The sequence below is a fragment of the Tachyglossus aculeatus genome, chromosome 19 (assembly GCF_015852505.1).
Source record: "Tachyglossus aculeatus isolate mTacAcu1 chromosome 19, mTacAcu1.pri, whole genome shotgun sequence".
Classification (NCBI taxonomy): domain Eukaryota; kingdom Metazoa; phylum Chordata; class Mammalia; order Monotremata; family Tachyglossidae; genus Tachyglossus; species Tachyglossus aculeatus.
The window spans coordinates 26886966-27031144 of NC_052084.1; the positions used below are offsets into that span (position 1 = coordinate 26886966).

General features: G+C 46.0%; 2 protein-coding genes across 4 annotated transcripts in view; both read right to left on the minus strand.

Annotated features, from left to right (window-relative positions):
- Positions 1–8012: 8012 nt before the first annotated feature.
- Positions 8013–113514, minus strand: LOC119940578 (pleckstrin homology domain interacting protein). The gene is given in 41 exon segments (XM_038760744.1): positions 8013–13015; positions 13017–13474; positions 14101–14295; positions 15050–15327; positions 15825–15988; positions 16770–16922; positions 17294–17443; positions 17993–18043; positions 18722–18791; positions 22739–22864; positions 25196–25316; positions 29859–30014; positions 31203–31264; positions 31468–31579; positions 32858–32940; positions 33191–33315; positions 34531–34638; positions 36694–36813; positions 39460–39727; positions 41615–41691; positions 42357–42497; positions 44368–44485; positions 46311–46494; positions 48416–48553; positions 50773–50998; positions 52802–52930; positions 67595–67729; positions 68060–68213; positions 71818–71916; positions 73564–73604; positions 73693–73793; positions 75007–75077; positions 81206–81306; positions 83360–83581; positions 85877–86037; positions 97761–97859; positions 97959–98109; positions 112770–112829; positions 112962–112991; positions 113114–113172; positions 113433–113514. Coding segments are annotated over 41 exon segments (5580 nt in total). The 5' UTR covers positions 113473–113514; the 3' UTR covers positions 8013–12772.
- Positions 113515–134690: 21176 nt separating this feature from the next.
- The window catches only part of LCA5 (lebercilin LCA5), an 18374-nt gene continuing 8885 nt past the window's right edge, over positions 134691–144179 (minus strand). The window contains exons 5-8 of one of the 3 annotated variants that reach the window (XR_005455067.1): positions 142827–142990; positions 139242–139380; positions 136819–137985; positions 134691–136451 (exon numbers count right to left, since the gene is read on the minus strand). Coding sequence is in view for 1 of the 3 variants with exons in the window: in XM_038761312.1 (XP_038617240.1) it covers positions 137192–137985; positions 139242–139380; positions 142827–142990 (1097 nt within the window). In the remaining 2 variants the exon portion in view is untranslated. Of the gene's footprint in view, positions 137986–139241; positions 139381–142826; positions 142991–144179 lie in introns of all 3 variants that reach the window. The other 2 variants (XR_005455066.1, XM_038761312.1) reach the window with 2 other exon arrangements.

Below are 144179 nucleotides of genomic sequence, written 5' to 3' on the forward strand. Positions count from 1 at the left end.
AAAGTAAATGGGGTTCTACTAAGTGTTTATGTTTGGAATTCAGGAGGAGAGGAAGATGGAGCAACCGGAGAGTTTATCCGCCGTCTAGCCGAGCTGCTTGGTGAGAGAGGCCCGGGAGAGGGTTTGTGGGACTTCCCGAGCAGATCCATCACCAGTCAATCCATCCGTGGTATTTGTGGTGTGCTTACTCCGTGCAAGAGCACTGTCCTAAGAACTTGGGAGAATGCAGTAGAGTTAGAAGGCACAACGTGGCTCAGTAGAAAGAGCACAGGTCATGGGTTCAAATCCTGGCTCCACCAATTGTCAGTTGTGTGACTTTGGGCAAGTCACTTCACTTCTCTGGGCCTCAGTTCCCTCATCTGGAAAATGGGGATTAAGACTGTGAGCCCCCAGTGGGACAACTTCATCACCTTGTAACCTCCTCAGTGCTTAGAACAGTGCTCTGAACATAGTAAGCGCTTAATATTATTATTAACCTATCCCTCCTGGTGGTTGCAATGTACCCAGGGAGCTAGGCATTAAAATAAACTACAAGTAGGGCAAGCAAATGAGAAAAAAGGCTACTAGTGGGCTTTGGAGGGTTGGATGGGGGTGAACTCAAGTGGACAGGGAATGCAGGAGGGAGGGGAAAACGACAGATGGTATTTGTTGAGTGCTTACTATATCAGAGCACTGTACTAACAGCTTGGGAGAGTACAATACAGCCGAATTAGCAGGCACGTTCTCTAGAGGATGAGCTCACGGTCTAGAGGAGTGTGGGGAGATGAGAGCTTAGGGAAGGCTTCCTGGAGGAGATGGGAATTTGGTGCGGCTGGGAAGATGGGGAGAGCAGTGGCCGTGTGTCGGATCCGAAGGGGAGGGAGTTCCAAGCAGGAGGAAGGACATGAACAAGAGGTCCGCGGTAAGAGATGAGAGAGCACCGACGTGGGCATTAGAATTAGATCAGAGGTTGGAAGTTCAAGCTCTGACCACTTGTGAGGTTCCCAGGGACTGTTTATTCCCCCCAAAATGCTACTTCTAATTTGGGAATGACTCTCCCGCTGATGGGAGCCTAGAAAAAGCAGGATCATTCTACCCCCAAATCTGCCTGTTAAGACAGTTTGCATAAGATGCTGCTTTGTGCGCGACGGAGGGCATCCTGATGAAGACCCGAGCCCCTGAACCCCGAGAGGGGTGTGGGGGGTGCACCCCAGGAAGGTAACCCTGGTTCAACTGGGGGAGCATTGGCTGAAAGTGGATGCCCACGACAATGGCCTTCCACTCATTCATTCATTCAATCGGATTTATTAAGCACTTACTGTGTGCAGAGCACTGTACTAAGTGCTTGGGAAGTACAAGTCGGCAACATATAGAGACGGTCCTTAACCGACACTGGGCTCACAGTCTAGAAGGGGGAGACAGACAACAAGACAAAACATGTGGACAGGTGCTGTCATCAGAATAAATAAAAATTAAAGTAGATGCACATCATTAACAAAATAAATAGTAAATATGTACAAGTAAAATAGATTAATGACCCAATGAACTCTCTGTGACCCCACTCGTGTCCTCAGATGACCCCATGAACTCTCTGTGACCCCATTTGTGTCCTCAGACGACCCCACTTTCACTTATGAAATCGGGAAAAATTTCAGAAACCCCTTTAATGTCTCATTTGACCTCAAATGACCCAATGAACTCTCCGTGACCCCACTCGTGTCCTCAGATGACCCCATCAACTCCCCGTGACCCCATTTGTGTCCTCAGATGACCCCACTTTCACTTACGAAATCGGAAAAAAATTTCAGAAACCCCTTTAATGTCCCATTTGACCTCAAATGACCCAATGAACTCTCCGTGACCCCACTCGTGTCCTCAGATGACCCCGTGAACTCTCCGTGACCCCCATTTGTGTCCTCAGACGACCCCACTTTCACTTACGAAATTGGGAAAAAATTTCAGAAACCCGTTTAATGTCCCGTTTGACCTCAAATAACCCAGTGAACTCTCCATGACCCCACTCGTGTCCTCAGATGACCCCATGAACTCTCCATGACCCCCATTTGTGTCCTCAGACGACCCCACTTTCACTTACGAAATTGGGAAAAAATTTCAGAAACCCGTTTAATGTCCCGTTTGACCTCAAATAACCCAGTGAACTCTCCATGACCCCACTCGTGTCCTCAGATGACCCCGTGAACTCTCCGTGACCCCATTTGTGTCCTCAGACGACCCCACTTTCACTTACGAAATCGGGAAAAATTTCAGAAACCAGTTTGATGTCCCATTTGACCTCAAATGACCCACTGAACTCTCCGTGACCCCACTCGTGTCCTCAGATGACCCCATGAACTCTCCGTGACCCCATTTGTGTCCTTGGGTGACCCCACTTATGAATTTGGGAACATTTTCAGAAAGCAACAGCGTTCCTTCTCGGCCAGGGCCGGGTGCCCACTTGGGTGCCTGCCGGGTGGGACAGGGGTCGGCCTCCGGGGATGCCTCCCTGCTTTCCCCACACACCGTAGGGCTCTAGGCCTCAGTTTCCCTACCTGGGCAGACCGGGGTCATGACCCCCCACCCCCTCAGGCGGGGTAGGGGTCATGGCTCGGACCCCCGAGCCACCCCCAACTCACCAACTGCCGGCGGAGGAGCCACAGCAGGAGCAGAACTGGTTCACAAGACACCGGGCATCATTTTTCAGAGCTGGTTTCTCCGGAGGCATCGCGCATCAGAGAGCCATCACGGGTTTTTCCGGGATTCTCGCCGCTCCTTAGAAAGCAAAGCTCATTATGGGCAGGGAATGTATCTGTTTGTTGTTGTATTATACTCTCCCAGGCGCTTAGTTCAGCGCTTTGCAGACAGTAAGCGCTCAGTAAATAGGATGGCATGAATGAATGAAGCAGCGTGGCACATGCCTGGGAGTCTAAGGACTTTTTCTTTTAGTGATATTTGCTAAGCGCTTGCTATGTGCCAGACACTGTACTAAGTGCTGGGGAGATCCAAGATAATCAGGCTAGACACAATCCCTGTCCTGCATGGGGCTTACAGTCTTAATCTCCATTTTACGGATGAGGTAACTGAGGCCCAGAGAAGTCAAGTGTCTGTAAGCTCGTTGTTGGGTAGGGACTGTATATGTTGCCAACTTGTACTTCCCAAGCGCTTAGTACAGTGCTCTGCACACTGTAAGCGCTAAATAAATATAATTGAATGAATGAAAGTGGCTCTGCCACTTAATTTTTCTGCACCTCCATTTCCTCAACTGTAAAATAGGGATTTAATACCCGTTCTCCTCCCTACTCACACTGTGAGCCCCGTGTGAGCCTGGAACTGTTTCTGACCTAATAAACTTGTATCTACCCCAGTATTTTAAAAAGTCCTGGGCACATAGTAAGTGCTTAACAAATACCATTTTGAAAAAACAAAAACAAGCTTGTTTTATAAAGATTCACTTTCCGTGCTGGGAACCATTCGCAATTTACAGTGAGAACAAACCAGTGCTTAACTTTAGACAAGTATTGCTGAATTTGGGCATTATGCCGTGTATTTTTTGGTTATTAAACATAACCAAGGATTTTAGCAGGGAAGAAAATGCTTATCGCATGGAAGCAGAGGTATGTAATAATAATAATAATAATGGCATTTATTAAGCGCTTACTATGTGCAAAGCACTGTTCTAAGCGCTGGGGAGGTTACAAAGCGATGGGGTTGTCCCACGAGGGGCTCACAGTCTTCATCCCCATTTTACAGATGAGGGAATGAGGCCCAGAGAAGTGAAGTGACTTGCCCAAGGTCACACAGCTGACAATTGGAGGAGCCGGGATTTGAACCCATGACCTCTGACTCCAAAGCCCGGGCTCTTCCCACTGAGCCACGCTGCTTCTCTGTTCATCACCTTGAGTAATTTGAAACGGTGTTACTTGGCTCACGCTGGAAGCGAAAATAGGCAAGTCTTTTCCGAAACCTGAAATTTGAAATGGAAAGGTTACGTCTAAAGTGCAAGAAATATATATGTAAAAAATCTGGGCGCTTAAAAAAAAAAATCAGTCGAGATTTAATAGGGAGGAGAGAGGGAAAAGAGAAGGTTGGGAGAGGGTAAAGGAGAAGAGAGAAGGGTTTTGAAGTGGTAGAATCAAAAAAGCAGGAGGAAAAGAGCCCATTGCAACCTGAAGAAAATAATAGCAGTAGTCTCTTGTGGTAAGGTGAAAAGGCAAGAATGGAAAGTTCTTAGGAGGATTCTGTAACATATCCTTTTGATTTCAGAGAATTATTTTTGGTCTAAGAGGCCATTTGCCTGTCACTAGAGTAATAGTAACGGTAGTATTTATTCAGTCACTCAGTCAGCTGTATTTATTGAGTGCTTACTGTGTGCAGGGCACCGAAGAGAGCAGGTCGGGAAGCAGCAAGCGAAGGCAGCGGGTCCAGTTGGGTTGTGAAGGAAGAGATCCTGAAAGAGAGAGAGAGCACAAAAGCCACATGGCCGAAAATTCCTCCTCCCTCTTTCCCATTAGGCGGGTTGGTGGGCCATGGGAGGGTTGACAGGGATGGCAAAGAAGAAGAATGTGCCCGCCACCAACAGCTCAGCGATGATGGGAAGTTAAGAATAATGGTCAATAATATTGTCAAGAATAATTGACAATAATGGTTTGTCAAGTGCTTACTATGTGCTAAGCAGCGTGGCCTAGGGGATGATAATAATAACTGAGGTGCCTCAGTTCCCTCATCTGTAAAATGGGGATTAAGACTGTGAGCCCCCTGTGGGATAACCTGATGGCCTTTGTAACCTCCCCAGGGCTTAGAACAGTGCACATAGTAAGCGCTTAATAAATGCCATTACTATTATTATTATTAGGGAGATCTGCCCTCCTATAACCCCTTAAAGATTCTTCAAGGCTCCGCAGCCCCATGAAGGACGGCGGGGACTTCCATTTCAGCCGCAGAGCCAATCGTATTTCTGAAGCACTTACCGTGTGCAGAGTGCAATCCCAACAAGAGTTCGGTGGACACATTCCTTGCCCACAACCTAGAGGATGAGCAACTCTGGCCCAACCCAAAACTTCCAGGGGTAAGCGCTTAATAAATGCCATTATTATTATTATTATTATTAGGGAGATCTGCCCTCCTATAACCCCTTAAAGATTCTTCAAGGCTCCGCAGCCCCATGAAGGACGGCGGGGACTTCCATTTCAGCCGCACAGCCAATCGTATTTCTGGAGCACTTACCGTGTGCAGAGTTCGTGGACACGTTCCTTGCCCACAAGCTAGAGGATGAGCAACCCTGGCCCAACCTGAAACTTCCAGGGGTGTGTAAACACCGGTCAGAACAACCTCCGGCCCGAGCCCGGAGTCATAATTGACGCAGAATCCCGACAGGGGCAGCCAGTCCGTTTGAAGCATCCACAGACAAACCAGCGGCCTCCTCTCTCGGGTCCAGTCCCACCCTAAGAGGCATTGAGATCTTGGGGGACGATTTGAAGCCATGTGGCTTAGCAGAAAGAGCACAGTTTGGGGAGTCAGAGGACGTGGGTTCTAATCCCAGCACCGCCACTTGTCTGCCGCGTGACGTTGGGTAAGTCACTTAACTTCTCTGGGCTTCAGTTACCTCATCTGTAAACCAGGGATTAAAACTGAGCGCCCCACATGGGACAACCTGATCACCTTGTAAAAATAATAATAATAATGATAGCATTTGTTAAGCGCTTACTATGTGCAAAGCACCGTTCTAAGCGCTGGGGGAATACAAGGTGATCAGGTTGTCCCATGTCGGGGTCACAATCTGAATCCCCATTTTACAGATGAGGTAGGTGAGGCTCAGAGAAGTGAGTTGCCCGAGGTCACACAGCAGACATGTGGCAGAGCCGGGATTCGAACCCATGACCTCTGACTCCCAAGCCCGGGCTCTCGCCCCAGAGCTTACAGCAGGGCTTGACACACAGTAAGGGCTTAAATACCATCATTATTTTTCTTTTAGAGTGGCTTAGTGAAATAGCACGGACCTGGAATCTCATTCCCGCTCATCTATCTGTACAATGGGGATTAAATCCCACTCCCTCCTGCCTAGACGGTGAGCTCAACATGGGATGGGGATTGTGTCCAACCTGGCAACTTTATATCTACCCCGGCGATTAAACTCCTCTAGACTGTAAGCTCAATGTGGGCAGGGAATGTGTCTCTTTATCGTTGCATTGTGCTCTTCGAAGCACTTAGTACAGTGCTCCGCACACAGTAAGCACTCAATAAATGCAATTGGATGAACGCTTGGCACATAGTGCTCAAGAGGCAACAAAAACCAAACCAAATTGTCAGCTCCAACCCTGCTGCGGGAATCTGGGCAAGTCATTTCTCTGTGCCCGCTTCCTCGTGTATAATGGGGATTTAATACCTGTTTTCCTTAATGTGAACTCTGGTTGGGCGGGGATTGCGTCCAACCTTAATACCTCATCTCTACCCCAGTGCTCTGAGTGCTTGAGTCAGTCAGCTGTATTTACTGAGTGCTTACTGTGTGCAGGGCACCAAAGAGAGCAGGTTGGGAGGTAGCAAGCGAAGGCAGCTGGTCCAGATGGGTTGTGAAGGAAGAGATCCTGAAAGAGAGAGAGCACAAAAGCCACATGGCCGAAAATTCCTCCTCCCTCTTTTCCAACCTGCTCTCTTCGGTGCCCTGCGCACAGTAAGCACTCAATAAATACAGCTGACTGAGTGACTCAAGCACTCAGAGCACTGGGGTAGAGATGAGGTATTAAGGTTGGACGCAATCCCCGCCCAAACAGGGTTCACATTAAGGAAAACAGGTATTAAATCCCCATTATACACATGAGGAAACGGGCACAGAGAAATGACTTGCCCAGATTCCCGCAGCAGGGTTGGAGCTGACAATTTGGTTTGGTTTCTCTACACACCCATCCCTCAACTTCTCCTCCATCCAAACAGCTACTCCCCTGATCCAAGTTCTCATCTCCCAGTTAAATTCACCGCATCTATCTTCCCCGCTTCCTCCCTCTCCGCTCACTCTCCAGACTGGACCAAATTCCTGAAATGTTTTTTCTGGTCACCGCTTTCCTCTCCTCAGCCTCCACGAGCTACACACTCCACATCGAGCAAACCTCAGCCCTCCTTCTTCATTCACTTCTCCCTCATCCTGAGGAAACCCTCTCATTGATTCATGGCCTCCCCGCCCCACTACCTGCAATTCTGCTAAACCTTGTATTCCCCCTTTTTTAATGGTATTTAAGCACTTACTAGGTGGAAGGAACTCTTCTGAACACTGGAGTACATATAACACGAGGTAATCGGGTTGGACCCAGTCCGTGTCCCATGTGGGGCTCACAGTCTTAATGCCAGTTTTACAGAGGAGGTAACTGAGGCACAGGGAAGTTAAGTGATGTACCTAAATTCACACGGCAGAGCCAGGACTAGAACCCATGTATTTCTGACTCTCACGCCCATATTCTATTCACACTGCATCTTCAAAGTCTTTCTGAAATCCCACACCTCCTGATTAATTGTCTGCTCTCCCCACATCAGTGCTTAGAACAGTGCTTTGCACATAGTAAGCGCTTAATAAATGCCATTAAAAAAAAAAACCTTCCCATCACTACCTCGGCACTCCCGTCCATATCAATTTGCAAACTATTTAAGGACTTATTTACTCACTCATCCGTCGTTCTATTCTTTTCCCTTCCTTACTGTCATAAAAAAATTGTTGGGAGGGGAAAAAAAAAATAAGTTCAAATCCACAGCTTTCACTACTAAATTGATATACTTAAATGTGGAAAATGCAGTCAGCAGAACACATTCTAGCCTGGTATTTTGCTTTGGAATCCTCTCCGAAATAGCCACGACACTGAATCACAAGAAAAAGCACACCGTCACTATTTATAGAAGCTATGAAAATCAAATGAAACTAGTTTTAGGAGCTCATAATCAGATACATACGGACATAAACACACATATCTGCCCACATATAAAGACAACTTTTTTAAAATCAATAATACATAAGAAGAGGAAACAGAAAGGAGGCATTGTGAAATAGCTTAGAAAAACAAGTTTTCTATTTATTTAAAAATAAGTTTGTAGTTACTACATTGCAGTGACAATAATTCTTACACATACATTCTAATTTGTATAAAAGGATTCAAAGAATTATGCATCAAAACTAACATAGAAAGTGTCCACATAACAGTAAAGTCCAATCAATATGTACAAAAAACAAAGGGCACTGTTATCCTGATGTGTGATACTGCAGGTTAACACAATAGAACTCCAGGTTTCCAGAGGAAAAAAAGCTCGATAAAGCTAAAGAATTATTTTCTTTTCAAACTGTATGTTATTCATTACATACACCAGATTTATTGGAGTTTAACATTGTATTCTGTACAAAATAAGCAGAACTTTCATTCTGAAAATGTGTCAGTTTTAAAATCAACCCTCTAGATCGCTTTCTTAAAATTGAGCTACATTCTACGTGTCTAAAGTCGCAAGTGACAGGATTTAATTGTTTTCTAAAAGATCTGAAAGACACCTGTCTCGGTTCGCTGTTTCAATACGGTTCAAAAGGGTAACTGTTTTTTTCATCTCATTCTACAGTGTCATACCTGTTTAAGTCAACATGCACAACTTTGAAAACAAAGCCCGAGTGCTTTGGAGATTTGGAGGCAGGGGTACCAAGTGGGTGTCGAGAGATTTACTTCTGTCATTTCCAATCGTCATCTTTCAAATTTCACCCTTCACACTATCCTCTCCCCCACCCCCAAACGTCATGTATTTGGTCTGTGCCACAAGGGTTAATTTCCTGATGTGTTTTTATCTGCATGGAAAAGAATTCAAGCAGAGCAAACGAAAAAGCAAAAAGCAAAAAAAGAAAAAAAGTTGAACCATTAGCGCTCTCCTCAGCTTGTACTCATAAACCTTATTTTATTGCAATGGGTACAAGTTCAATTCCCAGACCTCCGGAGCTAGTCTCACGATAGCAGACCGTGATACTCTTTCAATGCAAAATAAACGTTTTCAGGGTTTGGGTCTCTCAGCGTTTCGACTATTTATAAACCAAACCAAACCATCTTCCTAGAAAAGGAAGAAAAATGCCAAGAGGAAGACTTTTCCGTCTGAAAGGCCTTCCGGGATTCGGGGGCAAATCCGCAGAGGAAAAAGATTCTCCTACGATCATGCATATAAATTGTACAGACACAAACTTACACAGAAACTCCGAGGGAAACCGTCAGTCCTTCGACCATCTGACTACCCGGGCGCCTGCGGCTCATCAGTTACAAGAGACTGCAGGAAAATATGACAAAATATAAAACGATTTTAACCTTCTCCCCTCCACCAGGTTGCCATCCTCAGCAAACCAGACCGCTTGCAGCTGAAGTCTGAGTGGGGAGGGAAGGAGGGAGGGATCAGTAAAAACCGAGTGGCCGGGAACGGAAGGCAAGCGACCGCAATCTGTTGGCGGGATGGGTGGGTCTGGACCAAGTCCCCATCACGTGGGCACCGGGAGCTGACCCGGAACAAGCCAAATGTGGAATTGGGACGTTTTTCCCGGCCACGACGGAAGGCCAACAGGCCACTCCTAGTTACCGCCCGCCGTACGAGCCCTTGGCATCCAATCTCTGCCTTTCGCACAGTCCGCTTCCTCGGCTTCTATTCAGGCCAAGGAACGTCCTAAACGATCCCACGAAACGTATACGGCCGAAGGCTTTTGGGTAGGGAGGAACCACACATCAGGGGAACGGAAACATCGCTTCTTCGGCTGTACAGAGCGGTAGAACGGAAGAAAAAAAAATCTAGGTAACCCCTGGTTCGTCCATCTAAGCAGAAAACAATTCAATTCCCCATGATTCCGGTACAGTTGGAAAGCCGCTGCTACCGAGATGGTGGGAGACTGCAACTGGACTGTGAAACGTGTTTTGGGGGCCTTTAGCGTTATCACACTGTGACTTCCTTTCTAGCGAATTAGAAAACGCATAGATGACTTTACACACGAACGGAGCAAGCTAGTTTCTGAAATTCTTCCACCAAATGAGATCACTTTTATTGCTCAGACGGACTAAGACAAAAGAAACCAAAACAACTGCTCGTCTTTTTGGGTTTCGGCACCTGCGCCCGAAGGAAAATTCAAAACAGACAAAAATACGGCGATGACTTGAATAGCCGCCAACTGTCGGCCGCACGCTTTGAATCAAAAATGATACGAATGCCACATTTCAATGAATCTGGCGCTACTCGTTTAAACGGGCGTTCCACTGAAAATCGGATCTAAACGACTCTGGGTGTGAGACCAGAGTTAGACAGTGTTTGCATGAAGGGAATGATACAGGTTTATCTGTTGCAGTCCAGACCTTAAATACTTAACTCTTCAGTTTCTGAGTTTGCCCACTTACTGAAATGATCCTAAGACCACACGGGAGGTTCTTTCTGTGTATACGTACGGTTATCGTGGATTTATATCCCATTTTTTGTAGGGGCTGGGGCTCAGGAGATGTATTCTATCATTTTTTTCTTGCAGGTAGCATCAGGAAATTGACCATTTAAAACGAGCTACAAAAGCCTTATAGATGGATTAATGGCAAATTTCAACATTTTGACACAACTCTGTCCCAAGTTTACTGTCAACCCATCTCTCACTTTTGCATTATGAATAGTTTTTTTAAAAAGTTGCAAACTTTGCTAAAATAAAGAAACCGGAAAATGCCAGACCGTTTCTATTTTCCAACTGCAAGATTCCCAGCAATCCAGTCAAGAACTGGAACAGGGTTTACTTAATTTTCCACAAACATTTTGTACAAATATAGCTGCAAATTTCATCTAAAAACACGAAATGTTTCAGTTACTGGGGGGGTTTCCACCCCCCGCCCCCCCAATAACCAATCTACGCTACCTAATATTTCCCATAATCAGTATGTGCAAAGAAATAGCCTATGCGATTGAATTTGGCAATGTTCAATTTCGACACCTTTATTCTCTGATATCTGGGTCACTGCAATGGCACAACTCCCTTCCCTACGCCGTCCGCCCCAAAATGTAGCATCTGAAAGTTTGGGTTACATTTTTGCACCATAAAGTTCCTCAGAAAATACTACATCCTGTAATATTGAGAATTTTCCAAATGGGACAATACGTTTCCAACAAGAAAAATGGTATTTTTAAATTGGTTTAAGGTATAAAATAACTACAGTAAATGTACCATAAACAAATAAATAACTGCTTTTCTTTTCCATAGCAGTACATATAGCAATACATTCCCCTAAGTCATATAGTTATCATTTACAATAGACAACTTAATTTTACTAAAGATGCAAAAAACAACAGAATACAAGGCACAATCATTACATGGAATTTTTTTTCTTTAGGGTGTATGTTGACTTATGTCAGCGTGATAGGGTTACCGTAAAAAGTGCAGAAAAAACACAATGTGCAATGAGACCACTGTATAAAACATGATTGCATAAAAAGTGATTTGGCCTATTTTAAACTTTAATCATTGAAAATAACCAATCTTCCCCTTAAAATTAAACTATAAAGTATGACATTTTTAAATTATTTTTTTTTTATCCTAGTGCTAGCTAAAAAATCCTGAAAAAAGAATTTATACCTGGGTAATATTGAATAGGTGTACGTTTGTGTGTGCGCGTGTGCATACATAAATAGCCACTTATTTATCTACACACATACACACACACCTACACCTACACACGGATACATTTCTTGGTAAGTCATTTTAGTCTATTAAACATGTCTAAAGTTATAGAAATGACAAGAATCCAGATCGCCAAGTAAACATCAAATCCCATCCTTCCTGTAATTTCCTTGAATCCTTTAACCACTTCAACGTTTCGTCTAAAACATCTCTGTCAAAGGACCCCACCAGTGCATTACTTTTTCTACTCCAAGTACCAAAAGAGGATACATTTCAGTACAAATCATAATCACTTGCTATTCAGAATAATATACAGCTTTTTTTTCCATCATTGAAAACCGTAGGCTGTATCGACAGTCAGAAACGTGGGTTTTCCACTGCACTGATTCTCAGTCTTTGGCACAACAGAGATTGAGTGATTGATACAAGAATCAAGGTCTGAAAAATTAGACATTAGTCAAACGTTTTCCAATGTGGATATATTTTCTTTTTTTTTCTTTTCTTTCTTTTTTGCCAGTACATTTTTCTCTATGTTTGACAGAACTGGGGGAAAAAAGCAGGAGCCTGTCCTACTAAGCTTCGAGGGCGGATGGAGCAGGTCCACCGTCACTGACACGAAGATTTGTCGGATCAGCCAAGTTTGGTCATTTTAGATTCATCCTTACTGGGAACACAATTCTTAATTTCCTGTCACTCTGCCACATCTGTCTTCCTGGGAGACATGACTTTCTAGAATCAATAAAAATGTACCTTGCGTGGTCAAAAATAAACTTCCATCGTGACATGAAAAGTTCAATCACTTTAAAACAATTGGAAATATTTTGCACTTCGAGAGTGCGGCTGAGCTCTCTTGCCCATAAATCGGTCTGGAATTGCTTCAACTGGTTTTGACCTGGGAACAAAAGGACTGTTGAAATGCGTAACCTATCGAGGGCAATAAATAGCGAACATTTAAAATATATATTTATTCCAAGGAAATGTTCTCTGAAGTTTTTGTTTTTGTGGTTTTTTGTCGGGTTTTTTTTTTTTTTTTTTGCAAACTCCCTCTCAAATCAGAACACACTTTCTTAATCCACAATAGCAGCAAGGAAGTAGAATGCATAATTCTACTCATTCCTTAACTGTACCTGCTTTAGAGCTCTGAAGCCGAGCGTTTGGTACGCATCACCAGCCGATTAAATTAGCTTTCGCTTTCTCAGTCAACTTCCGAACCCGGCCTCTGCTGGATGTTCCAAAAGTCAAAGAGGTGTCTTCGAACAATAGCTGCCGCTGCTCCTCCTCGGAGTCGTCTTCGTTGTAAAAGGCTGTCCTCCGACCCTGGTTTCTAGTTCTCATGTGCGGTTCGGAATCTCTGAGTTCCTCAGACCCTCCTCCTCCTCCTCCTCCTTCTTCCCCTCCTTCTCCCCCCCGCCCCACCTTCCTCCTCATCCAGAGGTTCATCCATCTTTTTTCGATTGCTTCTTCTGAGCATCTTCACGCGTTTGGTCCCCGCCAGGTTTGGGTCCGGCGGCCGGGCCTGTATCTTTCTCTTGGGCTTCCTTCCCCCGCGGCCCTTTCTCTGCAACGAGTCTTCCTTGACCGCGTTGGTTTCCGGGAGGAAGCCACCGGCGGACGGGGCCGGGCCCTCGTCGCCGGCCGCGTCCCGGCGGGCCGGGGCGGCGTCTCGCTCCGGGTTCTCCTGTTTCACGCACTGGAGCTTTTTGGGCTTCCGTCCCCTCTTCTTGGGCACGACCTCCCCGCCGCCGGTACTGACCTCTACCTTGGGTTTACGGCCGGGGCCCCTTTTGACCGCGAGCTTCGACGGTTGCCCTCCGTGTCCGTTGATCTGAACGCTGCTCGGCGCCAGGGCGTTTCTCTTGCAGTCTGCTGCAAAGGGACAATGCCGGGTGACGGGCGTTAGAAAAGGTTTAAAGGAGGGATTTGCAGTCTGGTGGCACCGTTACTCTCCCTAAGCAATGCAACTTTCCCATTTTAGGCCATCTGTAGCCCGTCTGGACTTTTTTAGACTGTGAGCCCACTGCTGGGTAGGGACTGTCTCTATATGTTGCCAATTTGTACTTCCCAAGCGCTTAGTACAGTGCTCTGCACATAGTAAGCGCTCAATAAATACGATTGATGATGACTTGGACGGGGGGCATAAAAACAACAACCACATAGACCCCACTGCTTTCTGCCATAATTGTCTTAGAACAGCGCTTGGTACGGTGCCTGGCTTAATTTTAATTACGGAGGAGCAGTGTGGCCTAGTGGAAAGAGTGTGGCCTGAGAGTCAGAAGGGCCTAGGTTCTAATCCCGGCTCCGCCATTTGTCTGCTGTGTGACTCTGGGCAAGTCACCTCACTTCTCTGGCCCTCAGTGACCTCATCCCTAAAATGGGGATTAAGACTCGGAGCCCGATGTGGGACAGGGACCATGTCCACCTTGATTAGCTTTTACCTAACTCTTAACAAATATCAATAAATAGAAAAAAAAAAACCCAAACAAACCACTTACCTTGTTGAGCTACTGTGGGTGATTTGATAACAGACGATTTTGTGAGCGTGGATGTTTTCATTTTCCGTTTAATTGGCTTCTCTTTCTCCACACTTTCTCCCGCGGAGTTATTCCTCGTGCTGTGACCCAAACTGGACTGGCCAGGGCTCGATGGAGAATTCAAGTTTCTGGAATGTTTCGAAGAGTTCTCCGGGGCTGGAACACAAGGAAAACATGGTATCAGACACCAATTCTAGGCTGTGCTCACAGATTCATTCTCATATCCATTCTCTCTCTCTCTCCTTGAAGACGTCCCTTCCTCTGCAGTTCACTGATATAATAATGACAGGAGCAGTCACTGACTTTTGTATCGTACACAACAGGCCTGCACACGAGAAGCAGCACGGCATCGTGGCTTAGAGCCCAGGCCTGGGAAGCAGAAGGTCATGGGTTCTAATCCCGGCTCTGCCACTTGTCTGCTTGGTGACCCCGGGTGAGTCACTTCACTTCTCTGGGCCTCGGTTACCTCATCTGGAAAATGGGGATTACGACTGTGAGCCTCACGTGAGTCAGGGACTGTGTCCAACCCTGATTACCTTGGACCCGGTGCTTAGAACAGTGCCTGGCACGTAGTAAGCGCTTAACAAGTGCCATCATTATTATTACCCGGCCTAACGAACTCTGGGCTCTTGGTAGAGAAAACGCACTTGTCTTTCCCAGAGAGGATTTCAGCCCCAAAAGGACGTCCTGATTTTCAGCAGGACTGTAAGATCCTCGTGGGCAGGGAACGTGTCTTCCAACTCCGTTGCGCTGTACAGTACCAAGCGCTCCGTCACGGCGTAACCCAGAAACCTCTAGACTGGCAGCTCACTGTGGGCAGGGAATGCCACTGCTCTCCTGAGCACCTAGCACAGTGCCCACAGTAAGCACTCACTAAACAGGGTCGAAGGAACGGACGAATGAACGAAACCTGTTTTCCCCGGAGCTGCCGGAGGGTTCTGTTTCAAAACCGGGGGCTTGAAGGCCGACGAAGTGGAGGGCTGCTCGGTGAGGGGGGCGTCCGTCGTCGCCGTCGTCCCCCCTCTGCTGCTCCTGGTCCGCACCAGGGGACTGGACTCGGCGGTTCGTCCGTTGGTCTGGGCCGCCGGGCACCGCGGGGCCACCGAGCGGGACGGCGGGCAGGGCGGAGGGGTGGTGGGCGCTTCTGCTTTGGGCTGAGGTTTGAACAGCTTCTTCTTCCTTTCGGGGCTGCAAGAGTCCAACGCGAGAGCGGTCACGGGGACGGAGCGCGCGGACCCTCCTCCTCCGGGGGGGGTGAGTACAAAGCGCACGACACTTCTAGAAGTCAAAACGTTGGCATCGAATGAGAGATGTTAAAAATAAAAATGCGACGTTTGTAGTGGATTTCATGTAGTTGTGAGCCTCTGGGAAGTGAATCTTTAGTGAAGGACCACTGTCGATGCTATAGTTATATGAAGGAAAGCATGACGCCACCACTATCCTAATAATGCTATTTTACTGGACATGTTTAGCAGTTATTTGAATTTTTAAGCACTTACACTAGGAAAGCTTTAGTTAAAGTTTAAAAATCCTCCACATCATAGGGACTTGAATGTCAAATATATCATTCTGCAATATAGGGAATAGTAAAGGAAGCATTAAAAAACACCACGCCAAGTTTGACTGTTTAGATACGTTCAACTCACAAATCATTTCGGGCTTGGTCTACGACAGAAATCCCATACCTCGAGGCGGCGCTACTGGAAACGGAGCTGCTTCTGTTTCTTTTCTTCCTTCGCTTCGTTATCGTGTTTCTTTTATGGAAACGGAGAGCAGACTTGTAATCCGATAAAACCGAACTGATATGCTCTTCGAAGAACGCCGAAAGCCGTAAACTCATGCTGTAGATCTACGGGAGAAGAAATTACTCGGCGGTGAAGAAAAGTATGGGTCAGAGGGGCCATTTTCTGGGTAAATCTCCCGGTGAAGAATCGCCTAAGTTCCATTTGTTGATAGAGATCGCTTTCAGGAAAAGGATCAGATACATCTCCTCCCATCCACGACAGACCTCTGCAGTTAAATCTACAAGCTTTACGACTCTACTTATCAAGCTGTACTCTTCTGAATTTTGAAGGGCGGGTAAATTCATACTCTTAGTACGCTCCTTCCCGGAGGAGGTTAAGCTAGAAAGACACAGGAGTCTCTGGAAGACTCCTTAATATGCAGCAATGCACTAACCTGCTGAATCTAGACTGCGGGCAGGGAATGCGTATATCGACTCTACTGTTCTCTAGTTTGGTGCTCAGCACATAGTCAGCGCCCAAGAAATACTGCCGAATGAATGACTGATCTGAGTTAAAGTTCCTTTCAAAAGGGCCTTCTGGTAGGTAAGATACCCAATTCCCTACTCTGTTTCCAGAAACTTCCCCATGCAAGAGCTGCACAGTTAAGTTCTCAAATGTCAGAGATAAATACAAGCAATGACATTTTTTCCTAATCTTTATTCCTGTTACTCCCAGGGAATTGTCCCTGGGTAAGGAAGCTACAAGCCCATAAGCTGTTTCCAACCACTGAATTCTGTTTTTAAATTTAAATGCCTGGAACAAACATTTTATCTTGCTTTACTTCTCTCCCCAGGTCCCCGGGTATTTACAGGTAAATGACTGAGAAAAACATAGATAAATCCATACCCTTGATCTTTTGCTGGGTGTGTACGCTTTGGAATTGCTGAAAATAAGCCTGACATCTTTACACAGTTCCATTGGGGACTCGTAATTTCCAGCCTCCAGCGTTTCCCGGACAGTAGCAAAATCCATTGGAGTGTCAATGATGTCTCTGTAATCCTTTAGGAAGAAAGTAATTCACGCTATGTGTCGGGAACAGTAAAAGCTCAAAATGGAAAAGACATTCGCCAAAAGAAAGAGAGTTTTCGGGAAAATGGGAAAAAAACATGACTTTTAGGATAAGAAATCCCAGTACTTACTAAGTGCTTACTATGTATCAAGTCTTTATACGTAGTACTGCGTGCTAAGTCTATTACATAGTGCTAAGTATGACACACTAAGCGTACTAAATGCTTACCGTACACTAACTTGCTAGAGTGCACCTGTGATACTCTGGATCTGAGACAGTCCCTGTTCCCAAGCTAAGATGAAGGGCGAGCAGGGTGGTTCACACAGTATCGAAAAATGTATTTATTCAGAAAGATACGTACTGGGTATTCAAGGAGGTCCACTGGTTGGCGGAAAGGTTCGGAGTCTTCACACTGAAATATGAGGTTTAACAATTCCTGGCATTGTCTCTTCCAAGCCTGGACGTCATAGGACTGAGCTCGGTTACGCAATCGTCTCCGGGGTTGATGGTCCTGAAACGGCCGTCAGAACGGTATTTGTTACATGCTTACTATGTACCGGGCACTGTACTAAGCGCTGCGGTAGATCCACAATAGCCAGGTTGGTCATAGTCCCTGCCCCGTGTGGGGCTCACAGTCTTAATCCCCATTTGACAGATGAGGTAACTGAGGCACAGAGAAGTCATGTGACTTGCCCAAGGTCACACAGCAGACAAGTGGCGGAGCACGGAATTAGAACCCATGACCTCAAATTATGTTTCCAAGTGTTTTCTTGGTGTCAAATTATTGGGCTGGAGGCGCTGCCCTGACTCTTTTCGAACAGAATTTAAGGTGTAAAAAAATTGAAGGTGGCCAGAGAACAATATTTGAAAGCACGAACTAGAGAATCCAAAACTAAAAGCCTCTAGGAACACGCGCTAATAGATACATTGGATATTTTTTAAGTGGACATGCACTAGGCCAGTCGGGAAGGCTTTTCATTTCACGCCACTGCCTCGTTGGGCGAAAGAGATTGCAGATCAAATCCCTGAAGCAAAGTAATAAAAAATATATATATATTACCTTCCTCTTCCTGGTGGAGGTTCCTGGGATATCAGCATCTTTCTCTTCTTCCTTTGAAGCAAGAATGCATGCGTTTTATAAAACGTTCGCTGGTGATGGGTCTCTGTCTAGCTTACACATTCCCCGAACACAGCAATGGGGAAGACACTAAGGAATGCCATGCTGTAGTCAGAGGTGCCAGTTCCATCGGGCAAGAGGGAGCCCTCGCCCGCTTGGGATTGTCACAGAGTTGAGGGGTAGCATTCGCTGTGCACCCACAACCTTTTGGGAAGCCAAAGCTCATCTGCTCTGCCTGTTGAGACTGGGAAAGGGCCAGAAATGGAGCTAAAAAGGCAGCTCGGCCCGGCCCGGTCGGGCTCCCCCGCCGTTTTCTCAGTCTAGAGACTCCTCTCTCCTCTAATACTGGAACCCGGTTAAAGTGAGTCACGACCCCTCCCCACTCGTCAGGCTGGGAATTGTTCTACCTCAAGACCGTCAGCTAGAATTTGTCCGTTATACTGTCCTCTCCCAAGCGCTTAGTACACTGCTCTGCAAGTAGTAAGCACTCAATAAACAAACCAATGACTGACTAAGGACCTCTACGAACTGATTCGCAAATGGATAACAGAACACGACCCACTTGTGAAGAAGACTTAGGTCCCAGGCCCGTTAGTCTTCTTCCCCGCAACACTAGTAGATATTTTTGTAAATACAGTGAGAGCATTTTTGACCCTAAGAACATCAGATTACCTCCGAGTCAGACAGTACTTTCTTCTTCATCGCATTGTAGACCGGAATTATGTTGTAACAAGTCTGATCCCTAGACAACGAGAGATAATGACATTGGAAACAGAGAAGAAAGCGGCAGCTTTTCAGAGCTATCAAAACGTTTTCAGGAATCATTCATTGTATTTCGAGGAGCAGGTATGACTTGGTCTTCTAAACGGCTGCTTGAGAAGACACTGAATGGCTGTCGTTTGACAGAGCCACGTGATGTAAATCAATCCCAACCAACCCAGAAAATATTAAGGTTGTAACCTCATGCCGAGGTAAATTGACTTGTCATTCAATGACAAAATTAATCATTTGCGGTTCATCCCAGTTAGAAAGGTGCCACAGCAGATATAAATTTGCTTCCGAGATGTCGTCTGACTCGGTGAAACCCGCATAAAGAGAAGACAGGCACGGACAGCAAGGTAGTCTGACGGAAAGAGCGCGGGATTGAGAAAAGACCTGAATCTCAGTTGCTACCTCTACCCACTGTCCTGCTGTGTGGTCCTGGGCAAGTCGCTTAACCACTCTGTGACTCGGTTTCCTCATTTGTAAAACGGGGACAAGATCACCTCTTCCCCACCTTGTCCCTTGGGGGAGGTACCGATACCATAACTAAATGCACAAACTTCCACTGCCAAGCAGGCTTCAAATCAAAGAGACCGCCAATGACAACTTCCTTTAGAATTTAAAAGCAGATTAAGCCTGGAGGCCCTTCAAGTTTTTTCCATTTCTTCATCATCATCATCAATCGTATTTATTGAGCGCTGACTATGTGCAGAGCACTGTACTAAGCGCTTGGGAAGTACAAATTGGCAACATATAGAGACAGTCCCTACCCAACAGTGGGCTCACAGTCTAAAAGGGGGAGACAGAGAACAAAACCAAACATACTAACAAAATAAAATAAATAGAATAGATATGTACAAGTAAAATAAATAAATAAATAGAGTAATAAATATGTACAAACATATATACATTTCTTCTCAATGTCATGTTCCACCCTCTTTCAGAGTAGTAACAGCAGCATTTACTAAGTGCTTACTGCATGCAGAGCATGGAACAGAGCCCTGGCCAAGGGTATATAGGTGGGAATCAGACACGGACCCTGTTCCTCAAAGGACAGCACTTCGTGCAAACCTGCCAAGAAACCTATAAAGGCATGAAAAGGGCAAAATGAATGTACTGCGTGCTATACCTTGGGGTATTTGAAAATGAGAAAAGTATTTCAGGGTTTTCGCAAGTAAGCAACCGTACCAACCACCTGTAGCCCTTCTCTACTTATCTTACATAACCTGTTCCTTGAGAACTTACTCATCTTCTCATATCCATCTTTCTCTTTTCCTTCCTTTTCCCCGGATGTGGTCTAAACTCCTCCAGGGCAGGGATCCTAACTCTAGGATTCTCCCAAGTGCTTAGGAGCATGCTCTGCACAGCCGACACTCGCTAAATCCCATTAACTGATTGAAGTTTTTGTAGCATACTACTCCCAGAAAACAGATTTTTATGGCTAAAAAGCTGTCGCCTGGAACAGTGCAGAGCATTAGGGCTCCCTCTCCCAGGACTGGCTCTCGCCTCTTTTGACACTCTGTCTTGGCCTTTCGATTTAATAATTTCTTGTTTTAACTTCCACCGTTTTACGTGTCTCCTTATCCCCACGTTAAAATGTGAGCCCCATTTGGTCCGGGGATGTGTCTAAATCCGTTTTCCTAGCAGCGTGGCTCAGTGGAACGAGCGTGGGCTTGGAATAATCCTGTCTAAAACAGAACTATTTCTCATAGAATAGTTAATGTGCTTGAAAGGACTGCAAGTTTATTAGGGTTTTAAATTTATTACTCTACTTGTACATATTTACTATTCTATTTATTTTATTTTGTTAATATGTTTTGTTTTGTTGTGTGTCTCCCCCTTCTAGACTCTGAGCCCGCTGCTGGGTAGGGACCGTCTCTATATGTTGCCAACTTGTACTTCCCAAGCGCTTAGTACAGTGCTCTGCACACAGTAAGCGCTCAATAAATACGATTGAATGAATGAATGAGTCAGAGTTCATGGGTTCTAATTAAGACTCAGCCACTTGTCAACTGTGTGACCTTGGGCAAGCCACTTAACTTCTCTGTGCCTCAATTACCTCATCTATAAAATGGGGATTAAGACTGTGAGCCCCATGTGGGACAACCTGATCACCTTGTATCCCCCCCAGCGCTTAGAACAGTGCTTTGCACATAGTAAGTGCTTAACAAACACCATTATTATTATTATAATACAGCGATGATTTAATAACCACCGTTAACTGGACTCACCCCCATGTTCCCGTCAGGAGAGGTCAGCTCGCTGTGGGCAGGGAATGTGTCTGTTTATTGTTGTACTCTCCCAAGCGCTTAATACAATGCTGTGCACACAGTAAGCGCTCAATAAATAGGACCAAATGAATCGAATGAGTGAGGGAAGAGAGAGTGCCTTAAGGGTGAGGGGGAACATAGTTCCAAGTTTTACAAGACTGCCTTAGTCACAACTGTCTGGTTTGACTTGGTAATATATTGGGGCAGGGCAGCAGGAATGACCGTGTTGCATGAATTAAAAGCTTGATGACAGTAAGCCTGAAACTTGTCTGGCTGATCGATTCCCCTTCTACTGATTTGCAAATGTGGCTGAAAAGACTTGTACAGAATTGGCAATCACAAATTAAGCAGGTTGCTCAAAGCAGCTCCTAAATGACTGACCGGTTTGAGATTCAAACCTCAACCATGGTTCTGAGAAGGGAGGGGAGCAAGGAATGGTGGAAAGGGAGGAGGGCTGAAGAGCCCAGCTGAATGAGCAGGGAAGAACTGTTTCTCCTTTCTCTGGTTACAAAGGAAGCCAGGCATAAGCAAAGGAAGGCGTGGACTTAGGGGTTAAGGGGAAAGGGATTCATTTTGTCACATGGTTTTTCCTCTGATTCTTCTTAAGCCCTCCCCAGCCTCCTCTCCCCTGGCCCCCACCAAAAAAAAAAAATTGTGAAGAGCACACATCAGGATTGACATGGTTTAACTAAAAAAAAGTTACAGTAGACTTCTATGGAATCCTTCTTCCAAAGAACTCAGGGTCCTTTCACATCTATTGTATTTTCCTCAGAAGCACTTGATAAAATAGGTAAGTAGGGGAAGGAATACTTCTCAAGTTACAGGGAGGGAGCGGGCACAATTTTGTTTGCGGACTGACGGAAACTTTTCCAGATTTTCCTACCCTCTTTTTAGCTCCTGAAATTAATGGGAGTCCAATAATTCTATCTGAGGGGCCCTATCCATTGATAACTACACGCAAGTATGTGGTTAAAAAAAGACACGCACAATGAACACAAAACATAAAAGGTAATTGAAACAATTCAGTGAATTCATCTTTCATGCCTTCTTATTGAGACCTCGGGCAAATCACTTAACTTCTCTGTGTCAACATTACCTCGTGTGTAAAATGGGGACTAAGACTGAGCACCTATGTGAGACAGGGTCTGCGTCCAACCAGATTAACTTGTATCTACCCCAGCGCTTAGCATGGTGCCTGGCACGTAAGTAAGAGCTTAACAAAAACCACAATTACTATTATTAGCCGGCATTAAAAGGTGGACCAACTTAACGTACAAACCCGCTTCCCTCAGGTCTACTGGGGCCCCGTGACAGAGAGCCCAAGAAGGTATCATGGCAGTATTTCCATTCCAGTCAGGATCGTTTCCAACCCCTGCGGGGGGGACGGAAAGAAACGGCTCCTGTGAAGCAGATGCATCGGGAGGGAAGGATTCAACGGTGCAAAAAGCTCTCCGCGGCCCTCAGACGGAGACATTGCTTTATCCGACTTAATCTTTCCCAAAGCAGATAGGGCTTCCTCCTTACCTTAAGGAAGCCACACAGAAGGCAGCGGTATTTACATCAAAGGCCCTACTTCGAGTCACGAGTTTGCCCATTTCCTTAAAGCGGGCACAGCTGAACTGTTATAATAAAACATTAAATCAATTCATCAACTCACTTCACGAAATGGAGGAGGAGATCAGTGACGAATTTGGCAGATTTCACAATAGGACTTCCAGGCTCATTAAATGTGCGTGTATTATGCTCTATGTAGCGTACTTCCCACATCAGTGAAGAAACCCGCCTTTGGGGAAAAGCAGAAGACACCAATCCATTACATTTCCAGCTACGTTCTCAGGCACTTTCGATCTGCATTAACTCCAGGGTTTTACCAGCTTTCAATTAAACACATCTAGATGCTTGCAAATGCACATCAGCACTGTTACTTGATTTTGCTCCCTCAGAAATTATTTTTCAGATCTTCCTAAAATGACCAGATGATGAAAAACCACCTGAGGGGTATGAACAGGCAGAGGGGATGGCCAGCCACGTGTTATTTTATCATGATGGCCTGAGGCCTCACTTTGCTTTGCTAAGGTATGCCAAGGAAAACGTTATTTTGGATGTTTAAGTTCAACCTGGGAAGCAAAGTAGCACAAAATTATTTCCACAGGCTAAACCTCAAAAGATCAACAACAACTTGTGAAAATCCACCGGATACGCCTGTAGAAGGATTCACAACAGATGCATTCACTGCAAAGAATAAAAGACTAAATCAGCCAAGTTACAGAAAAACAACGAAACCTACAAGAAGCTTTGCTGCTCCATCAGTTCCAACCTAAAACACTACAGACTGAGTGGCTATTAGCTCATTATCATGATATGAGCTGTCTCTTTCCATGGAGAACATAAAACGACCTCAAGGATTTTGCTTGGAGGTGATGCAGGTCATTTTTAAGAAATTTAAAGGGAGAAATTTTATATTTTTAACAGTGAATGTCAGCATGGTGCAAAATGACAGAAGAGTTTGCATTTCAAACCCACCGTCTCCCAGATCCCCATCTCCACCTAAACTGCTACCACCCAGGGGAGAAAGCTCTGGTCTTTCCGGGCCTCTTGGTCTACTGCACCAGATTGCTCAGTGATCTCTCTCAGCCTCTAGCCTCTGCTGTCTCCACTCCACGGATCATCGGCCCCACATCTCTCCTCTCCTCAAAGCCACCCTGCTGGTTGTCCCGGCTCCCTCCCCCGGCAATCAAATAGAAACCCCCCCACAATTAGCTTCAAAGCTCACCACCAACTATCTGCTTTCTTCACCCGCAAGTCTGCACTCGCTCTCCTTATTCCTCTGAGGACTAACCCTGCCGACATACTTCACTCGCCTCTCCCACCTCCATCTCTGTCTACATGTTTTGCTTTGTTGTCTGTCTCCCCCTTCTAGTCTCTGAGCCTGTTGTTGGGCAGGGACCGTCTCTATACGTTGCCGACTTGTACTTCCAAAGCGCTTAGTCCAGTGCTCTGCACACAGTAAGCGTTCAATAAATACGATTGAATGAATGAATCTCTTCCGCTCACGCTGCTTCTCTCTTCCCCCTCTCCACCTACAACGCCCTCCTTCTCCAAATCTGACATACCACAGATCTCTCCACAATGAAAGTTCCCCTAAAATCTCACCCACCTCCTCTATCAAACCTTCCTGGATTTCCCAAGACTCTAAGCCGTTTAAACCCAAAAGACGATTCCGGCACTTATTCAGCCCCACGCCACATATGCACGTATCTATAAATTATATATTAATGTCTGTCTTCCCTTCTAGACTGTAAACTTCTCATGGGCAGGGAATGTGTTTGCCAACTCTGTTGTACTGTACACTGTCCCAAGTGCTTAGAACAGTGCTCTGCACACAGTAAGCGCTCAGCACGGGCCTGGGAACCAGAAAAAACAAAAGAGGGAGCACATCCTCAGTTAACAGAATTCATTAGACATTAGATGCAAAATTTTCTTGGTTAAAACAATACAAAACAACTCCTAAGAATGCAAAATCTTGCCAAACAAGTCCAGGCACAGTACTGCAAGTCACTTGAGAAAAGAGTGTTTGGGTTTTTTTTTTTTTTCCAGCATAATAATACATTTCCTTCTTATTCAGGGAAAATTCCTTAAAAGTATCTGCGTTGACAGAAGCTCATAATTCGGCCTAGCATTGAGAGAGCTGAAAATGTGATACGAAGCTCTGTGGAGCCACCATATTATCTGTAGATTATTGATTACGCTCTTTCGACCTGTTCACTGGACCAGAGAAAATTCAACAGAAGCATTTTTCAATGAGCATTTTAAAAACCATGTACATGAACATATCTTACCCTCTGTCGGTTGCTAGTTAAATTAGAACACATTTACAACTATTTTAATGCAAAATCCAAAAGCAAACCGTTTCTCTTACTTTTCCACATAAGCCAGTTCAGAGTCACAATGAGGGAATTGGGCAGGCGACATGCAATTTTCCAGTGGACGGGTAGGATTACGACATAAAGTTAATGGGTAAAAATAACAAGATGACCTATTTATAGCTCAAAATGTTAAAAAAAGGATATTTAGCAATTGATTCAGAGTAGGAAGTGCATAATTTAGGTCTAACCTGTAAAACCTGCTTTCCAGTCTTTGTTTAATTGTACTGAGATCAGTAGGATATGCTACAACAGTGCAATACATGGGATAGGCTTGGAGATCCACTGGGGCCACAAATGCAGAAGCAATATCTGAAGGGAAAACAAAAGAAAAACATTATTTTTTAGGTAATTCCCAAAGGAAGACCTCAACCAGAGAGGACTACTTTTTAACCAAAATGCTACCCTAAAACACTCTCTCTCGTAAAATACAAACCACATTTGTATTGAAAGCTCCTGTCAATGTTATTACAAACCCACGTGTGTTATTAGAGCAAATAAAATCCAGGGACCTTCCACTATGTTTAGTGAAATGTTTTCTGTCAGTCGAATAAGAACGTTATGAGTATAAACTCCACGAATACATGAAGACGTTGAGAATTCCTAAACGTTATGAATATAGCTCTAGGCTGTAAGCTCGTTATGGGCAGGGAGTGTACCTGTTAATTCTGCTGCACCGTAGTGCTCTGTACGTAGTAAGTGCTCAAGAAATATCACTAATTGACGGACTGGCAGCCTCACCGAGGCTTCGTGTGTCCATGTGCCCATCCAGGCATTAAATTGTCTACGACAGATGTCACAGCCGCAAAACCCCAACTCTTCTGAAACCCCCAGAATCAGTCTTTGACAAAGCCTGGCTGTTGAGAGTACGTACCATTTATAGTCTTGTGGCTTTGAGGTTTTCCGCCTGGCCAAAAGAAGGAAAAGCTGGCAGGGGAAAGGAAGGATGCCCCAAGGGACAGGGAGTTTTTTGTTTGCTTTTTTTCCCCCCCCAACAAGGAGGCTTAAGTGCCAGCAGAGTGAATAGCTGAGGATGTTTAGCTCAGAGAGGCTGAGAAATGCCAGCTGGAAAAGGTTAAAACCCAGGGGCAGATAAACACCATGGGAAGATTTGAGACTCTGGCTCTTGGGGGTTCTATTCCATTAAGTGGGACAGACTTTTTGCTTTAGGAAAATGCAGCTTAGCTCTTTCCATAAGAAAATCTCCATCTCCATCCCCCCTGTCTTACCTCCTTCCCTTCCCCACAGCACCTGTATATATGTATATGTTTGTTCATATTTATTACTATATTTATTTTACTTGTACATATCTATTCCATTTATCTTATTTTGTTAATATGTTTGGTTCTGTTCTGTCTCCCCCTTCTAGACTGTGAGCCCACTGTTGGGTAGGAGCCCACTGTTGGGTAGGGACTGTCTCTATATGTTGCCAACTTGTACTTCCCAAGCGCTTAGTACAGTGCTCTACACACAGTAAGCGCTCAATAAATACGATTGATGATGATGACTACCAGGCCCATGCCCCAACCCTATGCAGCAGACAAATGGCAGCAAACCTTGTGACTCCCAGGCCCATGCCCCATCCCTATGCAGCAGAAACCTTGTGACTACATTTTAGACTGTGAGCCCACTGTTGGGTAGGGACTGTCTCTATATGTTGCCGACGTGTACTTCCCAAGCGCTTAGTACAGTGCTCTGCACACAGTAAGCGCTCAATAAATACGATTGATGATGATGACTACAGGCCCATGCCCTAACCCCATGCAGCAGACAAATGGCAGCAAACCTTGTGACTCCCAGGCCCATGCCCCATCCCTATGCAGCAGAAGCCTTGTGACTACATTTTAGACTGTGAGCCCACTGTTGGGTAGGGACTTTCTCTATATGTTGCCAACTTGTACTTCCCAAGCGCTTAGTACAGTGCTCTACACACAGTAAGCGCTCAATAAATACAATTGATGATGATGACTACCAGGCCCATGCCCCAACCCCATGCAGCAGACAAATGGCAGCAAATCTTTTGACTCCCAGGCCCATGCCCCATCCCTATGCAGCAGAAACCTTGTGACTACATTTTAGACTGTGAGCCCACTGTTGGGTAGCGACTGTCTCTATATGTTGCCGACGTGTACTTCCCAAGCGCTTAGTACAGTGCTCTGCACACAGTAAGCACTCAATAAATACGATTGATGATGATGACTACCAGGCCCATGCCCTAACCCCATGCAGCAGACAAATGGCAGCAAACCTTGTGACTCCCAGGCCCATGCCCCATCCCTATGCAGCAGAAACCTTGTGACTACATTTTAGACTGTGAGCCCACTGTTGGGTAGGGACTGTCTCTATATGTTGCCGACGTGTACTTCCCAGGCGCTTAGTACAGTGCTCTGCACACAGTAAGCGCTCAATAAATACGATTGATGATGATGACTACCAGGCCCATGCCCCAACCCCATGCAGCAGACAAATGGCAGCAAACCTTGTGACTACCAGGCCCATGCCCCATCCCTATGCAGCAGAAACCTTGTGACTACATTTTAGACTGTGAGCCCACTGTTAGGTAGGGACTGTCTCTATATGTTGCCGACGTGTACTTCCCAAGCGCTTAGTACAGTGCTCTGCACACAGTAAGCGCTCAATAAATACGATTGATGATGATGACTACAGGCCCATGCCCTAACCCCATGCAGCAGACAAATGGCAGCAAACCTTGTGACTCCCAGGCCCATGCCCCATCCCTATGCAGCAGAAGCCTTGTGACTACATTTTAGACTGTGAGCCCACTGTTGGGTAGGGACTTTCTCTATATGTTGCCAACTTGTACTTCCCAAGCGCTTAGTACAGTGCTCTACACACAGTAAGCGCTCAATAAATACGATTGATGATGATGACTACCAGGCCCATGCCCCAACCCCATGCAGCAGACAAATGGCAGCAAATCTTTTGACTCCCAGGCCCATGCCCCATCCCTATGCAGCAGAAACCTTGTGACTACATTTTAGACTGTGAGCCCACTGTTGGGTAGGGACTGTCTCTATATGTTGCCGACGTGTACTTCCCAGGCGCTTAGTACAGTGCTCTGCACACAGTAAGCGCTCAGTAAATACGATTGATGATGATGACTACCAGGCCCATGCCCTAACCCCATGCAGCAGACAAATGGCAGCAAACCTTGTGACAACCAGGCCCATGCCCCATCCCTATGCAGCAGAAACCTTGTGACTACATTTTAGACTGTGAGCCCACTGTTGGGTAGGGACTGTCTCTATATGTTGCCGACGTGTACTTCCCAGGCGCTTAGTACAGTGCTCTGCACACAGTAAGCGCTCAATAAATACGATTGATGATGATGACTACCAGGCCCATGCCCCAACCCCATGCAGCAGACAAATGGCAGCAAACCTTGTGACTACCAGGCCCATGCCCCATCCCTATGCAGCAGAAACCTTGTGACTACATTTTAGACTGTGAGCCCACTGTTGGGTAGGGACTGTCTCTATATGTTGCCGACGTGTACTTCCCAAGCGCTTAGTACAGTGCTCTGCACACAGTAAGCGCTCAATAAATACGATTGATGATGATGATAAGAAAAGGGAAAATTAGTGGGCCCTGGGCATCACACGATTAAAAGAGAGGGTCGGGACTCGGAAAACTGTCAGTCCCAGCGGAGAGCGAAGCTGGACGTTCAGGAGAGGCAGGGCAGCCTGGTGGAAAGAACGGGGCTGGGGGGAGACCTGGGATGTAGCCCCAAATCTGTCACTTTGTTGCTGGGTGACCCAGCATCTCTTGTGCCTCAGTTTCCTCATTTATAACTGGATCCAACAACCATTCTCTTTCCCACCCTCGGACTCTACCTACCTTTGTGGACCCCAGCACCGAGCACAGCGCTTGGCTCAGAGGGAGAGCTTAACAAATACCACCATCATCATTACGATTACTACTGCATCCGAACCCCAAATGATTCTCACACCTGTAGCTAAACACACCTATGACTAACACTGTATCATGGGACGGCAGCAGCAAGGTAACAGAATAATCCCGGGGTGTTCTACGAAACTTCCCCGGGGTGTGATCGGCTTGGTGCAGTGCCTGGCACATAGCAGGCGGGTGACAAGTACCATTTCGTTAAAAAAAAAACTTCAAAAGTGCAAGTGAGATCCAGGGATAGGGCACCAGAGGGGAGAAAGGAGGATTTAGCCCGAACAGCCCCCAGGTTACAGCCAAACCAATTCCCCTCTAAGGAAAGATTGCCCACCTATGTGTCCTACATGCTTTAAACAGTCACCTGCCTGAGGAAGTGGGCTGGATTAGATGACCCTTCAAACTACGGCTTCATTTTGTCAGAGAAACAGCGTGGCTTAGTGGCTTCTCTGTGCCTCAGTTACCTCATCTGTAAAATGGGGATTAAAAGGGTGAGTCCCACTTGGGACAACCTGATTACCCTGTATCTACCCCAGTGGTTAGAACAGTGCTGGGCACATAGTAAGCACTTAATACCATCATTATGAATGGTGGCACATATGGAACAAAAAAGGGCAACCGCCTATGAAAAACGCAAATGTGTTCAATCATCATTCTCGTGTGTCAACCCCAGATACATTCCATTACACCAAGATGACACTAAACTGTAATTTGCTCGGCATCCCGTTTGCATTTTAAACGGTACATCCCAAATGAAAACGTCTTCAGACAAACAAAGCAAAATGACTGCATTTACTTCGCTCCCTAATTTGTTAGCCTTCGGCCGGAACGTTCCCAACAGGGAACTGTGTTCTTTTGGGGACCAAATCCCGATCCTTTTGGACACGGAGCAAGGTAGAATCATCTTGGGCTTCCATTCCCCACAACTCTCACCTAGTGTCATGAGTTGGTTTATCCCTGTTGTGATTCTCTCACACTCTTCATCCCTGGGTTTGGAACCCCACTCTCCCTCCAGGGGTTTGTAGGTCAGAGTTCTGCACTCGATATCGGTTAAAGGAACACTGGTCCCCAACTCCTCGGGAAACACGGCTGAAAGTCAACAACAACAGTAACAGAATGTCAGACCAGGAAAGACCTTCAACATACAATTCCTCACATGCCTGGACGTTTTTCAAGTCCTGCTTTCCAGTCGACCGAGTCACCGAGATGCCTCTTTAAAGACTTTGGTTGAATGTTTTTCTCACAAAGTCCCAGAGGTGTGTCCCGTTTAAAGGACATGGTCAACAACGGGGACCTTCAAAAAAAACTTGCTTATGAATCCTGGAAGAAATGCATTCACCTCACGAGAGCAGACTGGCAAGGCTGTGAACCCTGCAGGAGTCCTGCCTTGAGCAGAGAGGAGGCCGACGCCTGACCGTTGCCCGCCATAAGGAACTTTCCTTCTTATTCTGTTACTGGTGAACGGCTGTTCTCTCTTGACATTATCCCACAGTGCCTTCCCCAAGGACCAGATTGTAAGTCCCCAATAAGGCAAGGAATGATGTCTACGAGAATCAGCATCTTTGGATTTCTCCACAACCTCTCAGCACAGCCCTAATTGGCATTACCACTAGGCTCAGTTTCCACAACAGCATGTCCATGGTCTGAGATGGAAGCCGGTTAACCAGTTAACACCCTCATGCCCTCCCCTCACCTTCCACCCCATTCCAGATATTAGAAATAATATGTGGGGCTTAATGAGAGTAAATTTGGAAATGTTTGTCTTGTATAAATGAAAGCGAGAGAGGGCGACAGCACCTGTATATATTGTATATATGTTTGTACATATTTATTATTCTATTTATTTATTTTACTTGTACATATCTATTCTATTTATTTTGTTAATATGTGTTTTGTTCTCTGTCTCCCCCTTCTAGACTGTGAGCCCACTGCTGGGTAGGGACCGTCTCTATATGTTGCCAACTTGTACTTCCCAAGTGCTTAGTACAGTGCTCTGCACACAGTAAGCGCTCAATAAATATGATTGATTGATTCACTTCTAGACTGTGAGCCCATTGGTGGGTAGGTACCATCTCTATATGTTGCCAACTTGTACTTCCCAAGCACTTAGTACAGTGCTCTGCACACAGTAAGTGCTCAATAAATACAACTGACTGAATGAATGAATTTCAAGAGTATTATTTCCATTAAATTCACCATCTCTTTTATAATCCTGTAGCTTTAGAGTCACTTAACTTTCTCTCTGCACATATGAAGTTTATTACAAAGCGCACATACCGTTATTGGGTATAAGTTCCATATCCCAAGGACTCATCTTTTCTGTATCTCCATTGTCCCAGCTTAAAGGAAGACAAAACATTACAGTTATCCTTTCAAACACTGCCCCCCACTCAAAAAAAAACAAAACAAAACCAAAAACAGGTCCCAATATAGAGAATTATAACTGTATGGAACAAGTGTAGTCATCTATTCATCATTTCTATTTTGAGAGATCAATGTTTTAAAAGAAAAGACACTAAAGGGACAACAGATATTTGCTCACCAGACATTGTAGCACTGAAACAAACTGTCAGGGTATTCGGGTTGAAGAGGTTCCTGGCTTTCAATGGTTCCAAACCACCAGGCATCATCTATCACTGACCTGAAGCGATCACCTGGATGAGATCATAAAACAATCTTAGAAATCTCAAAGGTTATTTTGTAATCTTCCAAGGCCGAATGTACACGTTTAAAAAAGTCTTGATGACCTCATCGTCTCGGAGGGGGCTGTGGGTCCGCCGCGGTCAAAGACATAAGTTCAAGAAGGGACAATCTGGTTTGGGCGCGTCTCCACAAACACAGGTTTTTGCCCTCCTTCTTAACTCGAGCGAAGAGCCTCGGGGTCTCCCAGGGGCTCTAACTTTTCATAACTCCAGGCCCAAGGTGGCCTTAACAAAGGCTAGACGCAATACAAACCCCTACACGGATCCTGGACAACCGCAGTCTCTCTTGGGAAAAGCAAAATACGGGCGCTTTTCAAAATCTCCCTGTTCCTGCCTTAATTAGCAATGGTCTGAGGAACTGATAATAACGATCAAAGATTAGCCATTCTGATTTATTCAGAAAGCATTTCTGCCACATTAGACATTCTACTCTGCCAAACTGTGTTTCACCCTAATATCTTCTCAAAAGCTTTTCAAGTGATTGATAAAACTGTATATGCATTCAATTTTAAAACACAACATTAAAAAAAAAAACCCACATTTTTATCCATTTGGGAGATAAAAATTAGTAAGAATTTCGGGTGCTTATGTACTAAGAATTGGCACCCAGGGAAAACTGGTAATATTGCAAATCAAAACTGCCAAGTAATTTGCTAAAGAGAGGGTAGATTTGGGCAACTGTTAAGTGAATGGCAATTTAAACAATCCCAAATGATCAATCTGAGCTGTCAAACAGTGAAATCGTCCAGATCCTATTTTGCTCCCAATTAATTCTTCGTTTCTCCTACTCCCTCTCCTTTCTTTGTCGCCTATGCGCTAGGCTCTGTTCTGTTTAAGCCCTTGATAGTCACCTTACCCTTAGCTCCACAATTCTTGTGTGCAAATCTGTAATAAATTTGTGTCCAACTCCCACCCTGGACTTCCAAGTCAATTTTTGCACCAAAGCAAATTGAAAAAAATCAAGTGCTTTTCTAGAAGCTTGGTTTTCATCTTCAAACCCTAATCAAACCCTTTCACCTGGTTCAATAGAAGAACTTTCCTGAACTGCTGAATTTTCTCACTTCTAAGATGTCAGTACTTCTGAAATAAAGTGACTTTTCCATTTTTGAAGGCAGTAGGTAAATGTCACTATTCTTTAATAAAGGGGTCACGAGCAAAACAAATACTAACCAACAGGGTGTTGCAAAAACACTGAATTTCATTATACTTGCAATAATTCCAACTACTCACCTATATTCCAGCGCCTGTGTTTCGCATCATCAAACTGCTGCCGTAAGACTAGGAAATCAATAACATCTGGCATATCGTGATACCTAAAACGAACAGAAAAAAACAATAAAATGACAGGCAAAAAGTTTAAAGACTGAAACTACCCTTTATCTTATCATTCATACTATTTTTTTAAAGATTTTAAATTGGGAAAATTGTGCCTTTTCATTCATTCAATCGCATTTATTGAGCGCTTACTGTGTGCAGAGCACTGTACTTTTCTCCCCCAAAGATTAAGCATTTTTATTTAATCCATTTTTTTTCCCCCTCAAAACATAAAACCAAACTCCTTACTTCATGGTGAATGATCCTCCAGTGAGTTTACCAGTATCTGGATCTAGAAAGGCAAGTTTAAGGCAGCACAGAGTAGGTAGTCCCACTTCGTACTTGATGCCAACAATTTTCATCAATTCCTGCTCCTGAGAGTTAAGAAGATGATAAAATGGTTTTAAGTTGACGGTATCTGAGCACACAGTAATCTAGGAGCACCTGAGCGTACCTCATATGCACCCTGATTATACATTTCTCGAATTTTTTAAGGAATTTCTGGCTTTTCACAGATTTACCTTGCCCACAGACACAAGCAATCTGCTAAAACACCCTTCCACCTTATTCTTCTCTAAGTCTGGCTGGTAACAGGCAGACCTGGTATGATAGGCAGAGGCAGAACATCCATCAGAAACCGAACCCCTGAGAGTGGGGTTCAAGAAAGGAGGAGAGCTGAGGTGGGATAAGACCTCTACAGAAACAGACCAATGAGGACCCACAGGGTAGGGCAGTACAGTTGGGCTTTGCCAAGAATAAAAATAATCGTGGTATCCGTTAAGCACATACCAAGCACAAGATAATCGGGTCAGCTAGGGGCCTGTCCCAGAGGCTCAAGGTCTAACTCGGATGGATTAGGATTTAATCCCCATTTTACACCTGAGGAAACTGAAGCACACAAAAGTGAAACGACTTGCCCAAGGACGCAGAGCCGACAAATGACCCCGCTGCTTCCCCTACTTCCCTTAAAGCAGGAAGGAGATAAAGCGGAGAGGCAAGGGGGAAAGAAAAGGAGGCAGAAAAGAAGCTGCCCTGCTACTGCCGTTAAATGACCCAACGGAACAGCAAGGGGGGAGAAGAAGCAGCTGGAGAGCGGAAGGCCGGGCCTTAAGGGCTTGAGAGCTCGAGACAACGGGGGAAGAGAGGAAAACAAGCGGAGGAACAACGCCTACGGAAAGAGAACACTGGAAGTGACAGCGGTTCCTCTTCCCCAACTCACAGCTTTCCCTGATTCTCCTGGCTCCCGCTCCGCCTAGGCCCCGGACCACCCTGTTATTTGGACATTGGACGTTTCCTCACTGATCAGAATCCTCAGGTAGAGGAACCGGAGGTGAAATGAAGAGTTTTATAAGTTTTAGGACGATTTCAAAGACCGTTCATTACTCTGGGGATTCTGTCGTCGGTCACATTTCAAAACCACTCTATCTTGGGCACCTCACGGAAAACGGCCTCTCTTCCCTCCACGGTTCCTCTTACCCGAGACCGTGAATCTTTTTGCACATGGCTGTTTCCCCTCTCCGACTCCCCTGGCCCTAAGGCTGGGGTTCTTTCCCCGACCTACCCTGCTAGAATCAGAAAAATCGTCATACCCGCAATTCCATTTTATGCCAGGGCTGTTTCTTGGGGTTGATACTGTATATTTTGTTTTTCCGAGCCATTTCCACATAGGCTTCGTGACCTTGCCGGAAATAGTAAACCTAAAGGACGAAAACAGAAAGAGCGTAAATAAGGTGCCCGTGCACTCAGCTTTCCGGCCTAGTCGTCAGTCTCTGACCTGACACCCACAAACGCTTGCAGACACCACCCGAAACCCGCCCAAGACATCTCCCTCACCTCCGTTATCAACCCCTCCCTTGGAAATTTGTCCACACCTCATCAACTCCTCTCCTGGGAATTCTTCCGAGCCCTTCTTTGACTTTTTGCCAGAGCAATTCCCAAGTAACAGCTTTCCTGGGGTTTGCCACCTATCCTGGTGTTGTGGGATTTGCCCAATAAATACCCACATATATGCCGGTAGAGACCTGCCTGTTGAAAGTGAGGCCCTAAGACCCACTTTTTTTTTTGTGGGGGTTGTGGGGGGGGTCCTACTTCTTGTTACTCCCCTTCTCTCCAAACTCACTCCTCCTCACAGAAGAGGCCTCTCTTTTCCTCCCACTATCTGGAGGCTGTCAGCTCCTGCAGAAGGGCAAAGCAAGGAGGCCAATCAACACTGCCTCCTTCCCAGCATTTGGAAGTTTGCACAAAGTTCACTTTCTGAGATGAACAGACTTCCTTGGGAGTCACCGGAAAACTACAGCCACCTTCCCATCCTCCCTGTCACAGCCCAGCAACGGTCTAGGTGGGCCGAAACTGAGATGAGTCACCTCTCTTCCCCGATCAGAGCCCCCGGATCTGTAGGGAACCGGTGACCCTTCCCCTCATTTTTCCTGCCAGCTCATCCCTTACCCCCGGTGAATGCAAAGCCCTGTCACAGCAGCTGTGAGTCGAGCAAGGAAGCGAGCTACTTTTTGATTGTCGGGTGCGATCAGAGCATCTTGAGCCAGCTGGTGCTCATTTATCTCTATTACAGATGGGAACTAAATGTTTTCTTGTGCCATTCCCGCATGAACAAGAAGTCAGGAGTCCCTTGGTAGTTGCCAGTCCGAGGGGGCAAAATCGAGGTGGGGACTAGGGTGGAAAGAGAAGGATGTGGGATGGGAAATTCCATGAAAGGGAACAGCAGGAAATCCCCTAAGGCAGACCAGAAGAGTGCAGTGGTCCACTGACTGCTTATGTGGAGCCCCGTATTTTATCACCTGCTGTTCTTTGGCCACATTCCCGCCCTGCACACAGGCAAGGATCATCAGTCATCTGCCTAAGCGACCCAGATTAAAAACCAGTTTATTGCTACGCTGAGATGCAGCAGACTCTAGCTGGGGAAACGCTGGACTGGATCGGTCCTTCGCTGTGTAAACGATCCCTGTCTCGTGGAGTGTAGACGAATTATTATCATTATCGTTTTGGTACATAAGCGCTCACTAAGTACCAGGCACTGCGCTAAGTTCTGGGGTAGACACGAGCCAAGCAAACTGGATATGGTGCCCATCCTACACAACATGCACAGTATTAGTAGGAGGAAGTGGGAGGGAGAACAGGGAATCAATCCCTATTTTAAAGATGAGGAAACTGAGACACAGAGAAGGTGAACAATCTCATGCATTGCATATAAAACAAGGTGACACTAGGAACGGAATAAAAGCTATTTGATATTTATCATAGATTGTAACACTGTTTTAGATTTTCATTTTAGGCATACTGATTTAAAATGAAGTAGAACCAAGAAATGCAATTTGAAATGTTAATTCATCTAATAACTGAGCTATCGCTGATTCACCTAAAAAGAAATCCTCAGTATGCCCACAGGATATATGCTGGGACACTTTACTTGGAAAACAAACTCAAAAGTACGATCGAATGCAGTAATGGACTTGGGCAACAGACCAAAAGAGACAAATTAAGGTTCCGTGTTTTCAGATATCAAGTGGACAAGAAATTTCAACATTCCTAGAGGCATTACTTATTTTTTTAAAACAAAACTTTGACATTTTTGCTTAAAAAGCCATTCTAGAAAAAGGACAGGCAAGCAAGCAAATGTGTATATATATGTATAGCGTTTATACACACATGCACATTTATACATACATCTGCTTGCTTTCCTGTCCTTTTACTTACACACACTCTCTCTCTCCCCCCCGACCCCCAACATTTATTACCTCATCACCCATCTGGGGCACAAAAGGACATCGCCGAGGGATGGTATCCGTAATCCACGCTGAAGGTAACCATTCTTCCAACGTCAAACCATTTTCAGTCAATTCGCCTACGGGCAATCTCTAAACACAGTCCACAAAATGCAAACGTGTGAAACAATCTACATTAACAATTTCTCATCTGAATTGGGACAATCTTCTCTGCCGCCAAATCAGAAAGTCTCTCTCACACACACACACACACAAATAAAAATTGTGATTCCTCCCTTCCTTTAGCAGGTGCTTCTCTCTAGACTGTAATAATTGATTCACTTGCTAGAACTGGTTGTGTGGGGAGGAACTGATGCCACATAGTGAGGCAAGAGGCAGAAATTGCCAAAAGGGCAATTTGGACACGGTGCCCATCCCACACAACACGCACAGTACAAGTAGGAGGAAGCGGGAGGGAGAACACGGAATCAATCCCCATTTTAAAGATGAGGAAACTGAGGCACAGGGAAGGTGAACAATCTCATGCATTGTATATAAAACAAGGTGACACTAGGAGTGGAATAAAAGCTATTTGATATTTATCATAAATTGTAACACTGTTTTAGATTTGCATTTTAGGCATACTGATTTAAAATGAAGTAGAACCAAGAAATGCAATTTGAAATGTTAATTTCTCTAATAACTGAGCTATCGCTGATTCACCTAAAAAGAAATCCTCAGTATGCCCACGGGATATATGCTCGGATACTTTACTCGGAAAACAAACTCAAAAGTAGACTCTTGCCTAAGAGTCCAAGAGGAATTGAAAAAGCCTTCGAGGTAGCACGGTGATTACAATACGGAAACTTCCGACAAGCAGGGGAATGCTGCACTGGTGGTATCGCTGACCTATTCTCAGAAGGTCCTGAAATCAAATGCCAAAGACTTTTACTTTCACTGAAGGTAAATTTTATTGCTCGCTAATTTTTTTTTTTTTTTTTTACTACTTTTTATGTACCTTTCTCAGTTGTGATAAAAAATATTTAGGCTTCTAGCATTTGAACAAGGCTATTTTGACAAGAAGTTTCCAGATTTTCATTAAGCGACTGGAATATCAGTCAATCGATGGCATTTTTGAACCACTTACTATGTGCAGAGCGGACTAAATGCTTAGGAGAGAACAAGAGAATTAGCAGTCACGTTCCCTGCCTTTACTGAGCTTACAATCTATAAGGGGAGCGAATATGACACATTAGAAGTATTATGAAATGTTCTTCCACAATGAAAGTCTGTCCTAACCAATCATCAGCACTTACTGGACCCCAACTTAGGCAGCATACAAAGTGCTTTGGAGATTGTCAGAATTACTAGGCACAGATCCCTGTCCTCAAGAAGCTTCGGCTTTACGACCCAAGGAATCTGATTTCAAGTAACGCAAGCAACAAAAAAGCATATCAAATGAGGTCTCCAGTGACCCCCGACATGAGGCCCCCTTATTCTGAGTCTCCGGTAACCCCAGAGAGGGCTTTTCTTGCCACTGAGGCAGGGCAGATTCGATCTTGGGAGAAAAACACCGCCAGAGGCTTGTGAAAACCAACTGGGCCTCCCCAGGCGATGAGGTTTCACCGAGTTGTAACCATTCCCTCGTACACTGATTGACAGAGAAATGATCAGGCACAATCAGTGTTCAGTATTTGCTTAATGGCTCGATTTGTATTAAGAGTGGCTTTGCTAATAATAATAATAAAAATAATAATAATGGCATTTATTAAGCGCTTACTATGTGCAGAGCAATGTTCTAAGCGCTGGGGAGGTTACAAGGAGATCAGGTTGTCCCACGGGGGGCTCACAGTCTTCATCCCCATTTTACAGATGAGGTAATCAATCATTCAATCAATCGTATTTATTGAGCACTTACTGTGTGCAGAGCACTCTACTAAGCACTTGGGAAGTACAAGTTGGCAACATATAGAGACAGTCCCTAGGTAACTGAGGCACAGAGAAGTTAAGTGACTTGCCCAAAGTCACGCAGCTGACAGTCGGCGGAGACGGGATTTGAACCCATGACCTCTGGCCCCAAAGCCTGTGCTCTTTCCACTGAGCCACACTGCTTCTCTAATATCAATCAATCGTATTTATTGAGCGCTTACTATGTGCAGAGCACTGTACTAAGCGCTTGGGAAGTACAAATTGGCAACATCTAGAGACAGTCCCTACCCAACAGTGGGCTCACAGTCTAAAAGGGGGAGACAGAGAACAAAACCAAACATACTAACAAAATAAAATAAATAGAATAGATATGTACAAGTAAAATAAATAAATAGAGTAATAAATATGTACAAACATATATACATATAATAGGCAACGAAGACCCCACAGGAGCCCACCTTCAATCTCTCAGGGCACTGAAAACAACAGGCCTGGCCGACCAAACACCAATCAAGCCAACTAACTGTATTCACTGAGCACTTACTATGTGCAGGGCACTGTACTAAGCGCTAAGTACTGTACTAAGCACCTGTAAAATAAATTACAGGTAAGGAAAATGGCAGAGGACAAGGACATAGGCAGAAGTGCCATGGGGCAAAATACTTGGGCAAGAGAGTCTGTTCCTCACAGCTTCCTATTTTAGAAAGGACCCAACTCTTCACAAGACACCTTAGAATGTTCCCTCAGAACAACTGATGGCTGGCCACTGTACTAAGCGCTTGGGAGAGTATAATAACAACTCGAGTTGGGTAGAAACGCTCCCCACCCACCAGGAGCTTACAGTCTAGAGGCGAAAAACAAACTGTTCACCTGCCAACACCGCTGACCGACGTCATGAAATGCAACCTTCTGTTTTCTCTCTTTGGGCTTCTTTTTCTTTGGCGAGGCTGGTTCATCTCTCTCCTCGTTCCCCTTTTTCCTTTCCTTTTTAATCTGTTTCTGCTTCTGCTTCTCAGACTCTTCTTCGTCCTCCGAACTGCTTTCCGCTTTCTTGCTTTTATGCTTGGGGACTTTCTTTGGGGGCTGGAGGTTGATTCCGGCATCCGCTGTCCAGTCGGAGTAATCGCTGGAGTAGTCACTGAAGAGGAGGACGAAAAGGGGATCACCAGACAGATACTGCGGTGATGAACTCGGTGGAGCTTACGGAGACCGACCAAAGGACGCAGTGGGCTGGGCAAAGAAAACTGCAAAGAATCCCTGAATCACGGGAAGCCTAGTGGATAGAGCAGGGTCCTGGGAGTCACAAGGACCCGGGTTCTAATCCCGGCTCCGCCCCTTGTCGGCTGTATGACCTTGGGCAAGTCACTTCACTTCTCTGGGCCTCAGTTACCTCATCTCTAAAATGGGGATTAAGACAGTGAGCCCCACGTGGGACTACCTCATCATCATCATCGTATTTATTGAGCGCTTACTGTGTGCAGAGCACTGGACTAAGCGCTTGGGAAGTACAAATTGGCAACATATAGAGACAGTCCCTGCCCAACAGTGGGCTCACAGTCTAAAAGGAGGAGACAGAGAACAAAACCAAACATACTAACAGAATAAAATAAATAGAATAGATATGTAGAAGTAAAATAAATAAATAAATAAATAGAGTAATAAATATGTACAAACATATATACATATATACAGGATAATAATAATGGCATTTGTTAAGCGCTTACTATGTGCCAAGCACTGTTCTAAGCGCTGGGGAGGTGACAAGGTGATCGGGTTGTCCCACGTGGGGCTCACAGTCTTCATCCCCATTTTACAGAGGCCCAGACAAGTGAAGTGACTCGCCCAAAGTCACACAGCTGACAGTTGGCGGAGCCGGGATTTGAACCCATGACCTCGGACTCCAAAGCCCGGGCTCTTTCCACTGAGCCACGCTGCTTCTCTACCTGATTACCTTGTATCTACCCTAGTGCTTGGAACAGTGTCTGCCACACTTAACGAATACCATTTAAAAAAAAGCGGCATCACTATCGACTGTACAACAACATGGTACTGTATTGTTCTACAGACAGGGTCCCTGTCCACAACAAGCTTACAATCGAGAGGGCGAGACAGACATTAATATAAATACATTATGGACATGTACTTAAGTGGGGCTGGGAGACGCAGAAGGGAGTGGGAGAAGAGGAAATGAGGGCCTTGTCAGGGAATCAATCAATCAATCAATCAATCGTATTTATTGAGCGCTTACTGTGTGCAGAGCACTGTACTAAGCGCTTGGGAAGTACAAGTTGGCAACATATAGAGACAGTCCCTACCCAACAGTGGGCTCACAGTCTAGAAGGGGGAGACAGAGAACAAAACCAAACATATTAACAAAATAAAATAAATAGAATAGAGATGTACAAGTAAAATAAATAAATAAATAGAGTAATAAATATGTACAAACATATATACATATATACAGGTGTGGTGGGGGAGGGAAGGAGGTAAGACGGGGGGGATGGAGAGGGGGACGAGGGGGGAAGGCCTCTTGAAGGAGATGTGCCCTCAATAAGGCTCAGAACGGAGGAGACTGACTGTTAAATATGAAAAGGGAAGATTTTCCCGTTTCTCCATCTAGATTGTAAGCTCGTTGTGGCCATGGGAGGTGTCGGTTTATCGTTATATTGTATTCTCCCTAGCTTAGTAAAGTGTCTGCACACTTAACACTCAATAAATATGACTGACTGACTCAGGGGCCCAGAGAGATTCGATGACCTGCCTGAGGTCACGCAGCATTCATTCATTCATTCAATCAATCGTATTTATTGAGCGCTTACTGTGTGGAGAGCACTGTACTATGTGCTTGGGAAGTAGGCCACGCAGAGCCGGGATGAGAACCCAGGCCTCCTGTTTCCAACTCGGTGAGAATTTTTAGAACAATTTAAATGGAATGTGCTCTTATCCTCTAATTGAGATTTCTGCATGTACCAACGGAAAAATATTCGAACAAAAATCTTTGCCTTTTAGGCGGAACTCGGCTTACCTCGAACTGCCGTCACTGTGCCACGCTCTTTCTTCATCTTCTGATGTGCCCCCACTGCCCGCGATTACCTCGCCTTCCTAATAAAAAGGCATTTCATTCAATACTTTACTCTTATGGCAGCAAATTGATAATTCTCTCATTACCTTTATATGTAGTCATGTCAATACAAAACTAATTTTGCAAAGACTCGCTACTATGCCATCATATTGGTTTCTCATGATTTTATTCAAGCGCACTAAATCCCCCTTAAAATGCAATTAAAAAGCCACGGGAGATTTCTTTTGCAAAAAAGCAATACGATTCCTCAAGTGCTTACCCTTACCATCAGCGGACATGCTTTATCTCGCAGATAAAGTGTCACGAACTGGACTCTTTTCCACCTCTACAGACTGCCCGTATCGAAAAAAGAGCGCCTCCAATCCCTCCACTGCTTCCTCTCCATTTTGGGACAATCCCTTCTCCATGATACACTCCCCAAATGTCTCCTGGGACCTGTCCTTCAAACTTCTCCCGGGATCTGTCCTTCCAGACACAATTTATTGATTCTCCTTCATTTTGCTTCCCGTATCACTACTGATTCCACCAGGCAAAGCCTATTCTGATGAGGAATTAATTACTAAAGCACCAAAATGTACTGCCCTGCACTTTTGGGTAGCAAAACGTACAGGCCGTAGAGATAATCGCACACAATTGTAAGTGCAGTTCAAAAATCCCACAGCGGCCCGTTCACTGGGGATCTTACATCTGATGAGCTGTTGCCATTTTCCAATTCTTCTGAGGGTCTCGCGGTCTCTTCCAAAGCGGATCTGGTTCGGTAGTTATGCTGATTTGCCTGCTGCTTTTTTAAATCTCCGGCATCCAGTAAGTTATCGTGAGAGTGATTCTAAGAAAAATGCACAAAACGTAGCGATAGAAAATGCCCTTTGGCATAGTGCTAACAAAAAAAACCACCCACTGGAATTTGGTTTCTTGGCGTGGACACCATTCCCAAGTCGCATCTCTCTACATCTCTCTTATCCATGTTGTCCAAACTGGACTGCATGCTCTTGGTGAACAAGGATTATTTCTCTCTCATCAACTTTGAGTGTGGTATCACTGTAACACAGTCGGATGTATACACTGACTGTCAAATATATGTAGTGGTGATGATGAGGACGAAAATTTTTCCCGGAACAGAAACAGAAAATGATTAAAGTTTTGGTGTGGTGAGTGAATGAAAAGACATTCACATAGTGATGTAGTGTACTTTTAAAAAAAGGAAATAAGTTAGCTGGCAAAATTTCAGGAAACTACATTTTAGGAAGATTAAAGAAACCTTCTTTGGCAGTCTTTTCAAAATAGCAATAAAACACCACAAAAAAAGAATGGCCTAATCGTCTATTTCCTCTTGTCGCCATCACATTCATCAGAGCATTTGCTTTACAGCAAAATGCTAAGAGACAATGATAAATCCAGGCTGAACCACTGGTATTCTCTGAGTGCTTATTGTGTGCAGAGCACTGTACTAAGCGCTCAGGAGGGTAAAATACAACAGGGTCGGTAGACCCTCTCCCTGCCCATAGGAGCTTATGGTCTAGAGGGGGAGAGAGACATTAAGATAAATGAGGGATACACACCCAAGTGCTACGGGGCTGAGAGTGGGGTGACTAGCAAGTGCTTAGAGGGTACAAATCCAAGTACACAAGAGATACAAGAGGGAGAGGGAGTATGGCTTAAGGGATGACAGGCCTCTTGGAGAAGATGTCATTTTAATAAGACTTTGAAGGGGGGGAGGGGGGTGGCCTGTAATACACAAATAAAGGGGTAGGGAGTCCAGGCAAGAGAGAAGACAAGGCGAGATTGAGGTCCAGACAGTAGGTTGGTGTTAGAACAGCAGTGACTGGGCTGGGTTATGGTGGGAAATCAGCAAGGTAAGATAGGAGGGGGTAGTAAGGTGACTGAGTGCTATAAAACCAATGGTTCGATGCACAAGTGGATAGGCAACCACTGGAGGGTCTTGAGGACTGGGGGAAAACAAGGATGAAACCATTTTGGAGGAAAATGATCCAGACAGAAAAATATGAACAAGAGTGGGGAGAGAACAAGAGGCCAGGAGTTCCGCCAAAAGGCCGATGATTTAAAATATGGATATACTTTGAGGCAGAAAGGGAATGAGGTGGAAATGACACCTCTCCTATACACTTAACAATAACAATAATGATAACCACAGTATTTGTTAAGCGCTTACTATATGCCAGCACTGTACTAAAGTACGGGGACAGGTACCAGCAGATCGGGTTGGACACAGTCCCTGTCCCACATGAGGCTCGGAGTCTTAATCCCCAGTTGTCAGAGCAGGGAACTGAAGCCCAGAGAAGTTAAGCGACTTGCCCAGGGTCACACGGCAGATAAGAGGCAGAGCCACTTCTGAAATTTCACATTCTAATATCCAGGTGACATTAAAAAACGCACTCAGGGTCTCAGCAAATCGAACGCCGGGGCCCAAGTCCCGAACGAAAGTGCAGAACTAAGATGCTGCGACCTGCTTGCAGAGTCACCGTCCTTTGATGACCGCGCTCTCGATTCTCCTCCCTTTAAGGCAGAAGAGTTTTGCTACCCACTGCAATGGCTGGCTCAGGGATCAATCACTCAATTGTATTTATTGAGCACATACTGTGTATCGAGCACAATATAAAAGAGTCGGCAGACCCGTCCCCTGCCTACAAGGACAACCCGACACTCTGGTAAAGACACTTTAAGCAACCACTACTTACCTTAGGAAAAATGGGTATCTTATTCTCTTTAGGAATTGAAAAGTGTTTTCTTTTCTCCTCTGACCTATAACTCTTTATTTCCTCTTCTCCCTTTGCTGTTCTCCACTCTTCCTGCCTACTAAAAACGTATCGAAAACAGAAATCATCAGCACCAAGCATTCTGCCGCTTGCCATTAGGACAAAACAACTGTTACCATGTCAAGCAGTTACACCTCCTTTCCAAGCTAGGTATTTTTCAATTCCAACATTACTGAAAAATCAATCCATGAGAATGACTCCAACAATTAATTATTCCACCATAACGGTTATTTTTACTTCGTATTTAACTCTCCAATGTCCGTTGGTTTTTCTTTTTTGGTTTTTTTTTTTAGAGGGTGACTTTTTGAAACGATCACTTCCTAAGCCCCAATTCCAAGGGGACCATGGGGAAAAAGGCTAATTCTGGCATGGAATAATAATAAAATAATAATAATAAAAATAATATAATTACTGCGTGTCAAGCACTGTTCTAAGTGCTGGAGTAGATACAAGGTAGTCGAGTCAGACACGGTCCCTGTCCCCCGTGAGGCTCACAGTCTTTATCCCCATTTCCCAGATGAGGTAACTGAAGCCCAGAGTGACTTGACCAAGGTCACACAGCAGACGGATGTAGGAGCAGGGATTAGAACCCAGGTCCTTCCAACTCCCAGGCCCAGGCTCTGTCCAGTTAGCCACAATGCTTCCTACAGAACACGTGGTTGGCGCTACCTCTTCGCCCCGCCAACGGTCCTGACTCTCCACTAGGCTCTGAGACCTACAGGATCCTAGCTGTTCTCAGTGGGTTGGGGGTCCAGGGCCCACGCTACTGTCTCTCCCGGCTCCTTGGGGGGCAGGACCAGCCCCCCAAAGATGTCAGGGCCATCTTGGGCCCCCTCCCCACTAGCTCGGCCGACCCTAAAGTTGCTGCAAGGGATGCTGAGCTGAGGGAGATCCCTGGCCGACCCTCAGATCCAGATTAAAGGAGCCAGGCCGGGGAGGAGAGTGCGGCACGGAGGCGAACAACTTCCGTGTGCAGACCGCTCACCGTATACAAGAGATTTCGTTTCCCGATCTGACTGAATGGCTTAAGGAAAATTAAGAAGCAGGTTCCTCAGTTGCCGCTGACTGGACTGAATCTAAGTACTACTGGGGCAACTAGAGAATCAGCGCGGCAACAAGACACTGTGGCATTTGTTATCTTGTGCCAGGCACTGTACTAAGTGCGGGGTAGATGCAAGGTAATCAGTACGAGCGTATGTGGTACGCTGCTTCTACCCATTCCTATTTCTGTGGTGTCTGCAGATGGAGAGATGGGGCTGGGAATCAGGCTAACAATAATAATAATAACCGTGGTGTTTGTGAAGCGCTTACGAGGGGCCAGACACTCTACGAAGCGCTGGGGTGCATACAAGCAAATCGGGTTGGATACAGTCCCTGTCCCACACGGAGCTCAGTCTCTAGCCCCATTTTACAGAAAAGATCCCCTGACACCGCACGCCTGATTATGACAGTGGAAAAAGCAGCATTTTTAAACCAATTTAACCCACTGTCTCTCATAACACTCATATAACCTGCTCCAAAAACATCTTCTTCACTTTCTTCAGCTTTATTTGGGAAAATATTATGCCCCCACCACCACCTTAGAAATAACGAGACTGTGTTCGTAACACTGATTTATCCCACGAGTTGCTGCTACCGCTTCAGAGAAACCAGGATATGTTCACAGATCTTGGGGGAGAGGGGTCGTTCCTCAAGGTTAATTGAGGTAACTCTTTAAAAAATAAGCCATCAGGACAGTAAACAGCCTCGCTAGGCCTTCGGAGAAGAGATCCTTCCTTCCTTTCATTCAACCGTATTTCCTGAGCGCTTCCCGTGTGCTGGGCACGGTACTAAGCGCTTCGGCACCGTAGCGAGCGCTTCCTTACCCGGAGACCCCGGTCGACAGCTCGGGCACGACGACCCGGCGGCTCCAGGCCACGAGGTCCCTCTCGGTGGCCATCTCGCTCCTCGGGGCGTTGCTGTGCATCTGCCGGACCCCTTCGATCTGGCCGCTGCGACGCAGGCCGATGTTGGGTGGCGAGTGGACTTCTGAGGTAGAGCTCGCAGAGCCTGCCGCCGCAAAAATTCACGGGGGAAAAAAAAAAATCTCAGAATCGTAATAACGGCGGTAGTTGTTGAGCGCTTACTATGCGTCAGGCGATGGGGGAGATATAAGCTAATCCCCGTGGGGCTTACAGTACGAAATCCCTATTTTACAGATGAGGGAACTGAACGCAGACAGAAGTGAATTGTACTTTCCAAGCACTCAGTACAGTGTTCTTGCACACAGTAAGCGCTCAATAAATACGACTGACTGAATGAATGAATCAGGAGTGACTAGCAAGCTCCGCGAGCAAAGGAGGAAAAGAGGGCAGCCCTAGGCCTCAAAGTCTCTATCGTTGTTGAAAATGAGCCCGGGCCAAATCCAAAGCAGGCCTGCGACTTTCTGAAAGGCGTTATTGCACAGGTGCTGCTTGGAGTTGTCGTTCCAGTCAATCAGCGATCTACTTATTGAGTGCTTTCGGCCTGCAGAGCCTGGAAAGAAAGTAACACGGGGGACCGTAACCCGCATATGAAGCTACTGCAGTTGCCCAACAATTCTCAGACACTGCACTATAGATTTCCTCGGCCTGCAGATTACGAGAGAGAACCCAATCGATAACAACACTAATAACCGTGGTATCGGTTAAGCGCTTACTATCGTGGCAAGCACCGCACTAAGTGCCGCAGTAGATACAAGATAGACGGCGAACCCCACGTGGGACCTGATTAAGTAGGAGAGAGGACAGGTGTTGGTCCTCATCTTACAGATGAGGGAACTGAGGCCCAGAGAAGTGAAGTGACTTGTCCGAAGTCACACAGCAGGTACGTGGTAGAGGCGGGATTAGAACCCAGGTCCTCGGACGCCCAGGCCCTTTCCACTAGGCACATCCAATGGTACTTATTCAGGGCTGTGTGCAGAGCCCTGGACTAAGCGCTTATGAAAGTACAATGCAGTTGGTAGACATGATCCCTGCCCGCAAGGAGTTTAGACTCTATAGGGGGGACCACAATGCAGTTTGACTTTGGGATGGTTTGACCTTGTTTCATGGACCAAAGAACCAGAGCTCTAGGAGGGAATTTGGAGTGGCTCCCAAAGACAGGAATTTTCCGCTTGCTGCTCAACAGGTAGCGAGGTCTACAAAAATAAGTCTGAGTTTCAGGATCTCACAGAAAGAAAGGGGATATTTGGGGAATAGACCCGCTGATCTTGAGGAGTAAAACACTGAGCCACTTGGGCGTCCATCGGTTGAGTGAACTCCGCGTATTCAATCGTATTTTCTGAGCGCTTCCCGTGTGCAGAGCTTGGAAAATACAATTCGGCAACAGACAGAGACAATCCCTACCCAACAACGGGCTCACCGTCTAGAAGAGGCCTGACTAGCCAAATGAAAATAATAATTATTATTATGGCATTTATTAAGCGCTTACTATGTGCAAAGCGCTGTTCTAAGTGCTGGGGAGGTTACAAGGTGATCAGGTTGTCCCACGGGGGGCTCACAGTCTTAATCGCCATTTTACAGATGAGGCAACTGAGGCATAGAAGTAAAGTGACTTGCCCAAAGTCACATAGCTGACAACGGGCAGAACCAGGATTTGAACCCATGACCTTTGACTCCAAAGCCCCTGCTCTTTCCACTGAGCCACGCTGCTTCCAAATGCATTTGGAAAAACTCCAGTCTAAGTAACAAAATGGCAGGGAGTGAACAAAAGCGAAGACTCTATCTCCGATCTGTGTTTCCAACGAGGCAAGGGCCGATTGTTACGCATTAATCATCCCGACGGAGGCGATGATAAAAACGTGAAATGTTTTTAAATCTCCACCCGATTTTTACCCAAATAAAGGCCGAACAGACAGCACTCTCTTTTCTTTTTTGCTTTTAAAAAACCGCGGAGGAGCTCTCTCCCGGGTTACTTGGCCATTATGACCTGAAGGCAGGTTGCCGCTTACCTCGGCCCACGCGGCCGGTGCTGCTGGTCCCGGCTTCGCCGGAACGTCTAAGGTCTTGCTCTTGTTGAAGGCGCTGGATCATGCTGTCCAGGGGGCTCACTTCCTGGTTGGCTTGCTGGCTCAAAACTTGGTTGAGTCCTACAGTAAACAAACCGACAAAAAAAATGCCTTTTTGTTTGTTGGTTTATTTTTAAACGGAGATACTTCCTATTAAAAAAATCCGATGACGACATTTGTACCGGAGAGAAGGTCCGGGGGTTGGCGGGAGGGAAGCAGGGAAGGGAGGCATCAGAGTTCAGCCCTTTCCCACCTGGACCGGCAGCCTGACGCTTTGCTCCTCCTCCTTCCCTCAGGAGGCTCTCTGGAATTCCCTGGAATTCCTAGGGGCCCCTATGAATGCAGCCCCCTCCCACGGGGAAGCTCCTAAAGCTCTCAGACTAAAGCAAAGCTGTGCGGTTCTAGGAGCCATCCTGGTATCATTAATTCCAGCATGCTGGCCCGCTGGGTGACCTTGGGTAGGTCATTTCACTTCTCTGGGCCTCAGTTCCCTCTTCTGTCCAATGTGGATGGAGACTGTGAGCCCCACATGGCACAGGGACTGGGTCCAATACCACAATTATTACAAATATTAGCAGACCGAAAGGTACAACAAACCACAAACAATATCCCTTTGCTTTGGAACCACGAGGAATAATTCCCGAATCGATTTCATAATTATAGTAATAATGATGGTGTGTGTTAAGCCCTCGCTATGTGCCAAGCATCATTCTAAGTACTAGGGGAGATACAAGCTAATCAAGTTGGACAAAGTCCCTGTCCCATATGAGGCTCACAGTCTTTATCCTCATTTTACAGATGAGGGAACTGAGGCCCAAGGACGTTACGTGACTTGCCCTAAGCAGACAAGTGGCAGGGTCAGGATTAGAACTCAAGTCCTTCTGACTCCTAAGGCATGTGCTCTCTCCACTAGGCCATGCTGCTTCCCACTTAGGATGCTAAGGATAGGGAAGACACCCAGAATGTGTACAATGACTTCAGAAAACACTTTTCAATTTTGTTCTTCCTTAGCCCCTTATGAGCCATAATTTGTGGAATAATTCATGAAGTCTCCACCACTCTGAGTGCCTTAAAACCAAAGGTAATCAACCAATCAATCAATGGTATCTATGTGCAGGCCACTTTACTAAGCACTTGGGAGAGTAAACTGTAACAGAGTGGAGAGATACGGTCCCTGCCCACAACAAGCTCACAGTCTAGAGGGAGAGAGACGGAAAATAAACCAACTAGGGAGATGTACATAAGTGCCGTGGGGCTGAGGTGAATAAAAAGTGCAAATCCAAGTGCCGGGGTGATGAAGGGAAGCGGGAGAAGGGGGAATGGGGGCTTAGCCGGGGAAGGCCCCTTGGAGATGTGCTCTTAATAAGACTTTGAAGGTGGGGAGTGATCGTCTGTCGGATATGTAGAGGGAGGGTGCTCCAGGCCGCAGGCAGGACATGGGCGAGAGGTTGGCGGCGAGGTATTAATATTATTCAATGGTACTTGATAACACTGTTAGTACAACAATCGTTATTATTAATTATCACTAGTGCGATGATTGTGTTGTGTGCTCACTTTGAAATGGTCAGGGCATTATAACACTAGGGTCCCCTGATGGCTTTATTTGTTCTTATTTTGGCACTTTGATCACTCAGTTGTGAATCTAAAGGGCTGAGGTTTTTTTTCCTGTGCCCACGTCTCCCAAAAAGCGTATAAGCTCCTGGTGGGCTGGAAGGGTGCCTACACCGATCCCGGGTGAAACGGTGCTTAAATAATAACGACGACATTTATCTGAAGTGAAGGCTACCCACGGGAACTTAAAAGTATAAGAATGCAGCGTGATTTCGCCAAGGAGCATGGCCTGGCGGAAAGAGCCCGGGCTTGGAAGTCAGAGGACGTGGGTTCTAATCCTGACCCTGCCACCTGTCTGCTGTGTGACTCTGGGCAAGTCGCTTCACTTCTCTGGGCCTCGGTTACCTCGTCTTGAGACGGTGAGCCCCATGGGGGACAGGGACTGTGTCCGACCCTATTACCGTGTATCTACTCCAATGCTTAGAACAGTGCTCGGCACCTAGTAAGCGCTTAACAAACACCACAACTACTGTTATTAGCTGGACAAACATTTCTGATTTAGAAACAATTTCTGACTCAGAAATACCCCACGATGGCTCAGTTCATCAACGTGGCCAGGTTGCAGGATGTGGAAAAAGGCCAACCGCCGGAGAAACACAGCGATTAAAAACACTGCTTTATGGCGACCGAGTCTTTTTCACCCGCCCAGACATGCGCTCGCACGCACGCACACACACGCACACACACACCTGAAGACGTCACTCCCATCTGAGGAATGAGTTGCTCCTCACGGCAGTTCTCCCGACCTGGAACCAACCTCTGGAATCTTGACGGATGAGGGTTCCCGTCGACGTCCACTAAAAATGGCGGGGGCATCAGGTGTGGGGCTTGCTGCGTTTGTTCGTCCAAGACAAAGTTGTTGGCGTCGCGGATGAGGGGCCGATAATCGCTATGAAAAAACATCTGGTCCGCTATCTGTAAAAGAGAAAGAAGCCAGCACTAGTTAGGCCTCGACAATTTAGCGCATTTCCAAGTATTATGAAACGTTTGGCTGGGATATTCATTCGATCGTGTGCAAAGCACTCTGCTTTACTAAGCTGTACTAAGCACGTGGCTGCTCCAGCCATGTTTCGAAAATCATCAGCTGGGTAGTAAATTGTTTCAAATGATTAAAAGTATTAAAAAAAAACCCACAACAACACACACATACTACCTATCTCCCCTGGAACCTCATTCTCACCCCTTTCTAGCCCCTCCCATTACTGACATTAATTTCTAAGGGAAAATTGGAAAAAGGATGAATGTATCATTTCGCTGAATATTTGAAATTTTCCACAATACCCTTAAGTGAGCAACTCTGTATTGCTACAATGCCATACAATGGGCCCCTAGAGGTCTGAAAGAACACACAATCCTCCCAAAGGGCCTAATTTTCTGCAGTGGACAGGTTAGCCACTTTAGAGCACCCAAGAACACAGGCTACCCCTTTCCCAAGCTACCCCTCTCCTCCAGCACACACATATTTTTCAATAGTTTCCCCCTGAAAATAATCTCTATGCTTCAAAGTACTTACAGCTTACAAACCATCACTTAGCAAATAATAGTAACCACAGGAGCAATGAGCGTAAAGAACAAAGACTAAAAGACATAGGGAGAAAGCCCACCAGGGTATTTACCTTGGGGCAACAACCCAGTACTTGTATTTCTGTCCATTCCTGGTGATCTTCCTAAATTTTTTCCTATTCCCCAAGTACTCGGAGAGGAATGCCTCGCACTCTGCAGAAGGTTTCACCTATCCACTTTCACGTCACGACAACGGGGCTTTCTAAGCACCTGCTACGTGTTACGCACTCGGGCCGCTAAAATCGCCACAAATTCAAAACTGTTTCGGGGATCCATTCATTTAAAATTTACGTGGCTCTATTCTACCTCAAAATTTCTGTCAGGATCTCAGACACTCACACTTCCCCGGACATTCAGCGGAAATGCTTAAGGTATCTGTGTCCTTAATAATTTATATATCCTAAAGGCGTCGGAAAATAGGAGCAGGTATTATACTGAAAACGAGCCAGCAAAGAACCCCCAGATATGGCCGTGGAGACAAAAGGCAACGACAGGACTATTTAACAATGTGTTTTAAATTGTGGGGTCTTGGAAGAAAGCTAAAATGGGAACACCTACGAAGAGTTCTCTGTCATTCTGCTAGTTCATCTGATGACAGCCCTCGCCACCTACCCTGGCGACAGAAGGAATAAATGGGCGAGTGTCTAAGGTCTCAGGGATGTCTTGGGTTATCACTGCGGCTGCTTCCCAAATAATTTAGAATTCACTATCCTGCTGAGCTCAAAAAATCAAATGCTTCTGGCTCTGTTTCAGACGCTAAATGCCCAAGGCCCACACGGGTTTGGACCCCAGCAAACGCATCTTTTGGACTGGAGGTCTGCTTCGGATGGAGATCCTGGGGTCTCAATGACTCATCTATTCATTATTTAAGAGGGCAGAGACTCTTGTTTTTTCCCTGAAATGAGCTTTCCCTGAAAGACGACGTCTGAAATGCTAGCTTGGCAGAAAAGGTATTCCTCTGCATCGGTTCCCCGGAAACCCTTGGTGTCCCACTGTCCCAACGAGTTGACCCCCCCCACCTCCCAACCAGCCCAACTGTAGGGATTTTCTGGAATACCATTCTCCAGGGATAGGGAAGTTTGACTACTACGGCAGAAATCAGAGACATGCATGAAGAAAAATCAAAGAACAGATCCGTTTGCTTTTGTACAGTACCTTGTCATACTTGCTACTGGAGCCAAAGCCAAAAATTAAAAGATGACCATGAGAGTCTGTACATGCAAAATGCTGACCATCAGGAGAGCACTTGCAGTCAAACACTGCTCCGTGTCCTTGGCCTTCAATCTGAAATATATTTATCCAATAATTATCAACAAATGGTCTCTTCAAACTATTTACCCTGAAGTTGTTTTGACTCTCCGTTATAGAAATCAATAAACTGTACATAGTGCATGAGTTGCCAATCAAGCTAACTGTTGACTGTTTGACGTGCATTTTTTTTTTTTGTTTCTGACAAAAAATAAATATTCAGGAAAGTTAGATTGATAGCGCTGGAAAACAAAAGCATTTTACACTCAGAACATATCGAGCACAGGCAATAAAATACAAGCTTTCCCCCACCCGTAGGATTCTGACCAATTATAACCCCGTTATGAAAAATTCAAGTTTCTGCTTCTGAATTCAATTCAGCTTCATCGCTTGCCTTTCGGTCAAGGCTGCCAACTTGTGAAAACGAAATTACTGTGAACATTTCTGCCCTCTGCCTATACCTTTCAGGCACAAGAGTTCACTTCCCAAGACTCTACTCATGGTGTTCTGGTAATATTTTGGTGGTGGTATAACTCAGGTTTTAAAATGTGATTTTTCAAAGTGAGAAAAGGAGGTTTTACCTGATAATTGTTTTCTGTTTTCCAGTTCCATTAATCCAGAACGAATGGTTTTCTCCCTGCAACCTGTCAATCAAACAGAGGTGGCCAATCACCACTCTGAATTTTTGTGCCCTCAGGGCTTCTTCAGACTACGTTCCCCGCCGGAAACTTCTGTAGCAGAGTTCTGAAAGAGGCAAAAATTCTGCCCTATCCACGGCATATCTAGGGACTAAACTACAGAAAATAAGTTTAACAGGGCAGTCACTCCCTAACCCACAGCAACTAATGAGGATTTCCAACAAATGTGGGTGGATTTCTGGATTAGCAGAATCGGAACACAAACACTTTATCAGGTAAGGAATTACCTTCTCTCTGTTCCGGTATCCACTGATCCAGAACGAATGGATTTTTTTTTTTTTAATAGCAGCATCCCAGTGGCATAATGGGAACTACGAAAACTTTTAGAGTTCTTCAGCGTAACAGATCTAACCTAAGGCTGTCCAATGCATTAGCTGAGGAGAGATGACAAGCTTTATTGAATGCACATGCAGAAAGAACTCCACACAGGGGGGCATGGCAAATCGCTAAATAAGGCCTCACCCTGGGACCACCTCACAAAGGAAGAGAGGACTTTAATCTAAGAAAGTTCATTTTTATCCGGAAATAACCCTAATGTACGCCACTCGCTCCGAGAAGAAAGTCGGCCTGTTCTGTGACTTGGGGAAGAGAAGGAACTAAAATGGCACAAAGGTACTTTTTGATGGCAGTGTTGTTGGAAATAGAAATTGGGACTGCTTTAAGGAAACAGTCATACTCAGAGAAAAACTGAATGCTCCCCTGGAGTTGTTGGTACTCTTTCAAGAAACAAGAGATGACTAAATGAAGGAAGAAACGGAGGAGGAGATCTTCTTTCTTAGGAGAAAGACTGGGGGAGGAGGATGGGAATTAAGGATGGTGCCGGTTTAGAAGTCCACTACATCACAAATAAACTACCAATAAGAAACGCTGAGCCTTTAAAAGAAAACCTTCTCAGTAGGAAGAGAGCACTGACTACACTGCTCATTAAGCAGCAGACAAGATCTTCGGGGCTCTCACCGCTTTCTAACTGAGGGAGGACCATCTACCCAACTCTTGGAATCGATTAAATTAATAACTCTCTCTGGCCGTCTTTTTTATTAGCAAAATTTCACCTCAGCAAAGATATTATCCTCTTTATGTCTAAAGCATTCCTACAACTTTGCTTTAATACAGATTCTGATACAGTTTTGCAAACAGTAAGTGCTCAATGAATACGACTGAATGAGTGAATGACTGCAAAGGAAAGCCACAGCAAGGAAGCTGCAAGTTAAACTATCGCAAGGCTTCCTGATTTTTTTTTAATAAGATTAGTTCTGCTTCTCCGGCGCGTCTAAATATCCACAATGGGAATGCGAAGAAGAGTTGCCCCAAACTTGGTAAAAGTGTTCTAGCGCTAAGATGTATAAAGAAATTCTACTTGAAAGAGTATTTTGCATGAAAATCAAATGAAAGTCTGATAGACAGAATAGGTTTAAGTACACCCATTCACTCATTCAGAAAAGTGAAAACTGTCCTACTCTGGAGAATCTTAATGTATATGATATGATGTACAATGAAATTACTGAATCAACCCAGATAAATTTTCTGAAACTTTAAGACTCCATAAGCTCAGAGACTGGGGGGGCAAGAGAGTGTGATTTCTTCTTGAGATTTTTAGGCCTTAAACCACAGTGAATTTCCTTCAGGACTCCAAAACTGGCCGTTGAAGTATTCTAGAGGGGTCGAGGGGAGATTAATTTAAATGACTTTATTCAAGTCAGCTAGCAACAACCTGAAAAACAGAACTGGGCTTCTAAGTTCTCTGGAAAGAACACCACAGTAGAAGTCTGCAGAAGTATCTGCTCTTCTAAACCCAGCACTAGGAATCTGTATTCGTTACTAAATAATTCATGAAATTTATGACAGGCAATCGCCTAGCTACCCCTACAGGTTTTCAGCAGCCTCTCTTCCAACCTGAAAATCCTTTTTATATGACATACAGAGTGTATGTCCCTGAAAAAAAAAAAATTGGCTTGGTACTGTTAAAATTTCTATTACTCCATACCTGAAAACAACTGGAGTGGATAAAAGAGGGCAAGTCGGTTCTCTGGTTGATGCTGAGATTAATAAATCAACCAGACAGGAGAGGATGTATTTATTTCTTAAAAACAAATTTCACTGTGTCTCTCCTAACACTGATAGAATGCTACGGAGGATAAAAATCAGTGCCGGAGGGAAATGAACAAAAACATTACCACACTGGTAGGGAAGACACTATTGGATACTGAGGGTAAAAATCCCTTGACTTACCTAACTCGAAGGTTAATCAATGCACTACACAACAGATAAAATGACCCGAAAACAAAAACATTTTCACCGAGGTTTATGACCCAATGTCACAAGCCAAGTCTAATGATTCGAAATGGGCAACACTGTCGGAAATCGTGGGATTACAAGATCAAATATTCTTCAACATGGATGATTTTTACCATTTTACCTCCTCTAATTAAGAATAGGAAGCTGAACATTAAACTTGAAAGGGCCATGAAAAGGGCCTTATGCATAAAAATGGGACTTTCAGAAAAAGAGAATTTTTCAAGTACTCTGCACAGGTGAGCACTCCATACAAATGACTGATCGATTAATGTCCTCAAATGGGGAAGAGGAAGTTAAAAGATGCGAGCTTGAAGTCTACATAAAAGGAAAGGCAAAGCAAGTACAGAAATGCAACAGTGCGGCAAGAAGGGGAGAGACGACAGGAAGAAACAGTAAAGAAATAGGATTAAGGTTCTAGAGCATTAGGTTGCACGGATGCATTTTCTGAAATCTGTTAACTAGGGCAACAACTTATCCACCTTGGGGGTAATAATCATTCCAATGAAAGTAAACCTTCTGAAACGGCTACGGTACCATTGTACAAGGGCTTATCTGGGAATATTCAGAGGCAAATATGATACTAAGTGGGAAGTTCGAGGACAGGAGCGAAATGGAAATACGTAGGGAGCGGCTAAAGTTCTGCCCCTTGCAGCAGTCAGTGGATAAGGAGAGTTCAGAGAGCAGGTGGAGGTGAACAACTGGAAGGTGGATTAGGAACTCTCAGCACAAGGAATCGCAAGCACGTGATCAAAATAATTGTCACCCATGAAGAGAATGCAGAAGCCAAAGGAAAAAAAAAAAAAAGAAAAGAAAAAAAAGCCAAGCCACAAGAGGTAGCAGTGGGAAAACTAATCAACTTCCTGTGAAAATAACAGAGAGCCTTTATATTAACTAGCTTTGCTTTCCTACTTTTATGGCTTGAATTATTGTTTCTGGTAAATTCCTGTTCAGAAAGCGAGGACCTTTTGCACTGTTTTCCAAAGAAGTCTTCTACTCTCGCGGCTTTGTGGAAGAGTACTGAAAATTCGCTCAATCCCAAGAGGGAAGTAGTCACTTAAGAAAATTATGAGTCTGGAAACGTCTCAGACAATGAGAAATGCACATCGGCAAACCTGAGAAGATATCCCTAACAAGGGACGATTTGTTATTAGAATCAGGGATAGGTGTCACAAAAAACTAGAGTCGGAGCCGAATCAGAATATGGTATCCTCATTCCGGAAGAATGCCTAGCTGCCTTTGCGAAACAACTAAAAGACTATCGCGCTAGCCGAATGCACAGTTAAAAAAAGCTCTATATGGGGAGACCAGCCACACAAATGAACCCTCAGCCCACAGGCCAAGAAGAGAAAGGAAAAAAAACAAAAACATCCACGCAGAAAGTCCATTCAAGCTATTCAGAATTGATTACAGAAGAGGTTCTAATTAATTGAAAATTAATTCTAATTAATTCCCCCATCTAGTTCAGGGCTAAACTGTTAAGATGCCAGCTAATTTTTGCAAGGACAAGAATCTAGCATAATTTTCCAAAACAAAAAAAAAAAATCTATACTTGCCTATGGCCTAAACCGGCTAAAGAGTTTACAAAAGCAGTCTTGTCATCGAACTGAGGTGAGAGAGCAGTCCGCTCTCCTGAAAAATGACCCGGTGGCCCACGTTCATGTTTAAGATCTTGTGAGATCATCTGGGAGGCTGAGTTCATCTGTTTACCTATGTAACAGAATCTTCCATAGCTACGTAGTCTTTAAGACGGTGGCGTCTTCTACCTCTGAGAAGAATGATTAGTGGGAATGGACACCCTCATGCGCTACGGTAAACTGGAGAAGCCACGCTGCTCTTTGGCCTCGTACCTCCAAGCCGGCTTATGTCAGTAGAGAATTCCTCGGCTGAGTCGGTGAATCTGATCTACCTCGGAAGTCGAGAAGAGTCGCCCTACGAGTTGAGATTCCCGGCCACGAACTGTGAGGAGATGTTCCTGCCCTCCAAAAAGGATGAAGAACTAAAGCATCGGAGGTCTATCTCACCCGGAGACTAAAGCGGATTGCCTGCGTATAGTTTAGGAAGAGGATCTTGCCATCCTGAACTGCGGTAAGACCAAAAAAAACCCCTAGGATGCGCCTGTAATTCTGTTTCTTTTCTTTATTTTTTATTTTTTTGTGCTTGTTTGTTTTCTCCATTCTTTAGAGAAGGGCGGTAGCATCCACTTGAAATTAAAGCAGAGGACACACTGGAGAACGTGACTATGTCAGAAGTGTGCAGGTAAAAAATTTCTGAGTGGTGATTGGCAGCCTCGGCTTGATTGGCACGTTGCAGGGAGAAACTTAGTGTTCTGGATTAGTGGACACTGGAACATTTGCAAAATCATCTCGAGTAAAAGAAGCATTAAATGAACAATTGTAGAAATTTAAATCAAAATATATCTTTTCAACAAATCAAAGGTTATTTGGAATTCACCCGTGAGCTAAATCAATACCAGCTTTCATTAAACCCATAGCAGCAGGCGTTTCAGATGCCTTAAAGATTTCCAAAATCAACGAGGGAATAATTGACTTTCATTCTGAACCACAGTTTACACAAACAACACAGGAGGAGTTGAAAAAAAATCACTGGTAGAATGCTGCAGGTGTGACTCTGGATGCATTGTATCATTCAATGTGAAAACAAAAAACAGATCTGGAAACACTCCATTCTCCTATAATGCATGCGGGGGGACAAACCCCATGTTAAAGAAAATAGGTGTTATAGTTTCTTTTTTCTTTTGTCCTGTTTTTGATGGTATCTGTTAAGCACTTACTATGTGCAGGGCACTGTATTAAATGCTGGGGTAGACACAAGCTAGTCAGGTTGGACACAGTCTCTGTCCCGTATTGGGCTCACAGTCTCGATCCCCGTTTTACAGATAACTGAGGCACAGAGAAACGAGGTGATTTGCCCAAGGTCACACAGCAGACACGTGGCGGAGCCGGGATTAGACCCCAAGTCCTTCCAATTCCCAGGCCCGTGTTCCATTCACTAGGCCATGAAGCTGAACTCATGCACCTAACTGTCTCGTCCAACCCACATTTCCACCTATCCAGAGAGATGTTGGGGGTCACTCTCTAGTGGAGAAGCAGCGTGGCTCAGTGGAAAGAGCCCGGGCCTGGGAGTCAGTGGTCATGGGTTCCAATTCCAGCTATCGAAATAATAACAGTGATAATAATCATAATTATGGCATCTGTTAAGCACTTACTACGTGCAAAGTAAGCACATGATTTATTTATCTTACTTGTACATATCTATTCTATTTATTTTATTTTGTTAGTATGTTTGGTTCTGTTCTCTGTCTCCCCCTTCTAGACTGGGAGCCCACTGTTGGGTAGGGACTGTCTCTATATGTTGCCAACTTGGACTTCCCAAGCGCTTAGTACAGTGCTCTGCACACAATAAGCGCTCAATAAATACGATCGATTGATTGATTGATTGAGAATATCCGGTAACTTTCTGTAGGCCTTCTAACCAAAACACGTTGCATACTTCGCTCTGCTACCCAGATCATTTTTCTATAAAAATGTTCAGGCCATGTTTCCTCACTCCACAAGAAGCACCAGCGTTGCCCATCCACCTCCGCAGCAAACAAAAACTCCTTATTATTAGCTTTAAAGCAGTCAGTCAATCCCCTCGCCCCCTTCTACCTCACCTCGCTACTCTCCTTCTACAGCCCAGCCCACACACTTGGCTCCTCTAATGCTAACTTTCTCACTGGGCCTCAATCTCATCTATCTCGCCACCAACCTCTCGCTCACGTCCTGTCTCTGGCCTGGACACCCTCCCTCCTCAAATCCGACAGACAATTACACTCCCCGCCTTCGAAGCCTTATTGAAGGCACCTCTTCCAAGAGGCTTTTCCTGACTAAGCCTTTCTTTCCTCTTCTCCCACTCCCTTCTGCATCACCCTGACTTCTCCCTTTATTCATCCCCCACTCCCAGCCCCACTGCACTTACGTACATACCCGTGATTTTTCTATTTACATTTATATATGTGCATTAAGCATTATCTCCCCCTCTAGACTTTAAACTCGTTGTGGGCAGGGAATGTATTGACCAACTTGACTGATGGATGGGCTTCCAGAGATAAAACAGGAAAAATGGGAAGCTTCTTTATAATCGTGATAGTATCATCTTTAAGGAAAAAAATTAATGATCCCGCAAAACGCACTGGATACAATCAAGAAAATAGCTAATAGGAAAGCAGTCACTGGATAAAATGCAAAGCACAACATAAACAGGGCCATGTACTTTTCTCATTTAAAATATTCTTCATTATGAAAGACTGAGATGCACTGCGAATAAGGACTCAGTCTTGACTTGGTCTCCCTTATCCATCTCTCCCGCGGATCAATCGTTATTTATAGAGCACTGTAGTAAGCGCTTGAGAGAGTCCAATACAAGAGAATTAGTAGACACGTTCCCTTTGCATAACAAGCTTACAGCTCCAAAGTATGGCTAATACGAAACCAACGTTCTTGGGGGTTGGACGGTAATAGCGGACAAGGTCCAGGGATTGTGGAGCAAAGTGGAAGACAGACTTCGGCTAAATCATCGCTAAAAATGAACTCATCTCCCCTGCCGAATCCGCTTCTCCATCACACTTCTCCGTTAGAGGTATCGCCACCATCAGCCTCCCCTGGCCCCAGAAGGCCACTACTCTGACATTACCCTTGCCTCTTTGCTCACACTGAGTCGGTCAATCAATGCTATTTATTGAGTGCTTACCGTGTGCAGGGCACTGTACTAAGCGCCTGGGAGAGCACACTACGAGAGAGTCGGTGGATACGTTCCCGGCCCACAACGAGACTCCCTTCTTCCCCGATCCCCCTCCTCCCCTCCGTCCAAAACAGCGACCAGCCAAATCTGGGTGTTTGCGGTCTCAGCTAGCCCCACGGATCAGTCTTCTCTTTGTCTCCAGACTCTTCCTTCACTCTGCAGCAGGGATCATTTTTCTAAAAACATTGTTCGACATGCACCTCTCTCCCTCCTCCGAAAAACCTCCAGTGGTTACCCTTTCCGATCCCCACGAAGCAGAAGCAATCTGGCCTAGAGACTCAACTACGGAACTGGGAGGCAGAGGACCTGGGTTCTAATCCCAGCTCCGCCACTTGCCTGCTGTGGGACCTTGGCCTAGTCACTTCACTTCTCTGTGCCTCAGTTTCCTCACCTGAAAATGGGGACTCAATGCCTGTTCTCCCTCCTTGTCGGACAGTGAACTCTGTGTGTCTGACCTAAGTAATTTGTATCTACCCCAGAGCTTAGGATGGTGCTTGACACTTGGTAAGGGCTTAAGTGTCTGTTTTTTGGTTAAATGAACTAATCCTCATGGGTGAAGAGTGCCGTGGCTACCAAGGTGACCTACCGGCTGCTTCACGGAGCATAAGCCCAGCGTCAGCACAATGTTACAGTCCTAGCCATAAATCATCATCATCGTTACTCATATAGAGATGCGTCTTGCATGTAAAAAGCCTCCTCCATCTGCACTTTGCAATGAGCTACACCCCTGCCAACTCACTCAGCCACTGTACTGTACATCTCAGTGGGAAGACACGCTGACTTTCCCCTCCCTGTAGACGGCACCACCATCCTTCCTGTCTCACAAGCCCTCAACCGTGGCATTATCCTTGGCTCCCTTCCCTCCTTCAACCCACATATTCGATCCACCACTAAATCCTGTCAGTTTCATCTTCGCGACACTGTTAAAAATCCTCCCTTTCCTCTCCATCCCAACTGGTACCATGTAAAAATCCAAGCACTTCTCCTATCCTGCCTTGATTATCAGCCTCCTTGCTGACCTCCCAGCCTCCTGCCTCTCCCCACTCCAGTCCTTATTTCACTCTGCGACTTGGATCGTTTTTCTACAAAAATGTTCGGCTTTCTCCCACTCCTCAAGAACCTCCAGTGGTTGCCCGTCCGCCTCCCCATCAAACAAAAAGTGTTTACCGTCGGCTTTAAAGCAATCACCTTCCCCCTTCCTACCTCACCTAGCTATTCTCCTATTACAACCCAGCCTGCACACTTCACTCCTCTAAATACCAACCTTCTCACTGTATCACCATCTCATCTACCTCACACACGTCCTGCCTCTGGCCTGAAACACCCTCCCTCCTCATATCTGATGGACAATTACTCTCCCCACCTTCAAAGCATTACTACTGAAGGCACATCTCCTCCAAGAAGTCTTCCCTAAGCCCTCCTTTCCCCTTATCCCCCTCCCTTCTGCGTCACCCTGACTTGCTCCCTTTATTCATTCCCCCTGCAGCCCCACAACCCTTCTGTCCATATTTGTAATTTTATTTATTTGTAGTAATATCCATCTCCCCCCCTAGACTGTAAGCTCATTGTGCGCAGGGAATGTGTCCGTTATATTGTACTCTCCCAGAAATATTCTCACTCCCTGTACCTCTGTGGGCCAATATTCTACAGGAGCTTTCCCACAGTCATTCTGTACTACTGTTGTACTTAAGATCCATTTGATTTTTGCAAGTGGGAATCTGAAAATATACTTCAGGGAATGCAATTTCCAGATTGTTCTCTGTTAATTTGAGCTAATGAATTAAACAACTCCGCTGATGCCTATGAACAATGAAAGCCAAATGGACCTCCTCATTTTCTTTGCTGGGAGAAATCGGGCATCACAATTGAATTAAAACAGTGGCTGGACCTCAAAATCTTGTATAAACGTTCAGGAGCAGTACATTTTTAAGAGAAGACGACTTTTTGGAGGGATGTTAAGTCTGAGAATGAAAGCTTGAAACTCCACGTATGGATGCAAACCGTCCGAGTTTAATATTTAGCTAAAATTGCTGTGTGTCATCTGGATGAGCAAGTAACAGAAAGCACACAATATTAAAGGTAAAAATCTCATGGGAAAACCTAATCTAGAAGTTAATACATATTACTTCATGACTAGAAACTAGGGCTCTGGTTTTTCCTGGAGACTACTGAGACATTTCATTTTCCTTAAGTTCACAACTAGAAAAGTGAAGGGGAATTTAAAACTCAATGTTCTGTTAAAATTGTTTTGGAATGAAGGGGCTACAAGAAGAGATTTTGCAGAATAGTATAATATCATGAAGAAATAACTTGCGCCCTTGACACTTTGACGATCGTTTTATTAGTATTCTTCATAAAATGTACAATATGCTGTCAGTGGATCAGATCAGTGGGTCACCCGGCCCAGAATTATTTCTCAAACACTGGTGAGAAGCAATGTGGCCTAGGGGAAAGAACCCAGGCCTGCAAGTCAGATAATCTGGGTTCTACGTCTGTTTCCACCACTTGTCGGCTTGGGCAAGTCACTTCACTTCTAAGGGTCTCAGTGACCTCATCTATAAAATGGGGATTAAGGACAGTGGGCCCAGTGTGGGACAGGGACTGTGTCCAATTCAGTTATCTTGAATCCATCCCCGTGCTCGGAACAGTTTTTCTCTGTGCCTCAGTTTCCTCCTCAACTGTAAAATGGGGTTTCAATATCTAATCCCCCTCCTGCTCAGACTGTGAGCCTCAATGGGACATGAACCGTCTGAACTGATTATCTTACATCTACCCCAGTGTTGAGTATAGTGCTTGGTGCACGATAAGCGCTTCACTAATACCACAATTATCATTTATTAATATAAATCTTTGACATTCATCCTTCTGGTTAGGGAGATAACTTCAGCTTTTCACGCCTAAACCACTATGGATTGTTTGCTCATAAATTCATTTAAAATCCTCTTGCGCTTATGTTCTTTTTAACCTGTACCCCATCCTGGGGTAACTGTTTCCAAATCTGTCCCTTCCACGGGCTAAGAGAGTTTTCTTTTGTTTTGAACCTACCATCCTCAAACCGCAATCGATGCCCCTAGGTGCCGTTATTCAGGGGTTTGAACGTTAACTACAGTTTGCCCCGTTGCCACTCCTCATAACCATGGCTCAGTGAGCAGGACACTGGCCTGGGAGAAAGAAGGACCTAGGTTCTAATCCCGACTCCACCGCTGGTCTGCTGTGTGCACCCTTGGGCAAGTCACTTCACTGCTCCGGGCCTCGGTTACCTCATCTGTAAAATGGGAATTGAGACTGTGAGCCCCACGTGGGACAGGGACGTCTCCAACCTGATTAGCCTGTTATCTATCCCTGCGCTTAGAAAGTTGCTTGACACATAATAAGCACTTTCATTATTATTCTAACGACCTTGCAGACTTCAGTGCCCTCTAAGCCTCCACCTTTCTAGACTGAAGATTGCGAATCCTTCTTCAGGAGTTCCTTCCCAGGCCTTCCCAGACTGAGCCCCTTCCTTCCTCTCCCCCTCGTCCCCCTGTATATGTGTATATATGTTTGTACATATTTGTTACTCTATTTATTTATTTATTTTACTTGTACATAACTATTCTATTTATTTTATTTTGTTAGTATGTTTGGTTTTGTTCTCTGTCTCCCCCTTTTAGACTGTGAGCCCACTGTTGGGTAGGGACTGTCTCTATATGTTGCCGACTTGTACTTCCCAAGCGCTTAGTACAGTGCTCTGCACACAGTAAGCGCTCAATAAATACGATTGATGATGATGAGTTCCCAACCCCTCAGCCGCCAAAAGCTCCATATGAAAGGGGAGCCTGAATTCCAACTCTATTGCACTGAAGTCTCCCAAGCGCTTAGTACAGTGCCCTGCACACAGAAAGCACTCAATATATTCCACTGATTGATTTGAGTTGATCCCACCTCTCTGACGGTTCTGTCCTTTAGACTGTAAGCCCGTTTTGGGCAGGGTACGTGTGTCTGTTGATTGTTGGATTGTACTTTCCCAATCACTCTATACAATGCTCTGCACACAGTAAGCGCTCAATAAATACGACTGAATGAAGGAATGGTCCTTCTCCGTAACTTCTCCAGTCCTACAATGCCCCCACTTTACCGGGCGGTGTTCCAGCAATGGGCATCCCATGGGTTTCTGTGAGGACCGCACTGTGCTTTCTCTAACCTTGCTGATGATATTAAATCAGCAAGCAGCAGCATGGCCCTGGGGAAAGGAGTCAGAGTCTGGGGCTCTAATCCTGCCACTTGCCTAATGTGTGACCTTGGGCAAGTCGCTTGTCTTCTGGGCACGGCTCAGTGGAAAGAGCCCGGGCTTTGGAGTCAGAGGTCAGGGGTTCAAATCCCGGCTCCACCACTTGTCGGCTGGGTGACTCTGGGCAAGTCACTTCACTTCTCGGAGCCTCAGTTACCTCATCTGTAAAACGGGGATTGAGACTGTGAGCCCCCCGTGGGGCAACCTGATCACCTTGTAACCTCCCCAGCGCTTAGAACAGTGCTTTGCACATAGTAAGCGCTTAATAAATGCCATCATCATTATTATTATTATGGGAACTCCAGTATCTCTCCTCCTTAGACTGTCAGCCCCACGTGGGAGCGGCACTGTGTCCAACCTGATTAACTTGTGTCTCCTCTGACACTTAGAACTGCACTTGACACATAGTGAGTGCATACAGTGCTAAGCGCTTAGTGCAGCGCTAAGGGCTTAGTACAGTGCTCTGCACGCAGTAAGTGTCAATAAATATGATTGAACGAATGAACAAATACCATAATCACCATCGGCCACCACCTGGTTAACCAATAATGTGAAGGGTCAATAGTAATTCCAGGATTTCAGCATTTCACCACCCAGAACCTGGTGCATACACAAATGATCCTCATTTCCGCCTCCTTCCAGATCATTTGATTCCATTAAGCAGCGCCAACCAACCAACCTCCCCTCGGTGAGGTTTCGTTCTCGATACTTCCCCACCCTGAGAAACGGGGACATTTCCGTTTCCTCTCTCTGCCGATTTTCTATCCAAGAAAACACTCTCCCTCTAATCCACAATTACTCCATTTCTTTTAGAAGAAAAAAAAAAAAGAGAGGTCTCTGCTCTGGAATCTTACCAGAGTCCCTCTCTATCCAACTGCTTCCTGTTTTAAATAACACCAGTGGAATAGAGGGCGTGATTTCTCCTTACAGAAGCCATGTTCTTCCCTTCCAACTGTCTGTATGGGTCTAAGTGCCTGCTGAGCCTTCTGAATTAGGTTTTCTTCCAATCTGTCGGGAAGAGACGGGGGGCTAAAGTTCTCCCGATCTCATCTTTAAGATGGGGTTTCGATAGTGAGCCCCGTCTTCCAGCTCAGCGGCGGTTGGAAAGAATTAGTTCAACCCTTCCCAGAGAACTGCAACGACGCAGCCGGGTTCCCTGACAAATCCCAGCTGGTTCACGGAAGTCATCCAGTTAGGGAAGCGGAGAGGCCTTAGTGGCGACAGCCCGGGCCTGGGAATCAGAAAGTCCTGGGTTCCAATCTCAGCTGCACCGCTTTTCTGCTGTGTGACCTGGGGCAAGTCGCTTCCGCTCTCTGTAAAGCTTCCCTCGTGTGTAAAATGGCCCCATGTGGGACAGAGTTTGTGTGTAACCTGATTAGATTGTACCCATCCCAGAGTTTAGTACAATGCCTGGCAGACATTAGGTGCTCAACAACATCCATTTTTTTTTTAAAAAAAAGGGTAACTTGTCGACTATGACAAGTTGTGAGCCCGCTGTGGGCAGGGATTGTCTCTGCTGCTGAATTGTGCTTTCCAAGCGCTTAGTACAGTGCTTTGCCCACAGTAAGCGCTCAATAAGTGACTGAATAAATACAGCTGAATGACCAAATCAGTCAATCAATCGATAGTATTTTTTGAGCACTTACTGTGTGCAGAGCACTGCACTAAGCGCTTGGGAGTGAACCGCAACATCCTACTGGGGTTCACCAGCTTTGGACCCAATCCCAGTGGCTTCTCTTAATTAGTATGTTTGGTTTTTGTTCTCTGTCTTCCCCTTCTAGACTGTGAGCCCGCTGTCGGGTAGGGACTGTCTCTATATGTTGCCAGCTTGTACTTCCCAAGCGCTTAGTACAGTGTTCTGCACACAGTAAGCGCTCAATAAATACGATTGATTGATTGATTCTCTTTGAGAAAAGGCTATCTGGGCACTGGACTCTCTACCATCTTCCTCAGTCAGGACCAGCCTAAGCTGGCTGAGCTTCTCCGCTCTCTCGATTTCACCCCCAAGTGAACCTTCCCATCCAGCGCTGTCAATGGTCACCCCGATTCCCCACCCGGTTTAGGGGGAAAACCTTCTATTAGCAGCTCTGGCACACCTTTGGAGGTGCCTCTCAGATTCCTTTTTGCTCGCCTTTAATGTCCTGTCTATGCTTGACTGGCCACTCTTAATTAGCTTTCTTCTTCTCACTCACACGAGCTTTCCCTGTATCAAAGAGCGGCTTTTTCCCTTCGGTCGTGTCGTAATTCACCGACTCCTCTCTGCCCGTGAAGTCACTCACAGGTGTCTACAATGAACGGTCACTGGGGGTTGAGCCAACTGCTTTGGCCTGACTCCTTTTTCCCCCCGTCACGGGGGTAAGCGTAAAATGTTATTACACAGCCGTATCAAAGTAGATGTTTATCGCTCTTCAGAGGCATGGAAAAGGCAAAAGCACACAGGCAGAAATAATAGACAGAAATAATCAAGAAAATCTATTGGGTGGCGAGTCTGAAAGTGCAAACAAATAAGTCGTGTGATGACTATGGAGCGTTTGAAACTGCCGGCGGATTTGCCAACCTGGACGCTGGCACCTAGACCGGGCGGGAAGTTCTGAAATTGGTAAACGCACACACGGCACACAGAGAGATGATAATTACCATGTTGAAATAAGAGCGGATTTTCATTCCTCTTGCAAGGTCCCACACGATGACGTTTCCATCGTGGCCGGCGGAAAAGAGAACTCGGGGATCGAACGGGTGGGGCTCCAGAACAAACACTTCATCTTCGTGGCCCTGAAATACGTTGTTTTCGATTTTTAAAAAAAAATTTCATAAACTGAAGGGACTACGTGCAGAACGTAAACGCAACTGCTGTCATCGAACGCCGCGCTACAGTCCCTGACCTGAATCAGTAATGGGTTTTTTTTCCAATCGACCATTGGCTTGGAATTGAGATCCAAGTTTAAATGGGTAGGGAAAAGGGGATCTGAGACAAGATGGAAGGTTCCTTTTAAAAAAAACAAACCCAAAAAAGCCTTTGTTCATTGCGGAAAGCTGACAACCACAACAGCCCACTGGGTGTGTATTTTTTCCCTCACATCTGGAAACTGGGGATCTTCTTACCATGAGGATATGAATAAGCTGGCCAGTGTAAGAATTCCACACTTTCAGAGTCATGTTATTAACTGCAGTTATAACAGTGTTGTCATGACGGTCCCATGCAACCATAGTTACTTTTAGCTTCGTGATTTTGTCTTCTACTCCTTGCAGGGTTTGTCTGGAAATAAGGAAAACAGTGGTTTGAAAAAGGATCGCGCGTTGGAAAAATCCGGCACGCCTCTCTGCTGCACTTGATCCTTTACCAAAGGAGACAATCACTATAATAGGATTTGAATTTTTGGTAAATGATCAAGGGCAGTTGTGAAGGCGCTTGGCCTAAGACCAAGAAAACTTGCCCTGGCTTTGTCCCGGACAAGCCCAGACACAGTTTCTTAATTTCTGCATGCCAGAAGTCTTCCGGCTACACATGGCCCTCTTTAAATCACAGGAAAAAAAATACTAGCAGTCAACACGAAGAAAGATCATCCGAGCGGCAGAATTCCCAGCGGCAGATGATCCTTGCTGCAATGAACTTGGTCTTCAATACACGGGTTATACAACCCACAGATTTACTGCCCAATCCACAAAAACAACCTCCAGTCAGAGAACCGCTACATCATTCCCCTCCTCCAAAATTTCTCCTGAACAACAAAAAACCCCCACCCCAAATGAGACACGCAGATCCCAGGGCCTTATTAACTTTTTCTTCCTTCTCCCCTCCTTTCCTCCTCCCTTTCTGCTTCTCCTCTTTCACATCCTAGTCCCCTTACTGCCAGACCTAATTCTTATATGAGCTGAGACCCATCCCCATGTTTGAGTTGAGAGAAGCAGGCAAAGAAGTGGGGGCAACTAGGGAAGTAACTCTGGTATTGTTTTATTCACTCACTTGTGCTTATTATGTGTCCCTACTCTCTTAACTCCTGCATATTTGCCACTTTCTACCTTTCTCCCCCATTCTACAGTACGCTTGAGGATGCGGATTTCATCTTTTACATCTTTTACTTCCTTTTACCGTTCCTGCATGTAATAGGTGCTCAGCCTACATGGTTACTGAATGAATAATGAAGAAAGGGGACAGAAGTGAGTGGGGAACAATGAAAACAGAGCAATAGCTCCAGGGGAAGAGTCATTCCTCAGCTTCCTTTAATGCCAGAGAAATCATTCATTCTTTGAAATGAATCCATTTATTCCACTTCCCTCCATTTTAACTGCTTTTAGGCCATAAAGTCAGGAAGCGATTAAGGAAGAGAAGAGATAGTTATCGGTATTTATTAGGCACCTTCAGTGTGCAGGGTGCAGTTTCAGGCATTTGTGGGACACGGTTGCTTCCCACTAGAAACTAGTGAGAGAGAGAAGCAGACAAGTTGAAAAATTACAGCCGGAACAAGACCAAGAGAAACGGGCTCATTTACGGGAGTGGGGAGACCTGGTGCTTTAAAATTAAGGTTCCCTCTTTGACAAAAATGTAACTGGTTACTGCAGAAAGAAAACCAAACATCTTAATGCTTGAAAAGGAAAAAAAAAAGGTACTGTAACAGAAAATTATTTTCTTAGTAGCCTCATAAGGAGATGATGGATTGGCTTGGAAAGGCCCTGAAAGGCCACGAAAGATGAAGAACAGTGCTCGGCACACAGTAAGCATTCAATAAATATGACAATGAATGAAGAAAGAAGGAAAGAGAGCTTACCGTTGCCTGCGCATGTATTTCCCCATTTCAAATAAGAAAATTAGAGATGAATGGAGAATGTCAGAAAATAATCAAAACTATCAGACCAGGTACTTTTGAGAGACCAAAACCAAGATACGGTGCTGTTTCTCTCTCAGTAAAACCCCAAGGTGAGTCAGTATGTGCTTCCTAGTCCCTGGTGGAGCTAGAAAATTCAAGAGACTTTCTCCAGACTAAAAGACTTAACCTGCAGGGCTCCAGACCTAAGTCCCCTTGGCAAAATGCAAACCCGTTAAGGCACTTCATGCGTGTCAAAGCATGTGGGTGCAACACCGAAGTAGTTTGCCCATGGTCATATTACAGATGCGGGGCAGAGGCAGGACTGGAAGAGAAGCAGTGTGGCCCGGTGGACAGAGCCCCAGACTGGGAAGTCAGAAGGACCCAGGTTCGAATCCTGGCCGTGTGACCTTGGGCAAGCCACTTCACTTCTCTGTGCCTCAGTGACCCCATCACTAAAACTTGGATTCCCACTTGCGGAACGATGCGCTCCTCCAATCAACCATTCGCTGCTATTTCCTGAATGCTTACTGTGTGCACAGCACTACATTAAGTACAACGCAATAGTTAGTAGAACTTTGGCTCATTAGGAAGTGACACCAAGACGGGTCATTTTTCAATCATCAAGGCGTGTTTGTGATGAAGATGGCTTGAGTTTACACCATTTTCATAATTAAGCTAGACCAGAACCTCCTCGTGGACAGAGTACTTGTCTACCAATGCTACTGAATTGCATTCTCCCTTAGTGTGATGCTCTGCACAAAGTAAGCACTTAATAGATACCATGGATTGACTGATCAGTCTATGCCGCCCCGCAGTGTCTTTGAAACAAGCTTAGTGAATAATAATAATGATGATGGCATTTATTAAGCGCTTGCTACGTCAAATTAGCGTAGCACCTTTCGCATGAGGATCTAAAACATCCAAAAGACAGCTAATACTGGTACAGAGGGGGAGCCTATTGTGAAGGTGTCATGATACTGAAGAGAGTGAATAATTGATGATACCAACATCTTTTGATGCTAACGTGTTTATCCCATCTGTCCAGATGCACCATTACAAACAGGTTTCCATGCTTGAAAAAGAGCGACTCTCTCTCACCTTTCCTTGGGGAGATAATACGATGGTAATTCTTTCAATCAATCATATTTATTGAGCGCTTACTGTGTGCACTGCAGTGTACTAAGCGCTTGGGAAGTACAAGTCACCAACATCTAGAGACGGTCCCTACCCAACAACGGGCTTACAGTCTAGAAAAGCAAATATCTTTAAGCTTAGAAATATGAAAAGCAGTCACAGCACGTTTGCTTCCACATATTTTACGGCAAAACACATTTAGCAGATGTCCGTGTTTTCCGTAATTGTTTTATCGCCCCCAGTTGCTCCACTAGAGTGATCATCCATATGGAAATTAAAGCCAATCCAATTTATAATGCAATTCCCTTCCTTTGATCAATGACTTGAAACAATGATCTGGGAAGCAATGTGGCCTAGTGGAAAGATCCCGGGCCTGAGAGTCAAAGGACCTGTGCTCTAATCCTGGCTCTGCTACTTATCCGCTGTGTGACCTTGGGTGTGTCATTTCCGTTCTCTGGACCTCAGTCCCCTCTTCCGCAAAATGCTTATTCAAGACCTGCTCTCCCTCCTACTTAAGACTGTGGGGCCCATGTGAGACCTGAAGATAATAATAATGATAATGATGGCATTTATTAAGCGCTTACTGTGTGCAAAGCACTGTTCTAAGCGCTGGGGAGGTTACATGGTGATCAGGTTGTCCCCCGGGGAGCTCAATGTCTTAATCCCCATATTACAGATGAGGTAACTGAGGCACACAGAAGTGAAGTGACTTGCCCAAAGTCACACAGCTGACAATTGGCAGGGCTGGGATTAGAACCCATGACCTCAGACTCTAAAGCCTGGGCTCCTTCCGCTGAGCCACGCTGCTATCCCCTCCCACCCCGTGCTTTGTCCGGCGCTTAGCGCCGAGTGAGCGCTTAACAAATTCCACAAATATCATCATCCTTCTTATTAAGAATAACCAGAAATGGGATCTCTTACCCTGATGGGCGAGTAGCCATATCTAATAAAATGCTCTTCCACTCTCTCCGTTTAAATTGCCAGATACGGGCTGTTCCATCCCGGCTTCCGCTTACAAACCTGGAAGGGGAGAAATGGGAAACATCTCGCCACGAACTCCGGATGGAAATTTCACCTGTTTCCTAATTTTCTGGTGTTTTCTGACGCACCGCGTGAGCATCTGTATGAATCTCCACTATATTTATCGGGTAACATGGGCATCTGTGTGCTCCTATATATGGAGAGGGGGTGAGCTCTCCAGAGACAAGCAAGCAGTCCTGTAGGTTTGCAGATAACACTGTCGGGGTGCTTTTTAGCAGAGGCCGATCCCTTCCACGTTATAACCATGTAGAAGACCGTCCCTAGCAGTGGGGTTCCTTCTGCGCTTGGTACAGTGCTTTGCACACAGTTAAGTGCTCGATGAATGCTACTGAATAAATCGGCCACCCAATGCCCGGTACTAATTTTGTTTCTCGTTCATTTACGTCCTAGAACAGGAGCTTTTGAAAGAGCATAACAATTTCCAAGACGGCCTCCCCATTTGGGATTGTCAGCCTCTCTAAGGTTGCCCTTTCCCAGCCGGCCATATCGATAAATGCTACTGAATAAATCGGCCACCCAATGCCCGGTACCAATTTTCTTTCTCGTTCATTTATGTCCTAGAACAGGAGCTTTTGAAAGAGCGTAACAATTTCCAAGACGGCCTCCCCATTTGGGATTGTCAGCCTCTCTAAGGTTGCCCTTTCCCAGCTGGCCATATCGGCTAAGGTTTGCTTCATTGCTTATCATCATCATCATCAATCGTATTTATTGAGCGCTTACTATGTGCAGAGCACTGTACTAAGCACTTGGGAAGTACAAACTGGCAACATATAGAGACAGTCCCTACCCAACAGTGGGCTCACAGTCTAAAAGGTGGGCTCACAGTCTAAAAGACTCCCCATACGCCAATTTATCCTCCCCATATGCCAGTTCAGCTCTCCACATAGCGGGTATGTGGCTATTCAGCAGTAATGTAGTTGGGGGAGGAAGAGTACCCCGTAACATGAAAAGCAGCATGCCTTGGTGGATAGAGTCAAAAGGATCTGGGTTCTAATTCCAGCTCCGCCACTTGTCTGCTGTGCGACCGTGGGCAAGTCACTTCACTTCTCCGGGCCTCAGTTCCCTCATCTGTAAAATGGGGATTAAGGCTGTGAGCCCCATGTGAGGCGGGAACTGTGTTCAAACCGATTACCTTGTACTAATAATAATGGTATTTGTTAAGCGCTTACTAGGTGGCAGAAACCTGGGATCAAGCCCAGAGTTCACTACCAGGCACCGTACAAAGCGCTGGGGTGAACAGGCAAATTGGGTTGGATGCAGTCCTGGTCCCACATGGGGCTCACAGTCTTAATCCCCATTTTACGGGTGAGGGAACTGAGGCAACGGAGAAGTGAAGTGACTTGCCCAAAGTCGCACAGCAGACGAGGGGCAGAGCCGGGATCAGAAGTCATGTCCTTTTAACTCCCAAGGCTGGGCTCTATCCCTTAGACCAGGCTGCTCCTCTTTAAGATATGAGCAGCTGCACGTACTATATACTGAGCGACGCAGAGGTTAAAAGGCAGAGGACCAGGAAGGAGACGGTGCTAGTGATGGAGTCCCTGCCGAGCACGACAGAGGACCTGAGATTAACTCGGTAAAGGAGCCCTGGTTCTAACGTGAGGAACGTATAAAAGATGATTTGCTTACCTGTTACTAGTATTGGAAAACTGGATGCTGTCGACTTTGTCCTAGGTAAATTTAAAAAAAAATCCGAAATGAATCAAAACCGCCAACAATATTAATTAAATGACGTTATTCGTTTAGAGTAATACTAACCGCGTGGAACTCCAACTCTGATATTTTTTCCGGCTGACCCGATCCAAAGAAATACACCCTAATGACGTGATCGGTACTTCCTGTGGCCAGAAACATTCCACCTAAAAAGGAGAGCGCCAGAAATACGCTGACATTTTAGACGATCATAGGCTAAAAACAAAAAAAAGATTCCGACAAATAACCTCCTCCATACAACACATTCAAAAGTGAAGCTTCTTTTACACTCAAAACCGTTTTCTTGAGGAATATTTACTTATACGTAAAGCAAACTGAACGAGAAACCGAGTGAGGTGACAGACTGTGTTTTGCTAGCTATTGGAAAGTTGACTTGTTAGTTACGCCCAATTGCTCTAAAACGAATGTATTCAGCATCACCAAGCACATACGATTCAGGCTAAACTAGCCGTCTAAGTTCTCTGATTTACCAGTTTCCCTGAGAGAAGACAAATCCTTTCAAGACCTGGTGACATCTTTGGAGACCTTCTATCTCCTCTGCAGACCCACCCACGCACAAAAAAAAGAATATATCATCACTACGGCCAGGTTGCGGATGTGGCTTCACAACTTGTATTTGGCAGCGTGCTTTGTCTTGTCTCACGCTGTCGATTTCGACCTGTAGCGTCACCATGGACGTGTCTCTCCCAGAAAGCCCCAACTCCATCTGCAATCGTTCTGGTAGTGGATCTCTAGAGTTTCCTTGGTCAAAACATGGAAGTGGTATGCTTGGCTACCTCTTCGATGGCCAGGTAAAGCCTGGTTTTACATTAATTGTAGCAGGAGCACATAAATGGACTTCCACCAGAAACACGCTTGACATTTGACTATATACTACTTTCAAAAGCCAGAAGGGGTGAAAGTGCACCCTTATGTTTTTCCAGATTTGTCAGTCGATCGTATTTACTGTGCGCAGAGCACCGTACTAAGCACTCGGGAGAGTACAATATAATATGAGAGACATTTCCTGCCCACAACGAATTTACAATCTAAAGGGGGAGATTTCTTCTCAAGATACTCATTTTCCCCTTTAATAAAAATGGTGAGCTTCCAATTTCTTGGGTCTTTTCCCCAAAGAATCCTGTTCTTTCTGAGAAGACTCCAAAAATCAATTAAACAAAGCTGAATTTCCAATGAAACAGCCATGGTCGTTAAGTCCACCCTCATTTGTTTAGGCAGAAAAAAAACATGTTAACATTTGCGTGCCAATTCCATGGAACTACGCTTTCCACCTTATTTTATTACACCCAATTAAAAATAGATTACAAAACGAAATTCTAAACAGGATTTAAAATAAATATTGAGGGAAAGACATCCTACCGGCACTAAAAGAAGAACAGATCATTTGGACTCCGGGTCGAGGGCGTTCTGTAAATTTTGTTGGTCTTGGACTGCGGAACAACAAAAAAACAAACCAAAAAAAAAAAACACAATTAAAAATATTTAGGGCTTGGCACCACCAGAAACGTGTGTGTACCTCAAATATAAGCAGACTGGCAAAATTAAATATGAAGTAACAGATGGCTACTCGTCAATAAACAATTTAGAGTCATTATGCTTCATGATAGGATCTTGTAGAAATTCTACATACAGCTGTTTGTTGGAATTTCTGATTACACAGTAAATCCTGGAAGCTCACACACCAAGAACAACCCCGAGGTTACTTTGTGGTGATGACTGAAAGTCACTTTATTAAACTGGCGATAAAATGAATATATTCACATAGTAGTTTTTCTCCCCAATTATCTTTAGACCCATACACATTCATCCGTCCTTGAGGGTTCCCAAATAAGTCCTGATGGTGACTTACTGAGTGCCTACCTATGTGCAGACTACTGTACTAAGCGCTTGACAGAGTAAAAGAGAATCTGATCAGACATGAGTTTTCATGGTGACGAGGTATAAATAGTGAGGTTTTCCAAGGATCACCGGTGGGACGCTTTGTTTTAACCTATAAGTGATCCGGAAGAGGGAGAGTAAATCTTCCAAGTTTGCACAAAGAACTAGTAGGAAGATCTCAAAATCTTAATAAATGTGTAGAAAAGGTGCATGAGGGTGGCTTCGACATCCTATCTCTTGCAGCCTCACTTACTATTTTACAGAACCTGGCCCCGTTTTCTTTTTACCTGTCGCTGTTTAGATCACTTCATTCAATCGTATTTACTGAGCGCTTAGTGTATGCAGAGCACTGTACTAAGCGCTTGGGAGAGCACACTACAACAATAAAGAGACACAACGAACTTACAGTCACCCAATCTTCTAGCCTAAAAATACATCCCATTTCTAACCACCCTGGCCGACACGATGCTGCTGACTCCTAAACTGCTCCGTGTGCTTTGGCTTAAAATTTACTGCTACGCTGGGGTCACATACTATTAAATCCTAACAATGATGTGCTGGCCAAGATGCTTACAACTGTCACGTGGTAAGCGCTTAACAAATAGCAACAAGAAAAAAATATCCGAGGCACCCACCCCAGATTTCTGAAGGAATTTAGCAGAAAATTTTGCACAAATCCTGCCTGTCACTTAAGAGCCTCTCAAAAGAAGAGCAAGCGCATTTCAAACGCATTTGTTGAGCGATTACTGTGTGCAGAGCACTGTACTTGGGAAAGTACAATATAACAGAGTTGGTAGACGCATTCCCTGTCCGCAAGGAGTGAACAGTCTAGAGGAGGAGACGGACATTAATATAAATATTTCCAATATAAGCCCTATCTTATAAGAAAGATTCCAGATTTCACGGGAGACCTCATTTTCTCTTTAGCTGATTGGTGGAGTCTACAATCAAGTTTAGGATGTGAACACTCAGGCCTTATAACTAGTAGGGACAAGATGATACGGTGACTATAAGGGGAATCCATACCTCACTATTCTGCTGGAATTCTTTGACGCTATCAAGAAACATGTGGATAAGGGAAATCAGTGGACAAAATATACCTAAATTTTCCCAATCCTCCGACAAGATTCCATGCCCACAGCCTTTTTGAAAGCTGAGTAATCACTGGTTTAGAGGGAATGCCTGACTAATAATAATAATAATGATGGTATTTGTTAAGCGCTTACTATGTGCCAAAAACTCATGTGGACTCCATGGCTTAGAAGAGTATTTGACACATAGTAAGCGCTTAACAGGTACCATAATTATTAAAGGACAGGGCAGTTTGTTTTTTTTTACCTCACAGGTCTCCGAACTGACCCTAAATGTCTGAATTTGAATCTGTTTAAAATTGTTAGTGCTTTGAAATCCATCTTCCTCCACTTCTATTCACTATTATCGCTTTTTAACACTATCATCACTATTTACTCACTTTTATCCACTTCAAGGGAAGTCACGGTTTCCCTTGAGGGCATGGACTGTGTGACCCATTTATTTTTCTGTACACTCTCAAGCATCAAATGCAATGCCACATGCAAAACGGGCAGTCCAATCGTTTTGACTCTTGTTGTAAAGGTTTAAATTAGGTAGTAAAATGGGAAAATAAAAGGTCAGTAGAACCACAGTGCTAAAATTTCTTAATGATAATGGCTTTTTCCTCTTTCTGGTCCGAATGAGCTTAAGTGCACTTTCCTCCTGAACTGCTAGCCAAAAGAAAATGATCTGAAAATGAGATGTCAATATTTCTGGGAGACGGTAATTAAGAGCAGACACACGGCGAGCTTTTCAGCTACGGCACCTTAAAAACATGAACTCAGTAAGCTTCACCCGCCCCTTTAGACAAAGAACACCAACAACAACCCAGAGAGCAGGACAAAGAAGCTGATTTCCTAATGTTAAATGAGTTCATTACATTTTTAAGCTTCCAGGAGTAAGAATATAAGGGTTATAAAAACCTACAGGCTCACTGAATGTAGGTTCGATTCGGAAAACGGAGGAGACAAGGCACTGATTCTCCCCAGTTTACCCCATCATTTATCAGTTTTTAGACTGTGAGCCCACTGTTGGGTAGGGACTGTCTCTATATGTTGCCAACTTGTACTTCCCAAGCGCTTAGTACAGTGCTCTGCACACAGTAAGCGCTCAATAAATACAATTGATTGATTGATTGAGCAGTTTGATATCTAATCCTGGCTCCGCCACTTGTCTGCTGTGTGACCTTGGGTAAGTCACTTCACTTCTCTGGGCCTGTTACCTCATCTGTAAAATGGGGATTGAGACGTGAGCCCCGAACGGGACAGGGACGGTGTCCAACTTGACCTGCTTGTATCCATCCCAGCACTTAGCATAGTGCCTGGCACACAGTAAGTGCTTAATACCATCATCATCATCATCATCATAATATTGATTTCCACCCTACAATTCAAATGGTTGTCCATTGTGCCCTTAGAGGGCCATCTTGGATAGAACCTTCTCCTTCTCTTCCAAGCCCCCACCGAGGCCGGGAGATTAACGGTCTGAACTCCTGCTTGGCGAAGGGCAGGAGAGCCAGAACTAAGCCGGCCCGGAAGCTCGTTTTGGGCAGAGAATGTGTCTGTTTATTGTTCTATTCTCCCAAGCGCTTGGTGCAGGGCTCCGTGCACAGTAAGCACGCGACCAAGACAATCGACTGACTCCCTAAGATCCTTCGGACAAAGGTGCGGATCCTGTGAGGCTACAGGAGATGGAAGCATATCCGCTGAGAGCCCTAGTCCGCGTTAGTTCAAGGAAACGTTTAAGGCTGTTCCACTTACTACATTTATCTCTGCATCTAAGGTCAAGTCTTCTCCAAAAGGCCTCTCCCGACTAAGCTTTCTTTTCCTCAGCTCGTTCTCCCTTCCATGTCATCTATGCGCTCTGTGACCTTTGGACATTTGATATTCAACCCAACCCCCCGACACTTTTGTCCGTCTTTAAATGGTTTATTAGAAATTATTCATATTAATGTTTGTCTCCTCATCTAGACTGTAAGCTCGTTACAAGCAGCGGACGTGATAATAATAATTGTGGTATTCGGTAAGTGTTTATTATGTGCCACGCACTGTACTAAGCACTGGGGTGCATACAAGCAAACCGGGTTAGACATGGTCCATCCCACGTGAGAAGCAGCGTGGTTCAGTGGAGGGAGCCCGGGCTTGGGAGTCAGAGATTGTGGCTTCTAATCATCATCATCATCATCAATCATATTTATTGAGCGCTTACTATGTGCAGAGCACTGTACTAAGCGCTTGGGAAGTACAAATTGGCAACATATAGAGACAGTCCCTACCCAACAGTGGGCTCACAGTCTAAAAGGGGGAGACAGACTCCCGACTCCGCCACTTGTCTGCTTTTTGACCTTGGGCAAGTCACTTAACTTCTCTGGGCCTCAGTTCCCTCATCTGTAAAATGGGGATTAAGACTGTGAGCCCCACGTGGGACAACCTGATTACCTTATATCTACCCCAGCACTTAGAATAGTGCTTGGCAGATAGTAAGCGCTTAACAAATACCAACATTATTATTATTATTATTATTATTATTATGTGGGGCTCACAGTTTCAACCCCCATTTTACAGATGAGGAAATTGAGGCCCAGTGAAGTAAAATGACTAACCCAAGGTCACACAGCAGCAAAGCGATGGGGTCGGAATTCAAACCCACGACCTTCTGGCTTCCGGGCCCGTGCTCTATTGGCTACACCACGCTGCTTCTCCGAATAGTTGGCTGCTTCAGCTAACTGTTGTATTGTACTCTCCCAAGTGCTTTGAACAGTGCTCTGCACATAGTAAGCGCTCAGTAAATAGCACCGATGGGGCAACTGACTGATCTCTCAGACCGTAGAGGCTGGAGGCCCCAGGAGGCAGGGTCCTCGCCCAGCCACCATGACAGTGGAGATGGGGAGGTGAGCCCGCGCAGCTAAACCTACATGCTGCAAGCAGATGACATGCAGGAAAGGCCGTCTCCACATAACGTGGGCTAGTTGAGAGCATAAAACTGGGACTCAAGAGATCCAATTTCTGTGCCTGTGCTGCCGCTTGACTGCTGTGTGACTCTGGGAGAGGCCCTTAACTTCTCTGTGCCTCAGTCTCCTCATCCGTAAAACGGGGATTCGATGCCCGTCCTCCTCCGCTTTAGACTGTGAGTCTCATGAGGGACAGGGACTCTTCGATCTTCTTATAGTTCTTAGCCCAAAGTACTTATAACTTATAGTTATAGTTCTTAGCCCAGAGTACTTAATGACTTCCATAACTACCCGAAGTACTTAACGACTTCCGTGACTATCGTCTGACATACCAGACCACCTTAGGTCAAACTTGTGAGCCCCTTTCTTGACTGTGAGCCCGTTGTTGGGTAGGGATTGTCTCTATCTGTTGCCTCCTAAAAATAGTCACCATCCAAATGCACCACTGATGAGCTCCTGCAACTTTCTAACTTGCATCTAAAGCCCTCTTCATTCACTTATTGAATTTATCGCCGCTTGACACACATCAGCATCGCTATGAAATCTGGTGATTCATACTTAAAGGAAGTGCCTGAGACTGAGGCATGAAACATGTGATGCATGTTACAAAACAGTGTTCAGTTAAAATGAGCAAGAGAGCTAGAAAAGAAAATAACATGTTCCTCATCGGCGAAGCCTAAAATCAGACATGGAGAAAACTAACAGAGCTATATTGAGTTGAAATGATTTACTCCCTCCCAAGAATACTCTCCAGATTATTCCTAGCTGGCTGGAATTCAGACGGTGCTTGGGTGCCCAGGGAGCTGATTCCCAACCTTCAGAAAAATTAGCCTCTCCAGGCAGCTTTGGCTACTTCACTAAGGCATTTGCAAAAGTTCTCAGATGAGTTGCTCCGAAAAGCTGTAGTAGATCGGGGGAGGAAATGTTGTGGAGGAAAAACCGACATCAATTCAGTGTCAGACTGAATCCGGGAGGGAAGGGGAGAGAGAGAGACAGTGAGAGTGCAAGAGAGAGCGGGAGGGAGCAAGCGAGAAAAAGTAGTCAAGACTATTGCCAGGGGTAAGAAAGATGGTGGTGGTGGTGTCCACTGTGACGCAGGGAAGGAGAGGATTTGGGAGGGAAGATGAGGAGTTCGGTTTTAGGCATATTGAGCCATGGGCAAGAGGAAATGTGAGACGGCAGACGGTGGGGTCAGGGGAGAGGTCAGGATAAGCAAGATAAACTTGAGGGTCATCCACAAAGATGTGCGGCAGTTAAGGCTATGGGATAGCATATATCCTCCCTTTGGGGAGCATATATAATGGGAAGTGTAGGGCACTCGAATTAGGACTATTATGAAGATAAGAAAGACACAAACTGGCTGAGAAAAATGATGTTCAGCCCTCCGGTACACCCACAATGGCAAAATCTGCACCTCCAGACTATCTTCCTCAGACTGCAGGAGAAACCATTTCTTTCTACTCTTGTCATTTGCCACGTACAGTCTTCTGTCCAATCTGCTCGAATACTGTTGTGAGTTTGTGAAATGTAACCAAATGGCCCCCCCTAAAAAACCTGGCCATAATTAAAAAAGATTTTTGGAGCCATATAGTCCATGGAAATCCCAACTATATACAATAAACCCATTTTTATTCTACATAAAATAAAACAGCAACTGACTTTATTTTAAGGGTTCCAGCATCCCACAGCCAAAAACATATGGTGCCATCTGCCCCAGTAGAAGAGAGATATCTCTTGGAGCCGCTGCACAGTGGAGAAAACTGCAACACAAGAAAGGAGAAAGAAAAAAAGTCTTTGTTAGACTACTCAAATGCTAACAAATATTACAAACCACATTCCCCAACATATTAATACCATCCAGAAAGTAAAACCGTGTAACCGCATTTAGTACACTTTGCATGTGAAGTCTAACATAAAACCAACTGTGTTTCCCAAGGTGTGAACAAATGAGGGGAAAAACCTGCATCTTTCTCCCCCGGGCAAGTTAGGCAAATGAAAAGAAAGAAGGAGAAGGAGAAGGAAGAGGAGGAGGAGGAGAAGGAAAAGAGAAAAGGAAAAAGTAAACAGTCCAGAGGCTAGGGGACACATGCAAACCAAAATGGGTAAGAGAGGGGGGAAGAGCAAAATAAAGAAAACAATAGCAGAGAGGAGGAAGCATAAACCCTGGATCAAGATGATCCCCAATGCAGAACAGAGAGAGAAGGAAGAAATAAGTTCTCAATTTTTATTGAATAAAGGAGGGTGGGCACCTCTTTCCAGGCTGTGCTACAGAACAGCTGCTCAAAATGTACCTGTGGCGGGAAAGGGGGGTAGGGGAGCGGCTAAGCCCCCACAAACACCCATGTCACACCAGATCCCGCAGGCCCCCACCCGAGGCCGATGCCCAGGACCGGCTCTTCGGACCCAGGAGGTCCCGCGGACCTCTACTTACACATGTGGGGAAGGCTCGATGGAAAAACTGGGAGGGAGTCAGCTCTCCCATCACCATTCTAAGACCCCTGCTACAAAGCTCCGTCTGCCTCTGGGACCACCAGGGTCCCGCCCAGGAATGCGGAGGGAGGTTGCGGGGAGTGGGCAGAAGAAGGAAGAGAGGAGAGAGAACCCGAGGAAAGGAAAGGAATGGATAAGAAGAGTCCTCCAGGAAAAGGGGCAGAGGGCTGTGAACCACAGAAAAAGAGGAGCATGAAGTGGACTGGAAGGAGAGTCCTGCAGGAGCATGGCCTAGAGGATAGAGCATGGGACTGAGTGACAGAAGGTCACGGATTCTAATTCCGGCTCTGCCTCTTATCTGCTGTGTGACCTTGGGCAAGTCACTTTACTTCTCAGGGCCTCAGTTCCCTCACCTGCAAAATGGGTATGGAGACTATGAGCGCCACACGGGACAGGGACTGTATCCAACCCGATTTGCTTGTCTCCACCCCAGCACTTAGTATAGTGCCTGGCACATAGTAAGCACTTCACAAACACCACAATTATCATTTTTACTATTATTACAGCAGGGTTAGGGAGAGGAGCCCAGGGGAGGGGAGTGAGGGATTTCCTGGGAGAGTAAGAGGTTGTACACGGGAGCTTGGGGGAGGGAGAAATATCTTTGGAGGGCAGAGGCCTTAGGGGAGAAGGAGGGAGTGAGAGCTAGCTCTGGAGAGGTGAGAAGCATCCCACCCCTCCATGCCTGAAAATAGAGGCAGGGAAAAGACAGAAAAAGGATGAGAGAACCACAAACCAACAAAACAAAATGCCCACATAAAAATGGAGGGGGGAGGGACCCCAGCGGTATTAAATTCTCACTGAGAAATGCCCAGGAGAAGACACGGAAAGGTAGCATAGGAGAGAAGGAGAAGGAAGGAGGGAAGTAGAAGGATCAGAAACATAAGGAGAAAGGGAGAAACGGACAGGTAGGCGACAAAATAAAATTAAAATAAAAGAGGGAGGATACAAAGTTACTGCTTAGAGATTCTTAGCTGACGAGGAGCAGAAGTAACAACTTGGGCGGCGGGGTGGGGGGCGGTGGGGATAGTTTCCGGGAGTTAGGGGAAAATAAAACAAAAACCAGGAGGAAAAAGCCAGATGACAACCAACCTCTCCCATACACAAGAAAATAAATCAGCTCAAGAAAAGTGAAAAAAACTTGGGGAGGGGGAGAGACTCTCTCCAAAAGGAAGGACAGAGCAATGGGGACAGATAAACTGGGAAATACTGTAGCCTTCATTTCCCAATGGGTATTTGTGTCAGCCATTAAAAAGGTAAAGAGAGGAAAATGGCCCGGCAGAGAAATGTCAAGGGCCGAACCCACGGCAGACTTAAAACAGTTACCTGAAGCGACGTTATAGAAGCACTGTGCCCCTGAAGAACAGCTAGAGGTGCACATGTTCGCAGACACCAAACTCGGATCATTTTATCACAACTCCCGGCAGCGATCATGGTGTTCTCATAGTTCACAGCCATGTCGGAGATTTCCGCCGCATGTCCTCTTAAGGTAGCCAGTAACCTACCATCGTCTGTGGCCCAGATTTTCACCAGGCAATCGTCAGAACCCTAAAAACAGGACACCGGGTTAAGGTTCACCCAGATAAATCCTACAGTTAGGGTTAATCAAATATAACTAGCCACCATTTTTAAAGATTAACCTCTGAAGAGTTGCTTCTCTTTGTCAAAAGTCCGTGAAGTAGGGGGTGGGAGGAAAAATGTGATACTTCCAGATAAGGCCACCCAGCCCAATGTAGGAGTCACCTTACCAAATAATACAAGTTTATCTTACTTAAACACCGTGAAAAGAAAGCTGTATTTTGGAGTCTCAGGGAAAGATTTATATTCTACCAGTACCGCCCTCTTCCTCAATATTCTTGCAGCCTATTTTGCCCTGGCTCATAATAATAATAATAATAATAACAATTGTGGTATTTGTGAAGCACTTACAATGTGCCAAGCACTGTTCGAGGCGATGGGGTGGATACAAGCAATAATAATAATAATAATGATGACATTTATTAAGCGCTTACTATGTGCAAAGCACTGTTCTAAGCCCTGGGCAAGTTACCAGGTGATCAGGTTGTCCCACGGGGGGGCTCACAGTCTTAATCCCCATTTTAAAGATGAGGAAACTGAGGCCCAGAGAAGTGAAGTGACTTGCCCAAAGTCACACAGCTGACGACTGGCAGAGCCGGGACTTGAACCCATGACCTCCGACTCCAAAGCCCGGGCTCTTTCCATTGAGCCACGCTGCTTCACTGCAAATCAGCAAATCAGGTTGGACATAGAGTCTGTCCCACATGGGGCTCACAATCAAACCCAATTTTACAGATGAGCTCACTGAGGCCCGGGGAAATGAAGTGACTGGCCCAAGGTCACAGAGCAGATTAGCTTGTATCTAGCCCAGTGCTTAATACAGTGTCCGGCACATAAGTGTTTAACAAATACCATTTTAAAAAAAGCAAACACCCTTTCAACACTAGCCTCCTTTAGGTAATAGGCAAGGGCCTCAGAGAAAATATGGGACAGTGTAAAGAGGGTCGGGGAAGAGCGGGAAAAGAGTTCCTTGACTATCAGATGGAGACACCAGGGAGTGTTGATATGGAACCGCTCTGACTCACTATGACCCCACATTACTGCAGCTGTATTACTTCTCTAAAAGAGGCTGCACAGTGTAGAGAAGTAGCACGCTGCAGTGGACAGAGCCCAGGCCTGGGATTCAGAAGGTCATGGGTTCTAATCCCGGCTCTGCCGCTTGCCCGCTGTGTCACTTCGCTTCTCTGGGCCTCAGTGACCTCAGCTGGAAAATGGGGACTGAGACAGAGAGCCCCACGTGGAACAGGGACTGCGTCCTGCCCGATATGCTTGGATCCACCCCCGTGCTCCTTAATGATGGTGACGGTATTTGTTAATGATGATGGCATTTGTTAAGCACCTACTAGGTGTCAAGCACCGTTCTAAGTGCTGGGGTAGACACAAGCTATTCAGGTTGGACACAATCCCTGTGCCACCTGGGGCTCACAGTCTTAACCCCCCATTTTACAGATGAGGGAACTGAGGCCCAGGGAAGTGAAGTGACTTGCCCAGGGTCACACAGCAGACAAGTGGCGGAGCCAGAATTAGAACCCACGTCCTTCTGACTCCCAGCCTGGGCTCTATCCACTAGGCCCCGCTGCTTCTCGGCATTTTGATGCATTTAAGCATTTTGACACTGGTCCCACCCTCGGCCCCAAGGCATTTATGTCCACACCTTCGTACTTTGCCACTTCCCCTTTCGGTAATTTGTTTGAATGCCTCTCTCCTCCACTAGACTCTAAGCTCCTTGTGGGCAGAGATCATGCCCACCGACTCGGTCGTACTGTCCTCTCCCAAGCACCGAGTACAGTGCTCTGCACACGGTAAGAACACAAGTACCATCGACTGCTCATGAAATATTGTTACTTCTACTAAAAGCAAAATCTGCAGGTCTGAAATGAAAGTTGCTACAAAATCTCGGACAGGATGCCATGCATATCAGTCTGCGGTCTGAGACCAGGATCACAGTGCCTGACACATAGTCAGCACTTAAACAACATTTAAAAAGAAAAAAAGCTCACATACTATACTCTCTGCCCTTAAATACAGTGTGGATGACACTGCCGAGGTACGAACAGTAGCCCTTTCAAAGAGATTTTGTGTTCTATCATGGTTCAGCTCAGTGTCCTTGCCCAACTCTGAACTGCTTTTCCCAATCTCCGCTTTCTTCAGCGTTACCTGTGATAAAAAAATAACTCCGGCTTCACGATCACCTGAGGTACGTTACAATTAAACATACTGCGGGAGTACTCCGCTCTCTGAATAAATGAATTCAGAGGTACTTACGGTAAAGATTCTCCTGCCGGTGCGATCAAAAGTTACGCAGTAGACAGAAGATAAATGCCCAAGGATCCTCTTGTGCATTTTCATATGCTGATAGACGGCCGTTGGGACAAGTCGCTCCAGGCGGTATTTTCCATTCAGTCTCCTTGAAAACAGGGTATCCGCTACAAAGAGAGGAAGAGGTGGGGAGGGGGCTCCGTCAGTTCTTGGATTTACAACTAGAGTCTGACTGTGCTTATTGGAGGCAAAATGCCGATTCAGAATGAATCCATTTTTAACCAGATCGTGATCCATAAATGGTTCCTTTGTCGGATCATCCGGCTCTCAAGATAGTTAAAAGAGTCATCTGATTTTCAGAATCTGGCAAACGCCGGTTCGAAGATACTACAATATTGGCAGAATTCTCATCGCAATCTTTCCAGTGAGATTAAAGGTAAAAATACTTCCCTACATGGGAAACCCATCCAAAGACCAACATATCCCCTCGCTACGTGATCTATCAACCACTTGATCGAATGAAAACTCTTGTCTAGCCCCATTTGGGTGATTCACTTCAGGCAACTAGCTCTGAAGCCTTCATTTCTTTGTGGGTACAAATAAAGGGCTAGTAGGGCAATAATAACCGTAATAGTGGTATTTGTTAAGCACTTGTTACTTGTGTGCCAGGCCCTGTTCTAAGCGTTGGGAGAGAGACAAGCCAATTGGGTTGGACACAGTCCCTGTCCTACATAAGAGCTTGCAGTCTTCAACCCCATTTTACAGAAGAGGGAACAGACACAGAGAAGGCAAGAGACTTGCCCAAGATGATACAGCAGACACGTGTCAGAGCTGAGATTTGAACCCAGGTCCTATTCACTACGCCACAATGCTTCTCGTGAAACCCATGGGGCATGTATGAAGTGGAGAAATCAGGCTGAGAGGGGCAGAAGAAAATGACAGTGCTCTGCAAATAGTAAGCACTCAATAAATACCATTGATGGATTGACCCAGGTTCCTGGAAGGATAATCTCAAATGAATCAGCGCAAACTATGAAATACTGAGAAACAATGGCAAGTGAAAGATACAGCTAGCACGCAACAAATGAAACTGGGGTGACTCTTAATGGAGACTTCGAGAAGATGACCCTGAGACGTAGAATTAAAAACTCTGCCAACCACGGCCGACAGCAAATGTAACCGCCCGGGACAAAAAATAATCCTTGTATTTGCGCAGTGTAGAACTGCCGATGAGGCAGACTTTTCAACCATGCCCACACACAAATATAAACTCACTGTCAATACCATTATCTCCAATCATGAAGGACAGAAGGTGTGTATATAAATACACACTATTTTTTAAGAACCGTGCTTGGCACATAGTAAACGCTTAATACCAACATTATTATTATTTCTGGAGCATGGTCATTTATTTATTTATATTTCCAGACTGCAACTGACTTTCTCTTGGTCTGGAGACAAGACAGATACTTAATTGGCCTATGAGGCTCACTTTCAACACGCAGTCCAAACACTCCGGATTGGACAGATTCCGTTACAATCAAATCTCCGAGTTGGCAGCCAACTTGCTGCCGCCTCAGGAATGGTGCTGCCTTGGTGAAGGCTCTGCCCCAGACTGATCCACTGATCTCCCGCACGCTTCTAGATCTTAATCAGAAGAACAGAGCCAGTAGAGCACGGGCCTCAGAGTCAGAAAGATCTGGGTTCTAATCCTTGGGTCAACTGGGTGACCCTCGGCAAGCCACTTCATTCCTCTGGGCCTCGAGTACCTCATCTTGTAAAATGAGGATTAAACCTGGGAGCCCCGTGTGGGACAGGGATTGTGTCCAACTTGTCTTGTATCTATCCCAGTGCTCAGCACAATGCCTGGCACAATGCCTGGCTTAACAAAGGCCATTAAAAAAAATACTGAGGTGCTAAAAGAAATCTGAGAAATACTTAAAACACCTCTCTAACGGGGTTCTAGTGAATGTAATTAAAAAGTTAGGATCATTACCTATGTCATCCTTCCCCCCCCAACAAAGACACATTTAATTACAGAAAGACGGAAAATAGCAGCGAAAGGGAAAACCGACACTAAGGTTCCAAACCACCAACCCCTAGTATAAACTTCTCTGAGAAAGCACTTGAGAGCTACCGATTCAACCAAGTACAGCAAACAGACCTTAAGAGGTTTTCTCCCCAGCCCGGGACAAAAAGCCGTCGGGGTGATCAGGCAAACCATAAGCAAAAACAGAGGAGGCAAATTCATTCATTCATTCAATCGTATTTATTGAGTGCTTACTGTGTGCAGAGCACTGTACTCAGCGATTCATGGCTAGCCTTACCTGCTTCTCAATATCCCATGTGGGAAAGACCTGGGCAGGCAGCTTAAGATTTGTATCTCTAGAAAGGCGTATTTTTTTCCACCCCCAGTATCTGGTTCTTGTTTAGGAACAATAAATTTGCTCCATCTTCTGTGACACTTGGTCCTATCCTCTAAGCTCTTCTCTCCGAGAGGCCTGAGTGTTTGTTGGCAAACACAGCGGCCCAACTGACTTGTTGCTGCCACGGCTCAAAGCAGTCTGTCGATTCACAATCACTCCATCGCCAGTATTTATAGAAACCCCACCAAGAACCAAGCCCGTGGAGGGGAATCTAGGGAGGACTGAAAGGAGTCACCCGAGCTACCATCGAAGAAGCCAGAGAGTTGAGAAGGAAACAAGCTGAGGGAGTGCCTTAAAGCTAATGGTTAGGAGTTTCTCTGTGATACTGAGGGGAAGGAGGAACCGCTGGAAGTTTTTAAAGAGTTTGGGACCTGTGCAAAGATATTTCCGAAAGATAATCGCAGAGCAGAGGGAAGTACAGACCGGAGAGACGGGTGAGACTGGAGGCTGGGAGAGCAGTGAAAGCGTAAAAGCAGTCAAGCAAAAAAAAAAAATAGGCATGCCTTCTGGAACAAAAAGGTGGTCACTGGGATGGACACTCAATAAATACAACTGACTGATCGACTGACTGAACAGCAGCGTGATCGGCCTTGGCTTCTCCCTCACCAGAAACACCACCACCGCCTCCAGGGTCCCAAGGAAGGACCCGGGAATCCTCCAGGGCCCCCACGGGTACCCGGCCTGGCTGAGAGGCTCGGTGTCCTGGAGCTGGGGAGTGCTGGTGGAGGAAATCCGGACCACAGGCCCACCCCTCTCTCTCTCAAACATTTCCTCCACTGCTTGAGCACAGACTTGGAAGTCAACTGTCTCTACAAAACACCATCCTCTCCTGCTTTCACTGTGTCCTCTCCCCTCCCTGCCAACAATACTTTTCCCTCCTTACAGACTACCACGCACGTTGCCCATTCCGGCTATTTCAAACCTAACTCCTTCCTCAAGCGCCCTGTCTTCTGGCACCCCCATCTCTTGCCCCGATGACCCTGCTACACCCTTCTTTGATAAAGCTAAAATCTCCCCTGCCCCTCTCTGGTCCTACCCTCCTTCTGCCCTCTCTTTGAAACTCCCAAACTCCCATCCTTCCCAGCAGGAATCACAAGAGAAGATCTCCCACCTCCTTTTAAGATCTATTCCCTCCACTGGATCCTCCAGCCCAACGCCCTTGCGTCTTATTAAAGTCCACGCCCCAACCTTCTTCCCTCCCTGACCGTGTTTTTTTTTATGGTATTTGTTAAACGCTTACTATGTGCCAAGCAGTGTTCTAAGTGCTGGGATAGATAAGAGGTAATCCGGTTAGAAACAGTCCCTGTCCCACATAGAGCTCACAATCAATCCCCATTCTCATCTTTGTGAATAAGGATTTCCTTTTCATTACTAAACTCATGGCTAAATGCAAATTTATGGTGGGTGAGGTTATCAAAACAGTTTGTCAGAACTACCCTTCTTAGTACCTAGAGAGCTCTAACTCTCTGACCATTTTACAGGTGAGGTAACTAAGGCACAGAGAAGTGAACTGCCCAAGGTGACAGCAGACAAGTAGCGGAGCAGGGACTAGAACCCAGGTCCTTTGGACACCCAGGACCACGCTCTATTCACTAGGCCACGCTGCTTCCACTCACCCTCCAACGACTCCTTCCATATATGTTTGTCTCCCCAACGTAAAAAAAAACCCTCTCTTGACCCCATGTTATCGCTCTAGTTACTGCTCCATTTCCCTCCTAATATTCCTTTCCAAACTCCTCAAGTTCTGTCTTCAATTACTCCCCTCCAATTCTCTCCTTGAGACCTTGTTATCTGGCTTCCAGCCCCTCTACTCCACAGAGAGTGACCTAAGGTCATTAATGACCTCTTTCTGGCCAAATCCAACTGCCGACCACTGGGACCGCTCCCTTCTCCTTGAGAGATTTTCTACCTTCGTCTTCACGGACACTGTCCTCTCCTGGTTCTCCTCCTAGATCCCCCATTCCCTCCTCCATCTCTTCTGCAGGCTCCTCCGCCTGATAGCCTCTAATTGTGGGGGTGCTCAAGGCTCAGTTCTGGGTCCCCTTCTATTCTCACTCCCTTGGAGAACGCATTCGCTCCCGTGGCCTCAACTGTCATCTTTACGCGGACGCTTCCCCCATCTACCTCTTCGGATCTGATCCCTCTCCTCCTTTCCAATCTCCCACTTCATTCCACTTTCAGGACATCTCAAGCCGCCACCTCACACTTCACGTGTCCAAAACCGAACTCCTCCTCTTCCCACCCAAACCTTTTCCTCCGCTAAACTTTCCCATTACTGTAGACACTACCACTGCTTTCTGTCTCACGAGCCCATAACCTTTGCATTATCCCTGACTCCTCCAACGCGCATACTGAGTCCGTCACCGGGCTGGGCCAGGACCAGGCCGGGTCAGGCTGGGTCTGGGGCAGGGGATGGGCTGAGCGACCCCTTTCCAGACACAACAGGGTGATTGGGAGCACGTATGAAGGTGTCCATTTGGGCCTTTGTCATGCGTTGAGTCGGCTGGTTCTACTGTCTCAACATCTCTAGAACCCTCCCTTTCCTCTCCCCCACCTCCCAACTACCGGGCTGATCCAAGTGCTTCTCCTATAATAATAATAATAATAATAATAATAATAATAATAATAATAACAATAATAATAATAATGGCATTTATTAAGCGCTTACTATGTGCAAAGCACTGTTCTAAGCACTGGGGAGGTTACAAGGTGATCAGGTTGTCCCAAGGGGGCCTCACAGTCTTAATCCCCATTTTCAGATGAGGTAACAGGCACAGAGAAATTGATAGCATTTAGCATTTATTAAGCGTGTACTATGTGCAAAGCCCTGTTCTAAGCGCTGGGGAGGTTACAAGGTGATCAGGTTGTCCCAAGGGGGGCTCACAGTCTTAAGAGAGACTGAAGTGAAGTGACTTGCCCAAAGTCACGTAGCTGACAAGTGGCAGAGCCGGGATTGGAACCCATGACCTCTGACTCCAAAGCCCGGGCTCTTTTTCCGCTGGGCCACCCTGCTTCTCCCACCCTAACTACTCCACCAGCCTCGTTCATTCATTCAGTCGTATTTACTGAGCGCTTACTGTGTGTAGAGCACCTCCTCTCTGACCACTCTGCCTCTTGTTTCTCCCCTCTCTGGTCCAAACTCCACTCTGCTCCCCGGAGCGTTTTCCTAAAGAAGTGCTCCATCTGCATCTCCCCTCTTCTGAAAAACCCTCCAGTGGTCGCCCAGCCCACTCCACATCAAACAGAAACTGCTTAACCACCACCTTAAAATACTCAGTCGGCTCTCCTCCTCCTCCTGCCCATCCTCGCTGTTCTCCTACTGCAACCCAACCCGGGCACTTCTTTGCTCCAACGCTAACCTTCTCGATATATCGATTTTTTACATCCATCTTGCACCTTGATCTTAGAGAGGCAAAGTGGCCAAGTAGACAGAGCACGGGCCTGGGAATCAGAAGGACCGGGGTTCTGATCCTGACTCTGCCCCTTGTCTGCCGTGTGACCGTGGGCACGTCACTTCTCCGTGCCTCGGTTCCCTCATCTGTAAAATGGGGGTTAAGACTGTGAGCCCTATGTGGGACAGGGCCCGCATCCAACCCGTTATCTTGTATCTACCCCAGCGCTTAGTACAGTACTTAATAATAATAATAATAGTTGTGATATTCGTTAAGCGCTTATTACGTGCCAGGCACTGTGCTAAGTGCTGGGAAGGATGCAAGCAAATTGGGTTATAGTCGCTGTCCTGCATGGGGCTCACAGTCTTAATCCCGATTTTACAGATGAGGGAACTGAGGCACAAAGACGTGACTTGCCCAAAGCAGACAAGGGGCAGAGCCAGGATTAGAACCCATGACCTTCTGATTCCCAGGTCCTTGCCCAATCCACCATGCCATACTTGGTCCACAGTAAGGGCTTAACAAATACCACAATCGTTATTATTACTGCCTTTCTCGCCACCAATCCCTTGCCCAGCTTCTCTTTCTGATTTGGCACTCCCTCCCTCTTCATATCAATCAATTGCATTTATTGAGCGCTTACTGAGTGTAGAGCACTGTACTAAGTACTTGGGAAGTACAAGTTGGCAACATATAGAGACAGTCCCTACCCAACAGTGGGCTCACAGTCTAAAAGACGGTCTAAAAGATCCAACTGACCACCTCTCTCCCCATCTTCAAAATCCCACTACAATCATCATCATCATCATCAATCGTATTTATTGAGCGCTTACTATGTGCAGAGCACTGGACTAAGCGCTTGGGAAGTACAAATTGGCAACATATAGAGACAGTCCCTACCCAACAGTGGACTCACAGTCTAAAAGGGGGAGACAGAGAACAAAACCAAACATACTAACAAAATAAAATAAATAGAATAGATATGTACAAATAAAATAAATAAATAAATAAATAAATAGAGTAAAAATCACATATCACACCCTCCCTCCTGGGGCTAGATTTGGGTCTGTTCCCCTTAAGCCCTGTGAAACTCCCCCCGTCCCAAGCCCCACAGCCTTTGTGCATATCCATCTATAATTTATTTTCACGTCTGTCTAGCCCGCTAGCCCATATGCTCCTTGTGGGCAGGAATCACCTAAACCGACTCTTTTGTATCGTGCTCTCCCAAATGCTTGTACAATGCTCTGCCCCCAGTAAGCGCTCAATAAATACCACTGATTGACGGACTGCCCCTCAAATAACTGCTAGTGAATTCTGCTCCCTTTTCTGAAATCTTCTGTTGCTCTTCTCAGTTATTGATGTCCTTGTCTTGTGTTATTTTGCTGTTGTTATTAATTACATCTTTCTTTATCTATTGGCTGCAAACCCAGCCCTTTTAGATTATGGATGCAGGGGCTGTTTCTGATTTATTCTCTATCGTATTTTTCCCCGGGGCTAAGTTCACTATACTACACATGGTAAAAGCTCAATAAATACCACTGAGTGAATCAAAATGACTCTTCTGGTATCCATAAAAGACACAAATAGCTAAACACACATCACAGCTGTTGTAATACATTCCTGCTGGCATACCCAAAAACACTAAGGTAGCTTTGGGGTTACTTAAGATTAACCATGGTTTTGAGGCTTTATGTGGGAGTAACAAAAAATCATCCCAGCCCCACAACGTCCCCACCTCAAGAAAACAAACCCACAAAAGCTGACTATGGTTGCTAATTGCCAAAAGAAATTCCAAACATTTTTCCTAGTGTGAAGAGAAGCCTCTCCCCCCCAAAAAAAAATATTTGTCCAAAATACATGTTGCTTCTATTAGTGCCACCCACTCCTCCCCCACCTCTAATCTGGTTTTCTCATTTTTCCAGGACACAACATACCTTCCTAAAACAATCTGTACAAGTATTCTCTGGACTGTAAGCTAGTTAAGGGCAGGGAATGTGCCTGCCAACGCTGCTGCATTGTACTCTCCCAAGCGCTTAGTACATTGCTCTGCACATAGTAAGAGCTCCATAAACAGCACTGATCGATACAAGGATTTCAGTCACAAAATATCAACAAAATTTGTCAACAGCGTCAGGCATAAAAACTTCCCGGTCCGTTTCGGTCACAGGGAGACCTGCCCACAGAGTTGCCGGAGTTACTTTCCCACCGAAACCAGAAAAACCTAATTAAGAAAACCCAAAGAAGAAACGGGTAGGATATTCCTATTAAATGTCCCTATTAGGTTGCCCGCACATCTGTTCAAATAGAACCCGGTGAAATGTCAGAGGGTCAAGGTGAGTGCACTAGAGAGGGAGAGCTTTCCTGAAGGTCGCGTTCTTCGAAAACGCAACCCCGCACTGTAACGAGAACTAACTTTATTCTCAGTCAATAAAATGATTAGAATGCAATCCGGGCAAGTAGAGTATGGCCCGGAATTTGAAAGTGATTCTGGTTTTTTGGAGCCTGGAATGAGAGGTTATGTTTTTGACAGCTTTTTCTGCCTTGCCATGAATAGCCTTGCCTCTTCTCGGCCCCGTCTCCTCCCCACCCCTCCCCGTTTCAGGGTCCCACGGCTTTCAGTTTTTCCTGGGCCCTTTTCCTGTAACTTGAACTCACTGCTCTTCCCTCCTATCCTTCCCTCCCCTCCTTATCCCTTTCCACTTCAAATCTACTCCTTTAGATTCCATTTTCCCCTTCAGGGCTTTAAGGTACGACAATCCTTTACCTTACCCACCAGCCCCATAGCTCCAAAATTGCGGGGGCTGAGGCTGGGGAAGGAGGACAGGTGGTATTAGCAGCCAAGGGAAAAAAGACTTCAGACCTTTCACTTTTCAGCACTCCCTCCTTCAGCACTTTGATAGTCAACCCACCCCCTGCCCCACAGCCCTAATGTACATTCCTTCATTCAATCGTATTTACTGAGCGCTTACTGTGTGTAAAGTACTGTACTAAGCACTTGAGAGAGGACAACAGAACAGCCAACAAGACATATCCTTATAAGACATATCCTAATACTCTGCCGCTTTCCCTATCCGTCATTTTGATGTTTTCTCTCCCCCCTGCCAGGCATCTACTCCGGCGCTTAGTATAGTGCCTGGCACATAAGAAGCACTTAAATACTGTGGGGGAAAAAAACATCTAAAACATTTCATTCTAGATTAACACAACACTGAAAGCACTTCTTGCCCCCAACAACCTTCCTTCCCAGATATACAGTGAAAACACAAATTATGGAAGAATTGACTGTGTTCTACGCTACAGTAGGTCTAAAAAGACAGGAGCTGGAGAGAATAATGAATTTTTATGTTTCCAACTCATGAATCAATGTGATGTATTGAGCACCTACTGTGTGTAAAACACTGTACTAAGCACTTGGAAGGATCTGAGAGTTAGAAGACTGATCCCTGCCCTCAGGAATTTACCATCTAGCAAGGTGTCACACCAAACAACCTAGCGTTTGAAAAGGAAGGAAAGAAAAACAGATGATGTGTGAGTGCAGAAGTGTAAAAAAAAGCCCAGGTACTAAGGTGGTAGTTGGGGAGACAGTACTGGGGAGAAGTTCAAGGCCTCCCAGGGAAGGATATGACTTCAGAAAGACTTTGAAATACCACTGATTGATTCGAACGTGGAGAGAGCAGTGATTTGGTGGGTTTGAAAGGGCAGGGAGTTCCAGAAAGGAGAAAAGATGGGAGCGAAAGGGTGGAGGCAGGAGATGCGAGAATAAGGCACATTCAGTAGTTGGGTTAGCTTGACGGATACGATGAATGTGAGTCGGGTTGTCCTGGGAGAAGAAAGCGGATAAGTAGGAGGAAGAGAATGAAGGGGTGCCTTCAAGTCAACAGCCAGGAGCTTCCGCTTAAATCAGAGTTGAATGAGCAACTATTTTAGGTTCTTGGAGAGCGGGGAGGTGTGTGACATGATCTTGTGGAAAACTGATGTGGGGAATGAAGTAGAGAATGGAGGGGGTGAGATTAAAGGCAGAGAGACCAGTGAGACGGATACAGTAGTCAAGCTGGGAAAGAACGGGGACTCTGGTGGTGGCCGTTTGGAGGAGGTGAAGGAGTGCACTCGGGAAATGTTAGAGAGGAGAAAATTGACAGGATTTAGTGACAGACTGAATATGACAATGGAAAGTGAGCAAGAACTTAAGGCTCATATTTTAGCTGTAGGTTTCAGAGTCAGGAAGGCTGGCGGTAATTGTCAGTTGCGATGAGAAAGTTACATAGGCAACAGGCCTGGATTCTTACATCAGATTCAATATATATATAGATATATATTTATATTGGCCTCCAGAAGTCAAATAACCAAAAACAGAAAACACTTTATAATCTTTTGCAGTCCTTTAAACCCAGTTTCTCTTTGTAGGGCACTGTGCTGAAATCATGTTTAGACATTATTTAAGGTACCCAACTGAAATTTCAAAAAAAATTTTTCTAGTCTCCCCCCACTGGACCCCCCCTAATATTTTTCTGAGATCAGTGGCAGTCCGGAAGACCATTATATTTGGAAAGGGAATGACGATAAGAATCTGAGGCAGGATATAGTTGAAAATGCCAAACAAATACAAAGAAATAAAATCCAGGCCTACAAATGTTCACGTAACCTTCTGACAAACCGCATCAACAGCCTAAAATGCCACACCACCCCTCTACGTAGGCAGACAATACCGGCAAGAATGCTGATGGATCTGTTCGTACAACTACCTAACTGATGATAGTTTTCTGGACTTGTTTTCAAAGCCCAAAAAACCAAACACACTGCCACTTTTTAGGGAGATCTAAAGAACACAAAATCCTGAAAGGCATATGTAATAAGGACTCACTCACGCTATTTAAGAGTAGCTATTGAGAGCTTTGTCCTATAGGCAGATGCCCAGTGAAATGCAATTAAAAAACAAACACTTACTGTGGACAGGCATACAAGATTGCCAAACTATAATTTGGTTCCCTATGTATCTACAATGTTCTTGCAAGACTATTTAGATTTCTTTCAAAGAAAAAAAAAAGCTAAACCATGCAGAACTGGCTTGAACAATACCAATGGCAAGGAAAAAAAAAAAGCTTCGACAGTGAGTTTCCTACTAGAGGAGAAATTAATGGAGAAAGAAGGGAAAAGAAAGTAGCTGAATGGTGGAAGACAACCAAGAGCTTCTCTTCTGATCCATTTCTACTCAGCTTCAGACAAATATTCTCCTATTCTTGCTTGTGTATTTGGCTCAAGACAAACCACATCTCTTCTAGAACAAGCATGGGGGAAAGGTTTTTCTACAAATTCAAAGCAACACAAACTGTTACTTAAGTCTTCTGCATTTTAAATATTACATACTTTAAGTGGTTTCTCGTTTGGTTTTTTTTTTTGGGGGGGGCGGGGGGGCAGGGGAAGTTGCCTGAAACTACAGAAGGACATGTGCTTTACGAACAGGTGTCCCAACTGCATTTCACTCAAAGAGAGAGCCAGGTAGCATCAGTCCATTGTATTGATTGAGCGCTTACTGTGTTCAGATCACTGCACTAAGCGCTAGGGAGAGTACACTTTAACAACAAACAGACACGTTTCCTGCCCAAAACGAGCTCACAGCATCATTTTGCTCTGGAGAACAAAACTAGTTTTCAAAAAAAAAAATAAAAATACACAACAACATGCATTTCAAGTTATTAGATTAATTTTTTTTATCACCGAGAACCTTGAGACAGATTTAGTCTATTTGGATTTTGTTCATCATCACTCAGAGTCTCTTGAAAAAGACAATGGAAAATATCCAATGAATGGCCCTCGAGCGATTAATGAGACCACGTCTTAAATGTCCACAAATTGTTGGTAGGATCCGAATGATAATTACGGTATTTGTAAAGCGCTTACAATGTGCCAGGCACTGTACTAAGCGCTGACAATACTAGAGATATGCCACCCTGAAAGCCCTTTGCAACACAGGAAGTTTTGGAACCTCAGGGTACCTGAAGACCATCTCTGTTCAACCCGCACTGTCAACTTCTGTTTTCCCACACAACGACCCAAGTCGACAAATGGACTTACCTATACTGGGCGGGCTGCCATAATTAATTGGCGACTCCGGAGGCCTTCCGCAATGTAAGGCAGCAAGAGCCGATCCCTTCCACACGACGTGCTTGCAGCCTATTGAATAATTAAATAGATCAAGACACGCGCACACACATATTTATGTCGAGCCACACCCAAAAAGAGGGAAAAGGGTCTTTTGTAAAGTTGCCGTACTTTTGTTTGTGCGAAGCAAGGACTGTCTTCCCGCTCCCAATAACGTTTGCACTCCGGGGACGCTTTGAGGAATCTCTTGCTCTAGAAGCGGTCCTAGTCGATGGCATATTTGCAGCAAGTGATCGGGTGCCAAATGTCTGTAATACTTCACCTATTATACGAAACAGACAAACATCACAAACAAAATTGCTCAGAGGAAGGTGAACCTTATTACTGGTGCAATTCTCTCTTTAAAAAACACTGTTTAGACGTTTACAGGGATGACTTTTTTAAGGCCAACTATTGACTCTGGTTAGTCTTTCTGTCGATTTCTTCAATGGAAAACAATAGCTACTTGACACACTTTACATGTTTACTTTTTGTGAAATACCTTGTTTTCCCAATAACCTAACTGCTCTAATGACCAAGCCCAAAGCCCAGCTTAATCTTCAAAGAAAACATTCCCTGACCCACCTGAGTGCGAGGTCAACTGTAAAGATCGCGGTATTGTACGACTCCGTTCGTTTTTACTTAAAATTTTCATCTAGTGAAATTTTAAAGCCACAGGTTATTTTGACAAGGTAAATTATATAATTATCCGTTTCATCTTAAATCTTTGCCTCTGGGGGATAAAGCCGAGGAAAACCAAAAGGACTGGGTGACGAGAGCACTTATTAATTGCACAATAGGAGCATTAACTAAAAATGACTGTCTAAATTAAGGATGTCACTCGTTTGACTCTAGTAACATACGAGCTTGAAACGGGATTCAAAATGGAAAAGCAAAAAGGAATTATTTTACGGGCTTAAATGATGATGTCTACTAGAGAATTCTGCACAAAGCAGGTACGTGAAGATTAGGATTACTAGGTCTTTTGAGTATCCGAAGAGTTTAGCCCATTTATCCAAAAATCTTCAAATCATTCTGCATAGAGGGGAACACATTTTGCAGAAAATCTCATCAAGAAATCTATTACTTTCGATGCCAATTAATGAGGTATTTCAATGTGTAAACAACTGCTGCGAGCCTGGGAATCTGAAGTCAAATTAGAAGGAAAAAAACCCACTTCATTTTTCCCTCGACGAGTACATTTTTTCTGCAGCAAAACCTACTGAACTAGATCTATTTGAGAGTGGTAATGACAGCGTGATTCTTCTGACTTCAAAACCCCCCTACGTTACATCCTACAGTGGAGGCTTGCCGTGTTTTACTGAACTGCAGAAGGTCTGACTGACATTTGAAGGAAACTGAATATGGTTTATACGTCTCACTGTTCCCAATTAGGGGGAGTAGGCCCTATTGTTCATCAAAATGTGCTCCTGTCTTGCAGACAGGCTGTTATCACATTTGGTTTTGGAGCAATTTCCAGTATGAGGAGTGAACTACGTAACAGAAGAACTACAGATTTCCAGCGCAAAGACTGCCTTCACCATCTTACGCTTTTGTTACAAGAAAAGGGCTCTGACATTCTTCTGATCTTCCGCCCGGCACGTGCCTGACTTCTGGTTGCTTTGCTTTCGGACTGGAAACTAAAAAGCTAATGCTTTAATGCCCTCATTGAATGCTCTGTTCTATATGAAGACTCCAAAAATATCCGTTCACCAAAAACGATTCCTGACTAAACTAGAAAGTTTAAGCAACCCACAAGAACATAAATATGCATGTACACATATATAGATGTATACAAACATATATAGTCGAACCTCCTGCTTTGAGAACACTGACATCACCTTAGTTGAAAAATCTACCTTATATTTGAAGTTTACGTAGCACACACTTACACCCAAACCCGCATCAACAAATCCAGTAAATTTTAGGGCCCGGCAAAAAGTCGTAAAAGCATGACTAGAAAGGAAAGATTTAATTGATATCGTTAACACAGAGGCCCAAAATAAAACGTAAACTGGAACTACTTTCATGGTGGTTGTTCATGTTTGGTGTTCACTAAATATTCCTTTTTTATCTCAAAGCTAAGTGAACTTTGTTTTATTGATCCTAATATTCTCCTTCCCTCTAATTAATCACTTTTCTGGTTCATTTATACAAGACTTTCAGAACTTCCGTTCTACGTAAAAGCAGTCTATTACGTGGGTGTTTGAGATCCCTTTCTTCCGCTACCTTAAGTGAATATGAACTCTGATTTCCAGTGGTGAGAGCAAGATTAATCTGCGGTGAGAAATTAACCGCAAAAATTAATCTTCCGAACTTGAGCTAAACAATCGATTGTTCCCAGAAAGGAAGGGTGAAACATCCCACTCCCATCCCCTGTAGATTTTCTGAAAATTCGCATTCGATGAAAAGCTTTTCCTTTAAATAAATACAGACCGACAGAGAACCCAAAACCACAAAAACAGTGACACGGCAGGGAAACGCTACACCCGACCCGAGATTCCAACTGACAACGGGGAGCTTAATGCCGTAATTTAATTCCACTACATTCGCGGCTCATTATCCAATGATGCAAAGAAGTAGAAAATAAAAATCGAGGCCAGCAACTCCAACAGGAGACCGCCCTAATCTGATGTGTCAACGGGACATCACGCTACACAGCACACTCAAGGTCCACCCAGCTTTCATATCTCATCGGTCGGCCAAATCCGACAAAGGGCACACGACGGAGTCAGAAGGGCTGGATTCCGATCCCGGATCCGCCGCTCGCCTGCTGGATGGCCTCGGCCGTAACTTCTCCGCGCCTCAGTCTCCTCATCTTTAAAATGGGGACCAAATCCCCGTTCTCCTTCCGTCTCACACTGGGAGCCTTGTGTGGGGCAGGGATCGTGTCCCCTCCAACTGTCTCGTATCTACCCCTGGGCTTGGCACACGGTCTGCGCTTAACGAGAGCCACGAAGGTTATCGGCGCGTTACCGGCATCGCCGACCCGGAATCACGAGAGAGGTCCTAAGAAGCCGACGCGCGGGGCAACGTGCCACGGTTCGTCAAAGAGAACGGGAGATGAGCGGCGTCGGCCGGGTGAAGCGTGAACTGAAAAGAGTCACGCACCAGGATGGGCGAGGCACGTGTCTAAAAAATCCGGGACGGCAGAATCCCAGGAATTGTAGTGGAGCGGGAGATGACCGGAAGCTCCAGCGCCAGACGGACAGCCTGCCGGCAGTGGCCGCTCCTGGAGGAGAAATTTCGGGGCGACCGCGAAGCCAGGCGGCAGATTTGAAAGCAGCAGCAGGTGTGGCAACTGGCAAACACCAAAGCAGAAAAGGCCAATCTCTGTACGCAGTGGGGAAGGTGAGTCATGAGCTGATGACTCTTTTCAGCCCCATCCACACACGCGAATAGGCTCGGCGTAAACAGCGTGATCTTCAAAAGCAACTATTCATACTTATCACAAACAAAACCTTTTTTTTAAAAACTGTCTACCCTTTGTCTCACTTCCAGATCTATTATTGGCTCTAAGTTTTGCAATATCACTTTTTTACATTCTCAATAATTCCTACTTGCCAGTCTCCTTCTCCCCTTCCTTCAACTGAGTTTCAATCAAACAACAAACAGTATTTATCGGGAGTCTACGGGGTGCAGAGCATTATGCGGTTGAGAGAGTATAACAGTTTGAGGATTTTTTTTCCAGAATATTCCTATGTACAAAACATCCTGTCTCTTCAGATATTCATTTCCCCTTATCTCTAAAATGGTAATAGACCTCCTCACTAGGTTTGAAACCTTGCCTCTATGTGCACTTTCGAGTTCAAAAACAAATAGTATTTTGTCAGTAACAAAACCAACTGCCCAATTCTCACTGCAGGGAGAAGCCTCAAACCTATTACTCAACTTATTAAGGTGACATGCTCTCTAAATAACTCAGCTCACTGTTTTTGAAATAGACCAAAAATATTAAGTTGCCCCAACTCAAAATATTTGGTTTACTTTTTTCCCCATTTGTCTTTTCTTCTGCAGGTCTCCAAAAATTTCCTCTATGTGGCAAACATTTTCCTTCTTTATAGAGAACCCTAAGTTACGTCAGTTTCCCCAATTTCCCAACGCATCCCGGCAAACCAAACAAAAAACTATGTAAAACCCAAACTCAAGTTCAATACTCACTACACCAACTAAGCCTTCTCTCAGGTTTTATGTGTTTTGTTTTTTTAATGGTATTTAAGCACTTACTATGTGCTGGGATTCTAAGCACTGGGGTGGATACAAAGTATTCAGGTTGGACATTGTCCATTGTCCCACATGGAGCTCACCATCTTAATCCCCATTTTTCAGATGAGACAACGGAGGCACGGAGAAGCGAACTGACTTGCCCTCATTGTGGGCAGGGAGTGTGTCTGTTTATTGTTATATTGTACTCTCCCAAGCGCTTAGTACAGTACTCTGCACACAGTAAGCACTCAATAAATACGACTGACAGGGCACACAAGTGGCAGAGCAGGGATTAGAACCCAGATCTTTCTGATTCCTGGGCCCACGTTCCATCACTAGGCACGCTGCTTCTCTGGTGTGACCTCCCTATTACCTATGTCACTGTCATTTAAGTAATCTAATATCGGTCCCCGACTACTGCGAATCAGTGAGCTGCTCACATTAACCAGGACACGTCATCTACCTTAAAACTCATTGACAGAAGCATTTAAATGGCTTTTTAAAAAAAAATTTCCCATCTTGACCTCAGAGTATAATTAATCTTTAGGAACCGGTTCGGAGGAAAAGGCCAACCACACAGAACCGTAACGGAATTTTTAAGAAGCTATCCGATTTAAATTCCTCTCAGAAGCATATAAAGGAAATCTAAGATATATTACTTTTCAAAACTCCGTTGCAAAACTAATTCTTTGATTTTACACTGATCGCCACTTTCGAGAACTAGTAACAATTCCTAGAGATTTGGCCAAATAGAAAACAGCGTATCGACAAACCTTCTGCACCACTGAAAAAAAGGAAAATGTGACCAAAACAAGAAATCCAAAAATAAAAATAAAACAAGTCTATTTAGAAGCAGAGATCTCTAGAGGCCAATCTCTCTACATCGGACTTCCTGCAGAGGAAGCCCTCTTAGCTTTACCAGTAATTTTTCCTACCGTGAGTTTGATAACAAAAGCCTCATTTCAATTTTATAAAAATTTGACGTAAAACAAATCGGATGCCCTCTGGCTTATTTTTACTTCATTTTTTTTCCTAAAATCACCTTAGAATTAAAATGGATTTAAAACCGTTGACTTTCTGCCCTTCAAACGTTCACTCCGTCAATGCAAATTATTGAATCCTTGGGTGCAGAGCACTGTCCTTAAGCACTTGGGAGAACAGAGTTGGTAAACCTGTACCAAATATTTGGTTAAAAACAAGACCCTCATATGCAAGGGCAGAAAATGGTTTCAGACTGATGCTTGATTTAAACCATGCCCAAATTCATCACACAGTGGATTGGGCACTTCCATAAATAAAGGCTAACAACTACAGTAGAATTAACTAACTTCTCTGGGCCTCAGTTCTCCCATCTAGGAAATGGAGATTAAGAGTGTGAGCCCCACACGGAACAGGGACTTTGTCCAACCTGATTTACTTGTATTTACCCCAGTGCTAAGAACAGTGCTTGACACACAGTAAGGGCTTAACAAGTACCATAATTATTATTATTAACAAAAGCCTCAGAATAGGCTCTGCGATCTGTCCCACAAACCAAAGCACATCAACCTTGATGGGTAATAACGGTGTTTGCTCCTGTGCTGCTCATTCGCTTTCTAATGATGACCATTTAACTACATTAAAAAAAAAATGGACACAGTGATTTTGGGCAGTGGGTAACTTCCCCTTAGAATAGACAGTTAACAGGATCTCATCATGAACGGACCTTGTGGACTAAGAACCCTTAACAGTTAAGAATGCAGTTCCGTTCCACATTTTGCGCTTTACTTTAATCAAGAAAAACCGAAAACCAAAGCAAGCACTTTGTCCGGGATTTGGCCTGACTGCTCCCAAGGCAGAAATCCAAAAACTTCTCGTGTGAAATCTGCAACTCTTCGGACCTTGCGAGCCAGAACTCCTCATCGACAGAGAACTCCATTATTCTATCAATCGCATTTACCGGGAGAGTCCAACACAACGGAGCCAGTAGACACGTCCGCTGCCCACGACAAACTGAAAAGGTTGTAATCCACTTAGTCGCCAAAAAGAGAAAGAACTCAAGGGTCAGGGCAACATAATGGGCCCGCTTTGGGGTGATAAGACCTTGCTTGGGAGCAACTACGTAAGGCAAGAGAAGATGCCACGGGGCTCAGCCTTCAGCCAAGACCTAGACAAGTTTTCTTTTTCCATTCCCCCCATATCCAAACTTCACCAGTTCTCTTGCTCTGTGGCAAGAGCAGGAGATAGACATTAGAAAGGCAAAAAAGAAAGAGGGCCCTTGCAACCCACGGTTTATAATCATCATCATCGCAATGATATCTGTTAAATGCTTTCTATGTGTCGAGTATGGTACTGAAGCCCTGGGGTAGATGCTCTGCACACAGTTAAGCGCTCAATAAATATGAATGAGTGAATGAGATCAATCATATGGGGAACAATCCCTGTTACTCATCAGGCTCACAGTCAAAGAAGGAGGGCAAAGACAGACGCTGAACCTCCATTTTACAGATGAGGAGACCGAGGCACAGACAAGTTAAGCGTCTCTCCCAAGGCCACCCAACAGGCCAGAGCCGAGCGGGGATTAGATCCCGGATCCTCCGACTCCCAGGACCACGTTCTTTCCACTGAATCACTCTGCTTCACCCTGATTAATCCTTTACAGATACTATCAACAGAATTCCCAGATTTCTCATCTCAAACGACACTAAAAGATTATCTAGGCTCAAACTCATTCTCAGTGACCAATAACATTTTCTTCAATTTCTCAATAAACCTTCAACTTTTCTTTAAGGATGGCCCACTAATTTATTCCAAGAATAACATACAACCAAAACGTTTCCAAAATTCACTAAAGTGCTTCATGTGACATTAAATTTCACCAGCGGTCACAGGCAAAACAATTTAGCTACCTGAAAATCTTCAAGAATACCTCATCATAACGGTTTCTGACACATTTCGGGGCTACGGGCTTCATGCAGTAAGCGTATCAGCAATTCCCCTAATCTCTCCACATCTCTGCCTGAGTTTAGATTAGGAAAGCCTATAAGAACACAACCAGAAGTCAACCTCGAAATTTATCATTTCCCACACCAGATGATAGTTCTTCTAGTAAACTGTACATAATACTGACTTTCCTGGGGGGAAAAAAAAATGACAGGAAATTTCTCATTTACCACATCAAATATTTTTTCTAGTAAACTGTACCTAATACCTGATTCTCTTGGGGATGGGGAGAAAAAATAAAAAAGAGGGACCAGAATACCTCGATGTGAATCCTCATTTAAAAATGTTAAAACCATCGGATACTCCTGGATAGAACCAAGTTACTTTTCCAAATTTACATACGAATACCTACACTTTATCTAATTTGCATAGCCCTGGATCAGAGTCAAGGAAACAGCCTCCTCATACAGATCCGCTTTTACTTCCAGGAATGAAGTGTAATTATCATTTTTCATCTTTGGGACTGACAACTTTAAATCGTGGTTATTTCTACGTATAGTCACAAGTGTGTGGGGCGGGGGGAGAAAAGTGACAAAAAATATACAAACCTATCAGTAATTGATCCAGCGGCAGAAGCTGAAGTGAAATGAATATAGTTTTGTTGGGGTTTTTTTAAAATGTTCTAGATTTTAAAAAAACAAAAAACCTTTGAGATGTTCCCAAAAGCGCTGCCTACTTTATTAGCTTTTGTAACTTTATTACATGAATCCCTGGTCAGAGAAAAGACACTACAACAAACAACTTGTTTTGGAGCAGCAAAAGTTGTCATTTGTTGGTAAACGCTCTTGAGATTACCAAAAGAAAACAAAAGACGCCGGCCCTCCAGCAAATTGTTGAAAATCACACGACGAGAAACAGGCATGTGTAGTTTCTATTATGTTAGTCGGGCAGACTTTTCAATAAGATCTCTAACTATAACTAACATCTCATTTGAGGTTGGAAACTTTACGTCTTCATCTTCACCTCCCCTTTGATTTTCAGAACCCTTCCTGAAATGCTAAGGTTCAGCATTCTACGTTCTTTTTGTGGAGGGTGAATTATTAAACCTTTTGGAAATAAAATGGAAGTTCTTGACTACCTAACTAAAAAGCTCACGGTTGTCATGATTATTAAATTACGGTATTATGAAACTGCTATATCGTTTCGTCACTTTTCCCCACAGGCTACTTCACAACACTAATTGCAGGCAGTCTGAAAATTCCAAAATCAGGTCTTTTCATTCTTATCATTCAAAAGGATTACTGAGAACCGAGTGTTTGTCTCAGATGAATCAGAGCTTGAATTTAAAGTACAAAAGTGTCTCGATTCATCTCCCGTTTTACTAGTCCGACTCTCAACATAGGCCACTTCATAACCGGGGCCAGATTTATTTGAAAATTATTTTAAAACTCAAGCCTAGCGTTCGTCATTCACATCAATGAACAGACAGAAAATTGTGCAATGGAAGCTATGCCAAAGACAAAATGTCATATCACTAGTAATACAGAACGAAGAAACTGAGTCCATTAATCATTTCACTAAAATCCTGAATGCCAACTGGACCAAAAATGTTTCACGCTTGCCTGGAATCTTGGAACTGTTTCAACGAATTTTCGGAATTTTATTTTTGAATCTGACATTTTTTTCCTCAGATCTTCAGTTCATTTTCAAAACCATAAATCTTTGAAAAAAAAAACCTGAAAAATGATTTCTCATGCATATCCTACATGGAAAAAATATTTCTCACATATCCACGAATCCTACACACCGGAGCTCTTCCCTCTACTTCTAAACCGTCAAAGGCATGTGGAAAAAAAATCATTCAACCTCTGGAAAGACAGTCCGTGGTGAGAAAGGGCCACAGTAACTGCCTTAATAATGTGAAATGACTCCACAGACCCAAATCATTTCATGTACAGAAATATCAGATAAACTTTTTAATCTCTCACTTTCCACAGAGAACTTTCTCTGGCCCCTTCCTTTTATCGCAAATGAACAACTAAGACTTTAGGCATCAAATGAGGTTGAGATTTTGGCCAAGTTTTAAAAAAAAAAAATCTGGCTAAAAGTACATGGTGCTGTTTTTTTGGGATGTTAAGGCATTTTGCAAATGATGAAACAAAGAACTTAGATATAAGTACAGTAATTACCATTAACAATAGCGGGGGACTCTTTTCAAAACCCTCATTGACTCCATAAAAAGAGCTATCTTGAAATACTTTAAAACTGCAATTGATGCTCTGAAGGAAATTGTTTAATTGGCTAAGAACAAACATATTAAAAGAAAATAATAAAGTAGGGAGCTCAAAAGCTTTCAAGACGTATTTGAAAGTTAAAGGCTTAAATGACAAGAACTAGAGAATGGTATTTAAGCCATCCAGTTTTACTGTCCAAATCAAACACTAATTGCGAACGATAAAAAGCTATTTTAAATTCTTTCACCAAAAGCACGGACATATTTTCCCCTTTCTATAACCATCACCCTCCCATCCTTTTTTAAAAAACAATACGCAAAGCGTAACTGCCCTCAATTATGCCTATAAAAGGAACCTACTCTATGTAGTGTGCTCCTTTTCAAATGCTATAATATCCCTGGCCCTTCCACGTTCCATCAGAAAAGCTTAAAAAAAATTCACCCAAAAAATCGGAATTTGCCATCGACTCTCCTGATCGTGAACGTTCTATTCACTTGTTTAAAATGAGCATAAAACAGGCTTTGAGGCAGGATTTTCACATTAATGTAGCAAATAAGTCTGTTCAAAAACGTATCGGGCCACGTCCTAAAAAAAGTTCTCCCGATTTGGGTGACGTGAAAGGCCACGATGACTCCAGACCCTGTAAGTCTGACGATTCCCACTCAAGTACGTAATTCAGGACTAACTACCGAACATCTGCAATTATCAGAATTCCTCTAACTTGTCTAATCCAACTCGTTTCCTCGGATGAAGTAACGAGACCTCGGCCGAGGGGAACGTTGCCCGTCCGCACACGCTCGCTCGCCGCTAACCACCGAACACGTGGATTTGAGGAATCTCTACGAGTTCCTTGTCCTCTGAGCCCGGCAAGATGCCAAGAAAACCAAGGTGGCCCTTTTCCGAGCTTGCAGGATACAGTCAGCTCTAGAGCTGGCCTTTTTCAAAGGCTGTCCTAGGACTAAGCGCACCCTGCTCTTCCTAGAACGTGGAGAATACAAGGAGTTCCCGAGGAAGCTGAGCGTTCGAGGAAAACTCACGTCGGAGTTTGTGCACCTCGCCCAATCTCACGCCCGACCTCGCGCACGACCAGTTCTTCCTCTGTCGCCTCACGCGCGCTTTGGCCGAACGACATTCTCTTGGCGTTTCAATTCCCGTCTGATCCTCGAAACGCTAGCTTTTCGGAATCAAGACCCCCCCCACCCCCCACTTTTCGGTCCCTTCTTAGGGAAAAAAATTAATTCCTCGATAATCAGGCACAAAACTACCTAATGATGAGTACCCACTCTGGGAAAAAGACTGTACTGGGTACTCCATACGGGCAGGCCTGGCATTTACCATCCCCGTTGGACTTTCCCAAGTACAGCGCTCTGCACACAGTAGGCATTCAATATTACTGATTGATTCAGAACAAGGAAGACTCTACTGAATTGAATGTTCAGTTCAAATTGCTATTGCACCTGAAGAGGTTTTTCGTCCAAGACGAGTGTGAATTTCATAACCGCTTTCCAAAACCAGAAACTTCTGGGAGTAAAATGTGCAGTGGGGTTTTTCTGGGGTGAAGGTACCGTGGACTGCAAGATGGTTTACAAAACCTGGAAGACTGTGAAGATCTGTGAAACACAATTTTCCATTTGACAAATCTACCTACGGGTATTCGATCACGAAGGTATCAATTATTCTAACTTTGTCCTTTCCTCACTTCTCATTGCAACCTCTTCGGGTCATTTCCCCGCAAGGAGTCGGATGAAATGAGCGGGCCCTGAAGGCCTACAAAAGGAGCCACAAGAAGAGTACTTAATTCCTCTTAGTCCCCATAAATTCAACCCCAGGGAACGTGATTTCCACCGATAACCCAGATTTACCCGGATCATCATCCCTACAGGCTGGAATCATTATCTGACCTTGACCCAAAAGAGCAGAGGGTCTTCTTGGCCGTCACCGGCCCAACCGCTTGAGCGGAGGGGCCGATCCACTGCGAACCGGCTAAGATTTTGGAACGGTTTCCCAAAAGTAGCATCTCGAACCCACCGTAACTGGCCCGAAAAGTCAAAAGGGCCTTGTGTAACCATTTGTCCGTGCCCATTTAGCACACAAATCCGCGGAAACGAAAACATCACCTGGAGCATTGCGTGAAACATTTTCATGGCCCCACCACCCCCCTACCTGCTCATAACCATCTCGGACGTGAAACCCGGAACCTACGCACCAAATCCAAAACGGACTTTTAATTCGTGGCTTAGTGGAGAGCGCCCGGCCTTGAGAGTCGGAGATCTTGGGTTCTAATCCCACCTCCGCCACTGATCGGCTTTGGGCAGGTGGCTTCACTTCTCTGGGCCTCAGTGACCTCATCTGTAAACTGGGGATGAAGACTGCAAGGCCCACGTGGGACCACCTAGTTGCCTTGTACGGTGCTTGGCACCTAGTAAGCGCTTAACAAATACCATCATTCGGCGCTTAGAACAGTGCTTGGCACACCCGGATCCGAACACCGCCAGCGGCCCTGGGTGGGTGGGAAGAGGAAGAGCGTTTAGCGCAGGGTGCGGCTTCTCTCTCTGCCTTCCCTTGGGTGAGACGTCCGTGCCGCCGTGCCGGGGCGGCCCGTCCGGGGCTGTTGTGCCAGAGACTTGGAGGGAGGAGAAAGGGGACTGGTGCGGCGGGATTTCCCGGGCGCTTAGCGCAGTGCTCGGCGCACGGTGGGCACTGGAGGACGCTTAGAACAGTGCTTTGCACATAGGAAGCACTTAACAGACACCATCATCATCATCATTATTATTAAATCCGACCGAACAAGGGGCGACGCGGGGGGAAAAAGCGGGCACCTCGGGGGTGCGCGCTTGCTGTCGGGGGCGTGCCCTGGTCATCGTCCCCCCCGCGCATTCATTCATTCAATCGCATTTATTGAGTGCTTACTGTGTGCTAAGCGCTAGGGAAGCACAAGTCGGCAACAGATAGAGACGGCCCCTACCCAACAAGGGCTCACATTCATGATGTGCCTCCCTTCCCAGCACTTTACTGGACACCCCCTGCCCAAAGCGCGCTTTAAGGGGGTCCCCCTCCCCCTTCCCCCCGCGCATTCATTCATTCATTCAATCGTATTTATTGAGCGCTTACTGTGTGCTAAGCACTAAGGAAGGACAAGTCGGGGACAGATAGGAGACGGCCCCTACCCAACAAGGGGCTCACATTCATGACGTACCTCTCCTCCCAGCACTTTACTGGACACCCCCTCCCATAAGGGGGTCCCCCTTCCCCCCCTTCCCCTGCACATTCATTCATTCAATCGCATTTATTGATCGCTTACTGTGTGCTAAGCGCTAAGGAAGGACAAGACGGAAACAGATAAGAGACAGCCCCTACCCAACGAGGGGCTCACACTCATGACCTACGTCCCTTCCCAGCACTTTACTGGACGCCCCCTCCCCAAAGCGCGCTTTAAGGGGGTCCCCCTCCCCCTTCCCCTCACGCATTCATTCATTCAATCGTATTTATTGATCGCTCACTGTGTGCTAAGCGCTAAGGACAGACAAGTCGGCAACAGATAGAGACGACCCCTACCCAACGAGGGGCTCACACTCATGACGTACGTCCCCTCCCAGCACTTTATAGGACGCCCCCTCCCCCCCACCCCCCCGCGCATTCACTCATTCAATCGTATTTATTGACCGCTTACTGTGTGCTAAGCGCTAAGGACGGACGAGTCGGCAACAGACCCCTACCCAACAAGGGGCTCACATTCATGACGTACATCCCCTCCCAGCACTTTACTGGACGCCCCCTCCCCAAAGCGTGCTTTAAGGGGGTCCCCCTCCCCCCCGCGCATTCATTCATTCATTCATTTATTGAGCACTTACTGTGCGCTAAGCGCTAAGGACGGACGAGTCGGCAACAGACCCCTACCCAACAAGGGGCTCACATTCATGACGTACGTCCCCTCCCAGCACTTTACTGGACGCCCCCTCCCCAAAGCGTGCTTTAAGGGGGTCCCCCTCCCCCCCGCGCATTCATTCATTCATTTATTGAGCACTTACTGTGCGCTAAGCTCTAAGGACGGACAAGTCGGCAACAGATAGAGACGGCCCCTACCCAACGAGGGGCTCACACTCATGACGTATGTCCCCTCCCAGCACTTTACTGGGCGTCCCCTCCCCATAAGGGGGTCCTTCTTCACCCCCTTCCCAACGAGGGGCTCACCCTCACGATGTACGTCCCCTCCCAGCACTTTACTGGGCGCCCCCTCCCCATAAGGGGGGGTCCCCCTTGCCCCCCCTTCCCAACAAGGGGCTCACACTCACGACGTACGTCCCCCCCCAGCACTCTACTGGGCGCCCCCTCCCCATAAGGGGGGGTCCCCCTTCCCCCCCCCTTCCCAACGAGGGGCTCACACTCACGACGTAAGTCCCCTCCCAGCACTCTACTGGGCGCCCCCTCCCCATAAGGGGGGGTCCCCCCTTCCCCCCCTTCCCAAAGAGGGGCTCACACTCACGACGTACGTCCCCTCCCAGCACTTTACTGGGCGCCCCCTCCCCATAAGGGGGTCCCCCTTCCCAACGAGGGGCACACACTCATGATGTATGTCCCCTCCCAGCACTTTACTGGGCGCCCCCTCCCCATAAGGGGGGGGGTCCCCCTTCCCCCCCTTCCCAATGAGGGGCTCACCCTCACGACATACGTCCCCTCCCAGCACTCTACTGGACGCCCCCTCCCCATAAGGGGGGGGTCCCCCTTGCCCCCCTTCCCAACGAGGGGCTCACACTCACGACGTACGTCCCCTCCCAGCACTCTACAGGGCGCCCCCTCCCCATAAGGGGGGGGGGTCCCCCTTCCCCCCCTTCCCAACGAGGGGCTCACACTCACGACGTACATCCCCTCCCAGCACTTCACTGGGCGCCCCCTCCCCATAAGGGGGTCCCCCTTCCCAACGAGGGGCTCACACTCACGACGTACATCCCCTCCCAGCACTTTACTGGGCGCCCCCTCCCCATAAGGGGGGGGTCCCCCTTCCCCCCCCTTCCCAACGAGGGGCTCACACTCACGACGTACGTCCCCTCCCAGCTCTCTACTGGGCGCCCCCTTCCCATAAGGGGGGGGGTCCCCCTTCCTCCCCTTCCCAGGGAGGGGCTCACCCTCACGACGTACGTCCCCTCCCAGCACTTTACTGGGCGCCCCCTCCCCATAAAGGGGGGTCCCCCTTCCCCCTCTTCCCAACGAAGGGCTCACCCTCACGACGTACGTCCCCTCCCAGCACTCTACTGGGCGCCCCCTCCCCATAAGGGGGTCCCCCCTTCCCCTCCTTCCCAAAGAGGGGCTCACACTCACGACGTACGTCCCCTCCCGGCACTCTACTGGGCGCCCCCTCCCCATAAGGGGGTCCCCCTCCCCCCTCCCACCGCTCCTTTTCCCGCCGCCGCCCCGTCCCGCTTTTTGTCTTTTCTCTAATCGAGGGCTAGGCCAGCCTCTCCGAAGCTGCGGGAAATTCAATTTTTTTCCGGTCCGACGCGGGCGGGAGGGGAGGAGACCCAAAAAAAGGAAAAAGTTTGATTTTTTCTCGGGTCTGGATTCCCTTTTGGGGGGGGGCGCTCACCAGGTTCTGGTAGGTGCGGGGGTGCTCCTTCCCCGTCCAGTCGGTGCGGCGGGGCAGCAGCTGGGGGGAGGGGGACAGAAAAGGGGGGGACCCCCCCAGGACGGGGTGTCAGTTTGGGGGGGGTCGGGCCGCCCTCCCCCCCCTCTAAAAAAAGGTTATCCTGGTGGGGGGGGGGGGGTCCCCCCGTCTCACCTGCTTCTCGGCCACCTCCCGGATCAGCACCTGCAACGACAAGCAGGGTGGGGGCGGAGGGCGGTGCGGCCTGACCCCGGGGGGGGCCCCCATATTTTCCCCCACCCCCCCCCCCACGACCCCCACCGACCCTCCCCAATGTCGGGCCTTACCTGGGCCGCCTGCTGACAGGGGCCGGCCTCCAGGAAACGCGCGATGAGGAAGTACAGCTCTGTGGGGAATCAATCAATCAATCATTAATCATATTTATTGAGCGCTTACTATGTGCACAGCACCGTACTAAGCGCTCGGGAAGTACAAATTGGCAACATCTAGGGACAGTCCCTACCCAACAGTGGGCTCACAGTCTAAAAGGGGGAGAATGGGGGGGGGGGGACACAACACAAGGCCCAAGGCCCGCCATCAGCCCCCTTCTTCTTCCTTCACCCCAGGCTCCCTTTTCCTCCTCCTCCTCCTTCCCCAGAGCCTTACCCGCCCTCAGCTCCGTCAGGCCCTTCCTGTCGCAGGCCATGGCGGCAAGGAGGGAAGGAATAGAAGAAGGAGGCAACAACAACTCCCAGGCAGCAGCAGCAGAGCAGCCCACCCTGTTGTTTGCGCCGCCCCGGATCCCTCCGCCGGAGAAAAGAGTCCCCCGCGATGGCGGCCCCCCCGGCTGAAGGGAGGCCGTTGGCGGGCCGGGCGGGGAGGAGAAGGAGGGAAACCGAGGCAGGGCCGCGCCGGTTCGGAGGGGGTGGAGCCGGTTGGGGCCGGTTCTGCGGGGCTGGGCCCGGGCGGCGGAGGGATCTGACGCACGCACGCTGCGGCGGGGAGGCGGCCCCGTGTTGGCGTGAGGCCGCCCATGTTGGCGTGAGGCCTCCCCTCCATGGAGGGGCCCCGGGGCTTCTCTGAGGGGGCGGCCCGGCCCCCCAGCGCCCAATCGATCAATCGATCGTATTGATTGAGCGCTGACTGTGTGCAGAGCGCTGTGCTAAGCGCTTGGGAAGGACAAGTTGGCAACATATACGGTCCCTACCCAACAGTGGGCTCACAGTCTAGAAGGGGGAGATGTGAACCCGCACCCCCAGTAGGGCCTGAGGGCAGCCTAAAACCCCCGGCCTCCCCTCAATCAATCAATCAATCGTATTTATAGAGCGCTTACTGTGTGCAGAGCACTGTGCTAAGCGCTTGGGAAGTACAAGTTGGCAACATATACAGTCCCTACCCAACAGTGGGCTCACAGCCTAGAAGGGGGAGACATGAACCCGCACCCCCAGCGGGGCCTGAGGGCAGCCAAAAAACCCCGGCCTCCCCTCAATCAATCAATCAACCGTATTGATTGAGCGCTGACTGTGTGCAGAGCACTGTGCTAAGCGCTTGGGAAGGACAAGTTGGTAACATCTAGAGACGGTCCCTACCCAACAGTGGGCTCACAGTCTAGAAGGGGGAGACGCGAACCTGCACCCCCAGCGGGGCCTGAGGGCAGCCAAACCCTCGGCCTCCCATCAGTCAATCAATCAATCAATCAATCAATCGTATTGATTGAGCGCTGACTGTGTGCAGAGCGCTGTACTAAGCGCTTGGGAAGTACAAGTTGGCAACATCTAGAGACAGTCCCTACCCAACAGTGGGCGCACAGTCTAGAAGGGGGAGACACGAACCCACACCCACAGCGGGGCCTGAGGGCAGCCAAACCCCCGACCTCCCCTCAATCAATCAATCGTGTTTATTGAGCAATTACTGTGTGCAGAGCACTGTGCTAAGCGCTTGGGACGTACAAGTTGGCAACATATAGAGACAGTCCCTACCCAACAGTGGGCTCACAGGCTTGAAGGGGGAGATGCGAACCCACACCCCCAGTGGGGCCTGAGGGCAGCCAAACCCCTGGCCTCCCCTCAATCAATCAATCAATCGTGTTTATTGAGCAATTACTGTGTGCAGAACACTGTGCTAAGCGCTTGGGAAGGACAAGTTGGTGACATATAGAGACGGTCCCTACCCAACAGTGGGCTCACAGGCTAGAAGGGGGAGACACGAACCCGCACCCCCAGTGGGGCCTGAGGGCAGCCAAACCCCCGGCCTCCCCTCAGTCAATCAATCGTATTTATTGAGCGCTTACTGTGTACAGAGCACTGGACTAAGCGCTTGGGAAGTACAAGTTGGCAACATCTAGGGACGGTCGCTACCCAACAGTGGGTTCTCAGTCTAGAAGGGGGAGACACGAACCCGCACCCCCAGCGGGGCCTGAGGGCAGCCAAAAACCCCCGGCCTCCCCTCAGTCAATCAATCAATCGTACTTACTGAGCACTTAACGTGTGCAGAGCACTGTGCTAAGCGCTTGGGAAGGACAAGTTGGCAACATCTAGAGACGGTCCCTACCCAACAGTGGGCTCACAGGGTAGAAGGGGGAGACACGAACCCGCACCCCCAGCGGGGCCTGAGGGCAGCCAAACCCCCGGCCTCCCCTCAATCAATCAATCAATCGCATTTATTGAGCGCTTACTGTGTGCAGAGCACTGTGCTAAGCGCTTGGGAAGTACAAGTTGGCGACATATAGAGACAGTCCCTACCCAACAGTGGGCTCACAGTCTAAAAGGGGGAGACAGAGAACAAAACCAGACATACTAACAAAATAAAATAAATAGAATAGATATGTACAAGTAAAATAAATAAATGAATAGAGTAATAAATATGTACAAACATATATACATATATACAGGTGCTGTGGGGAAGGGATTTATTTTATTTTGTTAGTATGTTTGGTTTTGTTCTCTGTCTCCCCCTTTTAGACTGTGAGCCCACTGTTGGGTAGGGACTGTCTCTATATGCTGCCAACTTGTACTTCCCAAGCGCTTGGTACAGTGCTCTGCACACAGTAAGCGCTCAATAAATACAATTGATTGATTGAGCGCCAACTGTGGGCAGAGCACTGGACTAAGCGCTTGGGAAGTACAAGTCGGCAACAGATTCATTCATTCATTCAATCGTATTGACTGAGCGCCGACTGTGCAGACCAGTGGACTAAGCGCTTGGGGAGTACAAGTCGGCAACAGATTCATTCATTCATTCATTCAATCATATTGATTGAGCGCTGACTGTGGGCAGAGCACTGGACTAAGCGCTTGGGAAGTTCAAGTTGGCAACGTCTAGAGACAGTCCCCAACGAACAGCGGGCTCACAGTCTAGAAGATGAGGCGGTCCCTACCCAACAACGGACTCACGGTCCAAAAAGGCTCACAATCAATCAATCGTATTTATTGAGCGCTTACTGTGTGCAGAGCACTGTACTAAGCGCTTGGGAAGTACAAGTTGGCAACATATAGAGACAGTCCCTACCCAACAGTGGGCTCACAGCCCCTCAGGGCCACAGCCCGCCCCTTTCCCTCCTCCTGGGCTACTAAACAACCGCTGACAACGGGCCAGGCCCGCCGCTAAACGCTGCGGCCACGCTCAGTCATTCATTCATGTTCATTCATTCAATCGTATTGATTGAGCGCTGACTGTGGGCAGAGCACTGGACTAAGTCCCTACCCAACAGTGTACTTCCCAAGCGCTTAGTACAGTGTCTCTAAGTGTCTCATAGTCCCTTGGGAAGTCCACGCCCGCCACCAAACGCTGTGGGCACACTCATTCATTCATGTTTATTCTTTCAGTCATTCATTCAATCGTATTGATCGAGCACTGACTGTGTGCAGAGCACTGTACTAAGCGCTTGGGAAGTACGAGTCGGCAACAGATGAGAGACGGTCCCTCCCCAACAACAGACTCACGGTCTAGAAAGGCTCACAGCCCTTCAGGGCCACATCCCGCCCCTTTCCCTTCTCCTGGGCTACTAAATCAATCAATCAATCAATCAATCGTATTTATTGAGCGCTTACTGTGTGCAGAGCACTGGACTAAGCGCTTGGGAAGTATAAGTTGGCAACATATAGAGACAGTCCCTACCCAACAGTGGGCTCACAGTCTAGAAGACAACCGCTTACAACGGGCCAGGCCCGCCACTAAACGCTGCGGCCACGCTCAGTCATTCATTCATGTTCGTTCAATCGTATTGATTGAGCAATCATTCATTCATGTTCATTCATTCATACTGATTGAGCGCTGACTGTGGGCAGAGCACTGTACTAAGCGCTTGGGAAGTCCAAGTCGGCAACAGATTAGAGACAGTCCCTACCCAACAATGGGCTCACAGTCTAGAAAGGCTCACCGTCCCGGGCCACAGCCCGCCCCTTTGCCTTAAAATTAAAAAAATAAATAAATGATGGCATTCGTTAAGTGATTAGTATGTACGAAGCACTGTTCTAAGTGCTGGGGGGGGGGGGGGATACAAGGTGAGCAGGTTGTCCCACAGTCTTAATCCCCATTTTACAGATGAGGTAACTACAACCACTATTCGCTCATATTCATTCATTCAATCGTATTGATTGAGTGCTGACTGCGGGCAGAGCACTGGACTAAGCGCTCGGGAAGGACAAATCGGCAACAGAGACCATCATTCATTCAATCGTATTTATTAATAATAATAATGATGGTACTTGTTAAGTGCCTACTATGTGCGAAGCACTGTTCTAAGTGCCGGGGGGAGACACAAGGTGATCAGGTTGTCCCACGTGGGGCTCACAGTCTTCATCCCCATTTTACAGACGAGGGACCTGAGGCCCAGAGAAGTGAAGTGACTTACCCAAGGTCACACAGCTGGCAAGTGGCGGAGCCGGGATTTGAACCCTCTGACTCCCAAGCAGTTTATAACTCCAATTTATTGATCATTGACCATGCGCAGAGCACTGGGCTAAGCGCCCGGGAAGGACAAATCGACAAAAAACAGAGACAATCATTCATTCAATCGTATTTATTGAGCGCTGACTGGGTGCAGAGCACTGTACTAAGCGCTTGGGAAGTACAAGTGGGCAACAGATAGAGACGGTCCCTACCCAACAACGGGCTCACAGTCTAGAAGGGGGAGACAGACAACAAAACAAAACATATAGAAAGGCATTATTGAGCGCTGACTGTGGGCACTGGTCTAAGCGCTCAGAAAGGACAATTAACAGGCAATCATTCGTTCAGTTGTATTTATTGAGCGCTTACTGCGTGCAGAGCACTGGACTAAGCGCTTGGAAAGTACACTTCGGCAACAGAGACATTCATTCATTCAATCGTATTTATTGAGCGCTTGCTGTGTGCAGAGCACTGTACTAAGCGCTTGGAAAGTACACTTCAGCAACAGAGACATTCATTCATCCAATCGTATTTATTGAGCGCTTGCTGTGTGCAGAGCACTGTACTAAGCGCTTGGGAAGTCCGAGTCGGCAACATATAGAGATGGTCCCCACCAAACGACGGGCTCACAGTCTAGGAGGGAGGCAGACAACAAAACAAAACAGGTAGACAGGTGTCAATACCATCAGAATAAATAGAATTATAGCTCTATACACATCATTAATAATAATAATAATTAATAATTAATAATAAAGTAAATAGAGTAATAAATGTGTACAAATAGACACAGGTGCTGTGGGGAGGGGAAGGAGGTAGGGCAGAGGGAGGGAGGGGAGGAGGAGGCGTCTCCCAAACGCTTAGAAGCAGCGTGGCTCAGTGGAAAGAGCCCGGGCTTTGGAGTCAGAGGTCATGGGTTCGAATCCTGGCTCTGCCACTCGTTGGGCAAATCACTTAATCAATCAATCGTATTTATTGAGCGCTTACTGTGTGCAGAGCACTGGACTAAGCGCTCGGGAAGTACAAATTGGCAACATATAGAGACAGTCCCTACCCAACAGTGGACTCACAGTCTAAAAGGGGGAGACAGAATAAAACCAGACATACTAACAAAATAAAATAAATAGAATAGATATGTACAAGTAAAATAAATAGAGTAACAAATATGTACAAACATATATACATATATACAGGTGCTGTGGGGAAGGGAAGGAGGTAAGATGGGGGGGATGGAGAGGGGGATGAGGGGGAGAGGAAGGAAGGGGCTCAGTCTCGATAAAGCTCTTACAACTGTGAGCCCGCTGTTGGGTAGGGACTGCCTCTATATGTTGCAACTTGGACTTCCCAAGCGCTTAGTACAGTGCTCTGCACACAGTAAGCGCTCAATAAATACGATTGATTGATTGTGAGAACACAATCCCGCACGATCCAATGTCTTGTACTTGTTTCGTGTACACGGTACTTATTTTGTTTCGTGGCCTGTCCCCCCCTTCTAGACGGCGAGCCCGTTTTTGGGTAGGGATTGTCTCCATCTGTTGCCGAATTGTACTTTCCAAGCGCTCGGGACAGTGCTCTGCGCCCGGTAAGCGCTCAATAAATACGATTGAATGAATGAATACAGTACAAAGTCAGGAAGGGGCTGGGTTGGGAAGCAGCTTCACGCCTCGGCCGGGTGTGCTGTGTACCTTCCGTGCACGTGTACAACTATTTTTCCTACGTGTGCCATCTCGGGAAGAAATTCCTTGTTCCTTGGGCCTTGTGGGCGGCCCCGGTGTGGGCAGGGATTGTCTCTCTTGATTGCCCAGTTGTCCTTCCCGAGCGCTTAGTACGATGCTCTGCACACGGTAAGCGCTCAATAAATACAACTGAACGAATGAATAATAATAATAATGATGGCATTTATTAAGCGCTTACTATGTGCACTGTTCTAAGCGCTAGGAAGGTTACAAGGTGATCAGGTTGTCCCACTGGGGGTTCACAGTCTTAATCCCCATTTTACAGATGAGCTAACTGAGGCACGCAGAGAAGTGAAGTGACTTGCCCAAAGTCACACAGCTGACAGTTGGGGGAGTCGGGATTTGAACCCATGACCTCTGACTCCAAAGCCCGGGCTTTTTCCACCGAGCCACGCTGCGCCGCTCTGACCATAGTAAGCGCTCAGGAAATGCTATCGATAAGTTGCTGGATGCCTTCTCTGACGGTGTAGCCTCGGCGTGTAAGGAAAACGCGTTAACGGCACGTAGGTAAAACAAATACTACACTCACTGGTGATTTTATTCCTTCATTCGGTCATATTTATTGAGCACTTACTGTGTGCAAAGCACTGTACTAAGCGCTTGGGAGAGTACCAGCACTTGGGAGTTTAGAGAAGCAGCATGGAGAGCACGGCTCTGCCACTTGTCTGCTGTGTGACCTTGGGGGAGCCACTGCCCTTCTCTGTGCCTCAGTGACCTCATCTGTCAAATGGGAACTGAGACTATGAGCCCCGTGTCCATCTCCATTTGCCCGTATCCACCCCAGGGCTTAGTACAGTGCCTGGCACATAATAAGCGCTCAAGTACCATCATTATTATTACTACAATAAAACAATAGACACATTCCCCGCCCACAATGAGCTTACAGTTATTAATTCCATAGTATGACTATATTATTATTATGTTATTTACCTATTAGGCCCCTTGTTATTAATATCATTAATATTATGCCATGTGGGTATATAATTATATATTATTCGTATTCACATACATGATACACCTGGTTTGTTTTCCTTGAAAATATGATGCATCTTAAAGGGTTGTATCATGTGATTTTTCCAATAGATTGTGAGCCCACTGTTGGGTAGGGACTGTGTATGTTGCCAACTTGTACTTCCCAAGCGCTTAGTACAGTGCTCTGCACACAGTAAGCGCTCAATAAATACGACAATGAATGAATGAATGATCTAATAAAAAAGGCATTTATTAAGCACTTACTACGTGCTGAGGTAGATGCAAGGTTACAGACTGGAACCCAGTCCCTGTTAATAATAATAATAATAATAATAATGGCATTTATTAAGCGCTTACTATGTGCAAAGCACTGTTCTAAGCGCTGGGGAGGTTACAAGGTGATCAGGTTGTGCCACGTGGGGCTCACAGTCTTCAACCCCAATTTACAGATGAGGTAACTGCGGCACAGAGAAGTTAAGCGACTTGCCCAAAGTCACACAGCTGACAATTAGCAGAGAGAGGATTCGAACCCATGACCTCTGACTTCAAAGCCCAAAGCCCGTGCTCTTTCCACTGAGCCAGGCTGCTCCTCTGTTCTACATGAGGCTCACAGTCTGACTCTTTCTCATCTGACAGATGAGGAAGGTGAGGCCCAGAGAGGTTGAGTGATTTACCCTCGGCCACACAGCGGGTCATAATTCGAATTGCGGTCTTCTGACTTGCCGGTCCTGTGTTCTTTCCTCTAGAAGTTTCAGTTGCTACAGATGACAGTTTAGCCAGCTTCAAACTGGGAGATGAAGCTTGAAAAAATTAGCTATTTATCGGGCCATCGGGTTACCTTATATCAATCAATCAATCAATCGTATTTATTGAGCGCTTACTGTGTGCAGAGCACTGTACTAAGCGCTTGGGAAGTACAAGTTGGCAACATATAGAGACGGTCCCTACCCAACAGTGGGCTCACAGTCTAGAAGGGGGAGACAGAGAACGAAACAAATTAACAAAATAAAATAAATAGAATAAATATGTACAAATAAAATAAATAAATAAATAAATAAAGTAATAAATACCTACAAACATATATACCTAGAAATCCCACCTAGTGGCAGGACAAATCACCCATTTCCTTTTCTGGCTAAATTATGAGCTCTCTCTGGATCAACAGATAAGCGCTTAGTACAGTGTTCTGCACAGAGTAAGCGCTCAGTAAATACGATTGAATGAATGAATGAACAGCACTGGCTTGATCACCCGCCTCTGGGCAATTTCCTAAGTATGATTTGCATTTCTAAGATTTAAGAAAGTAAAATTTTAGGCGCCCCGTTCTGCTATTCAATCTTTCATATCTTTACTAATTGCCTTAAACTTTTTAAGGCACACAATTTTTAATAACACTTAAGACAATTAATTTTTCATTAATACATGATTCGAGTAATTGCGATATTTGACGTAAAGCACCCTGTTATCATGTGTCTACCCCAGCGCTTAGCCCAGTGCGTGGCACATAGGAAACACTTAACCAATACCATTAGAAGAAAAATGAAGACTTTTTCAAAGTACTGGTGAGTTTTCAATTTTGAAATGTTTATTTTGTACTCGCCTAATGCATGCGGATGCTAAATACCTGTCAGAAAAACAAAACAAAACAGGAAAATATTCAGAATAAGTGTGCCACATGGGCATTTTTGGTAGTGAGGGAACTTCAAAAACAATTGGTAACTTTAAGTCTACCTCTCCATTTAAAGCATCCCAGCACTTCGATTAAAAAAAAAAATGTGCCACGTTACCGGCGCTTAGAACAGTGCTTGGCACCTAGTAAGCGCTTAACAAATACCATCATTATTATTATTATTATTAATGTCGAACTGAAAAGGGCCAATTATTCCTATTCTTTAAACTCCCCCCTAAAAAATCTTTTGGATGTGGTCTGCAAGGTTATTTTTATATTTCTACTGAAATGGTGAGAAGTCTGTAAGGACCTGAGTTGTTTTTTGGGTTTTGTTTTTTTTTACTCCGTTGTGCTTGAAACAGTGATCTTAAAAATCAGTGTAGTCATCATCATCATCATCAATCGTATTTATTGAGCGCTTACGATGTGCAGAGCACTGTACTAAGCGCTTGGGAAGTACAAATTGGCAACATCTAGAGACAGTCCCTACCCAACAGTGGGCTCACAGTCTAAAAGGGGGAGACAGAGAACAAAACCAAACATACTAACAAAATAAAATAAATAGTGTGGTGTGCTATAATATTATTTTGGGTTACGTGATTAAATCACACATGCTTCAGGGAGGGAGAGCTGGAATTTTTCAGTTTAATGGGGCAAGTGAAGATAAAGAGGTAGTGAAGCCCAGTAGACTGTGAGCCCGTTGTTGGGTAGGGACCGTCTCGATATGTTGCCAACTTGGACTTCCCAAGCGCTTAGTACAGTGCTCAGTGGCGCTCCATAAGTACGATTTTATGAATAAATGAAAAGAGCACAGGACTGGAATCAGGAGAGCTGATTCTAGCCAACTTGACAACAATCAATGGAAGGACCGTTAGCAAGGATACGGATTGCGGCAGAAGGCAGGACGTTCTGGAGAAAATCCGTCCATGGAGTCGCTACGAATCGGAAATGACTCGACGGCACTTGATGATAATAATACTGTGTGCGGAGCACTGTACTAAGCGCTTGGGAGGGTATAATATAACAATAAGCGGACACATTCCCTAACCAGGAGGAGCTCGCAGGCTAGAGGGGGAGACAGACATTAATATAAATAAATAAATTACCGAAAAATAAATACCAAAAGAAAAAAAAAATCCATTGGTAATTTTACTGTCTCCTCCTCTAGTCTGTAAGCTAGAGGCCTAGTGGAAAAAGCGGCTTGAATCAATCAATCAATCAATCAATCATATTTATTGAGCGCTTACTGTGTGCAGAGCACTGTACTAAGCACTTGGGAAGTAATAATATAACAATAAGCGGACACATTCCCAAACCAGGAGGAGCTCATGGTCTAGAGGGGGAGAAAGACATTAATATAAATAAGTAAATTACCGAAAAATAAATACCAAAAGAAAAAAAATCCATTGGTAATGTTACTGTCTCCTCCTCTAGTCTGTAAGCTAGAGGCCTAGTGGAAAAAGCGGCTTGAATCAATCAATCAATCAATCAATCGTATTTATTGAGCGCTTACTGTGTGCAGAGCACTGTACTAAGCGCTTGGGAAGTAATAATATAACAATAAGTGGACACATTCCCTAACCAGGAGGAGCTCACAGTCTAGAGGGGGAGCCAGACATTAATATAAATAAATAAATTACTGAAAAATAAATACCAAAAGAAAAAAAAATCCATTGGTAATTTTACTGTCTCCTCCTCTAGTCTGTAAGCTAGAGGCCTAGTGGAAAAAGTGGCTTGAATCAATCAATCAATCAATCAATCGTACTTATTGAGAGCTTACTGTGTGCAGAGCACTGTACTAAGCGCTTGGGAAGTAATAATATAACAATAAGCAGACACACTCCCTAACCAGGAGGAGCTCACAGTCTAGAGGGGGAGACAGACATTAATATAAATAAATGAATTACCGAAAAATAAATACCAAAAGAAAAAAAATCCATTGGTAATTTTACTGTCTCCTCCTCTAGTCTGTAAGCTAGAGGCCTAGTGGAAAAAGCGGCTTGAATCAATCAATCAATCAATCAATCGTACTTATTGAGAGCTTACTGTGTGCAGAGCACTGTACTAAGCGCTTGGGAAGTAATAATATAACAATAAGCAGACACACTCCCTTACCAGGAGGAGCTCACAGTCTAGAGGGGGAGACAGAGATTAATATAAATAAGTAAATTACCGAAAAATAAATACCAAAAGAAAAAAAAATCCATTGGTAATTTTACTGTCTCCTCCCTTAATCTGTAAGCTAGAGGCCTAGTGGAAAAAGCGGCTTGAATCAATCAATCAATCAATCAATCGTACTTATTGAGCGCTTACTGTGTGCAGAGCACTGTACTAAGCGCTTGGGAAGTAATAATATAACAATAAGCGGACACATTGACTACCCAGGAGGAGCTCGCAGGCTAGAGGGGGAGACAGAGATTAATATAAATAAGTAAATTACCGAAAAATAAATACCAAAAGAAAAAAAAATCCATTGGTAATTTTACTGTCTCCTCCCTTAATCTGTAAGCTAGAGGCCTAGTGGAAAAAGCGGCTTGAATCAATCAATCAATCAATGGTATTTATTGAGCGCTTACTGTGTGCAGAGCACTGTACTAAGCACTTGGGAAGTAATAATATAACAATAAGCGGACACATTGACTACCCAGGAGGAGCTCGCAGGCTAGACGGGGAGACAGAGATTAATATAAATAAATAAATTACCGAAAAATAAATACCAAAAGAAAAAAAAAATCCATTGGTAATTTTACTGTCTCCTCCTCTAGTCTGTAAGCTAGAGGCCTAGTGGAAAAAGCAGATTGAATCAATCAATCAATCGTATTTATTGAGTGCTTACTGTGTGCAGAGCACTGTACTAAGCGCTTGGGAAGTAATAATATAACAATAAGCGGACACATTCCCTAACCAGGAGGAGCTCACAGTCTAGAGGGGGAGACAGAGATTAATATAAATAAATAAATTACCGAAAAATAAATACCAAAAGAAAAAAAAAAATCCATTGGTAATTTTACTGTCTCCTCCTCTAGTCTGTAAGCTAGAGGCCTAGTGGAAAAAGCGGTTTCAATCAATCAATCAATCAATCGTATTTATTGAGCGCTTACTGTGTGCACAGCACTGTACTAAGCGCTTGGGAACTAATAATATAACAATAAGCGGACACATTCCCTAACCAGGAGGAGCTCACAGTCTAGAGGGGGAGACAGACATTAATATAAATAAATAAATTACCGAAAAATAAATACCAAAAGAAAAAAAAATCCATTGGCAATTTTACTGTCTCCTCCTCTAGTCGGTAAGCTAGAGGCCTAGTGGAAAAAGCGGCTTGAATCAATCAATCAATCAATCGTATTTATTGAGCGCTTACTGTGTGCAGAGCACTGTACTAAGCACTTGGGAAGTACAAGTTGGCAACAGACAGAGACAGTCCCTACCCAAAGTCAGAGGACCTGGGTTCTAATCCGAGCTCTGCCGGTTGCCTCCCTTGTGACCTTGGACTAAACGTCTCTGGGCCTCGGTTTCCTCAGCTGTAAAATGGGAATTCACCCTCTTATTTAGACTGTGAGTCCCATGAAGGGCTCTGCCCAACCTAATTAGTTTGCACTTACTCCAGCACTTAGAACAGTGCTTGACACATAATAAGCACTTAACAAACACAGAGTAATCACTCCATAAATACCACAGGTCGATTACTCTAAGGCATTTTAAAGCAGGTGGTCTGGAAGAAAGCACAACTGTCTGCACTGATTAAAACTCACATCTCCCCAGAGGAAACAGAAATTCCCTTCTTTAGCCTTCCATCCTTCCCGCAATGTTCTGATTTTCCCCCCATCCTCTAGCTCTGGATTGTGGCTTTCTCTACTTTCAGTCTGTTCCGATCTCCTGGTATTCACCCAGGATTTTTCTTTGGAACTGTGTTCTTCCTGCGGATTTCCCCTCCTTCTCCGAAACGCCTGTTCTCTATCACACTTGCGGGGCAAGCCTCCAGGGCTGCAGGGGAGAAAACCGGGATAATTCCCCCAAAATTCAAATTTTTTTTTTAAGAGCCTGGATAATCATCATCATCAATCGTATTTATTGGGCGCTTACTATGTGCAGAGCACTGGACTAAGCGCTTGGGAAGTACAAATTGGCAACATAGAGAGACGGCCCCTACCCAACAGTGGGCTCACAGTCTAAAAGGGGGAGACAGAGAACAAAACCAAACATACTAACAAAATAAAATAAATAGAATAGATATGTACAAGTAAAATAGAGTAATAAATCTGTACAAACATATATATATACAGGTGCTGTGGGGAAGGGAAGGAGGTAAGATGGTGGAGATGGAGAGGGGGATGAGACCACTTTAGACCGGGAAGCACAAGCCAGTCATGAAAGGGCCTGTTAAGGGACCGGAGGCTCAGAAAGAACAGCTGGCATCCAAGGAATGACCGGGAAGCGATTAGGGAAACAAATAAACGAATTTGGATTTCATTTTTGGCCAGGCGCAAAGAATTTGACCTCGATCTATCTTAAAGGAAAGAAACGGGCCCCCGATTTCGGTCTTGAAAATGGGCGCCAAGGAAACGGACGCTCCATCTTGCCCGCTGTGCCAAAAGATTAAGAGAATCGCTCTTTATTAGACCGTTAAGCCCGCCTTAACTCCAGATTCATTACGGAACAATGGATCAATCAATCAATCGTATTTATTGAGCGCTTACTGCCTGCAGAGCACTGGGCTAAGCGCTTGGGAAGTCCAAGTTGGCAACATATAGTAATCAATCAATCAATCGTATTTATTGAGCGCTTACTGCATGCAGAGCACTGGACTAAGCGCTTGGGAAGTACAAGCTGGCAACATATAGTAATCAATCATTCAATCGTATTTATTGAGCGCTTACTGTGTGCAGAGCACTGGACTAAGCGCTTGGGAAGCTGGCAACATATAGAGACGGTCCCTACCCAACAGCAGGCTCACAGTCTAGGAGGGGGAGACGTGTGTGTGTGAGTTTAGTATTGTATTCTCCCAAGATTTTAGTGCAGTAAGTGCTCAAGAAATATGAGTGTGTGTGTGGGCGTTTATTGTTGTACTGTTGTGTTGTATTGTTTTCTTTCAGTCGGTCCCTGTCCCACATGGAGCTCACAGTCTAAGAGGGAGGAACAGATATTGAATCCCCATTCTGCGGATGCGGAAAGGGAGGGACAGAGATGAGAAGAGCCAGAATTAGAACCCAGGACTCCTGACTCCCAGGCGTGACCTCTTTCCACTTGGCCACTCAGCTTGGGAAAATCCCACTGGACTGGGAATTGCGAGGGATAGATCAGCTGTGTCCTGAAACTCCCTCCTCCTCTGTTTCCCTTAAGTTACCCATCCAGCCTTTTTGAACCCCATTCCAGATCTCCATTTTAATTCGGCCTCCTCTTTCCTTCGCTTTTTTAAACATCCCCGCTTGCAAACTTTGCGGGTCTAAAAAAAAATGGAATCATTTCCTCAGAATAAAAGCCTTCTCCTGTGAGCCTGGCCTCGGTTCGTGTAATTTATACGTACCAATTTCATAAAAGATCTTCAGTTTAAGTGCTCGAAGCAGTGTGATGGTTAGATTTCGCAAGACGGAAAGTTCCCTCATTGTCCAGAAGAATTTAAGAAAAAAGATTTAACTGCCAGGCTTAATCGTCGAGCACCGAACTATTCTTTATAAAAAACCGGGGACTTTGGCCGTATTCCGATTCTTGTCCGTTTAATACTCCTGGGGTGACTTTTAAAATGTAACGCAGATCTGAAAGGTAGAGTTTTTGGAGGTTCATTCATTCATTCAATCGTATTTATTGGGCGCTTACTGGGTGCAGAGCACTGTACTAAGCGCTTGGGAAGTACAAGTTGGTAGCTTGTCCCCGCTTCTAGACTTCTAGTCTTATGTAGATATATATATATATATATATATATATGTGTGTGTGTGTGTGTGTGTATATAAACAGATATATATATATCTGTGTATATATATATATCTGTATATATGTTTGTACATATTTAGTACTCTATTTTACTTGTACATATCTATTCTATTTATTTTATTTTGTTAGTATGTTTGGTTTTGTTCTCTGTCTCCCCCTTTTAGACTGTGAGCCCACTGTTGGGTAGGGACTGTCTCTATATGTTGCCAACTGGTACTTCCCAAGCGCTTAGTACAGTGCTCTGCACCCAGTAAGCGCCCAATAAATACGATTGATTGATTGATTGATTGATTCTAGTCTTCTAGACTGTGAGCCCGCTGTTGGGTAGGGACCGTCTCTATATGTTGCCAACTTGTCCTTCCCAAGTGCTTAGTCCAGAGCTCTGCACACAGTGAGCGCTCAATAAATACGATTGAATGAATGAATGAACATCTAGAGAAGGTCCCTACCCAACAACGGGCTCACGGTCTAGAAGGGGGAGACAGACAACAAAGCAAAACTTATTAACAAAATAAAATAAATAGAATAGTAAATATTTACAAGTAAAATACAATTGATGATGATGATGATGATGATGATGATGATGGATGACAGAGCCATGAGGTAGCCCGCCTGGCTCCAGTCCCGGGCTGTGGAACTCACCAGCGCTTAGAACAGTGCTTTGCACATAGTAAGCGCTTAATAAATGCCATTATTATTATTATTATTATTATTATTATTATTATTATTATTACCTGAGGGAAGGGCCAAGGAACCATTAAATAATAAATAATCATAACAATGATGGCATTATTATCCATCAGAATCCATCCATCAGATGGCAGAAATGTGTCTGTTGTTGTATTGTAATAATAATGATGGTGATGATGATTATTTGTTAATTAGTGCTTAACAAATACCATAATTATCAGCACTTAGAACAGCGCTTGGCACATAGCAAGCGCTTAACAAACTCCATCATCATTATTACAATATAACAACAGACACATTTCTGCCACAATGAGCTCACAGTCTAGAGGGGGAGACGGACTTTAATACAAATACATAAATATCATCATCACCAATCGTATTTCTTGAGCGCTTACTGCGTGCAGAGCACTGTACTAAGCGCTCGGGAAGTCCAAGTTGGCAACATATAGAGACGGCCCCTACCCAACAGTGGCCTCACAGTCTAAAAGGTGGGCTCACGGTCTAAAAGACATAAATAGACAGATAGTAAATAAATAAATGATAATGAATATAAATACGTAGATAGTAAATAAATAAATGATAAATAAATAACACACATAAGTAGATAACAGATCGTAAATAGATAACACAATAGATAATAGGTGGAAGGTGAAAGGGGTCCTGACGAGAACCTTCACGGCATCCCGAAAATCCGCCTCTTCTTCTCCGTCCCAGCTCCATCCATCCGCGTTCATCATCATCATCATCATCAATCGTATTTATTGAGCGCTTACTATGTGCAGAGCACTGTACTAAGCGCTCGGGAAGTACAAATTGGCAACACATAGAGACAGTCCCTACCCACCAGTGGGCTCACAGTCTAAAAGGGGGAGACAGAGAACAAAACCAAACATACTAACAAAATAAAATAAATAGATATGTACAAATAAAATAAATAAATAAACATATATACATATATACAGGTGCTGTGGGGAAGGGAAGGAGGTAAGATGGGGGGATGGAGAGGGGGACGAGGGGGAGAGGAAGGAAGGGGCTCAGTCTGGGAAGGCCTCCTGGAGGAGGTGAGCTCTCAGCAGGGCCTTAATCTGAGCAATGATCCTCTCCCGCCTTGATTACCGCATCAGCCTCCTCGCTGGCCTCCCTGCCTCCCGTCTCTCCCGACTCCGGTCCATCCTTCGCTCTGCTGCCTGGATCATTTTTCTGCAAAATCCCTTCAGGCCGTGTCTCTCCACTCCTCGAGAAGCTCCGGGAATTGCCCACCGACCTCTGCATCAAAGAGAAACCCCTCAACATTGGTTTTAAAGCTCTTAATCACCTTGCCTTCTCCTACCTCACCTGTTCTCCTATTCCAATCCGGCCCGCACGCTTCGCTCCTCGAATTCCAGCCTGTTTTCTGTCCCTTGATCCCATCTATCCCGCCGCCGTTTCCTTGGATTTGGCTGCGTTGGGCTTTTTTCTTCCCTGGTGCGTTTCCCCTTAGTGGTTGCTGTAAGACGGCAGTTGTAGTTTGGCAAAATTACTGAGAAAGCAGAGCTGGGCTAAGGTGAGGCTGAAGAGGGGAGAAAAGGAGGTCGATAAATACGACTTGAGTGACCGAAAGATGGAAGGAAAAGCAGCTGATGCGGTGGGAGTGAGGGAAATGGCTTGATTTCTCCCTCTTTTACAGATAAAGAATCAGGGTGTTGAGGAAGAAATGAAGAGCTGTAGGTGGCAGCAATGATATGTGCGAAACAGAAGAGATGGTGGATTCTAATAATAATAATAATAATAATAATAAATAGTGTTTTTGAGCACTTACTATTGCCGAGAACCGTCAGGAGCGTTGCGGTAGATACGGTCCCCGTATCCCACGGAGCCCAATCAATCAATCAATCGTATTTATTGAGCGCTTACTGCGTGCAGAGCACTGGACTAAGCGCTTGGGAAGTCCAAGTTGGCAACATCTAGAGACGGTCCCTACCCAACAGCGGGCTCACAGTCTAAAAGGGGGAGACGGAGAACAAAACCAAACATACTAACAAAATAAAATAAATAGAATAGATATGTACAAGATAAATAAATAGAGTAATAAATATGTACAAACATATATACATATCATCATCTTCAATCGTATTGAGCGCTTACTGTGTGCAGAGCACTGTACTAAGCGCTTGGGAAGTCCAAATTGGCAACATCTAGAGACAGTCCCTACCCAACAGTGGGCTCACAGTCTAAAAGGGGGAGACAGAGAACAAATCCAAACATACTAACAAAATAAATAGAATAGATATGTACAAGTAAGATAAATAAATAGAGTAATAAACATGTACAAACATATATACATATCATCATCATCAATCGTATTTATTGAGCGCTTACTGTGTGCAGAGCACTGTACTAAGCGCTTGGGAAGTACAAGTTGGCAACATATAGAGACAGTCCCTACCCAACAGTGGGCTCACAGTCTAAAGGGGGGAGACAGAGAACAAAACCAAGCATACTAACAAAATAAAATAAATAAATAAATAGAGTAATAAATCTGTACAAACATATATCCATATATACAGGTGCTGTGGGGAAGGGAAGGAGGTAAGATGGGGAGGATGGAGGGGGGACGAGGGGGAGAGGAAGGAAGGGGCTCAGTCTGGGAAGGCCTCCTGGAGGAGGTGAGCTCTCAGTAGGCCCAAGTCTAACGGAGCGGAGAAAAAGCCTCGACTCCCCATTTTACAGATGAGGAAACTGAGGCAAAGAGAAGTTAAGGGGCTTACCCGAGGTCATGCACAGCAAGGAGGTGGAGGAGCCGAGATTAGAACCCGGGTCCTCTGCCCCCCAGGCTGCTGCTGAACCACGGACGCAGGAGGGGTTATTCGGGCAGAGAAACGGAGAAAAGTCCAAATTCTGAGGGTGCTTGGAGATCCCTGGAGATCCTTCCACGGGTATAAACTACATTCAGAAACAGCGTGGCTGAGTGGAAGGAGCCCAGGTTTGGGAGTCAGAGGTCGTGGGTTCGAATCCCAGCTCTGCCGCTTGTCAGCTGGGTGACCTGGGCCAAGTCACTTCACTTCTCTGTCCCCCGGTGACCTCATCTGTAAAATGGGGGCGAAGACTGGGAGCCCCGTGTGGAACAACCTGATTACCTTGCAGCTCTTAGCACGGCCCTTGTGTATATATGTACATATTTATTATCCTATTTTATTTAATGATGTGGCTCTATTTATAATTCCATTTATTTATATTGATGCCTGTCTGCTTGTTTTGTTGTCTGTCTCCCCCCTTATAGACTGGGAGCTCTTTGTCCTGAACCAGATTGTCCATGTCAACGGATTTCTCTCTCCGTCTTCCCGTGTCCGGGTTTTCCTGTTCCTGCGATCGCGTCTTCCTCTTCTTACGTCCGCCCCTCTTTTCTCTCGGCGTTTCCCATCTCTTTCTCCATTCCTATTTTCCATCTGGGTCACTGTTTTTAGCTTTCTCTGCTTCTCCCCTCCATCTCCAGACCCTCCTTTCCCCCTAATTGTCCAGGCCTCGCGATAGACCCTCTCTACGAGAAGCTCAGAGGTTCGTTCGTTCGTTCACTCGTATTTATTGAGCGCTTACTGTGTGCAGAGCACTGGACTAAGCGCTTGGGAAGTACAAGTTGGCAACATACAGAGCGCTTACTGTATGTAAGGCCCTGCTGAGAGCTCACCTCCTCCAGGAGGCCTTCCCAGACTGAGCCCCTTCCTTCCTCTCCCCCTCGTCCCCCTCTCCATCCCCCCATCTTACCTCCTTCCCTTCCCCACAGCCCCTGTATATATGGATATATGTTTGTACATATTTATTACTCTATTTATTTATTTATTTATTTTACTTGTACATATCTATTCCATTGATTTTATTTTGTTAGTATGTTTGGTTTTGTTCTCTGTCTCCCCCTTTTAGACTGTGAGCCCACTGTTGGGTAGGGACTGTCTCTAGATGTTGCCAATTTGTACTTCCCAAGCGCTTAGTCCAGTGCTCTGCACACAGTAAGCGCTCAATAAATACGATTGATGATGTTGTTGATGATGATGATCAGGTTGTCCCACGTGGGGCTCCCAGTCTTCAACCCCATTTTCCAGATGAGGGAACTGAGGCCCAGAGAAGTGAAGTGACTTGCCCAAAGTCACCCAGCTGACAATTGGCGGAGCCGGGATTAGAACCCAGGACCTCTGACTCCCAAGCCCGGGCTCTTTCCGCTGAGCCACGCCGCATACGCTGAGGCAGAGTCATATCCGGGGTAAAGGATTAAAGCTTTCAATTTTTAGACTGTGAGCCCAATGTTGGGTCGGGACCGTCTCTATATGTTGCCAACTTGTACTTCCCAAGCGCTTAGTCCAGTGCTCTGCACATAGTAAGCGCTCAATAAATACGATTGATGATGATGAAGAAAGCCTCCCTTTAGCCGGTCAGGGTCCGCCCACCCCGGACTTCCACCGGCCCCTGGCTAATGCCAAACGTCCCGTTTCTAAGTGAGTTCAGTCCAGAACCAACAGTGTTTCTCAGAGAAAACTTGGCTGTTTTCACAGGAGGCCACGACCGGGGCAAATTCTTTCTTTCTTCTCGATTCTGGAATTCAACATCCTCCGGAGGAATTCCACTCCCCCGCACCCCGGTTTGGCCTCTTGGCCGCGGTCCTCGGTGCGGCCTAGCGGGCCTGGGAGCCGGAAGGATCTGGGTTCTAATCCCGGCTCTGCCGCTTGTCTGCTGTGGGACTTCGGGCAAGTCACTTCACTTCTCTGAGCCTCAGTTACCTCATCTGTAAAATGGGGATTAAGGCTGCGAGCCCCACGTGGGACGACGTGATCACCTTGTATCCCCCCCAGTGCCTAGAACAGTGTTCTAAGGCCCTACTGAGAGCTCACCTCCTCCAGGAGGCCTTCCCAGACTGAGCCTCTTCCTTCCATCCCCCCCATCTTACCTCCTTCCCTTCCCCACAGCACCTGTATATATGGATATATGTTTGTACATATTTATTACTCTATTGATTTATTTTACTTGTACATATCTATTCTATTTTATTTTGTTAGTATGTTTGGTTTTGTTCTCTGTCTCCCCCTTTTAGACTGTGAGCCCGCTGTTGGGTAGGGACTGTCTCTATATGTTGCCAATTTGTACTTCCCAAGCACTTAGTACAGTGCTCTGCACATAGTAAGCGCTCAATAAATACGATTGATGATGAGGAGGAGGATTTATTTATTTTACTTGTACATATCTAGTCTATTTTATTTTGTTAGTACGTTTGGTTTTGTTCTCTGTCTCCCCCTTTTAGACTGTGAGCCCACTGTTGGGTAGGGACTGTCTCTATATGTTGCCAACTTGTACTTCCCAAGCGCTTAGTACAGTGCTCTGCACATAGTAAGCGCTCAATAAATACGATTGATGATGATGATGATGATTTATTTATTTTACTTGTACATACCTATTCTATTTATTTTGTTAGTATGTTTGGTTTTGTTCTCTGTCTCCCCCTTTTAGACTGTGAGCCCACTGTTGGGTAGGGACTGTCTCTAGATGTTGCCAATTTGTACTTCCCAAGTGCTTAGTCCAGTGCTCTGCATATAGTAAGCGCTCAATAAATACGATTGATGATGATGATGATGATTTATTTATTTTACTTGTACATACCTATTCTATTTATTTTATTTTGTTAGTACGTTTGGTTTTGTTCTCTGCCTTCCCCTTTTAGACTGTGAGCCCACTGTTGGGTAGGGACTGTCTCTATATGTTGCCAACTTGTGCTTCCCAAGCGCTTAGTGCAGTGCTCTGCACACAGTAAGCGCTCAATAAATCCGACTGATTGATTGTTTTGCATAGTAAGCGCTTAACAACATCATTATCATTATTATCAGGATCGAGCCTCCATTTTACAGATGAGGACATCGAGGCAGAGAGACGTCAAGTGACTTGCCCGAGGTCGCACAGCGGACAGCTGGCAGAGCCAGGATTAGAACCCAGGTCCCCTGACTCCCACCCCGCTCCTCGGCCGCTCTTCGCTCGTCGGCAACGAGCAGAGAGAAAAAGCACTCTTACGAGATGTCCTCTAAACACAAAACATTTACTCGGACTCTTAGAAAAATCTTTTAAAATGAAACATTCTCAGTCTCACAACGCTTGTAGCAGAAAAACCAACACCTATACCCCAAATTGAAAACTGCATCATAAATATAAATCGGAATCATCATATGCCGGAACGTCACAATAATGTGGTTTTTTTTCCCTTTACGAACATTAGAAAAAGGATTATTTGCAATATATTAAACATTTACTTGGGACAAGGATTCTTCGATAAGAGAGCAAGCCCGTGTTCTCAGAATCTGAGAGCAGGATATCGAGCGAGAAGGGTATCTTTCCATTACCCCCGCGAGCGACGGACGTCTTTTCAAGTTGTAGCGTCCCGCGATTCCTGGGCGTAGAGTTGTTAGAGATCTCCACCGGAGGCCCAAGCGAACGGTGTACGTGTCTTGAATTCCAACCTCCGGCCCCCCAAAACCTCATTTTGCCATCCGTCCTGGGCTATTAAAAGCCGCCCACCTTCCTTTCCTCAAAAGGGCCGATTCCGAGCGAGTCTCACGGCCCAACAGCCCGGGAGTGAGGAAACCGAGGCCATCCCCGCCAAAGTGGGTATTCCTTCCCTCCCCACCTCCGCGGCATCCACGGGCCGGTGTCTCCCCAATAACTTGAACGTCACAGACAACCTGCTCCTAAGGGTCTGTTCCGAAGGCGGGTTTCCAGCCTCTAGCCACGGATCCCGAACTCTGCCATCTCTGGAAGCGGGACTGTGGGAGTCAGAGCTCTTTCTGAAACAGTAAAATAAAAAACGGAAAACCCAAGCCCTGCTCTTGGATTCTGCCCAGGAAACTACCACCAGGCCAACCCGTGCGCGGCGATGTGGAGAGCTGAACAATCTGCGGCGGGCGGACGGGCCCCGCCTAATCGAACCCAAGGAGATCCACTTCGGGGCCTCCGTCGTGCCAAGGAGCCGTCTCCGTGAAGCAAAACGGACCAGGTTAATGCTAAATTCCCACTTCGCTCTGAGGCGGGGAAGCCTCTCAATGGGCTCTATTTACACCCTTACGTGGCCTTTCCGTATTTCCAGGGACTTCTCGTACTTGTCGGCTGGGTTAGAAGCCCCCCACCAAGACATAAGGCGTAGAGGTCCGATGTAGAGACCCGATACAGAGTAATGACGACATTAAAAGGACCCAGGACTGAGGTCTACAAAGCGGTCGTGGCTCTCTAACGGTGACTCAAGTACATCAGCGAGTCCCTACCACTGCGATTATTCTTGCTGGCGGGCCGGGCTACGTTTTAAGGCGAGAGCAATGAGGCGGAGGAGCCGGAAGTCGTAAATGGATGATTTCCAAGGAGGGTCGCCTTCGAAACTGCCCCCTCTCCCCCGCCCAAAAAAGCCGACGATTTCATCTGGCAAGATTTCGCTACTGGAACCAATCTTGCTGCGCACAACTTCACGGACTGGGTAGTGACGTGTCCGCCGTAACAGACGATGGGCTCGGAGAGTAGAGGAACCGGGCCAATTTCGAGCCGCTCCTTCTAGCACCGGTCGGGGTCCGTTCGAAGACCGGTATCCCCGTTGGGGCAAAGCAGAAAAATGGAAAACCGAGAGTCTTCGAGATTTACTTCACGGCTCCTTGGGCAGGGCGCTTCTCCCAGGACCCGGCTCCGTGCCGCCCACCCCGGGGCGGCCAGGCGATTTCGGGAAATTCCACGGTGACGAGGCCTTTTCTCTCGATGACCGGGAGGGTTTCATTCCAAAGCGTTGGCAGGGTCATTTGAACGAGACATCTGTCCGCACAGACAAGGTGTTTAAACGATTGAAAGACTGACGGAGGATGTGTCAAAGTTGTCCTGAGGGAACAGGAAACACCCCAGGAGGGTCCGAAGGGAGTCAACCGACCTCTTGCTTGGCTTGATGGTTCCCCGTTGGGAAACAGAGGGGAAAAGGTTCACAAATGTAGGGAAAGAGAGAAAAAGGGAGACGGATCAAGCCGACCTAAGAGTTCAGAGCTCCTAAAGTCAAGGAATTCAGGTTCTGTCTGCGTTCTCTCCCCTACGTTCCTCCTCCTCCTCCTCCCAATTCCGGGTACCAGAAAGAAACTTAACAACAAGGCACTCCAGTGGCCCCCGAACCCTTTCGGTCCCCACGACTCACCGTCCCCAGGAATGTTGGATGGAGAAGCCCTAGAACTGGCTTTCTGGAATGAAAGTGCGTCTCTCCCGCTCAATTCTTCCCTCCGTTGAGGGCGAATCTCTTAAGCTCTGAGCGGGAAAACTCCCCGAGCCCCGCGGGAGGGCAGAAGGAAAACCCGTCTCCGGTCGATACCGCGTCGTCTCGCTTCGGCTCTCCGCTCCACCTCTGACCCCCGAGCCGGCTGGGGTTTTATCCTCTCCGCCCCTGCCGTCCCCGACCCCTCCGACGTCGTTCCTTCCCCGGGTTGGTTTTTTCCTTCTGCAAACCTAGGGCCGCTGACGCCTTGAAGAGATCCCGAATCGGGCGACGTTGACGGCGACGAGACGGGGGCCGCCTATCTCAGGGTGACTTCCTCAATTTCCTCTTCTGAGGAGCCCGACGGTCGGCGGTTGGGGGGTTTCAAACGGTGCCCGTTGGGATGACAACTCCGCCCTCCTCTGAGGGCAGAGCCGTCGTCCTCCTCGCCGGCGGCCCTGTCCTGGCCGCCCTTCTCCCGGGCGGGGCCGGGGGGTGGCTCGAAATCCCCTCCGCTGGCGCCGACGGCCCGGGAGTCGCCGGGCCTCTGGACCCCGGGCCCGAACAGCTGCTCCATCAGGTTCCACTTCCTCTCCTCCCTCGAGCTCCGGTCCGCGTCCTCTCTGCGGGCTGTCGCCGCGCCGCCGCTTTCCGGGTCCGGGAAGCCGCTCTGTGGACTGGACGGTCCGGACCGTCCCGGCATCCTCCCGAAAGAGGGGACGTAGCCCCCGAATGTCAGGGGGTCGTCGGGGTCCGAGCTCCTCAGACTCCTGGACTGCTGGCCGCCGCCCCGGAGGTGGAGGGGCCCGTTGGGTAGCCCTCCGGGGGACCGGGAGAGCCCGGGAGTCTTCCCGTGCTTCTCCGGAGAGCCCGATTCAGACTCGGGGGGCAGGGGCGGGGGGGAGCGCTTGAAACTCAGGGAATTCTGAATTTCTCTGTCGATCTCATTCAGCTTGGCAAGCAGCAGCTCCTTCTGCATCTCTTCCGAATTCTCCCCGGGCTGCCGTCCGTGTCCCGACGGGTAGGCCTCGGGGTCCGCCTGGGGCCTCGCTTCTCTATCGGTTAAGAAGAGATGTGCTTTTGGTCTCCTAACGAGCTGTTCTCTTTCGGATTCTGGATGGAATTGAGACAGACCGTTTTTACGCAACGCACGGGACGGTTTCCACCCTTCCTGACCAGGGTGGGTGGAACACTCGCAAAACCTGAAAACTTCCCAAAGTCCTCACGTCCGGCTCCAAGCCCCCACCCCGGGCTTCCCTCTTCCCTCGTGGTGCGGAGTGAGGTATGTCCGCATTCGATCCATGGTATTTATCGAGCGCTTCCCGGGGGCAGCGCGCTGTACTAAGCACTTGGCTTATACGTGCGCTGTACTAAGCGCTTCTCCCAATACGACGGTGTTGGGAGACGTGATCGACCGACCGGTCGTATTTATCGAGCGCTTACTCTGCGCAGAGCACTGTACTGAGCGCTTGGGGGAGGGCGATACAACGGAATCAGCGGACGCGATCCCTGCCCGTAACGAGCTGATTTTCTAGAGGCTTTCTGAAGGATCCCTGCCCGAAAGGAGCTTACGCTCTAGAGGTGGGCAGGTGGGGGGAACGGATGATAAATTACAAGGAGAGGAAATGGAAGATGTGGCTACGGACAGAAGTGCCGAGGGGGTGGGAGGGTGAGGCGAGTCTCACAGTGCTTAGTGCCCCCCCAACTTCTAGCCTTACTTGACTCGCCAACACCTTCAAAGGTGGTAATGATCAATACTGAACACTTCAAGGCCTCAACTGTCATTCCCAAGTTTTCAACAGGCAATCTGTCAGGCTTGGTAAAGTCTTCTCCACGGCCCTTGGGTTCGCCCCCTTTATTCGCCCCTCCCTCAGCCGGGATTAGAACCCATGACCTTCTCATTCCCAGGCCCGTGCTCTATCCACGAGGCCACGCCGCTACACCAATCTCCTCCTTCGAAATGAGTCTGGGGGAGGGAGAGGTGAGAGATTTCGGGAGAGACGGGCAGACTGCTTATCTTGCATCTAGACTCCTCGTGGGCAGGGACCGTGGCTACCGACACCGTGCCCTAAACGTGTGGCTTCCCCCCTGCACCCTCGGAAAACGTTTTCTGGATTTGCACAGCCCAGAAGGAAACCCAGAATCGCTCAAGAACGAGCAGATTCTGAGTGGGCTATCTCACTCTGCAGTGTAGACGGAACACCACAGAGGACATCCTCTCCGTGTGCCGGAGATTACGGATTCCTCGCTGATCTTTCCGGCCACGCACAGGCTCGAAGGTGACCTTCCCCGCCCAAGGAATTCAATTCAATCGAATTCAAAGGACAACTCAAGGTATAACGGTCCATTCGCCCGGTTACGTTTCTTACCGTCGTGCGACGTCTCGGCTTTCTGCTTTACAGCTTGGAAGTTTGGATCTCTTGCACGCTTTTCTTCCAGTTTTAAGCTCTGTCTCGGGGTCTCTGCTTCTCCCCTCAGCGGCTTCTCCTGTTCCTGCTGTGATTTGTTCTACGGGGACGACAAAGGTCGGTCAGAGGGGGTTAACTGATGGTAAGCGCCACCATCCACTAGATTTTACTTGTACATATCTATTCTATTTATTTTATTTTGTTAGTATGTTTGGTTTTGTTCTCTGTCTCCCCCTTTTAGACTGTGAGCCCACTGCTGGGTAGGGACTGTCTCTATATGTTGCCAATTTGTACTTCCCAAGCGCTTAGTCCAGTGCTCTGCACATAGTAAGCGCTCAATAAATACGATTGATGATGATGATGATGATGGTCAACTCTTCAAGGAGAGGAATCATATCAAATATTGTATTTTCCCAGACTTTTAGTACAGTGCTCTGATCAGGGAGGTTGCTAAATAAATACTACCGATGGACTGGTAATATTGCCGATAAAGTTATCCTTTGGTTAGATGGGCAGGTGTAGAACTAGTCATAAGCGACGGAATCAGAGTGATAAACCACTCAATCAATCAATCGTATTTAGTCAATCAGTGGTATTTATTGAGCGCTTACTGTGGGCAGAGCACTGTACTAAGTGCTTGGGAGGGGACAATGCAACAGAATGGGTAGACACCCTCTTTCCTGACAGGGAGGGGCCCCGGGATTCTACCAGAGCCTTTCTTTTTCCTGGGTCATCTTTATATGGTAGTGGGAAGTTGATAAATGGGTGGAATAAAGTGAATAAAAGTGAACATTCAGTTGACTACAGAGGATAAACTCCTACGCCCACACACACGTACAGATATGCAGGTTGATAATAACGATGGTACTTGTTAAGTCAAGCACTGTTCTAAACCCCAGGGCAGATACAAGCTAATCAAGTTGGACACAGTCCCTGTCCCACATGGGGCTCACTCTCTTATCCCCATTTTATAGATGAGGAAATTGAGGCCCAGAGAAATGAAGGGACATGGCCAAGGCCATACGGCAGGCAGGCGGCGGAGCCGAGATTAGAAACCGGGTCCCTTTGATTCCGAGGCCCGTGCTCTGTCCGCTAACTCCCATATTGTTTTCTTTGGACTTCACATCTGGGGGAAAAGCAATGGGATCAGAATCAATCAATCGTATTTACTGAGCGCTTACTGTGTGCAGAGCACTGTACTAAGCGCTTGGGAAGTACAAGTTGGCAACATATAGAGACGGTCCCTACCCAACAGTGGGTTCACAGTCTAAAAGTCTAAATAAAAGTGAGTGTTCAGTCGACTATATATGATAAATCTATACAAACACACACACCCCCACACAGGTTGGTAGGGGTCAGCTCACCTATTATTTTCTTTGGACTTCCCATTTGGGAAGAATTCACTTTAATAATAATAATAACGATGGCATTTAGTAAGCGCTTACTATGTGCAAAGCGCTGTTCTAAGTGCTGGGGAGGTTACAAGCTGATCAGGCTGTCCCGCGGGGGGCTCACAGTCTTAGTCCCCATTTGACAGATGAGGGAACTGAGGCCCAGAGAAGTGAGGTGACTCGCCCAAAGTCACGCAGCTGACAAATGGCAGGAACAGCAGCCTGGCTCAGTGGAAACAGCCCGGGCTTTGGAGTCAGAGGTCATGGGTTCAAATCCTCCCTCTGCCACTTGTCAGCCGGGTGACTTGGGGCAAGTCACTTCACTTCTCTGGGCCTCAGTTACCTCATCTGTAAAATGGGGATGAAGACTGGGAGCCCCCCGTGGGACAACCTGATCACCTTGCAACCTCTTCGGCGCTTAGAACAGTGCTTTGCACATAGTAAGCGCTTAATAAATGCCATCAAAAAAATGGCGGAGCCGGAATTTGAACCCATGACCTCTGACTCCAAAGTCCGTGCTCTTTCCACCGAGCCACGCTGCTTCTCTAAGAGCAGCTGTTTCTTTCGAAACAATGCGGGATCAGTCGTCTTCCTCTAGACTGTAAACTCGTTGCGAACGGGGAATGTGTCTATCAACTCTGTTATTTTGCACTGATGATGATGACGACGATGATGATGATGGTATTCGTTAAGGGCTTACGATGTGTCATGCCCTGTTCAAAGATACAAGGTCATCAGGTTGGACAGCGTCCCTGTCCCACGTGGGGCTCACGGTCTTCATCCCCATTTTACAGACGAGGTAACTGAGGCCCAGAGAAGTGAAACCACCTGCCCCAAGTCCCACAGCGGACGACTGGCGGAGCCGGAGTTATTCATTCACTCATTCAATCGTCTCTATCGAACGCTTCCTGCGCTGTACTACGCGCTTGGAAAGTACAATTCGGCCACAAATGCCTGGATTAGAACCCAGGTCCTTCTGACCCCCAGGCCCGTGCTCTAACCACTAGAGAAGCAGCCTGGCTCAGTGGAAAGAGCTGGGCTTGGGAGTCAGAGGTCATGGGTTCGAATCCTGGCTCCGCCACTTGGCAGCTGTGTGACTTTGGGCCAGCCGCTTCACTTCTCTGGGCCTCCGTTCCCCCATCTGTAAAATGGGGATGAAGACTTTGAGCCCCACGTGGGACCACCCGATTACCTTGTATCTGCCCCCGCGCTTAGAACAGTGCTTGACACATAGTAAGCGCTTTAACAAATACCAGAAAACATAAACCACCACTATGCCACGCTGCTTCTCCCTAGTGCTTAGTACAGTGCTCTGCACACAGCGAGCGCTCAATAATCAATCAATCAATTGTATTTATTGAGCGCTTACTGCGTGCAGAGCACTGTACTAAGCGCTTGGGAAGTACAAGTTGGCAACATAAAGGGGCAGTCCCTACCCAACAGTGGGCTCACAGTCTAGAAGGCAGTCAATAAGGACCGCTGATGATGATGATTTATTTTATTTTGTTAGGATGCTTGGTTTTGTTCTCCGTCTCCCCCTTTTAGACTGTGAGCCCACTGTGGGGTAGGAACTGTCTCTATATGTTGCCAACTTGTATCATCATCATCAATCGCATTTATTGAGCGCTTCCTATGTGCAGAGCACTCTACTAAGTGCTTGGAAAGTACAATTCAGCAACAAGTCGACGCCCGTGAGAGCCGAGCTACGACGTAGTGACAGGTTTTTGCCATCTTGTCCTTCCCAAGCGCTTAGTACAGTGCTCTGCACACAGCAAGCGCTCAATAAACACGACTGATGATGATGATGATGATGTAAATAATGTTGGCCCCCTTCTAGACTGTGAGCCCGCTGTTGGGTAGGGACGGTCTCTACGTGTTGCCGACTTGTACTTCCCAAGCGCTTAGTACAGTGCTCTGCACACAGCAAGCGCTCAATAAACACGACTGATGATGATGATGATGATGTAAATAATGTTGGCCCCCTTCTAGACTGTGAGCCCGCTGTTGGGTAGGGACGGTCTCTACGTGTTGCCGACTTGTACTTCCCAAGCGCTTAGTACAGTGCTCTGCACACAGTAAGCGCTCAATAAATACGATTGATTGATTGATTGATTGATTGGCACTGCCACGACGTGACTCCCCGCCTAAATCTCACCACTCGATACGCCGGTTCGCGGTTGCCCCGTCCTGTTCCGTCCACGGAGACGAAAGACGGTTGGGCCGGAAAGTCTTCCGGGGGGAAGGAGTCCCCGGTCTGCACTGCTTTGGTCGCCTGCTCTCCTTTCATCAGCTCTTCTTTCAAGGTATCCTGGCTTGCGGCTACCGGGAAAATCAAAGATAAACTGCATTTTTGTCGACAGCTGTCAGTCACGTCCGTTCTTCATCGCAACGCCCGCCTCCCGCTCTGGACTGTCAGCTCGTTGGGGGCAGGGACCGGGTCTGTTTTACCGTTCTGTCGTCCTCTCCCGAGCGCTCAGTTCAGTGCTCTGCACACAGTGAGTGCTCAAGAAGTACGACACGCCGACTGATACGGTTCTGAGCACGTGAGGGGTGACAGAGTTAGCAGGAACGTTCCCTGCCCACAGGGAGCTTACGGCCCAGAGGCTACTCCTCGTCGGGAGTCCCTCGGTGTCTACATGAGCTAGACCCTTCCTTCCTCTCCCCCTCGCCCCCCTCTCCATCCCCCCCATCTTACCTCCTTCCCTTCCCCACAGCACCTGTATATATGTTTGTACAGATTTATCACTCTATTTATTTATTTATTTTACTTGGACATATCTATTCTATTTATTTTATTTTGTTAGTACGTTTGGTTTTGTTCTCCGTCTCCCCCTTTTAGACTGTGAGCCCACTGTTGGGTAGGGACTGTCTCTAGATGTTGCCAACTTGTACTTCCCAAGCGCTTAGTACAGTTATTTATTTTACTTGTACATGTCTATTCTATTTATTTTATTTTGTTAGTATGTTTGGTTTTGTTCTCCGCCTCCCCCTTTTAGACTGTGAGCCCACTGTTGGGTAGGGACTGTCTCTAGATGTTGCCAATTTGTACTTCCCAAGCGCTTAGTACAGTTATTTATTTTACTTGTACATGTCTATTCTATTTATTTTATTTTGTTAGTATGTTTGGTTTTGTTCTCCGTCTCCCCCTTTTAGACTGTGAGCCCACTGTTGGGTAGGGACTGTCTCTAGATGTTGCCAACTTGTACTTCCCAAGCGCTTAGTACAGTTATTTATTTTACTTGTACATGTCTATTCTATTTATTTTATTTTGTTAGTACGTTTGGTTTTGTTCTCCGTCTCCCCCTTTTAGACTGTGAGCCCACTGTTGGGTAGGGACTGTCTCTAGATGTTGCCAATTTGTACTTCCCAAGCGCTTAGTACAGTTATTTATTTTACTTGTACATGTCTATTCTATTTATTTTATTTTGTTAGTATGTTTGGTTTTGTTCTCCGTCTCCCCCTTTTAGACTGTGAGCCCGCTGTTGGGTAGGGACTGTCTCTAGATGTT